The sequence below is a fragment of the Oncorhynchus clarkii genome, chromosome 30 (assembly GCF_045791955.1).
Source record: "Oncorhynchus clarkii lewisi isolate Uvic-CL-2024 chromosome 30, UVic_Ocla_1.0, whole genome shotgun sequence".
In the NCBI taxonomy this organism is placed as follows: Eukaryota; Metazoa; Chordata; class Actinopteri; order Salmoniformes; family Salmonidae; genus Oncorhynchus; species Oncorhynchus clarkii.
This window is the reverse complement of record NC_092176.1, coordinates 11359175-11473852: the sequence shown is the minus strand read 5'-3', so window position 1 is coordinate 11473852 and position 114678 is coordinate 11359175. Positions and strand designations below refer to the sequence as shown.

Sequence of the window (114678 nt, the reverse complement as noted above, 5' to 3'; positions counted from 1 at the left end):
TGCAAGCCGCCCCCTTTTTCCTCCAAACATAACCATGGTCATTATGGCCAAACCATTCCATTTTTGTTTCATCAGACCAGAGGACATTTCTCCAAAAAGTACGATCGTTGTCCCCATGTGCAGTTGCAAAACGTAGTCTGGTTTTTTATGGCGGTTTTGGAGCAGTGGCTTCTTCCTTGCCGAGCGGCCTTTCAGGGTATGTCAATATAAGACTAATTTTACTGTTGATATAGATACTTTGTACCCGTTTCCTTCACCATAATGACAAGGTCCTTTGCTGTTGTTCTGGGATTGATTTGCACTTTTCAAACCAAGGTACATTCATCTCTTGGAGTCAGAACGTCTCTCCTTCCTGAGCGGTATGACGGCTGCATGGTCCATTGGTGTTCATACTTGCGCGCTATTGTTTGTACAGATGAACGTGGTACCTTCAGGCATTTGGAAATTGCTCCCCAAAAATGAACCAGACTTGTGGAGGTCTACAATTTTTTTTCTGAGGTCTTGGATGATTTATTTTGATTTTCCCATGATGTCAAGCAAGGAGACACTGTTTGAAGGTAGGCCTTGAAATACATCCACAGGTTGGCCTCCAATTGACTCAAATTATGTCAATTAGCCTTTCAGAAACTTCTAAAGCCATGATATAATTTTCTGGAATTTTCCAAGCTGTGTTAAATGCACAGTCAACTTAGTGTATGTTAACTTCTGACCCACTGGAATTGTGATACAGTGAATTATAAGTGAAATAATCTGTCTGTAAACAATTGTTGGAAAAATGACTTGTGTCATGCACAAAGTAGATGTCCTAACTGGCTTGCCAAAACTATAATTTGTTAACAAGACATTTGTGGAGTGGTTGAAAAATGAGTTTTAATGACTCCAACCTAAGTGTATGTAAACTTCCGACTTCAATTATATGTGTCCCATTCAGAGAGTAAATGGGCAAGACAAAAACCTGTAAGTGCTTTTGAGCTGGGTATGGTAGTGCCAGATGCACCAGTTTGTGTCAAGAATGTAAACTCTGCTGTTTTTTTCAACGCTCAACAGTTTTCCGTTTGTATCAAGAATGGTCCACCACCCAAAAGACATCCAGCCAACTTGACACAACTGTGGGAAGTGTTGTCGTCAACATGGGTCAGTATCCCTGTCGAATGCTTTCGACATCTTGTGGAGTCCATGCCCCAACGAATTGAGGCTGTTCTGAGGGATAAAGGCGGTGGTGCAACTTAATATTAAGAAGGCGTTCCTAATGTTTTTGGGGAAATGTTTTATCTATTTAATGCTGTCTCGGTCATTTGTTGTTGTTCATTTGATGGAAATGTTTGATGGAAATGTATCTGTTGTGGGTGAGGGACCATTCTAGATACTGTGTATCAGGGGGATCGGGTTATGTGGCTGCAACCATTAAGCATAGTTATCTCTCTCTCTCTCTTCGTAGGATTCCTCCCTCCCAGAAGGCAACTCTCCTATCTCCCAGAACTCAGCCACTCGACAACAAGGGAAAGGGCTTGTGGTAGTTGATGATGTGAATCTCTCTATCCTTACCTTACTGGTATAGGTGGCCATGACAGCAAGTACTGGTTTACAGTCACAGCCTTGGATGAGAACATCACCGCAGACACAGATGACTGGCCACAACAGGGAATCATCAACCTGGACTCCCCCGACCCCTTGCCCAGTCTCCAGAGGAAACGCCCTGATCGGAAGAGCCCATCCCAGTCTGGCCACCCTGACCCCAGTGTTCTCATGGATGAGAACATCACCGCAGACACAGATGACTGGCCACAACATGGAATCATCAACCTGGACTCCCTCGACCCCTTGCCCAGTCTCCAGAGGAAACGCCCTGATCGGAAGAGCCCATCCCAGTCTGGCCACCCTGACCCCAGTGTTCTCATGGAGGAGAACATGTTGCCTCCTGCAGGGTCAGCAGTGGAGCAGGGAAGGACTAACAGTGGCTCTCTCACACAGAGGGCCCAGGGGAAGAGACAGACTGGCTTTGACCATACAGGCCTGCTGACAGTGGCACCCAGTGAGGGTGATGCCATAATTGGATCTGACAACAAGATTTACAGGCTCCTGAGTGGCCCTCCAGGAAAAAGAATAAGAATCTCTCAGTGAAACGCAGTTTTAAGAGTCAGAAATGCTGTGATTGTAAACCAGTACTTGCTGTTTTCAAAACTCAGATCCTTTAAATATCATCAGGACTTACACTCCACATAGAATCAAAGTCAATGATTTCACACAAGCAAAGTTATGTTACCAGAACATATGATTTTATGGAGACAAGAAGCAGAAGAAACTGACATTTGAGTGGGGATCTTAGAATATGGAACAGTCATCCATTTCTTCCTCATGAGAAGAACTGTATGTCTTCAGGGGTTTTATTCAGCTATGGTTTTCTTGTAAGACACTGATATCTTTGTCTCTATCGGAAAATGAACACATCAGTGGTTTATAACGGCCTCTAATAATTTTAATTAAAAAATGTCCCACTGCAGCTCATGTAATGCTAAAAAAATAAATAGGTAAGGTCATGGAAATACAGTACAAATGCTGTGGTTGTATCTACCCATAGGACATGGACATAGACTGATTCATGCACTCTACAAAATGACAGGAGAGGGAATAAGCATTTCAAAAGATGTGGCATTAATATGGTACTGCAGACCAAAATGTACACTTTGCCACTCTGTTGCATCATCTTCTAGTTCTACTGTCAAACCGTGATCTTTTCAAGTTGTTCCAGTATTATTATAACTTCCTGTAAATATCTGTCCCTGTGTTCACCACATTGTCGTTCCTGCAGGGATGTGCAGGCAGAAAAGGTAATCTTGGGTTTAAAGGAGACATGGTAAGTGAATAGATCTCTGGTGAAATAATTGTTTGGAACATTTTTGAGTAATGATGAATAAGGATGATGAATGATGAGTAAAACCCAAATGACTTGGATTTTATGGTATGTATGTGAACGTGTTTTTAATCTGCGTTGTGACTCGCAGTTGGTTGAGCATCGTCACTCATTGTCATAGACTGCTCTGTTATCTGTGATTCTCTGGGGATCTCAGGGTGTCAGAGGGCAGGAGGGCAGGAGGGCAGGAGAGATGATACAGGCCTCCCAGGTCCTCCAGGACTCCCCAACCCTCTACCTGTGGAGGAACTCCCAGGAGGACAGGACTTTCTTCAGGGTAAGATTCTTTCTGTCTTTCCAGTGTCCACTGTCCACCCATCTCACAGCATCCTGCCTGTGAGTGTTATGAAACGTAATGTAACCATGCAGTTTTGGCGCATGTGCTGTCAAAGAATAGCTTGATCTCCCAGTTCACCAGGACATGGTGATGGATGTGCTGTCACAGTAGAGCAGCAGCCCTGGCCCTGACACTGACCCAGCCATGGCAGTGTTCTCACTAGACTCCCCAGTCAGGCTATTTTGGACTGGAAAATGTCAGCCTGCCTTAATACCACAGTCCTCAACTCCACCCAGGTTGCTGTAATTGAAGGCAGTTGTATATATTATCTTATGTTGATTAAAGTTGATTGCTGAAATGTTGTAAGTCCGTCGACGTGGCAGATAAGTTACTGAAAGTATATTTCAGTGATTAACGGGAAAATACATTTGTGACACACACAAAAAAAAGTATCTTATAGTCAGTCATACACAAGACTGATATGGATTTCATGCACAGGAGCCGCCTGTATCTAATTTTGAAATGCATACGTTGCATTCACACGGTACTTTCTCGAGTCGTGTTTATTTCCCACATCTTAATAATGCTGGAATGTTTCCCCGACCTCATCGCGATAGAAATACATTGCAATGTGATTAGATAGGCAAATGTGAATGAGACTAAAGCATGTCCCAGCTCCGTCAGCAACACTGATGTAGCTAGCTACAGTGATGAGACTTGATGTGTCAGTGGATAGTGCATTGTAACCGCCAGTATGACGCCACAGTTTATCCCCTGGGCTTTGGTTTCCCCCTCTACAGGCCCAGAGCTGTGTGAATGTTCCACAGTGTTGCTGGCAGCTGGGAGCACACTGGGGCCTGTGAAAGATTTAGATTTTAATTTTAGCAAACAGTTTATTTGTTCATTTGGATACCCATTAGCTTTTGCAGAAGCAGCAGCTACTCTTCCTGGGGTCCAGTACAATATACAAACAATAAAAAATAAATACAAATTGTGTATCAGTGTGTCTGTCTGTGTGTGTGTGTCCCCTCACAGTCCTCTCTGTTCCATGAGATGTTGTTTATTCTTTTTTTTTAAAGGTCATTTTACTGTTTGAGTTATTGGAGATGGAAGGGAGTTCCATGCAATCATGCCTCTGTATCAGTGGAGGCTGCTGAGGGGAGGATGGCTCATAATAATGGCTGGAATGAAGCCAATGGAATGGCATGTACTTGACACCACTCCGCTTATTCTGCTCCGGCCATTACCACAAGCCTGCCCGCCCCAATTAAGGTGCCACCAAACTCCTGTGCTCTGTAAAATACTGTGTGTTGCTCTGAATTTGTTTTGGACTTGGGTCTGTGAAGAGATCCCTGGTGGCATGTCTTGTGGGGGACGTATGGGTGTCTAAGCTGAATGTTATTTAATTATGCAGATAATCCAGAATTGTTATCACAGTAATAGAGCTCATAAAAACTAGGAGAGAAGCAACTGGTCTCTTGTCAACTGTCAACCAGAAAAGACTTGCATGTATGTTGTTGATGTTAGTTCTGAATGTGCAGTGAGGGCAAGACGTGCTGCTCTGTTTTGAGCCAGCTCCCTGAACAACTAGTTGATTTTTGTGTACATTTTTTATAACAGACATACAGAGGTGGCGCTCCTAGTGGCCACGGACTTTAATGCAGGGAAACTTAAATCCGTTTTACCTTATTTCTAGCAGAATGTTACATGTGCAACCAGATGGGCAAATCTGACCATAGCTCTATCCTCCTGATTCCTGCTTACAAGCTAAAACTCAAGCAGGAAGTACCAGTGACTCGCTCAATACAAAGTGTTCAGACGACACAGATGCTAAGCTACATGACTGTTTTGCTAGCACAGACTAGAATATGTTCCGAGATTCTTCCGATGGCATTGAGAAGTACACCACATCAGTCACTGGCTTCATCAGTACGTACATCGATGACGTCGTCCCCACAGTGACAGTACGTACATACCCCAACCAGAAGCCATGGATTACAGGCAACATCCGCACTGAACTAAAGGGTAGAGCTGCCGCTTTCAAGGAGCGGGACTCTAACCCGGATGCTTATAAGAAATCCTGCTATGCCCTCCGATGAACCATAAAACAGGCAAAGCCTCAATACAGGACTAAGATTGAATCCTACTACACCGGCTCCGACGGTACCGGCGCGCCAAGTCTAGGTTCAAAAGGTTTCTTCACAGCTTCTACCCCCAAGCCATAAGACTCCGGAACAGCTAATCAAATGGCTTCCCGGACTATTTGCATTGACCCCCCTCGACCTAAATGTACATATTACCTCAATTACCTCAACTAACCTGTGCCACCGCACATTGACTCTGTACCGGTACTCCCTGTACTGTATATAGCCTCGTTACTGTTATTTTATTGTTGCTCTTCAATTATTATTATTATATATATTTTTTTTTTATTGTTTACTTCAGTTTATTTAGTAAATACTTTCTTAACACTTGTTTTTCTTAAAACGGCATTGTTATTTAAGGGTTTGTAAGTAAGCATTTCACTGTAATACATCTGATTTGGTTAAAGATATATCAAATAGGGCCGGCAATACAGTCTACTACCATTCTCAACACTTGCGTGTTTCCCTCTCAGCAGTATTGGTGAAGTTGCTGACTGTTATTCCATATACTGTGTCAGTGTAGTAGTTGAGCCTGTATGAGCCCAAATCTACTGTACCTGGGACCTCTTATAACATCTAAACAGCGTTAGTGTCTTATTAATGTTTCATACAGCAGCATGTGCATTACAGTGTAGTTTTAACATCTGTTGTTAGTGTTATTGTCTTAATGCAGTTATCGTTCACATGATGTAACCTCTCTGTCCCATATCATTCCAATGACGTCTGCTTGTTTTTTCCAGCGATCATCCTTATATCATTTGCTGCGGCCGGCTGGCCTGTAAGTATCACAGCTCAGCTATGTGCACTCTACTACAGTGAGTCAGAGATGCTGTGTGTGTCTGAGTGTGTTACTGATGGACCTCTTCCTGTTAAATCCTCAGACAGAACAAGGTCCTACTGGACCGATAGGGGAAATGGGCGAACCTGGCCTACCAGTGAGTGGTATATCCATTTACAGTACACTAATAACTAATGAACTATGGTCATATGCCCTTGCATGGACTTATTCATGCAAAGCCTTTGATGTACTGTAAGTGTAAATTACTGATAGATGCTGTCTTTGTGCATGGAATGCCTGGAGATCCTGGCCACAGAGGAAAAGACAGGACACATGGTAATATTAACAATGCAATTAGCAACTTGTTATACAGATGTTCTTCTAGTGGAAGATCTAGTTCTAATTCTAGTTGCGTTTTCAAGACACAGTATTCTCTACCGTCTGAAATCTGCTAGACTTTGTGGCCTTGTTCTAAAATAAGTTAAATACATGAATCATGCCTGGTGTTATTTCTATGTGCCAGGGTTACCCCGGGCCGAAGGGCGTTCATTCTTAAATGGATGAAGTTTGGAACCACCAAGACACTTCCTAGAGCTGGCCGCCTGGCCAAACAAAGCAATCGGGGGGAAAGGGCCTTGGTCAGGGCTGTGACCAAGAACCCGATGGTCACTCTGACAGAGCTCTATAGTTCCTCTGTGGAGATGTGAGAACCTTCCAGAAGGACAACCATCTCTGCAGCACTCCACCAATATGGCCTTTATAGTAGAGTGGCCAGACAGAAGCCACTCCTCAGTAAAAGGCACATGACAGCCATGCTGGAGTTTGCCAAAAGGCACCTAAAGACTCCCAGACCATGAGAAACAACATTCTCTTGTCTGACAAAACCAAGATTTAACTCTTTGGCCTGAATGCCAAGCGTCACGTCTGGAGGAAACCTGGCATCATCCCTACGGTGAAGCATGGTGGTGGCAGCATCATGCTATGGGGATGTTTTTCAGTGGCAGGGATTGGTAGACTAGTCAGGATCGAGGAAACGATGAACGGAGTAAAGTATAGAGAGATCCTTGATGAAAACCTACCCCAGAGCACTCAGGACCTCAGACCGGGGCGAAGGTTCACCTTCCAACAGGACCACGACTCTAAAAACACAGCCAAGAAAACGCAGGAGTGGTTTTGAGACAAGTCTGAATTTCTTTGAGTGGCCCAGCCAGAGCCCGGACTTGAAACTGATCGAACATCTATGAGAGACCCGAAATTAGTTGTGCAGCAATTCTCCCCATCCAACCGGACGGAGCTTGAGAGGATCTGCAGAGAGGAATGGGAGAAACTCCCTAAATACAGGTGTGCCAAGATTGTAGCGTTAATCGCAAGAAGATTCAAGACTCTAATCGCTGCCAAAGGTGCTTCAACAAAGTACTGAGTAAAGGGTCTGAATACTTATGCAAATGTTGTATTTCGGGGTTTTTTGCAAACATTTCTAAAAACCTCTTTTTACTTTGTCATTGTGGGATATTGTGAGTAGATTGATGAGGGGGGGGGGGACAATACATTTTTAGAATAAGGCTGTAATATAACAAAATGAGGAAAAATTTAAGGGGTCTGAATACTTTCTGAATGCACAGTATGTTACAAATTTACCCTAACATACAGTAAAATCAAGGTATTACTGTGTTGATAACTCATATAAGACCAGATTTGATTGGATTGAAAGGAGAGAAAAAAACAAAGTATATTACTGTAATGGTTGTGGTTTTTATTTCAAGGTCCTAGAGGCTTTACGGGAGAGAATGTCCTCCAGCGGGGATAGGAGATGAGGTGAGATCACCAGTTCAATGTACACTACATGTCTGGAAGTTCTACTCAGTAGCAAAAGGTCAAATGAGTACAGGGAAGTGGCTGTCAAACAAGCACACAAAATGTGCCTACTGTCAGATTTCATATGTCGTGGAGTATACCCAGTCAGTGGAAACAACCAGTCTGACTTTAGTGTCAGGAGTTTTTCCTGACCAGATGACCTGGAGAACCATCAGGCCCTAGTAATAAGCCGTCATCATCTGGAGTCTATAACATTTTGTTTGCTACTGTATTCTATTCCCCTATGATGATAATGATCAATTCCACGCAAATGCTGCCTGCTTTTCAAACAGCAGGTTAGGGTTTATCGTCATGAATCTTGTTCTGTAATTGTTCATCTCCCCCTACCTCTCCGTTCCTCCCCTGCCGACCCCTCGCCCCACAGTTTGGGAACCACTAGTTTATAGTAACATCACTGGCATCTCCTGTGTCTCTCCTCACTGAACTACAGGGTTTCACTGGTAAAACAGGTCCATGGGGAGACAGAGGAAAGACTGGAGAGAAGGTAACATTTAAAATATCCAGTATCCAAGTTTGTTATACTCAAAGTGGAAGCAGGCTTATGTTGTGCTGCACATGTACATACAAATGTTATTGCACTGTCCTCTAGTGGATGGATGCTTTGCTCGCCATCAGAGTGTATAGCCTGTTAGGAGCATGCTTATATGTTATGTGCTTTAACTTTCAAAGACATACTTGATTCACTTTTCATGATCATCTGTAGCCTATGTGTAGTACTGTAGTTTTCGCTAAATGTAGACATACAGTCGTGGCCAAAAGTTTTGAGAATTACACAAATATTAATTTTCACAACGTTTGCTGCTTCAGTGTCTTTAGATATACATCTTTAGATACAAAATGTGTAAAATAACAGGAAATGTGCTTTAAAACAGCAACAATTTCTCTCGGCCTCTTGGCAAATTGTCTAGAATAGCGTGAGATCAGCTATGAAACTGGACTATGAAACGTTATATATTTTGGGGGGGCCTTGCACAGACCCTGTGAGGGGTCCTCACAAAACTGCCCCACGCCACTGGTTGATACTTGACTAGGGGAGGGCTGAGTGTAGAGGAGGAGAGGTGAGGCTAGTGCAGAGTTGAGACTTTACTAGGTGAGGGTGAGGTCTGAGGAGGAGAAATTCCGAAGTTCCAAATATGTCTTCCGTAAAGTGACTGACGGTGTCTTGTGGACGGTGCGCTGTGTTTTGTGTGCAGACAGGTTTGGCTGCCACAGTGGCACAAAGAGCTACATTACCTTTAGAATGGTGTTGTGCCTGGACAGATGATCGATTTACCAAGGAAAAGTGAATGCACATAACACACTTTATTGAATACGGATTCTAAGAGTTGTTTTCAAACTGGGTCATCAGAATAAAAAGGTTTATTCGCCAGCTTTGTTGTTTGACTTATGGCCACACGGCAGTAATAAAGAGTTATTGACGGAGTTCTTGAAAATCACAAATCTCCATGTTGCTTGCATCTGAAGGCCCACTCTGGATTTTATAAAGAAACATGAGTTGACTTCTCACCCATTTTACAACTCTGCCAGCTGGTGATTCATGCCTATATTTACTCTAAACAAATTATATAGTAAAAGGGTCATCATTTTATCTCAGTAAAAATGATGGGCCTGCCATCAGATGTAGCTAGATACACCGGGATACATTGTTATGAATCTAAAGCACCTGTGTGACCTTATGAGGGAAACAAATCCACATTTCACTCTCTCGCTCTACCACCTCTCCTTTCTCTGTCCATGTCTGTCTGTCTGTCTGTCTTTTAGGGGACTGCTGCAATTCCAGGTCTGAAGGGGGCTCCAGGTGGCACAGTAAGATGTATAGATTTATTATCTTGTTTATTAAACAGAAGTGGCATCATTAGAGAGGAGTGATGTTCTATTTTATGATTCCTATCTGATCAGATCTGACTTTTCCTGTAGGGCTTCAGAGGACTAGATGGAGACAAAGGAGATGCTGGAACCAAAGGAGACAGGGTAAGGACTTGATTATGGGTTTGGAAAGCCTTCGCTTGGAAGCAGTAGTAAATGAATCAGGACTGTCACAAGGTCATGTTCATGAAGCCCTTGTAACGTGTTTTTCTGAAAACATGAATTTGCATATCATATGGTGTTTTGATACCATTAGTGTTTCTTTCCTCAGAGTTCTGTTGGTGCGTCAGGGATCCAAGGCCATCAGGGTGAGAGGGTTCAGATTGGCCTCTCAGGGCTTCCTGGTCTCAGAGGTCAAGCTGGTCCCCAAGGCATCCAGGTAAACATCAGGATCACACCTGCAATTCACAGCCTTTATTAACATAATAACACTGCCTATCCTCCTACTGTACCTCATTTGCTGTTATATACTGATGCAGGGTGAAGACGGAGAGGTCGGCCTCCAGGGAGTGGTTGGAAAGGAAGGGTCAAAGGTCAGGAGAGTTTATTGCAGTCTAGTGGAGTGATTAGACTTGAATGGCTTTTCCTCAGGGAACTTCCTTTCCCGAGGGAGCCACTATAGCTGTTGTTCTAGTGCTGTTAGAGCTCTCCTCTGTCCAATATTGTATGATCAGCTTCCCAAAGATTGTATTTAGTCTTATAGAGTTTGAATACAGTACAATACTGACTGAGATTTTGATGCATAACCAAGCTATGTCATGCCATGTTCATATACATTTGAATCACGTCATATCTTACAGACTGAAAGCCTTGATTTTGAATGTCTCTCTTTGTTTGCCCCTAAGGGCCACAGGGGAGCTCCAGGCCGCAATGGGAAGTTGGGACCTAAAGGAATGATATCTTGGTGGTGAGAGAAGGTTTTGCCGTTTTGAAGCTAATTTCCAGCAATTCTACACAGTTTGGTATGGAGCTGAGAAACCAATGGCCATGTGCCTTGAATGCCTGGTTTTAGGAATAAAAACGAAACTAATAAAATATGTAGTTCACTATCTTTTCTGCATGCTTTCTAGCCCTTTACACTCCTGCCCATATGGGTTGAAAATGGTGGATTTGGGCCCTGAGAAGCACCTAAATTAGAACGCAGTAGCTGTACAGAAGTATGCTATAAATGATGTCAGACGTCACTCTCTATGCATCACATTGCTGTATGGGTTTTGACTGACAGCTGTTCTGAACTTGAGCACCGCACGCAACAAGTAGTTGCCTCCATCCCTCCATTCTAACGGGGCAACCTTTGCCCGTGTTTTGTTGTCTGAGTGAGGAAAATGCTGTAAATTAAAAGGACTAGATATATTTTGAAAGACGTTGAGAATTATAATAAATATCACTTTGATGTTAGACAAGCAAGCCAAACCCCTGTGAGTCCAAATGTGCATTTCACATTTCCACATCATAAAGCTCACGTCATATGCAGTGTCGTTTATGATCACTATTTTTGATCTACAAGTTACAAGATGACATGGGGTCATACCCTGAGTTGTTCAGAACAGAATGTGTTTCTGTGTTTCTCTATTGTGTAGAAAATGAGCTGTGGACCACTCATCTGAATGCACTCATGACTCCATTCTATGATCACTAAAATTACTATCCGTTTCTCTGAACTGCCCCGTGAAAGTCTAACACTGTAAGATCGTACTTGATAATTTAGCTAGTGATGTTGGCCATAGAACGACCTTTCAAATGACGCCTGACAAAGAATATGATTTACAATGAAAGGTTTTTGGATTGCGTAAACAACAACAGTAATTGTGTGATGGCAGGGCTGTGTTCCAAACAAAACAACTTTGTAGATAAAGGACTATGCCCTCTTCTGAAGGAGGTTGTTGGGGGGGGGGGGATTCATCACATTTTCCCTCTGATGTCTTTTCTTTCCAGGGCCGTGGTGGACAGCCTGGTCTTTTTGGTATACCTGGAATCCCGGTAAGAGAAGAGTACTCATTCTCATGTGAATATTACCTGACAGACAATAGCTGTACTGTAGCTATAGTAACAATCATCTCTCCTCGCTGTGTGTTGTACGGTATGTATGCCAGACGTGTTTGTGTCTATGTCTGTGTGTTATGTTGCAGGGTTTTAGAGGCCACGTTGGGACTGAGGGAGCAGAAGGAAAGCCTGGTACACAGGTTCCCATTTTATAACTTTTAATATTTTAATGTCACTTACTTTGATTTTCAACAGACTCCTTAATTGTCTAGTGGACATTTCCAATATAGTTCATTGAATAGGTACTAGCTGAGCTAGTTCAACCAACCAGTATTAATAAATAGCCTAAAAACTCAAATAAATGTGTGTAAAAGTTTCTGTATTTTTTATACGTTCTGTGTATACAAATGAATGTATGACATGATAAAAGAGAATATGTGTAATGTGTTGGTTAGAAAAGGTTGGTTAGAAAAGGTATCAGATGATCCTAGACACAGATGTAATCGCCCGCCTGTGGGCTTGTGGTGGCTGGTGCTGTTACAGCTCTCTTCTTTATAGGAGCACGTAAATGTCAGACGAGGGGGTTCGTAGGCCGAGCCAGTCAGTGTCCTTGCAAGACACATTCAGCATTGCACAACCAAGGATGCGCTGGGGGTCATCAACACTGCTTTGTAAAGTATTCATATGTGATGCTGCTAGGGCACATTACATTAGGGTGTTGATATGTTGCTACAGGGATGTATATTCATTCAACAGTCAATGTGTCTTTAACCTCCCTTGTCTCTGTCATAAATCCAGGGATTCTCAGGCCTGGGGGGAGAGCCAGAACAAGCAGGTCCCCCAGGCACTCCTGTATGTCCAACAAAAAATATCACCCACCTACAGGATCATTGTTGAATCAGCAGATTCTGTCACCACCCTCAACTCTTACTCATTCTTACCTTCTGTTTGTATCTATTTTGTGATTTTAACAGGGTCCTGCAGGAAGGTCCGGACAAGACGGCAGTCCTGGGACATCTAGTGGTAAAGTGAGTACTGTAGGCCAAAAGCCTCTGCCTCAGAAATAAATATGACCTACATTTCTCAACGTAAATGAGTCTCTCTCTGTTCTCTAGGGCTTCACAGGGAAAGTTGGCATGCAGGGTCCCCAAGGGCCAGTGGGCATGTATGTAAGTGTGACTTGTCCACCCCCAAAAGGTGTTTTAGTGGGATTAACAGCCTATGTTTCATTTATCTTAAAGTCTTTAGAAAGGTATTTTTATAATACCGCTGTGAGAGTTCATGCTCTGTACGTGTTACTGTCACCTTTTATTTTTCAAAACAACGTGTAAAAGAGATGTTCAAATCAATTATTATAATCTTAGTGTAGGGGTACCTACTGCTGCCAAAAACCAACTTTGGGTGGACCGATTGTAACTGTGGAAACCCATTCCGTGTACAGGGCTACTCAGGAGCCGTGGGTTTAACTGGGAGACCTGGTCATTTTGGAGAGAAGGTATGAACGCCGACAGTTCTACAGAATGCTTGCACTGGTATGTTAGTAATAATGGCTGTTCGTTTGCATGAATGCCACCTGTCTGTCTGTCTACCCCAAGGGAGAACCTGGTGTGAGAGGCACCGCCGGTATCCCTGGGAAGAGTGGACCACCGGAAAGTACACTATACTGACATTCACATTGTGGAGAAAATAGTCTAAACTGATACTGATGTAAATTGATACATAGGGGATGATTTTGAGCTGTCTTACAGGGATTGAAGGCACCTCATGGCGAGAGAGGGCCAAATGGACCTCAGGTGAGGAAACGTTAGTCCTTCAAAGCTCTTCACTCATTTGATGTTTCAGACATACTGGCTGAGCTGTTCTTCTGTGTACACTACCTGCCTTAATTGTGAGTCAATTGTGATTGCTCTAGTTTTGTCTTCCTTAGGGCCGTCAAGGAGAGACTGGACCCAATGGCATACAGGGATCATCCGTGAGTAGCACTTTTAAATAATGTCATTGTCCTCGGCAGGTAGCCTGGCGGTTAGAGTGTTGGGCCAGTAACTGAAAAGTCACTGGTTCGAATACCTGAGCTGATAAGGTGAAAAATCTTTCAATTTGCCCTTGAGCAAGGCACTTAACCCTAATTTGCTCCAGGGGCGCCATACTACTATGGCTGACCCTGTAAAACAACACATCTCACTGCACAGATACGGTGTAGGTGCTCTTGGATGGCACCTTGAGAACTGACGATTTTGGTCATTTTAAGTGTTTACTACAGACGTTGATTGCGTGTAACTGGTTTTAGGGTCCTCCAGGCCTCCCAGGGCTGGAGGGCAGGACAGGGAAGCCAGGCCCTTCAGGAAACCAGGGGCTTGTGGGGGCACAGGGGTCAGCTGGGCCCATCGGGTTTCCAGTGAGTGGGTACTTTTTAACATTCTCCTTGTTTCATCCCAATGAAAAATGTATAATTGACAGACCTTTCTGTATACTATTCTTGCACCAAAGTTGAATTTTTTTTAACATTTATTATTCAATGTTGATTATATATATTTTTTTAATGAACGTCACAGAGATGAAACTGTATTATCAATGTACAGTCACTTTTGAGTCGGGTAATGTATTTTATTTACTGTATCCAGGGCACTCCTCGGATGGATGGTGTGATGGGGCAGGTTGGAGAAAAAGGAGAACAGGTGAGTGCAATGCCAGCCCTAGCTCGTGTCTTTTTTTTTGTTTTTCAATGATAGATTGGAAGGAATAGAGCATGAATCATGACAGTCACTACTGCATTGAGTGATACACTGTTGTCTGTTAAGGGAGCAGCAGGGCCTGTTGGGGCCATCTGGACTGGACGGACAGCAGGTGGGCAACAGTGGATCTGGGTGTCTGTTCTTAGATGTACCCATCCACCTTCAATATGACTGGTGTTGTATGATATGCCACACTTTCCATGGTGGTAAGTGTGGCATATCTTGCAATAGCAATTGTACTATTATGGCTGACATTGATGACCATGTTTAATATTCACACCAGGGACAGTTGGTGAGGAGGGGCTGTCTGGGGAAAAGGGGGAAAGGGGGAACAAGTCAATAACTGGGTTTCATCCCTTTTTCATCCCTTTTACGGGTGGAGATTATAAGAGAACATGGCCAACATGTTCAAATGTTCATAAATGACCAGCATGGTCAAGTAATAATAATCACAGTGGTTGTCGAGGGTGCAGCAAGTCAGCACCTCAGGAGTAAATGTCAGTTGGCTTTTCATAGCCGATCATTAAGAGTATCTCTACCACACCTGCTGTCTCTAGAGAGTTGAAAACAGCAGGTCTGGGACAGGTAGCACATCCGGTGAACAGGTCAGGGTTCCATAGCCACAGGCAGAACAGTTGAAACTGGAGCAGCAGCACGGCCAGGTGGACTGGGGACAGCAAGGAGTCATCATGCCAGGTAGTCCTGAGGCATGGTCCTAGGGCTGAGGTCCTCTGAGAGAGAGAAAGAGAGAATTAGAGAGAGCATACTTAAATTCACACAGGACACCGGATAAGACAGGAGAAATACTCCAGATATAACAGACTGACCCTATCCCCCCGACACATAAACTACTGCAGCATAAATACTGGTGGCTGAGACAGGAGGGGTCAGGAGACACTATGCCCCCATCCGATGACACTCCCAGACAGGGCCAAACAGGCAGGATATAACCCCACACACTTTTCCAAAGCACAGCCCCCACACCACTAGATGTATATCTTCAACCACCAACTTACCATCCGGAGACAAGGCCGAGTATAGCCCACAAAGATCTCCGCCACAGCACAACCCAAGGGGAGGCGCCAGGTGGGGTTGATGAGGGAAGCTGGACCGTCAGGCTTGTCTGGATTGGAAGTAGGTTTGAAGTAGACTGGGAGGCATTAAAGACAAAACCCACATTGGTTTGGAAAACTGTTATTGCTCAGTACTCACAATGTCTATAATGGCTTTGTAGAATACTCTGTCAACCCGTTATTGTTACAGGGTGTTCCAGGTCCTTTTGGATTGGCTGGGGCTGATGGACCACAAGGGCAGAAGGTATGATGTAACCAGATATAGGAATGATGTAACCACGTTGTTATCATGGTGATGATATCATGCTGGAGCTGGACAGTAACATGAAGTTTCCAATTTGTCTAGGGGGACAAAGGCCCTTATGGTGTGGTTGGGGATTCTGGAAATTGCCAGTACAGGTTTAAAATTGTAAAATGATGCTGTATTCATGTATGAATTACAGAAAGCTATTTAACACACATACTTAGATTTGATTTAGTTATTGTTTTCTAATGACAGGGCGTGTCAGGAAGAAGAGGATTGAAGGGTGACATGGGAAAATCTGGACCAAAGGTAGTATATCCAAAATCCTATTGCAATTCATCTTGATAACATTACAAATCTAAACCTCATGCACAGTATCCTTAATTGCACATATACATGTATGTACATTTTCTGTGATAATGAGTTAGACATTACAATGTATTTGTCTCTTCAGGAGAACAGCTGTTACATGATGCTCAGTAGTAAGTCTGTCAGTAAGACTTTCTGAATGGCTATGTTGTGTCCAGGGGCCAGAGGGTCTGCTGGGCAACAGAGGGCCCAAAGCGTCCCCTGGATTGGAGGTAAGAACACAGAGACAAACTGTATCTGAAATAAACAATACTTCTTTAGCTGTTGGTAGATGTTGGTTGATGTCTTTTGTACTCATCTCTACTTTCAGGGTGTGTCTGGTGAGGCTGGGCCTCAGGGAGCAGTTGGCCTACCAGGACCTCTGGTTAGTGCTACAATAATCTCATGTCAGATACAAAATACACACATGCATTTTCAGATATGGTCACCAGAAATAAATGTCTACCGCGTTTTTAGACATGTCAGCATGACCTTTTTTTTCTCTTCAGGGACCAAAAGGTCGACCAGGCCCTGAGGGGAGACAAGGCCAGAAAGGTCAAAAAGTCAGGTCAAGCTTCACCATTCACCTGTCTTTACATCTACTTCTGTAACACTATTTATCCTACTCTGACATCCTACCTGTATCAAATCCACCTCATCTACATTTACTGTAGCTATGTGATTGTGGATTGCTTGCTCGCTTTTTTTTCAGTGCAATGATGGTCGAAGTGGGAATCCAGGAAAGACGGGACACATCGGGAGGAGGGTCAAAATGAAGCCATCCCTTTTTCACATATTACAATTTCTCATTTCAATGTATATGGATCTTGATTCTTCATTCAAAAAGCTGTTTTTGTTACCATGTAAGGGGAAAATAGTGAAATCTGGAAGCAGAGGCTGAAGAGGAGGGAGAGGAGAAAAGGTCATCACTATTGACTGTGAGAAATTCGGGCCTGATTATGCACTAGCCATACCATACAGTATAATGTTTATTTAACCTTTAAAACACTGCTAATGTTTTGCAGCGGTGAGATTTTGTGTAAGGTCAACAGGGTACAACATTTTTATATAGATTTAACCTTATCTGTTTTGTAAATGCTGTGCTCTCTTTTCAATGCCAGGTGGTTAGCTGTACAACTCAATCACTGTGTCCCCGACACTCAGGACATACAGTGCCTTGCGAAAGTATTCGGCCCCCTTGAACTTTGCGACCTTTTGCCACATTTCAGGCTTCAAACATAAAGATATAAAACTGTATTTTTTTGTGAAGAATCAACAACAAGTGGGACACAATCATGAAGTGGAACGACATTTATTGGATATTTCAAACTTTTTTAACAAATCAAAAACTGAAAAATTGGGCGTGCAAAATTATTCAGCCCCTTTACTTTCAGTGCAGCAAACTCTCTCCAGAAGTTCAGTGAGGATCTCTGAATGATCCAATGTTGACCTAAATGACTAATGATGATAAATACAAGCCACCTGTGTGTAATCAAGTCTCCGTATAAATGCACCTGCACTGTGATAGTCTCAGAGGTCCGTTAAAAGCGCAGAGAGCATCATGAAGAACAAGGAACACATCAGGCAGGTCCGAGATACTGTTGTGAAGAAGTTTAAAGCCGGATTTGGATACAAAAAGATTTCCCAAGCTTTAAACATCCCAAGGAGCACTGTGCAAGCGATAATATTGAAATGGAAGGAGTATCAGACCACTGCAAATCTACCAAGACCTGGCCGTCCCTCTAAACTTTCAGCTCATACAAGGAGAAGACTGATCAGAGATGCAGCCAAGAGGCCCATGATCACTCTGGATGAACTGCAGAGATCTACAGCTGAGGTGGGAGACTCTGTCCATAGGACAACAATCAGTCGTATATTGCACAAATCTGGCCTTTATGGAAGAGTGGCAAGAAGAAAGCCATTTCTTAAATATATCCATAAAAAGTGTTGTTTAAAGTTTACCACAAGCCACCTGGGAGACACACCAAACATGTGGAAGAAGGTGCTCTGGTCAGACGAAACCAAAATTGAACTTTTTGGCAACAATGCAAAACGTTATGTTTGGCGTAAAAGCAACACAGCTGAACACACCATCCCCACTGTCAAACATGGTGGTGGCAGCATCATGGTTTGGGCCTGCTTTTCTTCAGCAGGGACAGGGAAGATGGTTAAAATTGATGGGAAGATGGATGGAGCCAAATACAGGACCATTCTGGAAGAAAACCTGATGGAGTCTGCAAAAGACCTGAGACTGGGACGGAGATTTGTCTTCCAACAAGACAATGATCCAAAACATAAAGCAAAATCTACAATGGAATGGTTCAAAAATAAACATATCCAGGTGTTAGAATGGCCAAGTCAAAGTCCAGACCTGAATCCAATCGAGAATCTGTGGAAAGAACTGAAAACTGCTGTTCACAAATGCTCTCCATCCAACCTCACTGAGCTCGAGCTGTTTTGCAAGGAGGAATGGGAAAAAAATTCAGCCTCTCGATGTGCAAAACTGATAGAGACATACCTCAAGCGACTTACAGCTGTAATCGCAGCAAAAGGTGGCGCTACAAAGTATTAACTTAAGGGGGCTGAATAATTTTGCACGCCCAATTTTTCAGTTTTTGATTTGTTAAAAAAGTTTTAAATATCCAATAAATGTTGTTCCACTTCATGATTGTGTCCCACTTGTTGTTGATTCTTCACAAAAAATACAGTTTTATATCTTTATGTTTGAAGCCTGAAATGTGGCAAAAGGTCGCAAAGTTCAAGGGGGCCGAATACTTTCGCAAGGCACTGTACATATGAGATGAGTATGTAAACAAAGTGGCATAGTTAAAGTGGCTAGTGATACATGTATTACATAAGGATGCAGTAGATGAAATAGAGTACAGTATATACATATACATATGAGATGAGTAATGTAGGGAACATTATATTAGGTAGCATTGTTTATAGTGGCTAGTGATATATTTTACATAATTTCCCATCAATTCCCATTATTAAAGTGGCTGGAGTTGAGTCAGTGTGTTGGCAGCAGCCACTCAATGTTAGTGGTGGCTGTTTAACAGTCTGATGGCCTTGAGATAGAAGCTGTTTTTCAGTCTCTCGGTCCCAGCTTTGATGCACCTGTACTGACCTCGCCTTCTGGATGATAGCGGGGTGAACAGGCAGTGGCTCGGGTGGTTGCTGTCCTTGATGATCTTTATGGCCTTCATCAAGGACAGCAACCACCCGAGCCACTGCCTGTTCACCCCTGTTCACAATCTTACAACAACACCTCATGTACTTGTAAGACAACTACCCAACTACCTCCTGATCCAGACTCTGCTGGACCCATTGCACCAGAACCTGTGCTTGTTCACAGATCCACCAGATGGCACCAAAGAACACCACCTGCTTGGCAAACTTCACTAACAGTATGGGCTTCTTCCACAGGAAGCAATGTTCCCTCTCAGCTGCATGCCTGCGGGGGCTTGCAGTAGCCCGAGACTGCCGCGCAGCTCCCCCAGGACTGCTGCGAGAAGAAATGTCAGCCCACAGAAGAAATATCAGCCCACGGAGAGGGGCAGAAGATTGAACTTCAGAGTTTAGAGTTTTACCCCTTACACCGTAAAACTAGAGTTTTACCCCTTAGTTAACACTATCAACGTTTCTCTTTACTGTGGGAATTGTGATCAAATCAATGCAATAGTAGCCACTTTCAATGTAACATACAGAGAAAAAAAACTAACCATACAATAGATTTTGTTGTAGGCACAACACATTGGAGTAGAATTCTATTGGGCAGGAATCAGTCCGTACTCTACACAGACTCGTGCTGCATTAACAGTCACAGCTGCAGTAGGCCTATAGCAAATTGACCATTGCCATATATGGATATGTGACATTTACTTTGAACTGGACTGTGTTTACAGCTGTGGTCGTGAGTAGATGAGCTTGTTTTGACATGTAGCCACATGTAGCCATATCCTTTGCTAGTTAGTAAATTATTAGTCCCAGTTATAGATCATTTGTAGTCAGTAATAGGGGAGTGATTGCTTCCTACAAGAGCACAAAACGTGTACATTTAAAAGCAAGTCAGGTAAAGATATTTTATTTTGTCTTAAAGGGGCAGTGTTGTATTTTGAGGCCGGGATGAATAAGCAAAAGTAGCCAATAGGCATAATTTGTCTGATTCTCTGTAATAATGGTATGGTATGAATAATAATGCATTTTATTTTGTAAAGTGGTTTCTTGCATCAAACAACACAACAACAAGTTCAGTCACTTTGTGTCTGAAGGATAAGTGGATAAACAGGTTAATGTCAGGCCCTGCATGTTTTTTCAAAAGGCTCATGGAATATAGGCATACTGTACTTTGAACACCACACATTGGTTGCTACTGTAGCCTGAATGATAGAACAGCTACAGTTGAAGTCGGAAGTTTATATACACCTTAGCCAAATACATTTAAACTCTGTTTTTCACAATTCCTGACATTTAATCCAAGACATTTAATCCTTTCCTGTCTTAGGTCAGTTAGGATCACCACTTTATTTTAAGAAGGGGAAATGTCAGAATAATATTAGAGAATTATTTATTTCAGCTTTTATTTTAGTTTACATACACTCAATTAGTATTTGGTAGCATTGCCTTTAAATTGTTTAACTTGGGTCAAACGTTTCGGGTAGCCTTCCACAAGCTTCCCACAATAGGTTGGGTGAATTTTGTCCTGTTCCTCCTGACAGAGCTGGTGTAACTGAGTCAGGTTTGTAGACCTCCTTGCTCACACACACCTTTTCAGTTCTGCCCACAAATGTTCTATAGGATTGAGGTCTGGGCTTTGTGATGGCCACTCCAATACCTTGACTTTGTTGTCCTTAAAACTTCTTGGTGCACCCATCCCGTTAGCGGGATCATTTTCATCAACATCCGCTGAATTGCAGAGCGCCAAATTCAAATTAAATTACTAAAAGTATTTAATTTTCATGAAATCACAAGTGCAATTTAGCAAAACACAGCGTAGCTGGTTGTTAATCCTCCTGGTGTGTCAGCTTTCAAAAAACTTTACAGCTAAAGCAAACCAAGCGTTTATGTAAGGACATCTCTCTCAGCAGACAAAACATTACAAACAGCTAGCAGCAAAGTAGATTGGTCACGAAAGTCATAAAATGAATCGCTTACCTTTGATGATCTTCGGATGCTTGCAATCACGAGACTCCCAGTTACACAATAAATGTTTCTTTTGTTCCAGAAAGATTATTTTTATATCCAAAATACCTCCATTTGGTTGGCGCGTTTTGTTCAGAAATCCACAGGCTCGAGCGGTCACGACGGGGCAGACAAAAAAAAATGTTTTCAATAGAAGAGAAAGAGAGAAAATGTCTGCTACAAGCTGTTGCGCATGCAAAACTCTGCTGGCACCCAGCTATCCACTGACGAGATGTGATCGTTCTTGCTCATTTTTCAGAATAAAAGGCTGAAACTATGTCTAAAGACTGTTCACACCATGTGGAAGCCATAGGGAAAGGAATCTGGTTGATCTCCCTTTAAATGGAGGGAAGGCATGCAATGGAACAGGGAGCTTTCCAAATAAGAGGCACTTCGGAGTTGGATTTTCCTCAGGTTTTCGCCTGTAATATCAGTTCTGTTATACTCACAGACAATATTTTGACAGTTTTGGAAACTTTAGAGTGTTTTCTATCCTAATCTGACAATTATATGCATATTCTAGCTTCTGGGCCTGAGAAATAGGCCGTTTAATTTGGGTACGTTTTTCATCCAAACATCAAAATACTGCCCCCTACACTCAACAGGTTAAACCATTTTGCCACAAATTTGGAAGTGGCGGTTTTGGAGCAGTGGCTTCTTCCTTGCTGAGTGGCCTTTCAGGTTATGTCGATATAGGACTCGTTTTTCTGTGGATATCGATACTTTTGTACCTGTTTCCTCCAGCATCTTCACAAGGTCCTTTGCTGTTGTTCTGGGATTGATTTGCAATTTTCTCACCAAAGTACGTTCATCTCTAGGAGACAGAACACGTCTCCTTCCTGACCGGTATGATGGCTGCGTGGTCCCATGGTGTTTATACTTGCATACTATTGTTTGTACAGATGAACGTGGTACCTTCAGGCATTTGGAAATTGCTCCCAAGGATGAACCAGACTTGTGGAGGTCTATAATTTCTTTGAGCTGATTTCTTTAGATTTTCCCATGATGTCAAGCAAAGAGGCACTGTGTTTCAAAGGTAGGCCTTGAAATACATCCACAGGTACACTTCCAATTGACTCAAAAGATGTCAATTAGCCGATCAGAAGCTTCTAAAGCCATGATATCATTTTCTGGAATTTTCCAAGCTGTTTAAAGGCATAGTCAACTTAGTGTATGTATACTTCTGACCCACTGGAATTGTGATACAGTGAATTATAAGTGAAGTAATCTGTCTGTAAACAATTGTTGGAAAAATTACTTGTGTCATGCACAAAGTAGATGTCCTAACTGACTTGCTAAAACTATAGTTTGTTAATAAGACATTTGTGGAGTGGTTTAAAAACAAGTTTTAATTACTCCAACATAAGTGTATGTACACTTCCAACTTCAGCTGTATGTCCATATTCAAATGTTATGGAATGCATTTTATCCATTGTTTTTAATGGTAGGCCTACATTATGATCAAATAGCCACATTAGCCTACTTGGCCACTGTTCAAACTGTAACATAAAGCAGCTACAGCCTCAGTGTTCACAGTAAATGCGCCCTGAAAGTTGCACAACATTTTCACAACGTTCAAGTTTGCGTGCTCAGCAGACCTGAAATGTGCTTGGTGTCAAAAAAAAAACGAGAGGTAACATTGACAGAAACTACATTGATTTAATTATTTTCATCACAATGTGACACCTTCTCCATTATATTCTAACAGCATTTTAAATGTACAATATGTGGGGGACAAAATGGCGCCGTAGAGAGAACACGATGTTTCAGTGAGCTCTCGTGGCATTCGTAAATTTAAATGTTTACATTAATCTCATAGTTTGAAAAAGTGGTAGAATTGGCTAAATACGTTACCATATAATGAGTCTTGACGGCTATTTCGCAAAAATATCCGACAACATGCCCAACAGAACTACTAAGAAGTCGACCAAAACCACCACCCCTGTGGATGTGCATGAGGAGCTAGCTAACGTTAGCGAGGCTAACACCATTGCGGATCCAGGCACAATGGACCTGGTGATTCAAAAGATGACTGATAGCATTACTAAAGTGATCGATGCTAAGATAAGAACGGTCTTGGAAGCAATAGCAGGCCATTCAGCTGAACTACAGAGGGTTGTGAAACGTGTTGTTGAGGCGGAAGGAAGAATTGATGCAGTGGAAACTACATCTATGGACGCTAAGATAAAAGCACTTGAGAAACAGGTGCGCGAAATGGCGGAGCACATTGACGACTTGCAATATTCGTGTTGTGGGACTCCCGGAAAATTCTGAAGGGACACGTTCAGTAAAATTCTTTGAGGAATGGATCCCTGGCTACCTACAAATGGACACTAATGCTGGTCGTGTGAAGCTGGACAGAGCCCATCGCTCTCAAGCACCGATACCCGGTCCCAATCAGCGCCCACGGCCGGTGGTTATAAAGTTCCACAACTTCACCGACAAGCAGCGCGTCCATGGCTAGAAACATCGGCTCTGATGGAAGTCAACGTAAAAGTCCTAGGTCTCATTCTTCAATGATTATTCCACTGCGGATGTACGAAGACGCAAAGCGTTTGATGAGGCGAAGGCTCGACTCAGGAGAATGAAGATGGAATACGCACTGTTGTACCCGGCCACATTGAAGATTATGGTCAACGCATCTCCTAAAAAGCTCTACACACCTGAAGAGGCTGCTGCGTTTATTGACTCTCTCTGGTAAATAACTTTTAAGCTGCACCTCAGCAGCATTGGATAACTTTGTTTATTTTTGGTTGAATCTGATCATGAAACAGTGGTGGGAGTCCTCATGTACTCCGGCTCAGTGATATTCGTATCTTTATTATTTTTCTTGCTAAAGTAATAGCCGCTATAGCTCAGGCTGAGATATGTGTGAATCCATATTGGTGCCCAGGCTTGGTTTTAGGTGGAAGAGCCTCAATCTTCTTCTATTGATTTTCTTTTCCATACATATAAAGGATGAGGCTATTGAGCGGCAATGCGGACTTAAGTCTACATTGGAGAGTTGAAATCCCCTGCATGTTAGCTAGTGGGAAAACCCCCTTTTGGATCTTTACATGTTTAATTTTTGGGTTTACTATAGTTCGAGTTCAGGGTTCATATCGTTTGTTTACGCTTGGGGAGATAGAGGAGAGTTCAACACATGGAAAAAGGTACCACCCCACTTTTACAGTGGGATCCAGTCTGGATATTGAATGGTCAAGATACAATGGCAGGTAACGGACTGCGTGTATGTACATGGAACATTAGAGGGAGCCATAACCCCATTAAGAGGAAGAAGGTACTGTCTTTTTTGAAAAAATAAAATATTGATATTGCCCTGTTGCTAGAAACTCATTTGGATGATAAGGAGCACCTGAAATTACAACAAGGGGGGTTTGGTCAGGTGTTTTTCCTCATCATTTACATCCAGAAGTAGAGGGGTAGCAATTCTGGTGAAGAAGAACTTACCACTTAAGGTCTTTAATTGTGCGAAACAGAAATTTGGTCGCTTTGTTATAATTAATGGTACTTTACAAGGGCAGAACATTTCTATAATGAATATTTACTTTCCCCCTGCTCATCCCCCTGATTTCCTCACTAAGGTATTTCTAGACTTTTCAGAATTAAACTCGGACACTGCAGTGGTTGGAGGAGATTTTAACTGCTTGTTGAACCCCCTTTTTGATAGGTTTCCCAGGGGTATAGCTTCACTCTCTCCTCAAGCTAAGTCACTTAAAGCTATTTGTGATGATCTGGGGTATGCGGATGTCTGGAGAGCTTTTCATCCCTCCAACAGAGAGTTCACTTTTTTCTCTGCACCTCATGGATGTCAGACTAGAATAGATTATTTTTTTATGCCCAGGACGTCTCTGCAGTCTGTTTTATCCGCTAGGATAGGAAGCATAGTCACATCTGATCATGATGAGGTGATCCTGGACATAAAACTCAACGGGGCATTCAATCGGTCAAGACATTGGAGGTTGAACACAACCATTCTTAAAGACCATACATTCACATATTTTATTACAGAGTTTAAAGCATTTTTCTCTATTAACTCTCAATCAACAGATAACCCCTTGCTCCTTTGGGAGACCTGTAAAGCGTATGCCAGGGGTCTGATTATGTCATACACAGCTACTAAGAGACGGAAAAAGCGTGAAAAGCAAAAAATGTTAGAGGGTGAATTAGGAACTAAAGAGAAGGACTACATTAAAACGCCCACTCCTGCCCTATTAAAGGAAATATCAGTCATTAGATCAACGTTAGACTCTCTCCTAACACAGGACGCTGAAAAGAAAATGAGATTTGTCAGGCAAAAGCTATATGAACATGGCGATAAGCCAGGAAAGTACTTGGCATACTTAGCTGAAAAGAGAGCTGACTCTCAGTCAATTGCTACTATTACTGATTCTGATGGTAATCATTTATATGAAAATAAATTGATAAGTGACTCATTTAAGAAATTTTATGCAAACCTTTATGCCTCAGAACTGCCAAATGATGCACCCAAATTAATGGAGAACTTATTTTGTAAGATTGAGCTCCCTACTATCTCCGAAGAGCAGAGGTCCCTCCTTAATGCCCCTATTACCAAGGAAGAGATAATGTTCGCAATTAAGAATCTGCAAAATGGTAAGGCCCCAGGACCAGACGGGTTTTGAAGTGAGTTCTATAAAGAGTTCCATGGCCTGATCCTTGAGCCACTGCGTGATATGTTTAATCACTCATTTTCAAATGACCAACTCCCTCAAACGCTGAGAGAAGCCAACATTTCACTTATTCTCAAAAAGGGAAAATGTCCAGAGTCTTGTTCTTCGTACAGACCAATTTCCCTTCTCAATGTGGATAGAAAATTGCTTTCTAAAATTCTAGCCACAAGATTAGGGGACTCACTGCCACTAATTGTGAAAGGAGACCAAACTGGCTTCATTAAGGGCCGTAAGTCATGCAACAATGTCAGGCGGCTTCTTAATGTTATTCAAGCCTACCAACAAAGTGCTGTGGATGGTCTTGTGCTCTCCCTAGATGCTGAGAAAGCATTTGATCGTGTGGAGTGGTCTTACCTATTATTTGCTCTAAATAAATTTGGTCTGGGTGACAACTTTATAAAATGGGTGAAAGTTTTATATGATGATCCTCAGGCTGCTATCCTTACTAATGGGCTAAGGTCAAATAGCTTCTCTATACACAGAGGTACCAGACAGGGCTGTCCGTTATCCCCCCTCCTCTTTGCACTCGTTATGGAACCACTGGCCGAGGCCGTCAGGGCAACGCCTGCTATACAGGTGCTGCTCATTGGTGATGTTCACCATAAAATAAGCTTGTATGCTGATGATGTCCTGATATTCATCTCTAGTCCCGAGACTTCAATTACAGCTCTTATTAATATTATTGAATTATTCAGCGAATTCTCAGGCTACAAGATTAACCAAACTAAGTCAGAGGCTATGCCACTTGGTAGCCTACACTCTGTACCTAATACTTCTCCCCCCTTCCCTTTTAAATGGTCTCCCTCAGGTTTCATGTATCTGGGTATATTTGTAACTCCTAAATTCCAGCAAATGTACAAAGCCAATTTTGTTCCCTTGTTTGATACAATAAGACAGGATCTGGAGCGCTGGAACTCTCTCCCGATTTCTTGGTTGGGTAGGATATCCCTCTTGAAAATGAACATTTTACCTAGACTACTTTACCCAATCCGAATGATCCCAGTATTACTCTCCAATAAGGTAATAAAGGATGTAAATGGATGGCTAAGTTCCTTTAAATGGAGTAAACGCAAGCCAAGACTTAAGATGGCAATATTGCAGCTGCCAAGTTCTATGGGCGACTTGGACCTGCCCAATATCAGGTTCTATCAGTGGTGTGCCCACCTTTGTTATATTTCTGACTGGATCACAAATTATGACTCCTCTTCCTCTATTTGGTTAGACATTGAGACTTCTTCAAAATACCCCTTACAGGATCTTTTATTTTTCAGAAGTTTCAAGTCTGTAGAAGATCACTGCAATAATCCCGTTACACTTAACACACTCAAAGAATGGAGGTCAGTTCAACGCTTCCTGGGAAGGTCCAAACCTACCTCTGCTCTTACCCCAATTCTTAACAACCCAGATTTCAGTCCAGGATTGCTGGATGCTGGCTTTAACTTTTGGCTTAATAAGGGCATACGCAGGCTAAATGACTTATTTGCTGATAAAATTTTGTTGTCATTTGAGCAGATGGTCGAGAAATATCGACTCCCAAAACAGGACTTTTTCCGCTTCCTACAAGTAAGACATTATATTCTGAAGAGCACCACCTTAATTGGTAACCCTGATGTATCTGTCATTGAAAGAATGCTTTTTTTCCCACAAAGGAAAATGTCTATAAGTCTGTTTTATGATACTTTAAGGTCCTTTTCTGCTGTCAACACACAGAGGGTGAAACAAGTGTGGGAGAAATAATTGTCTGTTACTATTGACGAAGAGATGTGGGAGGACATTTGGAGATATGCAAAAACAATATCTATATGTAATCGTACTAGAGCAATCCAATTAAGAATAATACACAGATTGCATATATCCCCAAATCGCAGACATGCTTTTAGCCCCACTTCCTCTTCCCCTCAGTGTCTTAAATGCAAAACTGATACAGGCACCCTAACACATTGTTTATGGTCATGTACCAAAATACAAAGATACTGGTCTGGTGTTCTGCAAGAAATTGAAAAGATCCTAGGGGTTGATCTAGAATTGGACCCAGTTTCTTTACTGTTAGGTCTCCCTAGTAGGCATGTTACTTCTGTGGGTAAAAGGTGGCTTTACAACATCCTTACCTTCGCAGCGAGGAAAAACATCCTTTTACAGTGGATTAGTGATAAGGTTCCTTCTATTAAAGATTGGCATAAGATACTATTTGAATGGGTGCCTCTGGAATATCTGACATGTACATTGCATTCTAAAACAGACCAGTTCTATAAAGTATGGGAACCTTATCTAAATTACCTAGAACCTGAGGTATCAGCTATTATGCTGCAAGGATTCTCGTAGAATGGCGGGGATGTATGTATTTCAGAACTACACTGTACGTTCCATGTGTGGAACCTAACCTCTTGGTTTAAACTGAGCTTTTTTTTCTGTTTGTAAGTTTGTTTAAAATGTATGTATTGAGAGACACAATGATGGTGATGGGGTGAGAGAAGCACCGAGCGGGAAGAGGAAAATGGTGTACGTATGTATGGGTGTGTGTGTGCGTACGCGTATATGTGTGTATATGCATGAGTATGTATGGGTGTGTGTATGTGTATATATATATATATATATATGTATATATATGTGTAAGTGGGTGCTGTTTTTCTTGCTTTTTTTCTGTGTGCTTTGTCTCTGTTGTTGTATCTCTTAATATGGGTGAAAATTGTGAAATTCCAATAAAAATACTGTTACAAAAAAAATGTACAATATGTTTATTAGATTTGTGTGGGAGCAGTTGTACTCTACAGCAGCAGAGAGATTAAACCCTGAAATTTTTTTGACGTGAAAGATGTTCCAGGGATGTGTTACATTGATCCTAACCAGGGCAGCCCAGCTGATGCCATTCTGGTCTACTGTGACTTCACTGCAGCACCAAAGAGCTGTCTTTCTCCGCTCCAGCCTCAGGTACTTCCACACACACCTCTGGCTCTGGGACCCTCTGAACTATAGATATTTTTTCATGTGGTAATAACATATGCTATGTGTGTTTGAAATTCGTTCAAACCACAGGTGCCAATGAAGGCATGGCTGAAGGATTCTAGGACAAATATCTTATTTCATTGGTTGAGTTCAATGGAAAGAGGCTTTCAAGTGAGGCTCAAATCCAACCTTGATTCTGTCTTGCTCTCATGTCCTTAGTTTGATTTGATGCTTTGAAACCACACCTTCCATTCCCTCTCCCAGTTTGAGTATCCAGGACCGGATGTAGTGCAGATGAGGTTCCTTAGGTTAAACAGCAGGCTCACCAGTCAGAACATGACCTACTCCTGCCAGCCTGGGACAGACAGGGACCAGGGGAAAGAGAGGTGAAGTTCCTGGCAGACACACAAAGACAAAGTTACCTGGGGACATTACGAGAGTGTGTGGTATGTTTTCAGACTATAATGATTACCATGTACTGTATTAGATGATGATGGTGATCAATCAATCAAATTGTATTGGTCACATACACAATTGGCAGATGTTATTGTGGGTGTAGCAAAATTATGATGTAGAGGAGGGGGCTGTTGAGGGATGTTGAAGAGAGAGTCACTTCAGTGCTTGTAATTTACTTTGTGTTTCCTTCTTGGCAGTCCTCTGAGGAGCTGGATTCCGGAGACCGTCGTGAGTCAGGGTTCCAGTTTGAGAGCGAGGACCTCGATCTGCTTCCACTGAGAGATCTGGCAGTGTTCGGAAGCAGTGACCTCACACAGGAGTTTGGATTCACTGTCGGGTCTGTGTGCTTCAGCTAAAGGAAAAAGAGACACTCTCTCTAAGGACTGATAAGAGCAGAGACAACAATGAGACAATCACCAGACAACCTCCAGCTAGTGGGGAAATGACTCAGAGATACTGGAAAGAGACAGAGAAAGGCATCAGCATTTCTCCACTTCTCATGACAGAATTGTTTATTGACAAAATAGAAGTACCAACCAACAGGACAAAGTGTCTGTTTTCTCTCTCCAAAGGTTAACCAGATAACAAACATGAACTGGTTGGTCTGTTGCCAGGGATATTCCTGAAAGAAAGTATCTTTGTATTTTGTGTACACTGATTTCATTTGTGATATTGAAACATGCTTATTCATGTAATTGGTTTAAATGATGGTGGTTTCCTTAAATGTTTATGGTGCTATAATTCAGTTTTTTACAAACATTCCCATACTTAATTCAGGTATGTTCTTGACCAAGAGCACTGTGGTTTACACAACCTTCAGTGCCGCAACTTAACAATGTTTCCCAAATCTGTGCTCACTCTACCCTTACATCCCAAGTTAGAAACTAAGGAACATATCAATATTGATCCCTTGGTCAAAAAGTAGGAAGACTAATACAATGAGGACTATTAGGAGCTATGGCAATTAATTAATTGTATTTGGTGATAACATTTTATGCATATTATTGCAGCACCTGATAGATGCAGTAGCCAGTAACTACCATTTGTGAAATTGTAATGTTCTGATGTCTGTTGATACAGAGGAACAATGCGGTACTATAAAACAAAGTTGATGTATATAGGTCATTCAATAAGACCAACGTTGACGTTTTCTGTAGATCCTTTGTGTCTCCTGTGTTTTTACCTCACTGCACCTTATTATGATGTCCCTGCTTGAGGTTTATCTTTGTCCCTCCTCAATTTACCACATGATTTTACACCCTGACTTGGCTTTATTCTACCATGAACCCCAACCTGAGAAGCTTTGACAAGGGAAAAATGACTCCCCAGCTCTGTGAAAAACAGTTCTGATTCGAATGGAAAAACTCCAGGAGGGACTTTGTGGTCTCTTGATAATGTGCTTACAATTGATACTGGATTGCATGCAGCAGGCTTTGAACGTGGTATGGAACTTCAATGACAGAGACAAAGGTATCTTTAAAGTTTTGCTCAGTTTCATCTTTGCTAAAAGGTGTGTGTTTGTAAATGGTGTGATTTACTTAATTTATTTGCTGGCCAGTTTTCAAGTGTTTTAAGTATCCAGTCAATGATCGATCTCTCTATCTCTATATATAAAATCCATATGCTCTCATGTTTTGTAATATGCACACGAGATACCAGTAATTGTTTGGGGTTCAACTGAAATATATGAATAAATTAAAGTATTGTACTAATTTATTCATAATTCATTGGTATTGCCACTCCACAAAAAGCACCCAAACAAGTGGAAAATATAAGCCATTTTAATTAAAACTTAAAGCACTTAAAAAGCGATGTGATTTGACTACATTAGATTAATGAACATTGACTACCGATGAAGAAGCTATGATGTTTCATGAAAATAATCGGGCGAAGTGTTGACATGAGAGAAAGGCGATAACTACAGTGTATCGTCCTCGGACATTGTTGCCCTTGCTCTGATCGCTCAGATGACTTTTTCCTGACACTGAGCATAGACATTTCTGCTGCTGTTGAGTAGAGGACCATTCTCTTCAAGGTAGGCAATCATTTTAAACAAACACTTGCGTTTATCCTGTAAGACATGCTCCTCGTTTATAGCGAATTGACTGTACTCGTGTAACGGCTTGTTTTTAGGCTGTAGGCCTCGTAATGCCTCGGTCTCTAGTCGCTCTGTGAATCGGTCAAGCCTCGCTCAAGACCCAGGACATTGGAATTGGGAGCTCCGAAGAGCACAAGAGACGATACGTTGTAGTTTAAAATGTAAAGGTATTTCTAAATTCAACGTCTGTAGTTTTAGCCTGGGTTTTATTGGCAGACAGTAAATGATTATGTAGGTTTGGCGCTGATGTTTCACATCGTAATTAACAGCTGTTGCGCCAGGACTCCTGAGGTGAATAGCCTCCAGGCTTCCTCGTCAGATGACTTTAGTTGTGTAATACTGTATGCCATGTATTTCCTTTCTAAACTCATTTTACTTGTTTAGGAAAAAATGTAAGAAATATTTTCAATAGTGAGGACAAGTGGCTGACAGACTGCAATAAGTGACAGCAGCAAAATGTAAACGAAACTGCATTGCTTTGTTTTCAGATAGTTTTATTTCTCTATTAAAACAAAGTGATCCGTATGTGGTTTATTAGATCAAAACAGATTGAGCTACTTTTAATATTGAGGACACATGCATACATACATACATACATATATATATATACGGATCACTTTGTTTTAAAAGAGAAATAAAACTATACATATATATGGCAATGCAGTTTCGTTTACATTTTGCTGCTGTCACTTATTGCAGTCTGTCAGCCACTTGTCCTCACTATTGAAAATATTTCTTAAATTTTTTCCTAAATGTATGTATGCATGTGTCCTCAATATTAAAAGTAGCTCAATCTGTTTTGATCTAATAAACCACATCTCTCTACAGTTGAGTTTGTATCAGAGAAGATAATGTGTCGCCTATATATTGCATCTGCTGTCATTTCTAATTGGCAGCCCACTTTCTCCCTCTAGCACTGTGCCTATGACTTCACCGTGGGGTGGGCTGGAGACATGAACCCACCATCAAGGACGGACTTTGTGTCTTTAACCCTCACTGGACAAGAAAGTGGCATCTATAATAACAGTAAACAGTGGAGAAGACAGTCCTGCTGGAGGGTGAGTGATGGCTGAAGGAAGTCAACCAACTTACTTATCTCACACACTGATCCGATGACTTATTATGTGCTATTTACAGTTTATTTATATGCTGTAAGGCATATCGCACTGAATGTTTGGTACATCAAATGTAGCATGACATTTTAATGGTTTACTAACTTGAATAAAAACATTTCTCAAAGACATAATTGTGATCATAACCATAATATCATGTGATAGCCACTCAGAAAGGACATGACTGGTGCTCAGACCTGTCACTGTTAGTCAGTAGAGGTAGGACCGTTGTTTATCAGAAGAATACGACGCTGCAGTGTTTCTGTATAGTAGCAGCATGTTACTATAGTGACGCAGTTGATCAGACATGTAGCACTGTGTGTGACATTCAGTGATTCTTCTGTATTTCTAGTTGACCGTGTGCTTGTCTCTCCTGACGGACAAGCCAGCGCAGTCAATTTACAAATGAGTTTTTATCTAATTCACCCTGTGCTTATGGCTTTGTCATTTTCTCTCTCACCCAAATTGCACCCATATATCCACAGAAATGGAAACTGTTATCCAGATTGCAGCGCAACCTAATCCTCTTCACCGTGGCTCTCATGTTAGTTTGTGGGATTGCTACTAACCCCAGTGTCACAGAACATTTCCGAGGTAAGTCCAGCAAAACAATGGAATTGTTATAATGTATGGTGGTGACTGTTCCCGAGGCACCAGAGACTGAGCATTCTCCCCTCTGCTTCCTCCCCAGGCTTGGCTGTTGTTGCGAAGGAGGAAGGGGACCATGCTCTGAAACCTGTCATCCATGAGGTCCAACCTGAGTTGGACAAACTGAACCGACCGTTAGTACCAGAGTCACCTTCAGAGGTTGGTACATTCCACTCCTCTGCTTTACTACTAAAGCCAACCTTTGACTATGACAAAATATGTGGATTGACACATCCAGTAAGCTGGGTTTCTGAAGTAAAGCTTTTCCCTCCCTTTACCATGTCTCTTCCTTCAGAAGCAGAAGAGGGCAGCCCACAAGCGGGGGCCACCCGGCCTGCAGAACCGACTGCAAAAGAAAGGGAACGTGTCAGATACCCAGGTGGAGGGAGAGAAGACACTTGTTAAGTAAGACTAGCCTCTAATCAGTGGAGAGAACTGATGGACTGATTGATAACAACATACTGATACACCTTTATTGCATGGGTTAGAAAAGTGGATTGTGATGCGTAATCTGAATAAAATATACAACTTGATTCCAAGCAAATATATACATGTTTTCTTGTCTTCTCATCTCATTGACTGGCCCCTATGTGTGTTTAGCTGGCGTGTGGCCATGATTGACCAAGCCACTGAAAGAAGAACTGCCAAGGAAGCAGCGAACAAGGTGGATGTCTCAGAGGTTGAGCAAGAGGGCCATTCACACAAGGAGCCAGGTCTTTGCCATATTTATGCCCCTACTGTCTCTCTCTGTCTCTCTCTGCTCAAACCCTCCATAGCACCCCTTCATGACCATGAACAACAGCTGAGTTTATTAACCACACGTTGAGTTTGATGTGTGCATGGCCTGAAAGAGACTTAAATAGAAGTAGTGAATTCATCATTCTGGAACGGACTTGGATGGTGGCCTATTATCTTGGCACGTGTGTGTTTCAGAAGTCGATAGGCTTGAGGCAGTACGTGATGCTTTCAGACATGCATGGAAGGGCTACAAAGAGTTTGCCTGGGGGAAAGATGAGCTGAGGCCCATGTCTAAGTCCTATGGAGAGTGGTTTGGCCTAGGCTTGACCCTAATTGATGCACTGGATACAATGTGGATCCTCAACCTCAAAAAAGGTACCTACAGTACATTCATGATCCAGCTTTTCTATATACCTTCTGTATCAGAGTTTTCATGGAGTTAGACCACTAAAGTTTCTTGCCCTCTTTTGGACAGAGTTTGAGGAGGCTAAGACCTGGGTGTCCACAGAGCTGTCCTTTGATAAAGACGTGGACGTGAACCTGTTTGAGAGCACCATCCGTATCCTGGGCGGATTGCTAAGCACTTACCATCTGACTGGAGACACTCTGTTCCTGGACAAGGCTGTGAGTCACGTACAGGGAGACCTATAGAGAGCTGGCACTTACTGTTTCTGCTGCTGGGCCTCTGGCACTTCCTCCTCCAGTCCCTCTGTCTCTCAAAGACCCTTTCATGGGCTGCTGCTAATGCTGCTGGTCATATGAATTAAGTCCTGAAATTAAGAAAAACATCTTTGGGAGATGGGGGTCTGGTTAAGGAAACCAAATTGATGGGCATTTGTGTTTTTTAATTTTATTTTTATGACTTTGCAGAAAGATATAGGAACGAGGTTAATGCCTGCCTTCAACACCCCATCCAAGATCCCCTACTCAGATGTGAACATTGGGAAGGGTACGGCCCACCCCCCTCGATGGACGTCGGACAGCACTGTTGCGGAGGTCACCAGCATCCAGCTGGAATTTAGGGAGCTGAGTCGCCTCACTCAGGACACACGCTACCAGGTAAACCAAGCCACAACAGAGTATCAGGATCTGTTGGTAATGTTCATACCAACACTCAAAAGCAATGTTCCAATTGCAGGACTCGATTTGACGTCAGGTTTGATTTATACAGCACTCTATCAATCATCTCTGACGACATTTAACTGACTTTCTCCATCCCTTCTTCTACAGGCTGCAGTGGATGAGGTCATGCAGAAAGTCCACAAGCTGGAGGGGAAGCAGGATGGCCTCGTCCCCATGTTCATCAATACCAACAGCGGCCAGTTCACCCATTTGGGGATGTTCACGCTGGGTGCACGGGCAGACAGCTACTACGAATACCTCCTCAAACAGTGGATCCAGGGAGGCAAGAAGGAGACGGCGTGAGTCAAACTCTTTTCTAAACACTTTCCGGTCTACTTTTCTCAAGGCTGTATATGAAGTTTAGGCTGACGCTAATTCTCTGAGTCAGGTCTAGCCACTCAGGTCCTACTGATCTTGTCTAGGCTCCCTGCTAAGTACTGGGGGCAGGCAGCGGAGTTGTCCCTGCTCTAGCTTGCTGTCATGTTTGACAGTCTCATAGCTTGATCTCCTCAGAGCTGTCCCTCCCCTGATGTAACTGAGATGACTTAAACAGCCGAAGTCTCTCTGTTACCTGTAGTGCTGGACAAGCTGTGTGGATGTGAAGGAACAGTCTGTCGTATCAGGCTGTGAAGGAACAGTATGTCGTATCAGGCTGTGCATAAGACTGAAAATTTCATGACTCTGTCTGGTGATATTTGCTCAACTTCATGCACAACTAGGTCTTCAGAGCTGCCTTTATAAAACATTTACCCTCAGTTGGAACAGCTCTCTCAGACCCAGCACAGCTTGAGGACAGATTTGAGTTATTGTACAATGTTTTTAAAGTAGATCCTTGTATTTTCTTTTTTCTTGGCTCAGTGCTGTATCAGTTGGTGTTGTGGATTCTATGGGACACGTATAAAATAACAGAAAACTACGCAAGTACCATTAAGCTGACTGCTTCTCAGTATTTGTGTAGTTATAGACTATATTCCTTTAAGTCAAAGCAGTGTTGTGCTTATACAGAGCAGTACAAATAAACAGATGTGCTTGGCTGTAAAGCTGTGGCTGTTTTGGGTGTTCCTCGGGTTGTGCTCCAGAGTGCTTGGCTATAAAGCTGTGACTGTGTGTTCTTCAGGTTGCTGGAGGATTACCTGCAGGCCCTGGAGGGAGTGAAGAAGAACCTGCTGAAGAAGTCCTCTCCGAACAGGCTGACCTTCGTAGGGGAGCTTTCCCATGGCAGGTTCAGCCCCAAAATGGTTAGGATACTGACTATGCACACTAGATGAGTGTGTGTTGAAAAAGCTGCTGTTTTCTCTAGATTGTGTAACATGGACATGGTCATTCTCCACTGAACCCCCCTCCCCCATGTCAGGACCACCTGGTGTGTTTCCTCCCTGGGACCCTGGCTCTAGGGGCCCACCACGGCCTGCCAGCAGAACACATGGAGCTGGCCAAGCAGCTGATGGAGACCTGTTACCAGATGTATGCCCAGATGGAGACTGGCCTGAGCCCTGAGATTGTCCACTTTAACATGCACGAGGGCAGCATCGGAGATGTAGACGTGAAGGTAGGGGTGTGCTCTGAACAACACTCACAGCAGAGATATGGTTATGATCAACACCCAACTGAAGTGCTATTTGGTTCCTGACAATTTATTTCACTGTTGTGAAGTGTGTTTTTCTGTTGATGCAATTGATATGATTGTTTCTCGTGTGTGTGTCATTACTTCAGCTTGCAGACAGACACAACCTCCTGCGCCCTGAGACGGTGGAGAGCTTGTTCTATCTGTACAGGTTCACTAAAGACAGGAAGTACAGGGACTGGGGCTGGGAGATCCTCCAGAACTTCAACAAGTACACCAAGGTGAGCGAGCACAGTCACTAACCAGCCTAGACTACTGTAAATACTGTAAGTAAATGAACCTGCCTGGTCCCAGATCTGTTTGGCATGACAATAGGAGTCATCTGGAACCAGGCTACTGAGAAATGCATTGTTAAAGTGAGTGATGAATCCTTATGTGTTAATTGAGTTAGTATTCCACAGACGTTACGCATCCTTCTTATAATAACGTGTGATAACAACATGTGATAACGTAATAACATGTGTGTCTCACCAGGTTTCTACTGGTGGCTACACGTCCATCAACAACGTCCGGGACCCAGAGTACCCCAACCCCCGGGACAAGATGGAGAGTTTCTTCCTGGGGGAGACTCTCAAATACTTCTACCTGCTGTTCTCCGATGACCCGGAGCTGCTCAGTCTGGACAAGTATGTGTTCAACACAGAGGCTCACCCCCTGCCCATCTGGCCCACTGCACAGTGAGCGATACACAGGGCAAGTCAACATGAAGCACATATACAGTAATACATCACAGCTCAGGGCTTGGCTACCACCAATATATCTTGTTATTCCTTATTGCATATCTCAGTGATTCAAATTTGGGTTGGTTTACCCTCTCCTTAATCGAAAACTCTGGAAAAATGCCTATTTTTAAAAGCCGGAATTCATTGTTTGTTTAAAAAGTGATTATTATAGCCATGATGGGGAGGGGTTGCAGCAGTGCTGGGGTGAGATTGAAGCGTAGTAGCTTTGATATCCAGTGGGGCAAAAAACTATTTAGTCAGCCACCAATTGTGCAAGTTCTCCCACTTAAAAAGATGAGAGAAGCCTGTAATTTTCATCATAGGTACACTTCAACTATGACAGACAAAATGAGAAAAAGAAATCCAGAAAATCACATTGTAGCATTTTCAATGAATTTATCTGCAAATTATGGTGGAAAATAAGTATTTGGTCACCTACAAACAAGCAAGATTTCTGGCTCTCACAGACCTGTAACTTCTTCTTTAAGAGGCTCCTCTGTCCTCCACTTATTACCTGTATTAATGGCACCTGTTTGAACTTGTTATCAGTATAAAAGACACCTGTCCACAACCTCAAACAGTCACACTCCAAACTCCACTATGGCCAAGACCAAAGAGCTGTCAAAGGACACCAGAAACAAAATTGTAGACCTGCACCAGACTGGGAAGACTGAATCTGCAATAGGTAAGCAGCTTGGTTTGAAGAAATCAACTGTGGGAGCAATTATTAGTAAATGGAAGACATACAAGACCACTGATAATCTCCCTCGATCTGGGGCTCCACGCAAGATCTCATCCCGTGGGGTCAAAATGATCACAAGAACGGTGAGCAAAAATCCCAGAACCACACGGGGGGACCTAGTGAATGACCTGCAGAGAGCTGGGACCAAAGTAACAAAGCCTACCATCAGTAACACACTATGCCGCCAGGGACTCAAATCCTGCAGTGCCAGACGTGTCCCCCTGCTTAAGCCAGTACATGTCCAGGCCCGTCTGAAGTTTGCTAGAGAGCATTTGGATGATCCAGAAGAAGATTGGGAGAATGTCATATGGTCAGATGATACCAAAATATAACTTTTTGGTAAAAACTCAACTCGTTGTGTTTGGAGGACAAAGAATGCTGAGTTGCATCCAAAGAACACCATACCTACTGTGAAGCATGGGGGTGGAAACATCATGCTTTGGGGCTGTTTTTCTGCAAAGGGACCAGGACGACTGGTCCGTGTAAAGGAAAGAATGCATGGGGCCATGTATCGTGAGATTTTGAGTGAAAACCTCCTTCCATCAGCAAGGGCATTGAAGATGAAACGTGGCTGGGTCTTTCAGCATGACAATGATCCCAAACACACCGCCCGGGCAACGAAGGAGTGTCTTCGTAAGAAGCATTTCAAGGTCCTGGAGTGGCCTAGCCAGTCTCCAGATCTCAACCCCATAGAAAATCTTTGGATGGAGTTGAAAGTCCGTGTTGCCCAGCAACAGCCCCAAAACATCACTGCTCTAGAGGAGATCTACATGGAGGAATGGGCCAAAATATTAGCAACAGTGTGTGAAAACCTTGTGAAGACTTTTGAGCTCTGTCATTGCCAACAAAGGGTATATAACAAAGTTTTGAGATAAACTTTTGTTATTGACCAAATACTTATTTTCCACCATAATTTGCAAATAAAATCATTAAAAATCCTACAATGTGATTTTCAGGATTTCTTTTCTCATTTTGTCTGTCATAGTTGAAGTGTACCTATAATGACAATTACAGGCCTCTCTCATCTTTTTAAGTGGGAGAACTTGCACAATTGGTGGCTGACTAAATACTTTTTTTGCCCCACTGTATATTTGGTTATCTTTGTCTGTTCTCGCCACATTGCTGCTGAGGGGGCCTGTCTATCCTCTGATGACAGTTGTTTACTCTGAAGGAAGAGTGGAAAACATGACAGGCAGCCAAGCTATGTCCTTGGATCATCATGGTTATTTTGTACACCAACACTAGAGAAAGATATGAGCGTGACTGGACTCCAAGCTGTGCCTAGATTGGAGGCAGCAGCCTGAGAGGAAGTGCTAGTTTGACAGAATACAGCACTGAGTGACCAGTGACACTCCCTATCATGGACTTCCCACATTAAGAAATTCTATAGTATACTATGGTATAAATCACTGTAGTGTATACTGTAGTATTTACAGTTAACTATATTATAAATACTGCAGTAAAGGAAAACAGTAGTATACTGTAGTATTTATTATAGTGTTTTTGTTTTATTATCTTTGACACCGAAGGGGAGACTTTCTCCTTCCAAAAACCTACTGGAGAATCACTAATGAAGCACATTTTCCATAACCTGTAGGTAGGTAGGACTGGGGTCTGAATTGAGAGTTCAGAGCTTCTGTTCTTTTATATAACCTGTAGGGAACACAATATATAGTCTATACTTGGAATATAGGTTTCTCACTTATGGGTGGTGCAAATTGGGACATGGGGGAGGGGAACGGGCAGGGTATATGCTAATTAAATACTGTAGTATTTACTATAGTTATAAAAGTGTAGTGTTTTTGTGGACATTACTGTAGTATTTACTACAACATTCTATAGTAAGTTCTACACATAATTGAGGGATACTACAGTGTGTAGTATAACATACTACAGCTTACTATGGAATTCTATAGTATGTACTGTAGTATTCATTTTTTTAATGTATGTGGGTTTACAGTAAATGACCAAGTATTGTGATAAAACATTCTGTGTCCCTGGATCCTCTCACTCTCCGGTCTCTTGATCGCATTCTTAAGAAATGGTTTATACAGATTTTTGAAAAGAGAATCAGTCTGATATTAATTGCATACTGTGAACCTTTTTGTGTATGGGGACTGCAAGCACTTATTGTTTAATTTCCTTGTGTTTTGAATTTGACTGACTCAGCTGCTATTATATTTAATGAATGTTACGTTTTCCTTATTTGTCATGCTTTCCTTTGTTGTGGGGTCAAACTAGTGTAAGTTGGAGTGGACATTTGGGTCATTTTAGTTATACAAATGTTTGAGATTTAAGCTGAATTTGGTTAGTATCATTTGAATTAATTTAGTGTATTGTGGTATACTACAGTGCCTTCAGAAAGTATTCATACCACTTGACTTATTCCACAATTTGTTGTTGTAGTCTGAATTCATAATTGAAACCTGTTACGGATGTTGGTTCCTGCACAGGAACCAAATCAGCGGAAATTTCAGAGCGCCACCTATAGTACTCGATAAAACTCAAACTTTCATTAAAACACACACGCAAGATACTCAATTAAAGCTACACTCGTTGTGAATCTAGCCAACATGTCAGATTTGTAAAATGCTTTTCGGCGAAAGCATGAGAAGCTATTATCTGATAGCATGCACCCCCCAAAATACCTGAACGAGACCTAAACAAAAGATTTAGCGTTAGCCGGCGCTACACAAAACGCAGAAATAAAATATAAAACATTCATTACCTTTGACGAGCTTCTTTGTTGGCACTCCTATATGTCCCATAAACATCACAATTGGGTCTTTTTCCCGATTAAATCCGTCAAAGTATGCCCAAAATGTCCATTTATGAAGGCCGTCTGATCCAAGGAAAATTCACCTTTAAAAGTTGCCTATAAACTTTTACAAATCACTTCAAACTACTTTTGTAAACCAACTTTAGGTATTAATAAACGTTAATAATCGATAAAATTGATCACGGGGCGATCTGTATTCGATAGCAGCAAGTCTTGAAATCATCGTCCATTTTTTTCACTTTCATAATTTCCTGGGTGCACCCCAAGACAGGAAGTGCCTATACGTCATCCCACCAAGGATAAACTTGCAATGAAATGCCAGTATTGGCGACATCGTGTGGAACCTCATCTATTTTTATCGCCTTAGACAATTCAAAGACTGGCGGATGAATTTTTTTTGTGTGTTTTTGGTGAACAGTTTTCCCTGGGATTTTTACTCCTGAACACATTCTGTTATAGCCACAGATATGATTTAACCAGTTTTAGAAACTTCAGAGTGTTTTCTATACACATATACTTATCATATGCATATACTATATTCCTGGTATGAGTAGCAGGACGTTGAAATGTTGAACCAGAGTTTCCACTAGGATTTTGCCTGTGTTAGCTCTATTCTGTTTTTTTTATCATTAACTCCCTAGTTCTTGCCAATGACAAGCATACCCATAACATGATGCAACCACCACCATGCTTGAAAATATGAAGTGTATCTTTGTATTGACTGGGTGTTTTGGTACACCATTTATAGTGTAATCACTTCACCATGCTCAAAGAGATATTCAATGTCTGCTTTTTCAATTTTTTACCCATCTATCAATAGGTGCCCTTCTTTGCGCAGCATTGGAAAACCTCTAGTCTTTGTGGTTAATCTGTATTAAATTCACTGTTCAACTGAGGGACCTTACAGATAATTGCATGTGTGGGGTACAGAAATGAGGTAATCATGTTAAACAATTATTGCACACAAAGTGAGTCCATGCAACTTATGTGACTTGTTAAGCAAATATTTACTACCGAAGTTATTCAGGCTTGCCATAACAAAGGGGTTGAATACTTTACTCGAAATTTTAAACTGCAACACAACAAAATGTGGGAAAAGTCAGTGTGTGACTACTTTCTGAAGGCACTGTATATCTGGATAGGCTGTATCATTCCTGTAAATATCTATGGGGAATGTAATATGTACATTTTTCACTCTCATGATTCTATTTGTAGTAGTATTTTATTTAAACCTTTTTGAGACGCAATTCAACATCCTAGGTGTATAGTGTGAGATTTTAGTTTTCTTTCCAATTGGAATGTTCAGCGCTCTCCTCCTTCAATGTTGCTTCACTTGTGCCTTCAACGTTGCGCTGGATAACCTTATGAAACTATTTTGACATCATTCATAAATTGCTGTTTTGTTATGGAAATGTGGATAGTTGTGCACAGATTTTTGTTTTACATATTCATGGTGTGGAATAAGGAATGTCATTTTCTAGCAGTCTTTCAACCATTTGCTGGATGTACTTCCGTAACTTTCAAACTGTGCATGCACTTATTGCACATATCACAAATAAGTGCTCTCTACTTGCTATCCCTCTTTCACATTTCTGATCAGTTATTATACTGCTGGTTGGATTTCAGATTCCTTTTTTAGAACTCTGATGTTTCTCAAAATGGATTCTAAATGTTTATAAACCAAAGATATCCTGGTTATTACAATATCTGGAATGAATCTACACTTCATTCTGTGAGGAATGACACAATAAGCCATTTCCCTAAGCCATGTTTTATAACAATGTAACCAAGGACTATTGGAGTTTTTGATACAGCATCTGAAGTCATTAGCTAACCAAGGTCAACAGCGTGTTAATACTGTCTTGGTTAATCACGTCTGCTGTTGTTCTGATTCCCTCAAGCTGTGGAGGACCATTTTATTTCAAACTGCTAATGCCATATACCCACCTGGGACCTCAAGGCAAAATAAGAAATATAAGTTCTTGTATTTTTCTTGCATATTGTAAACATTTGCAGTCAATGTTACACATTGGTCAGAATCTCTCCATTTCAATTCAACTATGCGCCTATGACATTTGCAACACTGTATTTTGGAACAGCCCGTGTGATGAGACTGCAACACCACTGACTCAGATGGAAAGTAGTACACCCATGTCTTGATTTAAATCTCTTTCAACTTGGGCATGAACATGCTAAACCAAGGGCCGGGAGCTAATGAGACCAGTGTTTCTGGGTCTGTGAACTGTTTTTAAGTCATGGCCTTTCAAAATGTGTTATGAATCATGTCACTTAGTTTTATTATACCATGGACCTGCTTTAATTTTGTATAAATGTCAACATTAAAATACTTTTATTGAACATTTTACAACTCTGTCACTCGATCATTACAATCCATGTCGAAGGCATTTCATCAGTATCTCTCCATTTTCACCCACTGGGCGATGGAATCTGACTCCATCTTACAGGCCTTTATAACAGATGTCGGATCAGCGTCATTGGCCTCTCTGGGAAGTAAGATCGCATGGTATAATATTAGCATTGAATTGAAACCATGCCTGTGGTAGTACCGTAAAAGATACTAAATAATATTCTAGAGTAAATAATTGTATACTGTTTGAATTTACAGTAGTTGATTGTGGAGTGGAAAAAAGTCAAGTGCGATTTTTGAATGACATAAGTCCTCTCACCTCAAATCCAAATGGTGAGCCCCCTCTGAGATGCAATCAGTGATGAGCTTAAGGACTTTCTCACCTACAGAACAAAAGTCATACACATTTTATTCATATCTTACTCTTCCATTTGCCCATGGGTCCAGGCCTCCATTGGATAAAATGTTTGCTGGCTGTGGAGAGGGCTGATAAGGCAACAAAGAACCAAAACATAAAGAACAAAACAGCACTGAGGAAACCATACTATGGAAAAATCAAGCGGACTAGGGTGACATTACAGCCAAGTGTTCTAGAAGCAAGCCATGTGTACTGCATGGGAATTTCAAACGATGTTGAAATGAGCAAGGCAGCAGGGTCATTCCGCCAAACAGTTGCCATCTCAAGAATTTAAAAAATACTATAGTAAGTGCCTATTAAGTGCCAAATAAAGCAACAGGGTTGATTACTTAAATTAGGGTACTTTTGCCATTAAAATGCTCAGTCTGATCGTGTGGGGGTGCTGATAAAAATGTAAATAGATTTACATACACATCCCTGGTTAACGGATAGGATCGTCTAAACTCTATAGCTTACCCAACTTACCCATTTAAAGTAGGAGGTTACATATGCAACTAAAAGATAAGTGGTCATTGGTCAGAATAATCCGATTGTGATGTCATGCTGTGGGCCAAAAACTCCATCCCACCTGAACAGGCTGAAATTCCATCCCACCTGAACAGGCTGAAATTCCAGGTGGGTTTTTTTTCTTCAAAAAGGGTGTTAATCATTTTCACAATTTCAGAGTGTTAATTCAACCTCAGTGTGGAAATACATCTTTATTTTAAGAACTAGCATCCCATTTTTGACTGCACTGCCCCTTTAAAACGAGGGACAGGGTTTTTTGGACCTTAAATTGATTACTAATCTCATCAAATAAATAATGATCTTCAGAAATTACCTTGTCAAAGCAACTAAATAATACAGTACCAATCAAAAGTTTGGACACACCTACTCATTCCTGGATTTTTCTTTATTTTTACTATTGTCTACAATGTAGAATAATAGTGAACACATCACAACTATGAAATAACACATTGAATCTAAAAAAGTGTTAAACAAATTAAAATATATCTAATATTTGAGATTCTTCAAAGTAGCCACCCGTTGCCTTGATAACAGCTTTGCACACTCTTGGCATTCTCTCAACCAGCTTCACCTGGAATGCTATTCCAACAGTCTTGAAGGAGTTCCCACATATGCTTGAATGCTTGTTAGTGGCTCCTTTTCCTTCACTCTGCGGTTGAACTCATCCCAAACCATCTCAATTGGGCTGAGGTTGGGTGATTGTCGAGGCCAGGGTTCTCATTTATAAAAATGTTCTTAGATTTATACTTGAACTTAGTTGTGAGATAATTTCCGACGGTGTGCTTATGTTCGATTTATAAATGATACTGAGCATATAAAACCTTGCTTGCGCAGGTTCTAAGAAGCTCATTTGTAGCTTACGCACCTGCACCTATGATCTATACATCTGAAATTAACTTAAAAGTGACGGCACCTGAATGTGCCTTACAGTCAGCGATTTCCCCTTACAGAATGCTAGCACAAATGAGGATTTAGTCAGGAATAGCCATGGACCAAAAGAGAACAGCAAACGTTTTGGAAGACGAGACCACGGCGATGGTAGAGGAGATTGAAGACAGGCAACATGTATTATTCAGTGAACTAAATAGTGGGTTGACAAAGAAAGCCAAAACAGGTAGCTTGGGAGTGTGTCGCCGCTGCAGTGAACCAGGTGGGGCAGCAAGACAGAACTGTAGCTGATGTGAAAAAGAAATGGTCTGACCTTAAACTGCAAGGGAAAAAAAGAATAGCCATACATAACCAGCAGGAAAATCACTCACGTCAGGTCGAGACTTGGCATAGAGATAAGATCATTTCCACGTATTTGGGCTGCAATCTGAGGTGCAGTTAACTCTAAAGAACTTATCCTCTGCAGCAGAGGTAACTCTGGGTCTTCCTTTCCTGTGGCGGTCCTCATGAAAGCCAGTTTCCTCATAGCGCTTGATGGTTTTTGCGACTGCGCTTTCAAAGTTCTTGAAATGTTCCAGATTGACTGACCTTCATACTCTAATGATGGACTGTCATTTCTCTTTGCTTATTTGAGCTGTTCTCGCCATAATATGGACTCAGAAGTACGAGATGGGGAAGGGGGCTGGGGTAGGTTGACCTCAGGTCTCCCCACTGGAAGACCGAGGTAGGGTGAGCGGGGGAATCTATCAAATAGCACACCTCTAAATTTGTACAGTACTAATGCAATTAGTAAAATCAGTCACACTACGAAATACTACCAAATAAACCACAATTCATTCATAATACTGTGAATACAGTTGAAATCGGAAGTTTACATACACCTTAGCCAAATACATTTAAACTCAGTTTTGACACTTAATGCTAGTAAAAAATCCCCTGTCTTAGGTCAGTTAGGATCACCACGTTATTTTAAGAAGGGTGAAATGTCAGAATAATAGTAGAGAGAATGATTTATTTCAGCTTTTATTTCTTTCATCACATTCCCAGTGGGTCAGAAGTTTACATACACTCAATTAGTATTTGGTAGTATTGCCTTTAAATTGTTTAACTTGGGTCAAACGTTTCGGGTAGCGTTCCACAAGCTACCCACAAAAAGTTGGGTGAATTTTGGCACATTCCTCCTGACAGAGCTGCTGTAACTGAGTCAGGTTTGTAGGCCTCCTTGCTCGCACACGCTTTTTCAGTTCTGTCCACAACTTTTCTATAGGATTGAGGTCAGGGCTTTGTGATGGCCACTCCAATACCTTGACTTTGTTGTCCTTAAGCCATTTTGCCACAACTTTGGAAGTATGCTTGGGGTCATTGTCCATTTGGAAGACCCATTTGCGACCAAGCTATAACTTCCTGACTGATGTCTTGAGATGTTGCTTCAATATATCCACATAATTTTCCTCCTCATGATGCCATCTATTTTGTGAAGTGCACCAGTCCCTCCTGCAGCAAAGCACCCCCACAACATGATGCTGCCACCCCCATGCTTCACAGTTGGGATGGTGTTCTTCGGCTTGCAAACCTCCCCCTTTTTCCTCCAAACATAACGATGGTCATTATGGCCAAACAGTTCTATTGTTGTTTCATCAGACCAGAGGACATTTCTCCAAAAAGTACAATCTTTGTCCCCATATGCAGTTGCAAACCGAGGTCTGCCTTTTTATGGCGGGTTTGAAGCAGTGGCTTCTTCCTTGCCGAGCGGCCTTTCAGGTTATGTCGATATAGGACTCGTTTTATTGTAGATACTTTTGTACCTGTTTCCTCCAGCATCTTCACAAGGTCCATTGCTGTTGTTCTGGGATTGATTTGCACTTTCGCACCCAAGTACGTTCATCTCTAGGAGTCAGAACGTGTCCCCTTCCTGAGCGGTATGACGGCTGCGTGGTCCCATGGTGTTTATACTTGCGTACTATTGTTTGTACAGATGAATGTGGTACCGTCAGGCATTTGGAAATTGCTACCAAGGATGAACCAGACTTGTGGAGGTCTACAATTGTTTTTCTGAGGTCTTAGCTGATTTCTTTTGATTTTCCCATGATGTCAAGCAAAGAGGCACTGAGTTTGAAGGTAGGCCTTGAAATACATCCACAGGTACACCTCCAATTGGCTTAAATGATGTCAATTAGCCCATCAGAAGGTTCTAAAGCCATGACATCATTTTCTGTAATTTTTCAAGCTGTTTAAAGGCACAGTCAACTTAGTGTATGTAAACTTCTGACCCACTGGAATTGTGATACAGTGAATTTTAAGTGAAATAATCTGTCAATTAACAATTGTTGGAAAAATGACTTGTGTCATGCACAAAGTAGATGTCCTAACCGACTTGCCAAAACTATAGTTTGTTAACAAGAAATGTATGGAGCGGTTGAAAAACAAGTTTTAATGACTCCAACGTAAGTGTCACAGACATATAGTTGCATTTTATTCTGGTTTGTGCAAAATTGTCAAGAATAATATAAAACCAGTCTGCACACCACCAAGTTGAATTGGTTTAGTCTTGACTCTTGGTTGACAGTGTTGGGGGATGGGTAATGTAGTATTGACTCTTGGTTAACAGTGTTGGGGAATGGGTAATCTAGTCTTGACTCTTGGTTTACAGTGTTGGGGGATGGGTAATGTAGTCTTGATTCTTCGTTTACAGTGTTGGGGATGGGTAATGTAGTCTTGACTCTTGGTTGACAGTGTTGGGGGATGGGTAATGTAGTCTTGACTCTTGGTTGACAGTGTTGGGGGATGGGTAATGTAGTCTTGACTCTTGGTTGACAGTGTTGGGGGATGGGTAATGTAGTCTTGACTCTTGGTTGACAGTGTTGGGGGATGGGTAATGTAGTCTTGACTCTTGGTTGACAGTGTTGGGGGATGGGTAATGTAGTCTTGACTCTTGGTTGACAGTGTTGGGGGATGGGTAATGTAGTCTTGACTCTTGGTTGACAGTGTTGGGGGATGGGTAATGTAGTCTTGACTCTTGGTTGACAGTGTTGGGGGATGGGTAATGTAGTGATGCTCGAGTGACAAATCAACATTAATTTGTTTCTATTTGTTTTTGTTACTTTTTTTTTTATATTGAGTCTTATTTTTGTATATATTTTTTATATTTATATAGTTTTAAATGTTATGATTATTTATTTTCGTTGTTCCAAATGTCTGAATAAAAATTATAGTTAGTGCAGAATGGTCCCAAATGTCTCCCTCGTTGCCAGAGTAGAGGAAGATGTGTCCATAGCTTCTCTTCCTGTACTCATCTAGAAGGACATAGAGCATGACAATAGTCAAAAGTGGGCATGCAGGTTGGACAGAATAAGATAGGCCAGTACAAAGTGTGCGAATTGTCAATTGATGGATGCTGATTGCTCACCTGTGAGTAGGTACCGCTGCTCATAGGTGCCATTGCCCATGCTGTTGTAGTGGTCCAGTATTTGGGGAAAGTATTTATCTTTAAATTGGGGTTTTGGGTCAGTGCTGTGCTCAGGATTCTTGACCTAATAAGCATGAGATGTTCGGGGGAACAAACCCGATGTCTTACCTGAAAATGCCTGTTCCTGAAAACGCCTGTATCTGAAAATGCCTGTTCCTGAAAACGCCTGTACCTGAAAATGCCTGTTCCTGAAAACGCCTGTACGTGAAAACGCCTGTACGTGAAAACGACTGTACCTGAAAACGCCCCTTGCGTCTTGGAGTAGAGGGAGAGCAAAACAATAATGCTAATTAAACAGAGTTGGCATCTTGAAAGGCCTGTTGGTGAAAGCCTCAGCAAATAACTGTTTTTATGAAATGTTCATTGTCTGAATCATACAACATAGAGGTCAATTAACAAACCTGAACCCAGGCAACATATTGGACCCTATGCATAGTGGGAGTTGTAGTTCTTTCAATCGACTCAGGTGTGAAGTCCTAAAAGGCACTATCACAAGAGAGACACTACTAAATATTGCCCCACTAAGGTATCCCATTATGGCAGCTACAGCATCCACCTCATGCGGGAATAAATTACTTTTCAATACCTGACTAATTTGTCCAGACACTGTCAATAGATATCAATGTTGGGGGGAAAAAAAGTATAGTTTCTGTAGACAATGTGAAAATCTCCGTCAATGAATAAAAACCGTAATTCATTAGAGATTACTGTTGAGTGTGAAAACTCTACTAATAACATTAAGTATCAATTTGGAGAGGCACACGCACTCTCGCTCACTGTCACTTTCTCTGTATCAGTATTATCAATCGAGTTTGATTGTGCTTGCATGGTTGCCGAGTCCATATCGGTAAACTACAGCAGGCTGGGTTTAGTAGACCAACGTTTCTATATTGAGATGAACTGAAAGACTTGGTATCCTTTACAAGGAGGATTTATTACCTCCAGTCAATTGATTTTCCGAACTCAAAGATCAAAGACGCAATGATGTCTTTTATCATACGATTTTTTTGTATTTCTTTTATTTTATTTTTTAAAGTCAGTCAGAGGAAGAAAAATACTTTTTATGCAAATTACAACTTTGCAGGAAGGTAACATTTTATTGCAGATACTACAGCCTAGGATTTGAATGAATAAAATTGAGAACGTATACCATTCAGAGTGTCTCACAAATGAACAGGACACTTCAGTCTTCCTTTTTACACAGAGTAAAAATTCATCCAACATTCGTCCAAATAGTCATCTGTGAATTATTTTGTATCACAGAAACAGTCAATAAATAATCATTTCATAAGTCCTCAATATTTCTGTTATTCTTTATCTGTAAGGGCTTAGAATATCTATATTTATGTTTGTTTGCATACATCTTTTAGACCTCTTTTCCTCAGTGATACTGAGTAAAATATATGCTCTGTATGTATATATATTTTTTAATTACTGTGGATCATTGTGAAACCTCTTATCCGAATGGCATGCTTAAGATTTTTGAAACAAAATCCTGCTTATAAGGGAAATGCATATTCATATTTACATTGAAACACGCGGCCACAGGCTCAAACAGTTGGAAGGCGATAGGTAAGTTAATTTGCAAATGTTCCCTCAGAATAACATCTGAAACATTTTGACAACCCGGCCATTTCTTGAACAACTAAAAGTAACAAGGGACACAGACTTACAGAGACTCGAGCTCAGTCTATTAAAATGCCCATCTCAAAGCTTGGGTTATGCTGTACATTACCCCACCCTACTCCCTAACCCCAACACATACACGCTCCACACACATACAAACAATCAAATCAAGAGGCTTAGCACCTAATTTAGCTGATTCTTGGTTTTGGTCAGATGACCTGTTTGAAACGTTAACATGGAAACCAGCTAATGTGGTATATATAATATTCATACATACAGCATCCCTGACCACAGATGGGAAAAATAAGCCTGACTTTTATGAATGTCGACAAATAAATGCAGTTCTTGAATTCGCTAGAGTATTTAACAAAACTCAAACACATTGAAATAACACTGGATTTAAGAATGTGCTCTATAGAATGACTTAAATCACGGTTTGTTTTTACAAGATTATACCATCTTTAAAAAAAAAATTCAACTATAAACAACATTTTGATGAAAGATAATATGAAAATTAAAAAGGCAAAATTTCTACAAAAATAAATACCCAGTGTACGTCGGAATAACTTGGTATACTGCAGACATAAGCACTACATAAAGAAAATAAACAAAGCTATAGTATGCCTATAAGTTTTACTTTCCCCTGACTATGGCCTGACACCTTGGATCCAACATTTCTGTAAGCACATGAAAACAAACGTATAAATAAGACATTAATAAATAAAAACAGAATGAATAAAACACAGGCAATTCTTACTGTTAGTATAAAAGCATTTAAAAAGATCCTTTCGGTCAAATCAGTTCGTAGCTCTGTCTTTTTGTTCTGTTTTCTCAAGAGTGCCTTTTCATACAAAAATATCAAAATCAGTCCATCTTGTCATAACTCTCTACTTGAACTGGTCAGGGATATGTCCGATCTGAGACTGCATGCTGCTGGTTGGTGGACTCGAGATGCCCTCTGACCAGTCGGACATGTTAGAATGCGGGGAGGAGCTAGACCATTGGTCGGGAGACCCGGGGGAGGGGGTTAGAAAGGGGTGGTCCGGGACCTGTAGCTGGTGGTTCGGGGTGTTGTCCATGGGGCCGGAGTAGCTGTGCTGGGAGGGAGGGGTGAGGTACTGGGTGCTGGGCAGGTTCTGGCTCATGATCTGGGTCTCCTGGGGTAGGATGGTGTGGATAGGCATGGAGCCCTGGTTCCCTGTGCCCTGCTGGAGCTCTGAGCCACTCAGCTCGCTGCTGATGAAGTTCTGGCTGATGGAATGGCCACTAGTGCCAGTGTTAGAGTTCTGGTGCTGCAGCTGGATGCTCTGTTGCTGCTGCTGGAGCTGCTGCTGCAGGTTCTGTTGGTGCTGCATCTGCTGCTGCATCTGCTGCTGGGCCTGCTGCAGAAGGTGGGGCTGTGAGGCCAGCCGGGTGTTCTGCAGGCCCTGGTAGCTCATCATCTGGGACAGGCTGGTGGTGGGGAGCCCGTTGTGGAGAGAGGTCATCATGCCTTGCTGCCCGCCCCCCTGGTGAAGACCGCCCTGCCCACCGACAGGACCAACCCTCATGGGATTGAACTGGCTGGGCTGGCCCATGCTGGCGTGCATCCTGGAGAGCCAATCACACTGGCCATTCATGCCCCCCGAGCCGTTGGAGCCTGACACAGGAAGGTGGGTGAGACGGGGCGGGAGTGGGTCGAACTGCATGTGTGCCAGCTCCTGCTTGTTGGGCATGCCCATGTGGTTGACCCCCATGTGGGGGTCGGACATCCCCTGGAGGTGGTTGAGCGACATGGACGGGGACTGCTGGAAGGGGGACGTCATCATGGGAGGAGACGCCACGTCAGAGATATAACCGTGTGGAGACTCCAGGGAGTCCACCGGGGACAGAACAGCTGAGCTATCCAGCACACTCCCTCCCTTCCCATCCTGGGAGGCTTTCTTCTTGTTCTTCATGTCCTTGCCGTCCTTGCAGCCGATGCCCTTGGCGCTGGGCTTGCGGGCCTTCTTGCCCTGGACCTTCATGCTGCCCAGGTAGCCATTGGGGGAGCAGAGGGGGGGAGACAAGGTCGTGCCCATGGAGCCTCCATGGCCATGGCTATGCACGGGTGCACTGCGGACCAGGTTGTACTCATCCATGAGACGGACAATGTCGTGGTGCATCCTCTCTTGCGCAATGTCTCGGGGCAGCCGGTCCATGTGATCAGTTATCTCGCGGTTAGCAAAGTGCTCCAGCAGAACCTTGGCCGTCTCGTAGCTTCCTTCCCGGGCAGCAAGGAACAGCGGGGTCTCCTCCTGAGGAAGACACACAGTGAGAAACATGTTTACAGTGGGCCACAGACAGACAGCTCTCTCTTGCAAAATTTCTCAGTAACCATGTTTATATCCTTAGTTTTTATGCGAGTAAAGTCACCATATTTTTAAGAAATCACGACAGCTGTGATGGAAGTTTCGGTACAATTTGATAAACGCTGACAGATAATTTATTCGTTCGACATGGTTTTTGTGTCGTTAAAAGTAATTATGCGAGAAATGGCGGCGGAAACGCCATAATAACCATCATATAGAAGTAAACTCGGAGTCACGGGATGATATGGTTTATGGTCCTCCCACTACGACCCGGGAAAGCCTGCAGTTTATTAGGCTACAGATGAAATAAGTTCTGATGAACTTCACAGGGTGGTGAACGTGCACAGTGATGAGCTTGATGCTCCTTTCCAATAAATATCGAGGATCTTATTTTAGTGACATGATTATTGATGCTTGACTGCCGTTTGACAAATACAAATATTCTCGCTCTAATCCATAATAATGTCGTCATGTAGACTAGCCTACCCACACGGTATCTGTGAGCTGTTGGCTAAGAGCGCATGTGTCAAAACCAGATGAGGCACACTTGCTATTTAATGCAACAGTTTTTGTGACAGAACTATTGGTAGAGTTGAAAATGCGATGGAAACACACTGAACTTCCGATTTTTATTCGGTCGATGAAAAAGTACTGTACATTTGTGTGCACTACGTCATCACGCAATTGGATGGGAACCTAGCTACTGAGAATAACCTGCATGAATAAAGGTTCAATAAAAAGGTATGTAGCTTATGGAGGCAGCTTCTTCTATGGTGTCTTATCAGGCGGAAGAGATGCCTTACCTTGTTGTTCTGCATGTCCTTGTTGGCGCCGTTCTTCAGTAGTACGATAGCTGCTTCCACGTTGTTCACCGCTGCTGCCCAGTGCAGAGCAGATTTGCCTTTGTGAAAGAGAGCGGGAGAGACAAACGTTCAGTTCCCATCAAGCCATGCCTGTCTACACTGACCTAAAGAAACCTGACTATCATTTCTTTCCAAACCCCACATTATTTCAACATTTTGTAAAATATTTTATTTTAATTTTATTCTGCCCATTTCTAATGACAAATGTAACGTTTGATGGATCGAAAGTGCTCCACTATAGCTCTGGTTGAAAGAGTACGATGAGGCCAAGGAGCCGATAGAGACACAACAGTGACATAAGAGCCCTACCGAAGTCATCGATAGCGTTGACGTCAGCGTGGCAGTTGATGAGCTCCTCCACCATGCCCTCCACTGCCAGGCGGGCTGCCAGGATCAGAGGGGTGGTGCCATCGTGCATGCGGGCATCCAGGTCTGTGGCACGATTCCTGATCAAAATCTACAGGAAAACACGAGCTGGTTAACCTTGTATGAGATTATCTGTAGAGATACTAAGGAAGAAAGGTCACATTGCCAATCCAATACAGTAGATCTCTTTGCTACTCAAAACCACAAATGAGTCTGCATTTGACCCTAACCTGGAAGACGCCCTGAGCGTCGGCAGCCACGGCAGCATGTAGCGGGGTCTTGCCCATGTTGTCCTGGATGTTGGCATCTGCACTGGCCTCCAGCAGACGCTTGGCAGCGTCGGAGCGGGCGTAGCGGGCAGCGAGATGGAGGGCGGTCTCCCCCGTGCGGTCCGTCTGACTGTGGAGTTTGGCACCCTGGTAGATGAAATCATTGATCACGTTGGCAGAGGCGTCTTCCTCCTCCTCGCTGTTGCCGGTTTCCAGACCTCCACCACTGCAGGAGGCGATCATCAGGGGGGTGAAGCCATCTGGGCAGAGGGAGGGAGAGACCATACTTTAGGACCAGGGGAGTTGACTATACCTCAGCATTGGCAGTCAGTGCACTAGTGCAGGGTCAGCATGAGACAGAGCCCAGTTCCTGGTACAAACGGTAAGAGTCAGTACTTCAAAGCACAAGGAAGATCAAAACAAAGCAACAAACAAATCGAATGTGGATTTGATGCGTTTGCCTGTGTGTATCATCACCACTCTTTTCGATAACGGATTCTGATCAAGCCCGACGTTGGGGAGCTTGGGGAAACGGGCCAGGCTATGTGAAACCTAGGCAGCTGGAAAACTGAGCATTATCATCTCTGAGGGGAGGCTCAGCCAGTCGACCTGGATGGGTTTCTCCTCTTCAAAAGAATAGCGAGCCCCAGATCTCACAGATTCAATTCGGGCTCATTGATCGGTTAGGGAGAGAAAATGTGTGTGTGCTGTGCTTTAGTTCGAGGAGCATGTTACTGTTGATTTTCTTAAAATACTCTTCAGGGGGCTTGACACTTAATAAAAGAGTGTTCTTGTATTTTGGCCCGTTATTGGTTTTATTAATAAAGCATATGAAGAGATAGGCCTATTAGTGGTCCGATGATGAATGTAAGCAGGAAGGGAGTTTTCCCCTGGGCTCAGGGCTTCTAGCCGCATGCTTTGATCTGGATCCCCTTACCCCTGAGGACACAGGGCTTTAGCTACTCCTACACACACACACACAGAATCTTGCCATTGCTCACTCAGTCAGAGGTGTAAATCAATCAACTAATAACTGAGGCAGAAAAATACCTTAAAATATGACCATACGTTTAGTTTGACGTCTATACAAAGCAAGATGTTTAGGTAATATAATTCAATTGAATAGGAATACATATTTTGTGAGTAATACAAATTATTAGAATGATCATATTTAAATACTTTTTTTCTTCTTCAATATTTGTATCCACATTTTTCCTGACACTTCTGATGACATAATTACGAAGACCTCTCATCTCTCCTTTTCTAACTCTACACCAGTACTGACAACTGAAATGTGACCCCCCAAAAATACTTTGTACATGACCTCTGCACTGTAAATATAAAAGTAGCTGAGGCAAAATACAACAAGTCCTACACACCTGATACACACCGAATTAAATACATACATTCTATATTCACCAAAAATAATACAATTTCATGAAATGTAATAATCAACTCAATCCTTGTCAGTAGACATTGAGGTAAAAAAAATCAAATCTCCCCAAAATCAGTCAAATTCACAGCTAAAATCTGTCTTAATTTCCCTAACGATGAAACGAGTGGCTGTAAACACACCTGGTCCCCGTACGTTGACGTCCATGCAGTCGTTCTCGATCTCCCCCTGAGGGGGTGTGGGGGCGATGGAGGGGATACGGAGATCAGCCGCGTCCAGGTGCTGCTGGGTCCACTGGCGGTGGTCCGTCTGGTCGTCCAGGTCCAGCATCGCCTGCTCCTCAAACTGCTGGAACCAGACCGAGGGGTGGACGGACAATCAGTTAGCTCACACCGCATCCAAAGCCTTTCATCTCAAACCTAGTTGAAAACTATGGTTTAATTAACCGACTTTTATATATTCAAATGCTGACATTCTGGACAATAAAACCAAAAACCAACACAAAGGAAACTCTACATTTTCAATATCTTAATATTAAATTAAAGCAAATTCAATTCAATAGCCTATGTAAATGTATACATCTTGAAACTAAACTGGAATCAAGTGATATTTGAAGGCTATTATCAGTGATGAAGAAGAGAAAATCCCTGACTGAAGATATACTCTTCATATATTTCTTTAGGTATTTCTTATGAAGTCCATGTTCTACTCTTATTCCTGTCTTTCCCTCCAACAGTAGGTCCCAATGCCAGTATGTGGTGTCCTTAGACTCCTTACCCTAAAGCGCTTGGCGTCTGAAGGCTCCTCTTCTCCCCATTCATTCTGGTTGTTGTCCATCAGTGATATGTCCAAGGAATTTTTCAGTGGCCTGTGGTCAGACAGAAATCCCATTGAAAATCCGGATGCAGCACGTGAGCTAGCCAACTATCCCAGCTGAGCCCTCTTCCTCAGTGGCAGTGCACCAACACCGAAACAAAAGCATTGATTGAGCCCCCCCATCCTGTCTCGTCCCACCACTATCGCCCAGACAAGTCAATTAATGTGCCCGTTACCTAAACCTGCTGCAACATTATCATTAATGATCCGAACCGTTCCCCCCTCTTTCTAATCGCCAACTACACCCCTCAGCCCCAAAAACTCTCGTTACCGCTCCACACCCTGCTACGACCAAATCCACGAAAAAACAAACTGTGACCCATGGTGGGAAAACAATGTGGTGCCGCATGGAAACCCGGGAAACTTACTTCAATCCCACCGAATCCTCCCCGACGGGCTCCCTCCTCTTCTTCTTGTTGGGCTCACTGGTCTTGAAGCCCTCCGGCAACCACAATTGGCCGTGCTCGCGACGACGCTTCCGTGAGGCGACCATCCCCACGCCTGCGAAGGCCAGGAGAGCCAGTCCGGCTAGGACCACGTAGATGGGATAGAGCTCCGACGGAAGCTGGGGGTCAACCTCACCTGGAGGGGAAAGGGACAACATGGTAAGGCGGACAGCAGCGGAGCCTGAGAACCCAGATAGGCAGGCAGGCAGGCGTTGGGTTGGTCGCAGGACTGCTAGTCCAGCTCCTCTAGTCTAGTGAAACCCCCTCCTGGAGCCTGGTCCTAGTTGTCCATGGCCAGAGCTATAACGGGAAGGAGGAGCGCCGTTTGTAAAACAAGGTTGGTCCTATTCTGTAATCATCAGAATTGCTAACCACTTCTCATCAAATAGAGCTAGAGATAAAATAAAATATACAAAAAAAAAACACCTCCTCTCCCCTCTCAGCCCAGGGTGCCAGGAGACAACTCTACCATTTCTTCTTTAAGGGGAAAAAAAGGGAGGGATTAATGAACTTCAAATTACTGCACGCGCTTTAAGCTGTAAAGACGAAGGATTTATTAGGATTTTCAAGATAACAAAGACTCCCAACTTCTAGCACACTCCCGATCAATTTTTCCCCTTCGCTTTTTTCCACTAACGATTTTGAAATGATAAACTCTCCCAACCCAAACCCTTAGAGATGCATTAAGTCCTGGTATTACATTCAGCGAGGTGAAGGTTGCAGCAGCCTCACACTGTGGGATGAAAAGTGTGTGTGTGTGTGTGTGTGTGTGTGTGTGTGTGTGTGTGCTAGAATGGTATGTGGATGGGGTAGGGGGGTGGATGAGTTGATTTACGGCAATTAACCATTTTGGAGCCTGAAGCCATTGGATTTAAACACAGACTGCTGCATTGATTGTTTAGTACATGTGATTCAAAAGTACATTTGTTTCATTGTTGAATATCAAATACACAATCAAAGAACACCCCATCATCACAGTGTGGTGTTGGAGGGTTAAGACCTAGGGGAGAAAACCTTCACCGTGTGTGTGCGGTGTCTGTCTGTCTGTCTGTCTGTGTGTGTGTGTGTGTGGGGGGGGGGGGGGGGGGGGGGGTACAGTCCCCGGCTGTTTCAGCAGTACTCTTGGCCTGGTGACTGTTAGAATGGAAGGAGATAGAAACTCACTGTGAACCGCCTCTATGATGTAGGGAACGTTGAGGTTCCCACTGGAGGCCAGGGCCCCTAGGAAGGCTGCTACGTCAGTGGCACTCTGGAAGCACTCCGTGGACTGCTGGACGCACTGGCGGTTGTCAATCTCCAGGTACACTATGGAGCTGTGGAGGACAGAGTCATGTGACACACGTTAGACCTGATCTAAAAACCTCAGAGAGACGAAAGGACAGCTCAGTGGTTCCTGTTCAGGGAACTAGCAGCAGTTCTTCAAAAGACAGACACCAGTTTTCCAATGCAGGATTATACAACACATCGCTACCAAATACGTGGAAGGGCAGTTCACACAGAAACTAGCTCGACTTCCACGTAAATGGGAGGTTCGCATGCAAAATTCCATTGAAATCCAGATTCCAAATGACGATTGTTCCCGAACATTTGTCTCACCCTTTGATCTGCATGGGGTCCAGCTCCCTGCGTCTGCGGCTGCTTCCATTGGCTATAGTATACATGCTGTTCTTCATGGAGCTGAGAACGGTGTCAGGGATCTCTGTCCAGCCCACCGAGCGCTTCGTGTTGTGTTTCTTCAGCTCCTGCTCACTGCCGTAGTACGGGTAGATCATGGTCTGTCCCTTAGCGTCCTGCTGGAACACCACATTGGTGTGGATCACGCGGCTCAGCTCGCGCAGGAAGCCAAGCGAGTTGTTCCGGAGCTGGTCGGGCATGATGTGGACCACGATGACCAGGCGGCCCACCGCCAGCTTCTCTGGCATGTTGTTGGCACAGTCCAGACCGTCCCACTCACACTCTGCATTGTTGCAGCCCTGGTCACAGTGGCCGTCCGCATAGTGGTCTTTACAGTACTGGTCGTACAGAGGACTGGAGGGACAAGAGGAAATAGTATTATTCAGTATGGCTTTTAATGGGATGCGTATTATTTCAAAAGAAAGCTCAGACTGTTGTTCAGGCCTTGAACTGCTACTCAGACTTGATGCATTATCTACAGCATTAGCTGAATCGGGTGAGTTATAGTAGGTCTGGAGCAGAACCCTGCATAGCCAGTAGGTCTCAAGGTGGATTGGCCTCCCCTTATCGAGTATTGTATTCAGCCCCTGATGGCAAGCGTCTCACTCACTTGCACTGGCCCTCCAGGTTCTGACAGTCAAAGCCGTCGTAGAGACAGCCAGCGTTGTTGCACTGCTCGTCACACTTCCCGTCGTTGAAGTAGCGCCAGCACTGCAGGGACGACGTGCAGTTCTTCCACGGGTCGTTGAAGTTGAGCGAGCAGTCGCCCCCATCCCAGCCACACGCGTGGTTGTTACACAACATATCACAGAACTTGTTCCCCTTCGTTTCCTCACACTGGGGGATTTCACAGCTCACCTCCACCTCCGGCGGGGGGGTGATGTCACGGCCGAACCCGCCCAGGAAGCTGTAGTCCAGGATGTGACATAGCAGGCCGTTGAAGTTGGTGGGGCAGACGCAGTGGTAGTACGGAGCCTCTGAGCTGTACTCACAGGTTCCCCCGTTGTAGCAAAGGTTGGTGTTACAAGGGTTGTCTGTGGGGTATTCACACTCTGGCCCCGTGAACGAGGAGGTACAGAGACACTTTGGGTTCTTGTGCCCGGAGACGCAGGTGCCACCGTTACGACAGTGAAGATTGCCACAGGAGTGGGCATCGTACTCACAGGTAGAGCCAGTGTAGCCCTGTAGAGGGGAAGGAGAGGAAACGTGTCAATGTAGTAATACTATTTATTAAACACATTACAGCATGTTGAATGAATGAAAACGGTGCAACACATCTGCTGGATGTCTCTTATACGGTGTCTTTGGCAGAACTATGGCCACAGCCGTGGTTGTGCGGGAACTTACAGGTGGACACTTGCAGATGAAGCCGTGAGGAGTGTTGCTGGCTACGGCACATGTCCCTCCGTTACGACAGGGTTTGCCCTTACAGCCGTCAAACACCGTGTCACAATGCTCTCCTGTATGGTCACAGAGAGAGATGGTCACATCAAGGACATGAAACGTTCCTTTATCAATAAGCCAATCACAGGTTAACATTTAATGCCATGGAGCAGGAGTCTCCGACCCTGTTCCTGGAGAGTTACCCTCCTGTAGTTTTTCACTCCAACCCTGTTCCTGGAGAGTTACCCTCCTGTAGGTTTTCACTCCAAGCCTGTTCCTGGAGAGTTACCCTCCTGTAGGTTTTCACTCCAACTCTGTTCCTGGAGAGTTACCCTCCTGTAGGTTTTCACTCCAACCCTGTTCCTGGAGAGTTACCCTCCTGTAGGTTTTCACTCCAACCCCAGGTGTAACTAAGGCAGTTCAGCTTATCAACCAGTTAATTATTGGAATCCGGTCTGCTAGAGTAGGGTTGGAGCGAAAACCTACAGGAAGGTAGCTCTCCAGGAACAGCGTTAGAGAGTCCTGCCATATGGGGTAAATACTTATCATTTGGGACTATATACTACAGAACAAATGATAAGGTCATTTTTTTGTTGTTGACATTTCTCATGCAAGTCCAAGGTGATTCGTCTCGAAAAAAGACTAGTCTTTGCTTTCCCATACTCAACCCCATGAAATAACTGTAATTAACATGAAACTAAACCCAACCCTGCGCTGCAATCACTCTCCAGCCTGGTCCATCACATCACCCTCCTGCACGTTAAATGTTACCTGTGTATCCAGTACGGCAATCGCAGCGGTAGTTGTTGGTGAGCTGGACGCAGTTGTGTGTCCCGCGGGGGTCACATGGGTTGGACAGGCACTCGTTGACGTCCCCCTCACAGCGCTCCCCTACGTAGCCGGCGGGACAGATACAGTGGTAACCTCCCACCCTGTCAACACACTTCCCCTTGTTGAAGCACTTGGGCTCGTTGGTGACTTGGTCTGTGAAGGGGTTGCAGTCGTCTATGTTGATCTCACAGTGAACGCCTGAGAGGTGGAGGTCAGGAGGGAGGTCAGGAGGAAGAGGGGAGGAACAGTCAGCCTAAACACAACCTAAATCCTACAACCTGCAATGGGGCAATACACATTTGAATGTACAGTTTTGTCGTGTTTTCTCTTGTTTGCTCCCTATGTAACCACACTTTTTGGGGGGCAACATTCATTTCAACAGTACTTCAGCTGACCAACAAGAAACACACCCTTTAAGTCCAGGAGATAAATCAATCCTGCATTTGACGGGGAGGAGAGTTTCAGACATGTGCTGGACACTGTTAAGCCCTAATTAATGAAGTGTGGTGGATTTGAGAGAGGTAGGTAGAGAGAGAGAGAGACAAAGAGTGGGAGTACGGAGAGGAACAGAGGAGACCAGAGGAGTGAGGGATAGAGAGTAAGAGAGAGTGGGAGTACGGAGAGGAACAGAGGAGACCAGAGGAGTGAGGGATAGAGAGTAAGAGAGAGTGGGAGTACGGAGAGGAACAGAGGAGACCAGAGGAGTGAGGGATAGAGAGTAAGAGAGAGTGGGAGTACGGAGAGGAACAGAGGAGTGAGGGATAGAGAGTAAGAGAGAGTGGGATTACGGAGAAAAGCAGAGGAGAGGAGAGAGGGATAGAGAAAGAGGGAGAAGAGACCATGGAGGGAAGAAGGAGGGAGATGGTGTGTGTGGAGGTGGGTGGCGGGGCTCTGACCTTGGGTTCCCCTGGGACAGGAGCATTTGTAGGTATTGATCAGGTCAATGCAGGTGCCCCCGTTCTGGCACGGCTGGGAGAAACACTCATTGATCTCGTTGGAGCAATTCGTCCCGACGTATCCTGCCACGCACTGAGAGAGGAGAGAAAAAGCCAAACCAAACGACTGACATGAAACAAGGCCGTTTCTGTTTACCTGGCTGTTTTTTGCCAGTTTTCCACACAGGTCAGCAAATTCTCCTTCCTCAGAGATCTCCACAAATGAGCAGTGTGTTGGTCTGTTAATAAACAGCCTTCACCAGTCTAGGTTTAATAGGGAGAATCACTTAGAAAGGACACCAACACACTTATTTACACGACCCAAAAACGTGACGATCATTTCAAAAAGTGAGAATGTCTGACAATGTTTCAGACCAGGAAACACTTTAAAATAAACATTTCTGGAGGCGTAGAATCCCTGTTCAGGTAGGTATCGCTTCACCATTAGGTCACATTTGTTATGCGTTTCACCCAGGGCCGGAGAAATAAGTGGAGAGTGCTGTGTTCCTAGTGGGCAGCCTACCTTGCAGGAGTACCCTCCTAGGAAGTCAGTGCAGGTGGCTCCGTTCTGACAGGGGTTGGGGGTGCACTCATCCACCTGCTCCTCACAGTAGCTGCCTGTGTAACCCGCCTGGCAGTGGCAGTAGTGGGTGTTCCCCGCGTCCAGACACTGGCCTGAGTTACGACACAGAGCAACTACCTCCACACCTGGAGGCGGGAGGGCAGAGAGAGGGAGAACATGTAGCCAAATGTTCATGTTACAGGTGTGAGATTGATACTAACACAACAACAACAAAAACACATCCAACCTCATACATGCAGGCGTTCACGCACACGCACACACAACACACACACACCCTCCTTCACACTCCCAGTGTTACCTCTTTGTTTGGCAGCCACCTCGCAGGAGACGCTTGGCACATCGCAGTAGAGCCCTGTCCAGCCGGTCTGGCACTCACAGCTGTAAGTGGTGCCAGTCTGCCAACAGGTGCCCCCGTTCTTACAGGGAGACGAGTCACACCAGCGTACCAGATTCTGCGGAGAAACAGACACACCATAGACACAGTTAGTCACTAGGTGAGTAGACAGGTGAAAGTGACTGGAAATGTGCACGGTTGTTTCACAGCTACAGACATCATTATAGCTGACGTTTGTAGTGCGCGTTAACTTAAACGTATTCATACCACCTCTGTTCAGCCAAGTATTTGATTCCTAAAAGCACATTTTATTTGACAATAGCAACATGGTATATTGCCTACAGCCAGTATGAAGTCAAATTTTTACTGGGCCTACACTGTACCTGGCAGTTGAGTCCAATGTAGCCCTGGGGACAAGTACACTTGTAGGTGCCATAGCTGTCCAGGCAGGTGCCTCCGTTCAGGCAGGGCCTGGAGTCACACTCGTTGATGTCGTGTTGGCAGTAGCTGCCAGTGAAGCCAGGTGGGCACAGGCAGGTGTAAGTGTTGATGCCGTCCAGACACGTGCCACCGTTGAAACAAGAGCTGGGGATAAAAGACCGTCAAAACATCAATCAAGCAATACCAGGCGTATCACGTGAAAGACGGATTGAATGTTTTTATTCGGCCAAATTAGTAAAGTGACTTAGTAAGTGTGAACTTCTTGGGCTATAACATGAGAGTAATTTAGTGTTATTAAACTTTCCGCCACAGGGGGCAGAAGTGGACAGGAGAAAAAAAAGAGGTAGGTCAAAGTGATATTCATCGTTTGTGACAGAGACGCAACAGGCCATGTGACGAAGATAAGACAGAAAGAAATAGGAGTCCGAGCTCTCTTCACCTCTCAGTGCAGTCAGGTGTGTTGTTCTCACAGTGTATCCCACTGAAGCCAGAGGGACAGGTGCAGGTGTAGCTGTTGACACAGTCTGTACAGTTGGCTCCATTCTTACATGGGTTACTGTCGCACTCATTGATGTCCTCCTCACACTTAGTGCCACGGAAACCAGGCAGGCAGGTGCACACAAAGTTGTCCACTTCGTCCCGGCAGAAACCTCCATTGCTGCAGGGGTCTAAGGACAAGAGCAAGGAGGGAGAAAAGTTAGCTGATAGCTTAGCACACTGGCTGCGGCTCAATAGTCTCGATTAGCTTCCTTTCTTGTATTTTTTTTTCTCCCGCCACTGATCACAAGGCAGATGTTATAGAGATATGTCGTTTTTAACTTATCAGTCATAAATAAAAGAGCCAAGGAGAGGGAACAACTTTAGAGTATTGAGACATGGCCACTGTCTCATATCCACCTGTTTTCATGAGGAAGTCATGAAGATGAGAGGAAAGGAGACTTACTGGGCTTGCAGTCGTCAATGTTGGTCTCGCAGTTGCGGCCAGCGTAGCCGGCCTTGCAGCCACAGCGGTAGTTGCCTTTGGTGTTCTCGCAGGTGGCCCCATTGAGACAGGGGTTCTTCACACACTCGTTAATGTCCACCTCACAGGTCTGGCCTATAGAGGGCAGGGAAGAGGAGGGAGGGGCGAGGCTTACTACACATACATCACTGAGATCGTTTGCCCATTTTTTAAAAAGAGATTTTGTCTATTTTCATATATGTATATAAATGCATAAGAATGACACAATCTACTATTAAGATATTGCTCCCACACCTTGCCAGCCCTCTGGACACACACAGGAGAAGTTCTCGTAGTCCTCAGACTCCTGACACACACCTGCGTTCTTGCAGGGTTTGGTGCTGCAGGGTGCCAGCAGGGTCTCACAGTTCTCACCTATTACACACACACACACACACACACACACACACACACACACACAAACTTTTAGATAATGGACATTAACTATGCTCAATATTAAAATTCTCATATTATTATCATGTCTAATACTATTGTTTGTCGGAACCAGAGTATCATGACAAGAAGTAGTGGGTGTCTGGATAGACCGCCCTACGTAGATAATGCTTTCATTGGACATTTAAACACTTCATTCAGGAGGACATCAGGAGGCTTCTTGCCCACAGTGTAAAGCTCTGTGAGTGTTTGAGAGCAGAGCTGTTTGGGCCTGCGGAGACAATTCCCTTTCTGTTTTCACGGTACCCGGCGCGGACAGGAAGCAGGCTGACGTTTCCTGCTATTGTCAAGGCATTTGCTGTTCTGTGAGACAGGAAGTCTGCAAACAGGAAATGTGTCAAGCAGCCGGGTCGTTCGTTCCCAACCCCTATTATTTCAGGTCCCAACGCTGTGTGAATTTTTCCAAAAAGACGGAGAATAAATAACAAATGTGCCCAAAGGCAGTCCATCATTATCTGTTTTTTTAAATAATACAAGAAGGGAGGAAAGGAAAGGACGTGAGGACTGCTGAAAAATATTGTGCTGTTATCAGGGACACTTGCGAAGTTGTCATGGCGGGCCAACGTCAACACACCAGACGCTGGAGTCTTTTAGCCAAGAGGAAGGATTGCTGCTGAACTTTCATCGACAGCTTGGTCTTTCCAGAGCATGTTTTTCCTGTATGTCCAATGCCGTAGAGAAGCAACAACGTAGCGCCCCACAGCAAGGGAATAGAAAACAGCACACTTAGACAGACAGACACTCAGACAAATATTTCACAATAGACAAATATGTTCATACCGGTGTATGGGAGTAGACAGTTGCACTTGTAGCCAGCGACATCATCGATGCAGGTCCCTTGGTTCAGACAGGGATTGGAGGCACATTCGTTGATGTTCGTCTGACAACTTGGACCTGGAATCAAAAGGTCAAGAAGATATGTAGCACATGAGTTGGAGTTTGAGTCAGGGTCAAATAGATAAAAACAGTACAATGTATTGATGGTGGGAGTGCGATCTAGACGACCACACACACAAAGACACACACACACTAACTCACCAGTGAAGCCCACTCTACATGAGCAGACGTATCCGCTGGTCATATCCTTGCAGGTGCCTCCGTTCATGCAGGGGTTGGACTCACACTCGTTGTTGTTGATGTCACAGTTCTTGCCACTCCAGCCATTGTCACACAGACAGTTGTAACTAAGGATAAGATGGAAAAGCTCAGTATTAGAGAAACATACATTATCTTTAACTTTGATACTGTATATTCATAGTTCCATACCATACATGTAGGGAATATTTCTAGATGTAAATTAAACACAACTATGTCATTTCCTTCATAGGAGGAGCCATGGAGACAAATGAAAGAGGCAGACTCACCCGTTGACCTTGTCTTGACAGTGGCCATGGATACAGGGGTTGCTAAGGCACTCGTTGACCTGGAAGAAGCAGGTGGTGTCATGGTAACCCTCCGGGCACAAACAGGTGAAGCTGTTGATGCCATCGATGCAGGTGCCACCATTGTGACACGGGTTGAGGTCACACTCATCAATGTTGATGTTGCACATGGTCCCTGTGAAGTAGAACCCATGAAAATGTTTACTTCTCCGACCCCTCGTATGGTAGCATCTCAACTTTATACCACTAGGAACGTTTATGGTTTACAAGCGCATGAAATTGGTTTAACAAAAATGATACAAATGAATAATGCTTTATGGTTAGACCTAACATAATATTATTTTGTAGTCTTTGGAGTTTGGACTTTGGTTCGATTTTTATGAAGATATCATTTTGAAGTAAAACACAAGGCACAACCCATACTACACCAGACAATGGACCACACAATGGGCTCTATGTCCCCAAAGTAAATGCATCCATCTCGAGAAACATGGGGTTTTTAAGTCTGCTTTTGTCGGCCAATTGAAGCTCTGCAGCCATTCAGCATAGACCAACTTCTCCCCCTTTTAAAAGATCAACTTTCAGGAATCTTTCAGGGGATCTTTTCTCCTGTGAAATCCCCGGTGGGTGTTGGTCCTTTCGGGGCCTGGCGAGAGAGGCCAGCTTGTGTGTCTAGGCAGCAGGTTGGGGACAGGGAGGGGCTGGAAAGTGACACCGCCACGGAAGGCCTCAAAAGGAGTGCGTTCGCTCACCATCTGTTACCCCTCCCTCTCTTCCATCCCTTCATGCTGCCCCCTACGCCCTTGTTGTCCTCCCCTCGCCTGAGGTCTGAATAGGAGATGAAAACACGCACGGCGGTAGGAGTACCCCCTTCAAGTCTCCACCTGGGTTGCCACAGTCGGACAAACTGGTCCCCTACAGTATCTACTTACCGCTGTAGCCGGGCTCACAGGCACACTCGTAGCCGTTGATCTTGTCGAGGCATGTCCCATAGTCACATGGCTTGCTCTTGCAGTCGTCCAGGTTGACTTCACAGTTTATACCTAAGGGGCAAAGAAATTAGCATCAAAGTTTCTATAATTACATTTTCACAGATGAAAGTACATCTGGATGATTTTATTGTGAAGGACAATTTTGAGTTAAGAGGAGAAGTATTTTAGTGTGTGTGTGTGTGTGTGTGTGTGTGTCTGACCTGTGGTGCCCTTGGGGCAGGTGCAGATATAGGAGTTCTCGCGGTCCTGGCAGATGCCTCCGTTCCGACAGGGCTGACTCAGACACTCATTAATGTTGGTCTCGCACAACCGGCCCATGTAACCAGGGCGACAGTAACAGGTGAAGGAGGCCAGGCCGTCTTTACAGGTACCATAGTGACAGGGGGCTGAGAAACACTCATTGATGTCAGTCTCACAGTGTTGCCCCGTGTAACCTGGTGGAAAGAGAAGAAGTTGGTCACTGTCTCATTTCTCCCCATTTCATTCAGGATGCATAAAATATTCAATCAGTGTTGGTAGATTTTTTCAAATCTTTATTGTTGCTTTGTTGCTGCTTTGTATACCTTCAGTGCAATCACAGGTGTACTTGTTGGGGCCGTCCGTGCACTTGGCGCCATTCTTGCAAGGCGTGCTGGCGCACTCGTCAATGTCTATCTGGCAGAGATTCCCAGCAAAGCCTAGAAAAACAAGAAGGGGTGGGGGTGAGTTTGTGTGCACGTACGTGTGTGTGTGTGTGTGTGTGTGTGTGGGGGGGGGGGGGGGGGGGTGATCTCACCAAGTCCAAACTATTCCCACTCTTGCCCTGGAACATACATTACGAGAGCCCGCAACGACAGAGGTGGCTGCATATTAATCAACATCTCCGCCGTACTACAAGCTTTCTGTTTTCTTTTATTTCTACTCCTTTTCACCACTTCTCCCCCAAAAAAACTGCATCTGGGAAAGGGGGGTATAAAAAGAAGGGGCGAAAAACTTCCAAGGCCTCATGACCAGGGGTGAGAGACAAAGGGGGGACTGTCTGCTCAATGCAACGCGAAGCCGAGCCGGTTGCCTCTTTTGTCCCCCAAAACTTTTCCATCACAATGTGCATTCTCCCGTCTTGCCCCTCTCCCCGCCCGCCGCGCCCAAAAGGGCCAGCTTGACCTCTGAACTCAGCTATTCAAATCCATCGTCATTCAAAAAAATCAACCAGCAGGCTCCCATTTTTCTCTAGTTATTCTAATCTGTTTGAGTTTGTTTCTTCTTACAACTTCTGTTGCTGGAGCACATTTACATTCTGAGCGGAAAGAAGATGGATTCGGTTTGATAAAGAGATTAAGAGACCCCCCCCCCCCTATTGGAACACAGGGGGGGTCTAAGCCAAGCAGCCAGCCAGACATCCCAGTGGTCACTAACCCAGATAGGAAGTGGCAACATGTCTAGCTGTTTGCTCTGCTCCCAGTGGATTTTCCCATTCACAACGCAGAGTCCCTTTCGCTTTAGACTGCCCATGCTAACGTTACCTCACACACATCCCAGAGAGGAGATTTATCCCAGGCTCCTGGAATCAGACATTTCAAACCGCCCCAGTGGGGTTTCCATGGAGATGGTGTGTAGAGAAATGAAAGGAGAGGACCCTACCCTACCCCAGCCTGGGCTTACACAGGAACAAATTTACATCTCAAGAAGGCAATTCCCCTCTCTCCCCCCCTTAGAGCATAACCGTCTATGTGTCTCAGTCCCCTCCAGTACCCCAACACCGCCTCCTACCCCTTCCACTTTCACCACAGTCTCATTCAGGCCTCTCTCCTGCCCTGTCCCATATACATGGGGGGGCTTTTCAGAAGCTAAGCTCTTGTGTTCTCTGCTGTACCTCCCTACAATTAATTCCTCAGCTTCCTAACTGCACTTTCTCAACACAAGGAGCCTCCTGCCTTTCTCTCTGAACGGTCTTTGATCCGAACCGACTGAGAACTGCACTATTTTGTTCCAGAAATACTTCCAGCCCAGTAGCTCTGGTGAAAGAATGAAAACAAAAACGCATTTTAGAGGGTGAGAAACCTTCCTCTGTGTCGGTTGACCTCACGTTTATCCACCAGAGCATTCCTCTGCTCACAAAACCCTCAATGTCTCTTGTCACATAGTCTAACCCCACTGGAACCTCTGGAGAAATACCTCCTAAAATTATCTAAATTCAAAACTTTACTACACACAAAACTGAAAGCTCACAACAGCTTCTCCAACTATACAGAAATTCAATACGCGGAAACACAACACTATTTCAGCTGCTATTCTTATTCCTTCTTTCCTTAGTTCTCAATTAACGTTATTGTAGCTAGCTACATCCAAACCAAGTTGAACTGCACACTCATCAGAGTTGAGAGTAAAAACTTGTTCAAAGTGTCAACTTCCTCATGGATTTTCCTCCTCGTCGGGAGCTGGCCTGGTAAAGCCTGCCTGAGGCAAGGATTAGAGTCTGCCTCCCGCGCCCGTCCTGTCCGGGGGAGGGGGGGTGATCGACCCCCCTCCTCCCGCTACGACGCACCGGGGCTCACCTGTGGGGCACTGGCAGTGGAAGGTGTTGATCTTGTCGATACACTTCCCATTGTTTAGGCAGGGGTTGTTGGCGCACTCGTCCGTATTGATCTGGCAGAACAGTCCCTCGTAGCCTTTAACCAATTAGCAAGGGAAACAAGGCCTGGTTAGTTAGTCAGTGTACAGTAACATTGCCAAATTTCCTGACTTTACAGCTATTATGTTTAGAGTGTGGTCACCCTTTTGATTAAAAAGGTGTCTTTAAACTTGCTAGCAAGAAGAACTTATACTGATGTTGGTAATTAACTGTGTGTGTGTGTGTGTGTGTGTGTGTGTGTGTGTGTGTGTGTGTGTGTGTGTGTTACCTGGCATACAGATGCAGTGGAAGCCTCCTATCTGGTCGAGGCAGGTGGCTTCGTTCTGGCAGGGGTTGGAGAGGCACTCGTTGATGTCGTGTTCACAGCGAGCCCCAGAGAAACCGGGCTGACACTTACACTGGAACGATCCCTTGGTGTTCAGGCACTTCCCTCCGTGCTCACAGGGGTTACCACCTAGACACAGAGCGAGAGAGAGAGAGACATGGAGTGTACCTTAACAAACACATTGCAGGGCGTGCTCCTTCGTGCTGCATTGTCGGAACTAGAAGCACAAGCATTTCGCTACACTCGCATTAACATCTGCTAACCATGTGTATGTGACAAATAAAATTTGATTTGATTTGATTTTGCTCTGTGGTGGTTGCTACCTGTCTGTGTCTCTGCCCTCTCTGGTGTTGAGCGATTCACATTTCCAGTTCAAACTAACCAAACCTATTCCTGTAGTGATCTAATGTGTGTTCAGATCAAATCACATTTTATTGGTCACATACACATGGTTAGCAGATGTTAATGCGAGTGTAGCGAAATGCTTGTGCTTCTAGTTCCGACCGTTCATCAATATCTAACAAGTAATCTAACAGTTTCACAACAACTACCTAATACACACAAATGTAAATAGATGGTATAAGATACAGTATATACATATGAGATGAGTGATGTAAGATATACGTAAACATTATTAAAGTAGCATTTTTTTAAAAAGTGACTACAGATCCATGTTTTAACATGGCCAGTGATTTGAGTCTGTGTGTAGGCAGCAGCCTCTCTGCGTTAGTGATGGCTATTTAACAGTCTGATGGCCTTGAGATAGAAGCTGTTTAGGAAAAGCATCCGTCACTGGTCTGAGTCTACTTACCCAGCGAGCACTCGTCAACATCCTGGTCACAGGCGGCGCCAAAGTAGCCCAGGGGACAGGTGCAGATGGCCTTGCCGTTGACGGGGTTGGTGTCACAGTTGGAGCCTTTCTGACAGGGGTTACTGATACAGGCGTCATCCAGGTGACACAGCAGACCTGGCACGGCACAAGAACAACAGGAGACGCTGATTGGTTTAGTCGTTGCAGTTATTTACTTCGTTAAAAGTTATTTATGTAGCTGTTGCTTTTCAACCATGTAGTGACTATCTGTGCTGTCGGCACTGGACGAGGAAACGCTACCTATTCAGTATCACTAGTGACCACAAGAGACTGTGCATTAAGTTGTAGATATACAAGTGTGCAAAGCTCAGGGTCAGATAAATGGAAAATATATGAGAAATGAAGAAGACCAAAGTCCATCGGCTCACCTGTGCGACCATGGGGACACTCGCAGAAGAAGGACGCCACACGGTCGTGGCAGACGGCCCCCTGATAGCAGGCGGCATTGGCGCAGTCGTCAATATTCTCCCCACAGTCATCGCCCGTCCACCCGTTGACACACACACACTGGTAGGCACCGTAGATGTTGTGGCACGTTCCACCGTTCTGGCACGCGTTGGGCATCAGTTGGCACTCATCAACGTCCTCTGTACAGAACTGGCCTACAGGGGAGAACATGGGGTAAATGCACTTATCAACAAGCCACAGTGCACACACACAAGTCAAAAGAGTCAAAGAGAGACAAAGATGAGTACTAGTCATAAGAGTCAAAAGAAAGGAGGCTTCCATTATAGAGATCGGAGTAGGGTAAAAGTTACACCATAATCACTGATGCAAGGTCAGATATGTTTTTATTAGCCCAATGGTCTTGGTTAGGATTGAGGGTTAGTAATCTGATCCTAGATCTGTATTTATGACAAACTCTTACCGTGAGTGTAGAAATTAGGGAGGGGGGGGTCTGTATAGTTACCTGTGAATTCAGGTTTGCATTGGCAGTTATAGGTGTTAACTCCGTCCACACAGGTTCCTCCATTCTGACACTCATGTCTTGGACAGTCATCAATGTTGGTGTCACAGTTCTGACCTGAGAAGCCTAGAGAGCACAGGACATTATGTTAAGTACACACATATTGCACACTGTAGTTTTTAAATAAGTCCCATCTCAACAGGAGGGGTCATGTTACATTTCCTTGGCTTCAAGTTCCTTGGTGTCCTCATCACTAAGGACCTATGGACCATGGTCCAAACATACCAACACAGCCACGAAGAGGACCCAACAACTCCTCTCATGAGGGTGAAAAGATTTGGCATGGGCCCTCAGATCCTCAAAACGTTCTATAGGTGCACCATTGAGAGCATCTTGACTGGTTGCATCACCGCTCGGTACGGAAACTGCTCGGCCTCCGACCGCAAGGCACTACAGAGGGTAGTATGTACAGCCCAGAACATCACTGGGGCCAGGAAAGCCCTAAAAATTGTCAAAGACTCCAGCTACCCAAGTCATAGACCGTTCTCTCTGCTACCGCACGGCAAGCGGTACCCGGAGCACCAAGTCTGGGACCAAAGGGTTCTTTAACAGCTTCTACCCCCAAGCCATAAGACTGCTGAACAGTTAATCAAATGGCCACCGGACTATTACATTGACCCCCTTATTTTATTCTTATTTTTTGCTCGATGTACACTCACTGGACTCTTACCACACACACACACAAAGACACACACACGCATATTGACGCCACACACACACACACACATTCCTTTGGAATTGCCTGGATTTCCGCATAAATTGGTCATCAAATTAGATGTGATCTTCATCTAAGTCACAACAATAGACAAACACAGTGTGCTTAAACTAATGACACACAAACTATTGTATTTTTCTTGTGTATATTGAATACATCATTTAAACATTCACAGTGTAGGTTGGAAAAAGTATATGAACCCCTAGGCTAATGACTTCTCCAAAACCTAATTGGAGTCAGGAGTCAGCTAACCTGGTGTTCAATCAATGAGACGAGATTGGAGATGTTGGTTAGAGCTGCCCTGCCCCATAAAAAAACACTCACAAAATTTGAGTTTGCTCTTCACAAGAAGCATTGCCTGATGTGAACCATGCCTCGACCAAAAGAGATCTCAGAAGACCTAAGATTAAGAATTGTTGACTTGCATAATGCTGGAAAGGGTTACAAAAGTATCTCTAAAAGCTTTGATGTTCATCAGTCCACGGTAAGACCAACTGTCTATAAATGGAGAAAGTTCAGCGCTGTTGCTACTCTCCCTAGGAGTGGCCGTCCTGCAAAGATGACTGCAAGAGCACAGAGCAGAATGCTCAATGAGGTTAAGAAGAATCTTAAAGTGTCAGCTGAAGACTTACAGAAATCTCTGGAACATGCTAACATGTCTGTTGACGAGTCTACAATACATAAAACACTAAACCAGAATGATGTTCATGGGAGGACACCACGGAAGAAGCCACTGTTGTCCAAAAAAAACATTGCTGCACATCTGAAGTTTGCAAAAGTGCACCTGGATGTTCCACAGCGCTACTGGCAAAATATTCTGTAGACAGATGAAACTACATTTGAGTTGTTTGGAAGGAACTCACAAAACTATGTGTGGAGAAAAAAAGGCACAGCACACCAACATCAAAACCTCATCCCAACTGTAAACTATGGTGGAGGGAGGGAGCATCATGGTTTGGGGCTGCTTTGCTGCCTCAGGGCCTGGACAGCTTGCTATCATCAACGGAAATTCCCAAGTTTATCAAGACATTTTGCAAGAGAATGTTAGGCTATCTGTCCGCCAACTGAAGCTCAACAGAAATTGGGTGATGCAACAGGACAACGACCCAAAACACAGAAGTAAATCAACAACAGAATGGCTTCAACAGAAAAAAATACGCCTTCTGGAGTGGCCTGACCTCAACCCGAATGAGATGCTGTGGCCTGACCTCAACCCGAATGAGATGCTGTGGCATGACCTCAATCCGAATGAGATGCTGTGGCATGACCTCAATCCGATTGGGATGCTGTGGCATGACCTCAAGAGAGCAGTTCACACCAGACATCCCAAGAATATTGCTGAACTGAAACAGTTTTGTAAAGAGGAATAGTCCAAAATTCCTCCTGACCGTTGTGTAAGTCTGATCCGCAACTACAGAAAACATTTGGTTGAGGTTATTGCTGCCAAAGGAGGGTCAACCAGTTATTAAATCCAAGGGTTCACATACTTTTTCCACTCTGCACTGTGAATGTTTACACATTGTGTCAATAAAGACATGAAAATGTAGAATTGTCCGTGTGTTATTAGTTTAAGCAGACTGTGTTTGTCTGTTGTTGTGACCTAGATGAAGATCAGATCAAATGTTATGACCAATTTATGCAGAAATCCAGGTAATTCCAAAGGGTTCACATACTTTTTCTTGCCACTGTATCTAAATTACCTCGACTAACCCATACCCCTGCACATTGACTCGGTGCTATTATATTGTATTATTATTTTTCCTTTAGTTCATTTAGCAAATTTTTCGTACTTAAAAAAAAAACACTGTTAGTACACTCGTTAATAAGTATTTCATGGTAAGGTTGTATTCGGCGCATGTGACAAATACAATTTGATTTGATATCAAGGAAGCGTATTGTATATCTGAGTATATTTGTCCCTTTGCATCCCTCTCTCACACAGCCCTGTCAAAATTGCTTCGTTTCAAAATTGCCTGGTTGGTTCCTTTCAAAACAAGGGGAAACTCCTTTACAGTTGCAGCAGTCAACGGCCTCCTTTTTCAGAGGGGAATGAATGGCAGCGGTGGCAACCCTCCTTTGGTCTGTGTCAGTCAGAACAAACAGCCAGCCAGACCACAGCTTCCCTTCATATAACAGAAACCATCGTGCTCTGGCATTACACAACACACCACCACAGTATTGTCTGGCACCCTGGCTGCATAAGAAAAGAAGAGGGACATTTAGGAGGTTATGCTGCCAATTCCACGTAGGTAGAATCTGAGCACCATTGGATTGTACTTCTCTTGATTCACAATTATTTCTCTTTGGCAGTGGCGTTTCGGTGAGAGCCATGTTTCACGGCCAAAACAGTGTTAGAGGCACAAAGAAAGTGGCGTGGTGCTTACTTGGAGCTCAGTGGAAGTCTAACTCAGCCTGGCTTAGGAGCAGGGCAGGGTGGAAGTGGTGACCTGTGAGGAGTAGGGAGAGGACGCCCAGTCGCGGTAAACCTGTCTACAGGACTAGCAGGCTCTGTTCCGAGGGTGTTATCATTCAGCCATTTCCTCACGATAAGGCCCAATGCTATCCTGCTCCCCTCTGTTCACACAACACACACATAATGCACTGTGGAGCCACTACACACAGCTCACTAGGGCTGGGCGATATAGCAAATCAATTTGAATAAAAAAAAAATTGTGCGATATTCCGAATGCCTGTATCACAAAAAAATAATGTTTTATGAGCGTTTATGTCCACTTGCTCTCCTGTTGTCTTTTTGGTCTTGTCTCCTTCGCTCCTTCTGTACCGTGTCCAATGACTGTAGGCTGTGTGCACCTTCCTATTTACACACGCACACCAAGCCCCTACGCCTGCCACTCAACACAACAAAGGTGACAACTTCTTCCTCTCTGGCAAGCAGATTCAACTCGCTATTTGCATTTGAGGTTTGGTTCAACAGAATGGGACATATGGACACCGAAACACATTGAGACATTATTTTACTGTCATAAAGGAGACGTTAACCCTTCTGACGACACCTTTTTGTGTTTCAACTCTTCAAATTGCGCGCAGAGCAGACACTACTAAAACAGGATAATCAATGAACGTGGATTCTGGAAAATGGATCCTCAGTTTGTTGCGTGCGGCATTGCGGTACCACGTACCGCTAGCAGTATTTTAGCCAAGGACTGTTACACTAGCTGTCTAGTCTGTGTTTTATAAATGTGCAATAAGCCTAAAACACAATTACATAAGGAATTTGCAACCCATTCCTATTCTGAGAAATAAGGTAGGCCACTTGATTTCAACATCATAACAAAGTGGACAGGCTAGCATGCTGTTCAAACAGCTGGAGATGGACAGAAGGGTGTGTTCCTAACAATTCAACTGTTCTACCTTTGCCAATAGATCCAAGTTGGCTAAACTTGAAATATAAAGATTAGCTGGCTTGTCACTAGCATGTGGGCTTGTACTTGAGAGAGAGTTTATGAGACCTGTGTTCATCTTCTATAATACCCATTATAAGAAGTTGGTCATTATTAGTGAATGTGCATTAAGCTTCTGGTTCTGGTTAAATTGGTAACAAAAAGGGCATTTTCATAGACAAACTTGAAAGCCAGATCGGTGATTATAGCAAAAAAGACGGTTAAACTATTTTGATAAAATAACACTTGACAAAGCTTATTTAGAGAAAACATATATGGTGAATCTATGGTAAGTTTAAAAAGAAAATAAAGATATGATTTTTAGGCCATATCGCCCTACAGCGCTCTCACACACACACACACACACACACACACTCACACTCACACTCACACTCACACTCACACTCACACTCACACTCACACTCACACTCACACTCACACTCACACTCACACACACACACACTCACACTCACACTCACACTCACACACACACTCACACACACACACACACACACACACACACACACACACACACACACACACACACACACACACACACACACACACACACAGCACTGTGGAGCCACAACACACAGCTTCCTCCACAAGTCATCCTGACCAGCCACTAGACAACAGTACCGCTAGTTCATTTCACAGCTGTTTTAGATGTTTGACTTAAGAGGATAGACTGGTGGACAAAACACTTAAGCAGCCCCTAAGTGGAAATGGATTCTACAACTTGAAAGTTCATACTGGGTCAAATCCTAACTTAAAATATAAAATATCACACATGGCCTGATTGTTAATGGCCGAATTGTTAATAATTCTGGACAAAATCTTCCGCTTAATGACTAAAACTTAATGTACAGTGCCTTCAGAAAGTATCCTGGACTTATTCCAAATTGTGTTGTGTTACAACCTGAATTCAAAATGTATTAAATATATCTGTTTTCTCACCCATCTACACACAATACCCCATCATGACTATGTGAAAACATGTTGAAAATTAAATACAGAAATATCTCATTTGCACAAGTATTCACACCCCTGAGTCAATACTTTGTAGAAGCACCTTAGGCAGCGATTACAGCTGTGAGTCTTTCTGGGTAAGTCTTTCCACATCTGGATTGTGCAACATCTGCCCATTATTCTTTTCAACATCCTCAAGCTCTGTCAAATTGGTTGTTGATCATCGCTAGACAACTAGTTTCAGGTCTTGCCATAGATTTTCAAGTAGATTTAAGTCGAGAGAAAAAGAAGAAACCCCACACACTGCTCTTGCTAGTATCACTGTTCTTTAATTATCTTTACGTATCGGCCTCAAGGCCTTCCTCAAGCTCTGACGAAGGCCTTGAGGTCGATACGTAAAGCTAATTAAAGAACAGTGATACAAGCAAGAGCAGCGTGTGGTATCTTCTTTTTTCTCATCTTATTTAACTGTTACCATGCACCTGCAACAAAGATAGCTCAGATGTGCGAGTGCCTTTTGAATTTTGAAGTAAATTTAAGTCAAAACTATAACTCGGCCACTCAGGAACATTCACTGTCTTCTTGGTAAGCAACTCCAGTGTAGATTTGGTCTTGTGTTTTAGGTTATTGTCCTGCTGAAAGGTGAATTCATCTCCCAGGATCTGGTGGAAAGCAGACTGAACCAGGTTTTCCTCTAGGATTTTGCCTGTGCTCCATTCAGATTCTTTTTTATTCTGAAAAACTCCCCAGTCCTTAACGATGACAAGCAAACACATAACATGATGCAGCCACCACTATGCTTGGAAATATGGAGAGTGCTACTCAGTAATGTGTTGTATTGGATTTGTCCGAAACATAAGACTTTGTATTTAGGACAAAAAGTAAATTGTTTTGCCACATGTTTTGCAGCATTACTTTAGTGCCTTGTTGCAAACAGGGTGCTTGTTTTGGAATATTTTTGATTCTGTACAGGCTTCCTTCTTTTAACTCTGTCGTTTAGGTTAGTACTGTGGAGTAACTACAATGTTGTCAATCCATCCTTAGTTTTCTCCTATCACAGCCATTCAACTCTGTAACTGTTTTAAAGTCTCCATTGGTGAAATCCCTAGGCGGTTTCCTTCCTCTCCGGCAACTGTGTTAGGAGGGACAACTGCATCTTTGTAGTGACTGGGTATATTGATACACCATCCAAAATGTAATTAATAACTTCACCATGCTCAAAGTGGTATTCAATGTCTGTTTTTTTATTTGTACCCATCTACCAATAGGTGCCCTTCTTTGTGAGGCATCGGAAAATCTCCCTGGTCTTTGTGGTTCAATGTGTGGGGTAGCCATTCAAAAATCATGTTAAATACTATTATTGCACACAGAGTGAGTCCATGCAACTTATTATGTGACTTGAACGTATTTAGGCTTGCCATAACAAAGGGATTGAATACTTATTGACTCAAAAAAACGTCAGCTTTTCATTTTTAATTCAACGTAAATCCACTTTGACAGTGACCAAAAATCTCAATTTAATCCATTTTAAATTCAGGCTGTAAAATAAAATTTTGAAAAGGGGTATAAATACTTTCTGAAGTAAATGTAGGCTTGGGCCCATAGGGGATCAGATGGGACAACATTAACAGAGCAGTACCTGGCACACAGGAGCATTCGTAGGTGGTGTCTCCCTTCTGGACGCAGGTGGCCCCGTTGTGGCAGGGGGAGGGGTTGCACGGTAGGTAGCGGGTATCGCAGTGCTTGCCCGTATACTCCTGGGGACACTGGCAGCGGTAGGTGCCCACCTCGTTCACACACACGCCTCCATTCTTGCAGGGTGAGGGGTTTTGGGCACACTCATTGACGTCCTGCTTGCAGGTCTGGCCATAGAAGAAGGGAGTGCAGGAGCAGATGTAGTGGGACTCGAAGGGGGTGCACTGCCCGCCGTTGGCACAGGGGTTAGAGGCACAGGGGTCTGCCTGCTGGCACTGCTTACCTGAAAGAGACAGACACACATCTTGTAAAGGAAATCAGGATTTTGATCTTTATTTACATACGTAGCAGCACCTTGTTTCTTTTCATGTGCTACAATTAGTTGTAACCATGGTCAGTTTGAATATTTGAAAGAACATAAGACCGGTTAGTAATGTTATTTATTACTACTAGACTGTGCAGCTTTTCCCTCCAGTATTCTGACTATAGTGTGAGTAGTAAATATGACCGTGTTTACCAGACCAGCCAGGAGGACATCTACACTTGTACTCTTTGAGGTTGACCAGGTCGCAAGTGCCACCGTTCCGGCAGGGTAAACTGAGACAGGCGTTGTCGATGGGCGTCAGACATAGGCGGTCCGTGAAGCCTGGCCGGCAGAAACACGTGAATTCCACTGAATTCCCACGGGGCACCATGCGACACGAGCCGCCATTTTTACATGAAGAGTAGGTGCAGGGGTCCTGATGCTGACACCTGTTCCCCACGTATCCATCCCGACATCTGGAAAGAGAGAGAGAGAGAGAGCGAGAGAGAGGAGGGTTGAGTCAGAAAGATAATAATAAGCACTAAGGGTTGAGGAAAAGTTGTATTCAACAGGTGTGGACTGGCAACAAAAGACACTGCACTAAATGTGTTTGTTTTTGAAGTTAACGAGTCAAGCGCGTGTGTGTGGCCAGTACAATGAAACCTGTCCTTGTCTTGCTTTAATAGACGGACGATATGGGAACACAGCAAGAGTGAAAGCAAACACCTACTAGTTGTCATCCACTTTCTTACTTCCACCTCTGGTGTTTTCAGAGGTCAGTGCAAACAAGGAGAGGAAGCCAGCGAGATGTTCCCATTGTGTGCTCATCAATATAGACCTTCAGCAGCCTGGGAAACAGGATCAGCCTGACACTAACTAAGTAACTAACTAGCCCCTGCTCTCAGTGAAAGACGCTCTGAGGGCTCAGTTCTCTCTGTCCTGCCCACTGTTTTAACTACACGGCAACGCAGCCATGAGAAACTATGCAGCTAAACACCACATTTTCCTTGTCACTGTTGTCCTTTCAGACAACGTGTTTAAGGCCATAAAACCCTGACTGCAGGATATGGGGGGCAAGGGGGTGGGACAGGGGGCATCATCCACCCCTGTGATGTTTCTCACAGGTCCTCTTAGAGTCATAAAGTGGCCCCCAGCAAACGGTTCCCAGAGATAATGAGAGAAGTGAAATTCCACAGTGTGCCATCACAGCAGCAAGATTTGTGACCTGTTGCCACAAGAAAAACGGGCAACCAGGGAAGAACAAACACCATTGTAAACACAACCAATATTTATGTTTATTTATTTCCCTTTTGTACTATTTGCACACTGGTTACAACACTGTACATAACCATAATATACCATTTGAAATGTCTATTATTTTCAAACTTTTGTGAGTGTAATGTTTACTGTTCCTTTCTGATTGTTTATTTGACTTTTGTTTCTTATCTATTTAACTTGCTTTGGGAATGTAAACATAGGTTTCCTACGCCAATGAAGCCCTTCGAATCGAAATTGAATTGAATTGAGAGGGAACGAGAGAAGGAGAGAGGAAGAGAGCGGGGGTCGGCGGGGATGGATTCGCACATTTACTATTACAATGACAGGGCTTGGAGAGTCCCCCGAGGCAACACAAGGTCAACTCCCAACAAAGAGCCACACACACACACACACACACACACACACAGTCCCCCGAGGCAACACAAGGTCAACTCCCAACAAAGAGCCACACACACACACACACACACACACACACACACACACACACACACACACACACACACACACACACACACACACACACACACACACACACACACACACACACACACACACACACACAGAGAGGTGGTCAGGGTCCGTGGAAAGAGATAACCCACCACTCTGTCTAGGACCTCACTGCTACCAAATGCTCCCATTTGTCATCCAGGGGGTTTCTGGACTGTTTTCCACATGTTTGGATGGTGAGGGTTGTTGGTCATTGTGGATAGACTGACTCCATTCATCAACACTACATAACAACATTGAGCTGAACTCTGATGAGCTGACTGAATTCTTGTACATAATCCGGTCTCATTTTTGACAAAGGTAGCCCCATGGCCCACATCAACAGCTCTTAGCAAGAAATATGCTCCGCTCCACTCCACTCCTTTTTTTTCCAGCGCTCATTCATTCAAAGGACAAGGCCGTGTCTATGCCCGTCTTTGAACTCAGAGCTAACATTATGGAGAGTTCAAAGCAGTGTTCCTCCACCTCAATGCCCTGTATTCTTCTACTGTATAGAGTCTTTCTCTCTCTCGCTCTCTGACAGCCAGAGACAAGGGATATAGAGAGATAGCAAACTCTAGAGCCACACAGACACTTTTGGTATCAGTTATCCTCCTAGTGAAACGTCCGCTAATTCATTGTCAATTCCCCCAAGGCAAAACATAAAGAAACATTTAACACAAAAAACAAGGTTTTAAGTGAGAAGTCGGGATTGGTCTGAAGCCGAAAAATGAAGGAAATTCACATGAAAGACAATACAGAGCCCCCAAAAAGCTGATTCCTTTCCATTGGAGGCTGATGTTTTTTTCGTTCTCCAGTTGCAACTAGTATTGTATTCATTTACATCGTTAATAGTTGTTGATTATAGCTACTTTGTCTCATTCTGGGGGATTCCATAATGTAACAATGTCTCAGCAACCTTTCAATACTGTTAAAAGTTCTGTCACTCCAAAATACTATCACATAGTTGCCTATAAGTCTATTACTATTGGCCCTAAGGGGGCTAACTAAATCACCTCCCCAAACATTCCCAGGGGGCCGTTGGTTGTGTGAGCAGGGCTGGGGGCCCGGGGCCAAGCAGAGGCCCCCTGTGGGGACAGACGTGTGTTTAGACAGGGTCTCTCTCTCACGGGATTAGGGTGGCCAGGGAAAGAAAACATCACATGCTAGGCTGGGCACTAGCTACACAAACATGAAGGGCCTGATGGCATGTCACGCTGCTTTAATGCTAGGCTAGGCTACCTCTAGTTTCCAATCACTGGGAAATACTAGAGAATCATCCATCTTGGGTTACAGGGAGCATGCTTGTCAGGATGTTTTTTTCTAGAGAGATATAGAGTGCGAAGGAGGAGAAAAGGCCATTTACCAAAATCCCAACATTGCCATATGCTATTTGAGGACTATTCTAAATCTAAACATGATCAAATGTATTTTCCTGTGGTGAGAAGAACACATGTTCAGTTCATCCTTGTTCTCCAGAGTTTCACTACAAGCCCTTCAATTGTTCAGATAATTCGCTATCTTTTTTAATTATGACAGAGATGTAGAAGCATTCTGCCAGCTAGCATTCATAGCAATGCAGTTCTGAAATAGTGGGGGTCTATAAGCCAACCCAGGTCTCCCAGAGAGGGACACAGAGCAGACATAGCGGGAGCCTGGTGCTGGGGTCGTGAGGCGGGGCATGCGTCACACTCTGAGCCATCGTTCCCAAAAGGCTGCAGCGACGGAGCAGGTGCGCATGTAAATGAGGGGACGGCAGCTGCTGCCTGGCCAGCGCCCCCCCCCCCCCCCCCCACCCTTCAGCAGTGGAGGGGATAGAATGAGTGGCTCCATTGTTTCTCCTACCCATTCAGATCTAACCACAGGCAGGCCAGGCCGGGAGCCTCCAAGCTGAGAGTGTTCATTCAGCTGGTAAACCTTCTCCTCTCTGTTCCTTCTCTGTCCACAAACAAGTTTTTCCTCTTTCTCCATCGGGCTCATCCCTGGCCTCTCTCTCTCTGTCTCTCTCCATCAGGCTCATCCCTGGCCTCTCTCTCTCTCTCTCTCTCTCCATCGGGCTCATCCCTGGCCTCTCTCTCTCTCTCTCTCTCCATCAGGCTCATCCCTGGCCTCTCTCTCTCTCTCCATCAGGCTCATCCCTGGCCTCTCTCTCTCTCTCTCTCTCTCCATCGGGCTCATCCCTGGCCTCTCTCTCTCTCTCTCCATCAGGCTCATCCCTGGCCTCTCTCTCTCTCTCTCCATCGGGCTCATCCCTGGCCTCTCTCTCTCTCTCCATCGGGCTCATCCCTGGCCTCTCTCTCCCTCCATCGGGCTCATCCCTGGCCTCTCTCTCTCTCCATCAGGCTCATCCCTGGCCTCTCTCTCTCTCCATCGGGCTCATCCCTGGCCTCTCTCTCTCTCCATCGGGCTCATCCCTGGCCGCTCTCTCTCTCTCCATCGGGCTCCTCCCTGCCCTCTCTCTCCATCGGGCTCCTCCCTGGCCTCTCTCTCCATCGGGCTCCTCCCTGGCCTCTCTCTCTCTCTCTATCGGGCTCATCCCTGGCCTCTCTCTCTCTCTCCATCGGGCTCATCCCTGGCCTCTCTCTCTCTCCATCGGGCTCATCACTGGCCTCTCTCTCTCTCTCCATCAGGCTCATCCCTGGCCTCTCTCTCTCTCCATCGGGCTCATCCCTGGCCTCTCTCTCTCTCTCCATCGGGCTCATCCCTGGCCTCTCTCTCTCTCCATCGGGCTCATCCCTGGCCTCTCTCTCCATCGGGCTCATCCCTGGCCTCTCTCTCTCTCTCCATTGGGCTCCTCCCTGCCCTCTCTCTCCATCGGGCTCCTCCCTGGCCTCTCTCTCCATCGGGCTCCTCCCTGGCCTCTCTCTCTCTCTCTCTCTCTATCGGGCTCATCCCTGGCCTCTCTCTCTCTCTCTCTCTCTCCATCCATCGGGGTCATCCCTGGCCTCTCTCTCTCTCTCTCTCCATCGGGGTCATCCCTGGCCTCTCTCTCTCTCCATCGGGCTCATCCCTGGCCTCTCTCTCTCTCTTTTTGGTCCTTCATTCGGTCTTCTTTTCACTTCCTCCTTATGGAGCCTTCGTACGGCTGACCGTCCTTTTACTCCCCCTCCTCAATATACCTTCTTTCGCTCTAGTTCCCGCTAATTGTTTTCCCCCACTCTCTCTTTTCATGGCGTCCATAGGGTTGTCTGCTTTTGTAAGCTACCATATTAGGATTTATGACTCTCTCTCGACTGGGCCTTGGCTCCAAAAACCTCAAAGTCTGGGCCTGGGTGTTACTTTTCACTGGTCAACCCAAGCATACTTAAACGATGCAGAGAGAGACAAACAAAAGCTGTCTGAAAGCAAGGAAATTGAACTGGTTTTTTAGGAGGGGGGTGGGCTGGAGAGTTAGTGGGAAGCCAGTGAACAGAGGAGGTTGCTGGTTTGGAAGGAATGTTGGTGTTTACTCTTAAACCCCCCCCCCCCCTTCCCCCCCAGTCTCCTGTCCCTATCCCTGAACCACAGTCCTCAATGGAGGCTCTTGGCAGCCTCACTTTACAGGGCTATGCAAAAACTCACACCAGCTTTTTAAACCAGGCCCAGACCTGCCTGTTCATCACAAACAGCCCAATGTCTCACACTGGGGCCTCAAAGACAAATACATAAAGCACCCACTCCTCTGCCTCGGTCCACGTGGCCCCGCTGCTCAAACACACTCTGGCCCTGGCGTTTGAACAGAGTCAACCTCAGCACGCGCTAGCCAAGAATGCTAACCGTTTGCTCTTTAACTTGGCGAGAGGTCGACGAATAGGCCGTCAGCACAAAATCCGTTTTACAGGACACACACGGCTAACCGTCTTAAATGGCTCACACAGACTATAAAAGGGAAAAACAAAAAAGACACACAACTACTCTTGTAATTTGAACCGTTCAAAACAAACAGTGAAAGGCAGCTGCTACAACAGACTCCTGGCCACGTCATCCAGAGTACGCTAATCTTGGCAGCAGGTAAACTATCTGCTAGAAAGGTTAAATAAAGAACAGCTGAAAAGAGGAGAAGAATCAGAAGCTGTTCAAATATCAGGTGTGCAGCAGGCCCGGAGTGATGTTGTATAACAGGGGAACCTCTGTAATCAGGCTGATACTGTTGTTGTTATCCTGTGACTGTCGTCCCTCCCTGCCTGCCCCAGTAGCCTCCACTGTCCTGCTGAGATTGCTTTTCTTCCTGGCCACCAGTAGCCCGTGGCAAAGGGTCTGTGTGTGTGCTCATGTGTGTGTTTGTGTGCGTCTGTGCTGCAGTGTGCAGCGGGCGGCTGAGGATCAGCCCAGGCAGAGAGCAGATGTTGTCATGACACCTGACCTCGGGAGCAGACACCACTCTGGGGGGTTTCTCCACTGTTGGGCCAATCTGCCATCTGTCACTCTCGGAGGTCACCATGCACAGAAAGGCACTGTGCTTTGAAGACACACCGGCACGCAGGCGTACACATGAACACACACACGCATATATAGACACACACACACACACGCACAGAGACGTACAGGCTCCACTCTTCAATACCAGCCTACGACAGCCATGCAGCCTACCTATGTTCACCATTTACCTACAGCATTGTAGTGTAGTTTCTCTAAAAGGGTCAAACACACAGTGCTGACTAACTGCAATTAGCACAGTGGCCGTCCTAACGCATCTGACCACTGAACATCAGCCGTCATTTTCTGTTCATTTCCTGACGATTCGGGGAATGTTGAATCGCAAAACTCAGCAGATGATTAACTGCAGACGGGGGATGTTTAGGTTGGTCTGTCTGCGCTATAAGACAAGAAGAACACTTGACTGTTCCAAGTAAATGTTCACCACGACACCATGAACATTTTGAGAATTTAACCTCAACACAGAATCGAGAAAGTGACAAACTTGACCATTTTGGGCCTGGAGCTAATTCAGTTTTTGTTTTTTCACAGTCCATCTCTCTTTTTTCATGCCTCCGACCACCTCTCTCTAAACTGCCTCCAGCCTGGAGTCAAACTCTTCTAGGAACACTTTTTTCCCCTGCCTTGTGTTTCTCCACTCTCATTTCCTGGCTGTTTGGTGTCTGTGTCTCTGCGAATTATCCTTTAGTCTGATCTGTCTGAAAGCACTCCCCCGGGGCTTGCTGTGGTCCTGTGCCTCAGCCCCCCTCTCTCTCTCTAATTGTAGCTTCCCAGCCCACATCTGGTAGTGTTCATTAGAGGCCTGTTTATTTGGCCCTATTACTGACAGAGCCCATGGGAAAGGAACCGATCCCCCAGGGACACAACACAGAACAAGGGGCAGGAGGAGAGGCAGGGGATGCAGGCAGAGGCAGAAGGGAGATAGGAGGTGCAGGGGAGATATGGCGAGACAGGAACAGGGACAGGGAAGGAGGCTGCCTGGGGGATTTCTGACTCATGCTGCCTTCTCCTAATGACTGGTGGTGGTGTTGCTACTGCCTAGCCTGCTGCTTTACGAGACTGGGAACCTCTTAAGTGATTAAATGTGGCTGAAGGTGTGTGACACGGAAGCAGACCCTGACGGAGTAGTTACTGTACAGAGCTCAGTGTTGTGTTTGGTTGAGGTCTACCTATGAGAACATTTTATGAAGTTGAGGTGATTCAAACAGATGATATTGGCTTTATTTTAGACCTCATTTCAGACCAATTTAAAAACGTTTTTTAAAGGACCTCCTTATCACTCCATCCAGAAGAAAGCCATTAACTTGTGTTTTGTGTTGTCTTTGTGAGGAGTATCCTGTGTGAATTTGTGTGTGTGAAAGTTCATAGAACACCTGCCGCTGTGAGGCAGTCTTCTGTTTGGAGTTGAATGCGAAAACCACAAGTAATCATGGGTATTATGGAGTGTGCTGCCTTGTGGGTGATGCAAGTCCCTTTTAGCTGTTCAGTTATGATCCACAGACAGACAGGTGGTCGGGCACAAATTCATCAAATGAGGAAATGCTTCTCTATTGTTGTTTTCTCTCCTGCCTCGCTGCACACGCGCACACACACAGATGGCCTCGCTGTCAGTCATATTAGCCGGTGATCAAAATGTATGTGATTTTTCTTTGTTACGTGTCACCCCTCAGACTCAAATATCTCTAATCCACAGCGTTGAAGTTCCCCAACGTCAAGTCGCTTCAATCAGTCAGAACAGAACAGTCAGCGGCTCAGTTCAGCCCCTCCTTTGCTCCACTGAGGTTTTTGCCAAAGGGAAGCCGACCCGGGCCCGGCGGCCCATGAAAGCCCAGGGCCCTGTGTGATGATATGATCACATACAATACAGCACCTTTTCTTCCCCCAGTCCTTCGAGGCTGTTTCCTGCGTCTGAATGAAAGGATGGGAGTGGGGGGGTGGAGTGGTGGACTAAAATGCAGGGATTCATCTGCCTCGTAGCAAACAGAGGTTGCATTGAAGCATCACTGGCCAGGACAAGGGCTGGCTTTCATTCATGAGTTTCAAGTTCTTTTGGTGTCCACATCACCAACAAACTATCATGGTCCAAACACACCAAGACAGTTGTGAAGAGGGCACGACAACACCTTTTCCCCCTCAGGAGACTGAAAAGATTTTGCATGGATCCCCTGATCCCCAAAAAGTTCTACAGCTGCCCCCATTGAGAGCATTCTGACCGGTTGCATCACCGCCTGGTATGGCAACTGCTCGGCATCTGACCGTAAGGCGCTACAGAGGGTAGTGTGTGTGGCCCAGTACATCACTGGGGCCAAGCTTCCTGCCATCCAGGACCTCTATAATAAGCGGTGTCGAAGGAAGGCCCAAAAAACTGTCAAAGACTCCAGACTGTTCTCTCTGTTACTGCACGGCAAGCGGTATCGTAGCGCCAAGTCTAGGACCAAAAGGCTCCTTAACAGCTTCTACCCCCAAGCCATAAGACTGCTGAACAATTAATCAAATGGCCAGCCGGACTACCGACTACCGGTCACTACCACACCACACATGCCAGGGAATGAATGGGCCTGCTTCTTATTTCACTTCAGTCAGAGAGTTTTAACACACACGTAGCTAGGCCATCTAACTAGCTATCCAAAGGGGAATTCGTTAAAGCCTGGACAAGCACTTGAGAGAATGATTATCCAAGGTTATATCAGTTCCAGCTCTTTGAATACAGTGCCTGCAGATTAGAACCTGTCATGGAAACCTTCGTCTCAGGTGCTAACTGGGCTATTTATGTATTTCTGAAGGAGGGGAGACTGGCTGTTACTGCAGAAGACTTATTTCTCCAGGCAAGCAGGCTCGCAGACAGGCAGCACAGGGGCCATCTATGCTAAGGTGTGACTCCCCAAATACTGAGGCCTCAACTCAGCATGCATCATCACATCAAAGACTTCTCATCAGGCAAAATGTATGCACTGCATAGGGAATAGGGCCCCATTTTGGACACAACCTGAGTACAGGACAGGTTGATGAGTGACAGACATACAGCAATATTGCTCAAAATACCCTGGCTCAGTCTCATCCATACCACATCACTTCCAAATCTCCCTTCTCCAGTGGGGGACTAAGCCCTCCTCTGAAGCACAAGAGGTCACGTGACTCACTGTATCAATTGCCGGTCCAAAAAAAGACAGATATTTTGAGGAGTCTCTTCTGTTTTCCTGCCGACTGAGACAGTGCATCTCTCATCTCCCTGGCTGCGGATCTGAAGCTAAGCCCCTTGATTCTAGCCATCCTAGAGTGTGGATCATATCTCTCTCTCTTGGGTTCTTATTGGCCCTACACTGCACTGCTTTCTGTTACTGTCATGTCAGCTTACTAGATGAGAGGCCTCCTTCAGATAAACTACCCTGGCCTGCCCTGATCCCAGTAGCTCTCATTCACCAGTCCAGATATGAGGGAGGACCTCAGTATTCATGGCTTGGAATGTAAAGTAGGCAACCTACAGTACTACACTGAACAAAAATATAACCACAACATGCAACCATTTCAACGATTTTACTGAGTTACAGTTCATATAAGGAAATCTGTCAATGGAAATAAATGAATTAGGCCCTAATCTATGGATTTCACATGACTGGGAATACAGATATGCATCTGTTGGTCACAGATACCTTTAAAAAAAGGTAGGTCCGTGGATCAGAAAACCAGTCAGTATCTGGTGTGACGACCATTTGCCACATGCAGCACGACACATGTCCTTCACATAGAGTTGATCAGGCTGTTGATTGTGCCCATGTGGAATGTCGTCCCACACCTGTGTATTGATCACGTTGGTCAATCAGCTTCTTGATATGCCACAACTGTCAGGTAGATGGATGATCTTGGCAAATGAGAAATGCTCACGAGTTGTATATGTGCACAAAAGTTCCAGAGAAATAGGCTTGTTAAGCTTGTTTTTATTTCAGCTCATGAAACATGGGACCAACACTTCACATGTTGTGTTTATAGTTTTGTTCAGTGGAAATAAAACTGAAGCATTGGATGGCACTTTACCTGGGAATACCACTTGTCTTGACTTCAGAGCGGCATTGTTTTAATTGAGGTGAAGGAAGGCCGTGATCCTGTCAGGAATGGGAACATGGCCGAGGAAATACACTTCCTGTATGCTCAGGGAAGGAATTTCATGGAGACCATCAAAACATATAACGTAGCCTATATTATTCAGACACGCTGCTGCACAGACTGACGCCACCAGACCTCACCAACCTGCTCTTTTCCACTCTCTCTCTCTCTCTCTCTCTCTCTCTCTCTCTCTCTCTCTCTCAATCTAAAGGGATTTATTGGCTATTGGCAAGGGAAACATATTTTTCTATGCCAAAGCAAGTTAAATAGATATTAAACAAAAGTGAAATAAACAATACAAAACTAAACTGTAAACATTACACTCACAAAAGTTCCAAAGGAATAGAGACATTTCAAATGTCTTAATATGGCTATATACAGTGCTGTAACAATGTGCAAATACTTCAAGTACAAAAGGGAAAATAAACATAAATATGGGCTGTATTTACAGTGTTGTTTGTTCTTCACTCGTTGCCCTTTTCTTGTTGCAACAGGTCACAAATCTTGCTGCTGTGATGGCACACTGTGTTATTTCACCCAATAGATATGGGAGTTTATCAAAATTGGATGTGTTCTAGAATATTTTGTGGGTCTGTGTAATCTAAAGGAAATATGTGTCTCTAATATGGTCATACACTTGGTTTTCATAACAATCGGAAATCTGTATTTTTGGACACCGATTTGGCCCCCCCGCCCCCCCAAAAAATATTTTTTACACCTTTATTTAACTAGGCAAGCCAGTTAAGAACACATTCTTATTTTCAATGGCGGCCTAGGAACAGTAACTTAACTGCCTTGTTCAGGGGCAGAACGACAGATTTTTATCTTGTCAGCTTGGGGAGTCAATCTTGCAACCTTACGGTTAACTAGTCCAACACTCTAACCACCTGCCTTACATGTGCACTCCACGAGGAGCCTGCCTATTATGCGAATGCAGTAAGAAGCCAAGGAAAGTTGCTAGCTAGCATTAAACTTATCTTATAAAAAACAAAATCAATCAATCAATCATAATCACTAGTTATAACTACACATGGTTGATGATATTACTAGTTTATCTAGCGTGTCCTCCGTTGCATATAATCGATGCGGTGCGCATTCGCGAAAAAGGACTATCGTTGCTCCAACGTGTACCTAACCATAAACATCAATGCCTTTCTTAAAATCAATACACAAGTATATCTTTTTAAACCTGCATATTTAGCTAAAAGAAATCCAGGTCAGCAGGCAATATTAACCAGGTGAAATTGTGTTACTTCTCTTGCGTTCATTGCAAGCAGAGTCAGGGTATATGCAACAGTTTGGGCCGCCTGGCTCGTTGCGAACTAATTTGCCAGAATTGTACGTAATTATGGCATAACATTGAAGGTTGTGCAATGTAACAGGAATATCTAGACTTATGGATGCCATCCGTTTGATAAAATACAGAACGGTTCCGTATTTCACTGAAAGAATAAACATTTTATTTTCCGTATTCGACCATATTAATGACCTAAGGCTCGTATTTCTGTGTGTTATTATGTTCTAATTAAGTATATGATTTGATAGAGCAGTCTGACTGAGCGGTGGTAGGCACCAACAGGCTCGTAAGCATTCATTCAAACAGCACTTTCGTGCGTTATGCCAGCAGCTCTTTGCAATGCTTCAAGCATTGTGCTGTTTATGACTTCAAGCCTATCAACTCTCAAGTTTAGGCTGGTGTAACCTATGTGAAATGGCTAGCTATTTAGCGGGGTGCGCGCTAATAGCGTTTCAAAGGTCACTCGCTCTGAGACTTGGAGTAGTTGTTCCCCTTGCTCTGCATGGGTAACGCTGCTTCGAGGGTGGCTATTGTTGATGTGTTTCTGGTTCGAGCCCAGGTAGGAGCGAGGAGAGGGACGGAAGCTATACTGTTACACTGGCAATACTAAAGTGCCTATAAGAACATCCAATAGTCAAAGGTATATGAAATCCAAATCGTATACAGAGAAATAGTCTTATAATTCCTATTCTTAACTACAACCTAAAACTTCTTACCTGGGAATATTGAAGACTCATGTTAAAAGGAACCACCAGCTTTCATATGTTCTCATGTTCTGAGCAAGGAACTTAAACGTTAGCTTTCTTACATGGCACATATTGCACTTCTCCGACACTTTGTTTTTGCATTATTTAAACCAAATTGAACATGTTTCATTATTTATTTGAGGCTAAATTGATTTTATTGATGTATTATATTAAGTTAAAATAAGTGTTCATTCAGTATTGTTGTAATTGTCATTATTACAAATAAATAAATAAAAATCAGCCGATTAATCGGTATCGGCGTTGAAAAATCATAATCGGTCGACCTCTAGTTTCCACCTCATTTTGTGGCGGTGTGCACATAGCCTGTCTTCTCTTGAGAGTTAGGTCTGCCTACGGCGGCCACTCTCAGTAGCAATGCTCACTGAGTCTGTATCTCTCTCATCAAACCTCCAATATGAGGCCTTGGGTCTACTGTATCTTATGGGTTCATGGGTCTTCATTAGGCCTAACTTATAACTTGAAAAGACTGAAGGGATCATGCCAATTAACCCACCTGGATGTGGTTAGTCCTCCAGGCATTAACTTATGTTGTCAACAATTCAGTAGGACCTGCCACACAATTCTTTGATTTTGAAAAGACAAAGCAAGCCAGTTTAGCCTACCTGGTGAGAAACGCTTGGACATTCAGTGGAAGATTGTGGAAAGAAACTAGCAGCGTTGTTGACATTAAGCCACGGTATTAGAATTGGATTAATCTGATAGGGTGCACTTAGCTTGCTCTGCTGAATGTTCCCATTTTAGTCATCATTTTTCACATCACAAGCACTGTTTAAAGTTTGTCCAAACATACTGTATACCCATAAACAAACATTTCCAGCATTGAACACTAGAGAAGACACAACACAACCTCTGACCTCTGCCTGTACATTCCAGACACATTGTGGGATTGTTAACTCTCGTTACCGTGGGATAATACAAAAAATGAAGGCATAGTAAAAGACACACAAAAGGAAGGCGTAGTAGAAAAAAAAAAATATCAGCTCTCTCCAAAAAATGTGGTGCTCCAGTCTAGCAGGCCACTAATCACAATCTCCATGTTTAATTAGGAGAGTCTGAGGACAGTGGCAGGCACAATGATGGCTTTGTGGCCCAACAAGGGGGGCGAAACACTGCCAGACACAATTAAGATGTGGCCCAGAGCCAAAATGGCTGCCTGGGCCTGCAGGAGCCAAGAGCCGACTTGCCCTGATTGAACCTCTGCGCTAGTCCAGTTTCATCCCACTCCACTACAGCTCAGTAAGGCAACACTGGCACTCAAATAACAGGCTGGAAGCAGAGCCAATGTTCAGGTAGCCTTTGTGCAACAGGGGTAAGAGGGGTCAGGGGACAATAGAAGTTCTACATGTCGTTGATGTAGAAGAGCTACTGAACGCTTTGTATTGACCTGCTCATTTCACTTTAAAAATGGAGAACAACAACAACCTCAGATATGCATTACAACTTGTTTACTAATTTACAGTCTCTTTATGTATCTGTTCACAATTATGAAACCATCCAGTCTAATTACCCTCTACTTCCATCTGTCCTTCAGATGAAAATCTCTCAAGAGAGAGAAAGCCCATTCAACAATCAACATGGGGACAAAACCCTTGAGCAGGGGGAGCGGGGGGAAGGACAGGGGCTGCAGCCAGAACTCACTGGGAAGCATCACCCAGATTAGTCACACAGAATTAATCTGACTGGAGAACAATGGCCGCCGAGCTTCTGGCAAAGCCCAGCTGTCGCTCCGTGAAAGAAAAGAGAAACAAGATTTAGGACTAAGAGTGAGTGTCTCCAACAGAGACTTCTGCTGGAGAGAGGGGAGAGGGAGCCTGCATTCACTAGCAGTGGGCTGGGCTGAGCAGGCTGCGAGACACACAAACACAGTGACCCCCCCGGTGCAGTCCTCTTCAAAACCCACACATCTCATTCATTCGCTGGCCCAGGCCTAGGTTGTAATTGTCTTCCAAGGATAGGCATGTGCTACTCTCTTAGGCAACTGAAAATGCCTTCAGAGGCCCAAGGTAGGCCTCAACTCAACATGATCAAATTAAACAACTTCATGTTGTTGGATATGTCATTTACTAAATGCTCTCTGGAATGTATAATATGTATTTTATGCAGGAGTTTGCTGTGCATATTTACCTCGTGTAAAGGGATTTGAAACTTACTTGCACTCTCCATTTCCGTCAGCCGTGGCCTCACACCTCCCCAGGTTCAAACACGACTCGGTGGACATAGAGCATCTTAGGCCTGCAAACAGAACGAGTCAATACAACACACACACAACCTCTTAATTCTTTTCACAATTGAAGAGAAGATTTTGATATACAGTCATCAATGGATGGTTTTGGAAAAGCAACAAGACGTGAACAAAATAACATCCAAATGCTTGAGTATTAAAACAACAGAATTATCCTTCATGATGACGATTGTAAGGACTAGGTGTGACTACTGCCACCTTGAAGTGCAGTTTGTGGTGAATGGGACTTGACACACTGGTAGGCACATTCTTCCTTTTGCAGCTGTCCCAAAGAATGTACAATATTTGGGGAGTAACATAGCGCTGCAAAATGATTCTGTGTAACTCCACTCAAACCTGCCTCAATGGTTAAGGCTTGAATATTCATATTCCTAGGCTGAACAGTGAACTTTCTTGCAAACGCAGAGCGAATGGCGCAAGCCGCATCTGTGAGCCGAGAGCACAACAGTTAGTGTTATCCTGGATCCTATGATGACAATACAATGTCCTGCCTGGCTATCTGTAAATACAAAATAAATGTGAAGGTGCAATATGCAGAAATCGCTCCACCATTTCCTGGTAGCAAAAATTCTAATTGTTTGCCTAATTTCAGTTTATGTGACAAGACAAGAATGTATAGTGTAGAAAATCATTGTACCATCTAAAGCGCTGTGAAATATATTTTCAATAACCAATTATTTTTTTTTTCAGCTGTTTGAAGCTGGTGTACAAAACCGAAAGTAAAACGCAAAAACTGAACTTAAGAACTGTAAGCATAGATCTACTGCTTCTTAGACTTGATTTCAATGAGAATGACAGATCTATAACTCACATTTCTATGTCAATTTGGTGGGGTCACCCACAAAGTCACATATCGTCCTGAGATCCATAATTTTTGTCCTCCAGTGGATATCAGATCTTGTTCCGTACCTGAGGCCATACAAGCCACTTTATTGAGTCCTGTTGTCCCCTTGAGAGGACATCCTTGCCAACTTTATCTTCCTGGTTCTAAAAATAATGTCTGCTTCACATTTTATGGAAATGTAAAAAGTGTGTGTAATTATAAATTATAATTTTTGTGAGTTTGATATTTAAATTGTTTCTAGTAAGTGAACATCTCAGGAATAATTCAGTGAGCAGGCAGGACTGTGTCACGTTAAATAATAGTCAAATAAGAGCAGGACATGTCCTCTGTAGTGGACACCTGGATACTGCAACTATGTTTTTCGCCTACTGTACCCATTGACTGTAATGTAAATGTTATCACATTTACGTCCTAATGACCACTAAAGAGGACAATTTTGCACTTCAAATAACTGATAAACAACATTTAAAAATAATAATAACCTTGGTAACATGTTTTTGTTCTTCACCCCAAACACTTATTTTATGTAAAAAATATTTACATGTATATACAGTGCCAGTCAAAAGTTTGGACACACCTACTTATTCATGGGTTTTTCTTTATTTAGACATCAAAACCATGAAATAACACATAGGGAATCATGATGTATCCAAAGAAAAGTGTTAAACAAATCAAAATATATTTTAGATTCTTCAAAGTTGCTGCCCATTGCCTTGATGACAGCTTTGCACGCTCTTGGTATTCTCTCAACCAGCTTCATGAGGAATGCTTTTCCAACTGTCTTGAATGAGTTCCCACATATGCTGAGCACTTCTTGGCTGCTTTTCCTTCACTCTGCGGTCAAACTCATCCCTAATCATCACAATTGGGTTGAAGTCGGGTGATTGTGGAGGCCAGGTCATCTGATGCAGCACTCCATCACTCTCCTTCTTGGTCAAATAGCTCTTACACAACCTGGAGGTGTGTTGGGTCATTGTCCTGTTGAAAAACAAATTATAGTCCCACTAAGCACAAACCAGATGGGTTGGCGAATCAATGCAAAATGCTGTGGTAGCCATGCTGGTTAAGTGTGCCTTGAATTATAAATAAATCACTGACAGTGGCACCAGCAAAAGCACCCTCACACCTCCTCCTCCATGCTTCACGGTGGGAACCACACATGCGGAGATCATCCGTTCACCTACTCTGCGTTCACAAAGACACGGCGGTTGGAACCAAAAATCTTACATTTGGACTCATCAGACCAAAGGACAGATTTCCATTGCTCGTGTTTCTTAGCCCAAGCAAGTCTCTTCTTATTATTGGTGTCCTTTAGTAGTGTTTTTTTTAAACCAATTAAACCATGAAGGTCTGATTCATGCAGTCCCTGAACAGCTGATGTTGAGATGTGTCTGTTATTTATTTGGGCTGCAATCTGAGGTGCAGTTAACTCTAATGAACGTATTCCCTGCAGCAAAGGTAACTCTGGGTCTTCCTTTCCTGTGGCGGTCCTCATGAGAGCCAGTTTCATCATAGCACTTGATCGTTTTTGCGAATGCATTTGAAGAAACTTCAAAGTTCTCGAAATGTTCAGGATTGACTGACCTTCATGTCTTAAAGTAATGACGGACTGTCAATTCTCTTTGCTTATTTGAGCTGTTCTTGCCATAATATGACCACCCCTACCTTGTCACAACACAACTGATTGGGTCAAACGCATTACGAAGGAAAGAAATTCCACAAATGAACTTATAACAAGGCACAATTGTCAATTGAAACGCATTCCAGGTGACTACCTCATGAAGCTGGTTGAGAGAAGGCCAAGAGTGTGCAAAGCTGTCATCAAGGCAAAGGGTGGCTACTTTGAAGAATCTCAAATATAAAATATATTTTGATTTGTTTAACACTTTTTTGGTTACTGCTTGATTCCATATGTATTTTTTTCATAGTTTAGTGTTGATGTCTTCACTATTATTCTACAATGTAGAAAATAATAAATATGAAGAAAAACCCTTGACAAACTATAGATTTTGCAAGTCCGTTGGGACATCTACTTTGTGCATGACACAAGTCATTTTTCCAACAATTGTTTACAGACAGATTATTTCACTTATAATTCACTGTATCACAATTCCAGTTGGTCAGAAGTTTACATACACTAAATTGACTGTGCTTTTAAACAGAGATTAATGTATTTGGTGCAGAGATTAATTAATTTGGTGCAAAATGTGCAGATCAATCTCAGAACAACAGCAAAGGACCTTGTGAAGATGCTGGAGGAAACAGGTAGAAAAGTATCTATATCCACAGTAAAACAAGTTCTATATCGACATAACCTGAAAGGCCGCTCAGCAAGGAAGAAGCCACTGCTCCAAAACCGCCATAAAAAAGCCAGACTACGGTTTGCAACTGCACATGGGGACAAAGATCTTACTTTTTGGAGAAATGTCCTCTGTTTGGCCATAATGATCATCGTTATGTTTGGAGGAAAAAGGCGGGAAGTTTGCAAGTCAAAGAACACCATCCCAACTGTGAAGCACGGGAGTGGGAGCATCATGTTGTGGGGGTGCTTTGCTGCAGAAGGGACTGGTGCACTTCACAAAATAGATGGCTTCATGAGGCAGGACAATTGTGTGGATATATTGAAGCAATATCTCAAGATGTTAAAGCTTGGTCACAAAGGGGTCTTCCAAATGGACAATGACCCCAAGCATACTTCCAAAGTTGTGGCAAAATGGCTTAAGGACAACAAAGTCAAGGTATTGGAGTGGCCATCACAAAGCCCTGATCTCAATCCTATAGAAAATGTGTGGGCAGAAGGCTACCCAAAACGTTTGACCCAAGTTAAACAATTTAAAGTCAATGCTACCAAATACGAATTGAGTGTATGTAATCATTTTCTCTACTATTATTCTGACATTTCACATTCTTAAAATGAAGTGGTGATCCTAACTGACCTAAAACAGGGAATTTTTACTAGGATTAAATGTCAGGAATTGTGAAAAACTGAGTTTAAATGTTTTTGGCTAAGGTGTATGTAAACTTCCGACTTCCGACATATGTGTGTATATATATATATAAATTAGTGCACAGTAAATGCTGATATATATATATATATATATATATATATAAATAATCGGGTCTCATGAGCATATTGCAAAGAAAGAAAACTGATGCTGGAATATATTCTTAACTGTCACATTTTAAAACGCAATTTTAAGTAATGCCCTCAAAAATAAGATGCCTTTGAAGTTCGAATGCAACAAGTGCAACATTCTGACATCGTTCTACAATCAATGTCACTTCTTCCCATTTGTTCTTCCCTGCACATCAGTATTTACTGTGCACTAATACGATTTTATGAGTGAACTCATGGAAAACATCTACGTAATAAATGTACAATTTCACTATCGAACAAAACACGGTTGACTATTGATATTGCACTTACCTCGTGTTAGAGCAATAAGCGACAACAGGAAAGTTAGTTTCACAAAGAAATGATGCATTCCTTCTTTTCTGATTTAAAATTGATGTATAATTCCAATTGGAGTTATCATAGATCCTGTTAATTTTCCTCTTCGAGAGTTTAAAAAAACGTCCAATTCATAATTTCATAGATCCAAAAAAGTAAACGTTTGCGGCGTGTCTCTAAACTTCGTACACGCGATGTTTTCACTCCAGCTTCGGAGTGGTAAATGACTCAATTCCCGTAACCACATATAGGGGCGTTATGGTTCCGCGCCACTAGGTCTACTTCGCCCACGACAGCTATTCATTATTTTATTTAATCTATAAATGTTCTGAGGAGCAGTGGGAAAATACGCACACCCTGTAAAGCTATAAAAGTAGCACCTTTTAAAAAAAAAAAATATATATATATATATCCCAGGCGTTTCCTGTTGGTAGATTTAGCAATCACTGACAAAACAGATACTTTAAAGCGACAGTGTGTAGAATTTCCAGTAAATCTAGGCTAATTTCTATTAATAAAAACATAAATATAACAGAATGAATCCTCAATTAAACCAGGTTAAACAGTTAACCCTTAATTTGGAAGAATGTGTAGTTTGTGTTATGTATGTCTTATGTCATAACCAATTTATAACCAAATTAAGGACATATTCCTACATTGTTTATATTTTTGTTGGTGGCCCACACTTTGATTGATTGCTCATTTTACAGTGTGGCTTTCACATCACTAAAACACAAATGTAGAAGCGATCTTATCTTTCAGCAGCCCAAGTGAAGGTGTTCTCTGGTTACTATCATTTTCACATACTCAACATACAGACAAAATCATTCTGTTTTGCTCTCAAAGTTGTGGGAAATGTGTTTGTTTTTCACAGAGGTATGCATGATTAAAATATGTTATCTAGCATGTGAGCCGTGATAACAGATCTAATCCTCCATATCTGGTAAGTAAACGCTGACAGTAGGCCTGAAACAGATAAATACATTTTGGTTGTGCTTAATCAGCAAACACAGAGCAGGTCAGATTTCAATGTATTCCATCCAATGGCACGTTGACGCAAAATATTATATATATTTTTTTTAAATCCTTTGTTACGGATATGGGCTTTGCAATGCCTAAATATCATGGGTAAAAATCAAGAAGGCCCTTAATGAGAATGTTTTAGTCTTTTTCTGGTGACTTTGGTTTCATAGGCTTGTATGTGTATCCTAAATGGGTCAGATCACAATCAGATCGTCAGTACAAATGTCAACTTCCATTCCCAAACAACATTCATTCATTTCAAAATGTTGCAATAATTCATTTGGAACTAATCATAACCAAAAAGAAGGGGAAATATTTGCAACTGGTGTTTTTTTATGCCTGCAGGGCTTAATTTGTTCAGTGGGGAATCCATATTTCTGTATGACGTTTAAAGGAGCTGCATACGCAACAGGACCTCCAGGTAGAACATCAACCTGGAGTGTGGCATGAGGAAGACTGAAGCCAACTTTGCGGCCCTGGGGCCTGAGAATGGAGAGAAGGGTTGGAAGAGGAGAGAATGGTAAAGGAGTGAAGGGTTGTGGGAGAATTTGATGGAGAGAAGGTAAAGTGGTTGAGGAGGTGGCGATGGTGACAAAAAAACAGCAATAACAACCTGTTTTTCTAACTTTTACAGGAAAACATAGATAAAAGCAATGGAAATGATATAATCGGTTATGGCTTTATCTCCAATCTGTCACATTCCACGGCTGAGTTTTAACAGAATTTGTGTTGCCTTCCTTCTCATTGTGTTGACCTGGGCCATTTCAATGGCCTCCAGTCCAGTGGCTATTACAGATGCAGGACCATAATATTCCACTTAGAAAATGGTTTTATCCAAAGCAATTTACAGTTCAGCGAGTACACATATTTTATATTTAAAGTTGAAATACGTAAATAGGGAAACAGTGCCACGGTTTGTTTTGTTGATGAAACCGAGGAGAGGAGTGACCGGCAGCATAAAAAATAAAAAAAATCGCAGTCCATATTCTGCTTTTCTATCGCATGTGTAATGATGTCCGAGGGGGGAACGAAACACTGTTTGTTGTTTGAAGTAGCTTCTTTGTTGTTATAATATCCCAAACAGACGTGGCATTTACACCAAGTATGGATTCCATCTTGAAGTATATGTGATCCCTACAGGGATTGAAACCACTACCTTGAGCTTTCTAGAGCCACTCTCTTGCCAACTATCAACTCAAGCCACTGAAAACAGGCTACTTACTGTACAGTACAGTGTAGAATCTCACTATTATGATCACTCCCTGTAAATTAATTGTGTTTTTCTACCTGTTTGTGCCTGTCCTGTCTTGACTTGCCTCGTTAAATAAAGGTTCAATTAAAAATATATATAAAAGTTGGCTATGTTAGCACTCCAAGTTGAGTTTATCACTGTTTGGAGAGGCACTAGTTTCAGTTTGTTTTAGGTTGAGATTGACTATTTCTGAGTTAATTTCAGAGCAATCACTGCTTGACTAAACATTGACATGGTTTATCTAAACAACGTGGTCTCAGGGCAAATAGTTTATTCTGTAATTAAATCTGTGGCACTAGGTTACATTATGAATGGAAGCGGTCATACATAGAATATTATCCAAACTATAGAATGTATAGTATCATACGTTTTACCCGGTCGTACAATAGCATATGAATTGGATGATGAAATGTATCATACGTCTTGGTAGCCAGCAGAAACAACACTTTAGGCTTAGTGTCTTGCTTAGCAGTCATTCAATCTTCTCAGTGTAACAGTTGGGATAAGGGGACAATTCGGAGTACAAAGCACTTCTCATCCCTGGATTGAGGTATGTTTTCAGAGCCTTATCTCGCGGCTCTGTGGTGTCTTACTTTAAGCAAACATCCTCTCCGACCCAGTAGTACAGCTTTAAGCAAGCCTAAGGTGTCGGATCTGCTGGGTAACATCTTGGAGGACGTATATTATTCTACAAATTTCTCTGAGACCAGATTGCTTGTTGCACCATAACAACAAAGGAGAATTATGGGGAGAATTTACGTTGGCGGATAATTTACATAGAAAGTTAGAAGAAGTAAAACGACAAAGGGCAGGTGAATTCACGTAGCAGGTTAGGTGAATTGGGTTATGTTTAGAATAAGGGGAAGGGTTAGCTAAAATGTTACAGTTGTCACCCGACCTGACTCGAACATGCAAACTTTGGATTGCCAGACAATCATGGATTACACCACCCATCTGTATTACACCCACCCATCCTCACCGACCAATCTCCTTACTCTTGTTTCTGTCAAAAGTAACTAAATCATTAGTAGGTATCATACATCCTGGAGGTGCTGAGAAATACACTACATGACCAAAGGTGGACACCAACTTGTCGAACATCATTAATTTGGGGTTTATTCCCCCTTTGCTGCTATAACAGCCTCCGATCTCAACAAACCATTTCTGTATGGACCTCGCTTTGTGCTTTGGGATCATGAGTGGTGCAGCGGTCTAAAGCACTGCATCGCAGTGCTATAGGCATCACTAAAGACTCAGGTTCAATCCTGGGCTGTATCACAACCAACAGGGTTGGTAGTCCCATAGGGCAATGCACAATTGACCTAGCGTCGTTAGGGGAGGATTTGGCCGGGGGTAGGCCGACAATACTGACTTACCTGGTTAAATAAAAAATACATGTGCACAGGGGCATTGTCATTCCCCAAATTGTACGCTGTAGCGTTAAGATTTCCCTTCAATGGAATTAAGGAATGGTACCACCGAGTGCTGAAGCACCTCTGTCTGAGGTTGCAACACTCACTATCGAGTTCCAAACTGCAACTTGAAGCAACATCAGCACAATAACTCTTCGTCGGGAGCTTCATGGAATGGGTTTCCATGGCCGAGCAGCCGCACACAAGCCTAATATCACCATACACAGTGCCAAGTGACGGCTGGTGTGGTGTAAAGCTCACTGCCATTGGAATGAGATGTTCGACGAGCAGGTGTCCACATACTTTTAGACATGTAGTGTATGTCCGATGTACAATACCAGTCAAAAGTTTGGACACATCTACTCCTTCAAGGGTTTTTCTAAATTGTTACTATATTCTACATTGTAGAATAATAGTGAAGACATCAAAACTATGAAATAACACATTAATTCATTTATTTTTGAAATTGAACGTTTAAAGAGGAGCTGGTTTGGAGAGACCTATGTTGCCATCTACTGTAGTAACAACAGATCAATAAGAATACACCATTTTCCCATTTACAGTGCCTTGCGAAAGTATTCGGCCCCCTTGAACTTTGCGACCTTTTGCCACATTTCAGGCTTCAAACATAAAGATATAAAACTGTATTTTTTTGTGAAGAATCAACAACAAGTGGGACACAATCATGAAGTGGAACGACATTTATTGGATATTTCAAACTTTTTTAACAAATCAAAAACTGAAAAATTGGGAGTGCAAAATTATTCAGCCCCCTTAAGTTAATACTTTGTAGCGCCACCTTTTGCTGCGATTACAGCTGTAAGTCGCTTGGGGTATGTCTCTATCAGTTTTGCACATCGAGAGACTGACATTTTTTCCCATTCCTCCTTGCAAAACAGCTCGAGCTCAGTGAGGTTGGATGGAGAGCATTTGTGAGCAGCAGTTTTCAGTTCTTTCCACAGATTCTCGATTGGATTCAGGTCTGGACTTTGACTTGGCCATTCAAACACCTGGATATGTTTATTTTTGAACCATTCCATTGTAGATTTTGCTTTATGTTTTGGATCATTGTCTTGTTGGAAGACAAATCTCCGTCCCAGTCTCAGGTCTTTTGCAGACTACATCAGGTTTTCTTCCAGAATGGTCCTGTATTTGGCTCCATCCATCTTCCCATCAATTTTAACCATCTTCCCTGTCCCTGCTGAAGAAAAGCAGGCCCAAACCATGATGCTGCCACCACCATGTTTGACAGTGGGGATGGTGTGTTCAGGGGAAGATGGTTAAACGTTTTGCATTGTTGCCAAAAAGTTCAATTTTGGTTTCATCTGACCAGAGCACCTTCTTCCACATGTTTGGTGTGTCTCCCAGGTGGCTTGTGGCAAACTTTAAACAACACTTTTTATGGATATCTTTAAGAAATGGCTTTCTTCTTGCCACTCTTCCATAAAGGCCAGATTTGTGCAATATACGACTGACTGATTGTTGTCCTATGGACAGAGTCTCCCACCTCAGCTGTAGATCTCTGCAGTTCATCCAGAGTGATCATGGGACTCTTGGCTGCATCTCTGATCAGTCTTCTCCTTGTATGAGCTGAAAGTTTAGAGGGACGGCCAGGTCTTGGTAGATTTGCAGTGGTCTGATACTCCTTCCATTTCAATATTATCGCTTGCACAGTGCTCCTTGGGATGTTTAAAGCTTGGGAAATCTTTTTGTATCCAAATCCGGCTTTAAACTTCTTCACAACAGTATCTCGGACCTGCCTGGTGTGTTCCTTGTTCTTCATGATGCTCTCTGCGCTTTTAACGGACCTCTGAGACTATCACAGTGCAGGTGCATTTATACGGAGACTTGATTACACACAGGTGGATTGTATTTATCATCATTAGTCATTTCAGTCAACATTGGATCATTCAGAGATCCTCACTGAACTCCTGGAGAGAGTTTGCTGCACTGAAAGTAAAGGGGATGAATAATGAATAATGAATAATAATGTGGCAAAAGGTCGCAAAGTTCAAGGGGGCCGAATACTTTCGCAAGGCACTGTATCTCAGCACATGGACCAAGAAGGCCATTTTCAAATGTTGAATAGTACTGTAACTTACATGGTGAAAAATACACGTAGATTCCATTGTATATCCCACCAGGCTTGTTTTTAGATTGACTTCAAGCTTTATGAGCTCAAATCCAGACAGGAGCCATTATTTTTGCAAAAAGATGTTCATATGATAGCGAAGATATTCAAAACCGTGCAGAGTGCCTATCCAACTGACAATCTCTTCGAAAAAATAAACTGTTGGAACCGAGACTTAAAAGAACTCAAATGTACGCTTTCTCCAGTATACTGTAAACTAATGTTTAGAATTTATTATACAAGAGACAAAGTTCACAAAGTCTACAGCACAGTTTGCAGTCTTGTCTTAAGTGTAAAACTAATAATGACTCAATAATCCATGCTTTCTTTTTTTATAAAAGATCAAATAAATGTTTGTATTTTTTTACTATTTGAATTCCTCCATTATAAAAGCTTCAAGTCTTTCTCCCTCTCTCTCATTACGTGTTACTTAGATGAATGTGTCTTTTCCTAAAACCAGAGTGCCATCCATCCCAATTCAACAATCCTAAACTGGTCCAATATGATCCACGTCTCTAGATCTACTGTCGTTGAGATGAAGTGTGCAGTACGTCCAACCCACCTAGACCATACGGCACTTTGAGCTACAGAGAAACATACAGTGATTGTTTCTGCCTATTGAAAACCAAAACCATCTCTCCTCACCCCTCCGCATGCCCATGGAAGAAGTGGTCAGAAGTGAGTTTTTGGGGCCTGAATGCCAAAACATTCAGGAGATGAAGGTGCTTAAAGTTGACCCCTTTTTGCATACCCCACCATACCATGAGACACCCATGTCTTCATCACTGGGAAATATAAACGGTTGAGTTTGATACCATCTAAAAGCTTACAAAGTGTTTTCAAACTATTTGATTATTTATTGAAAAAAAATCTAAAATCTAAAAAGAACCTTTAACATCGATGATCGAAAAACTCATATTCACATATGTTGTGTCAATTTCACACGTCATTTTGTATTGTGCCCACGATCTGTTGAGACACAACATGCTCTGGAATTTCAATCATAAAAATAGAATTCATAGAATGGACCTACCCCAGCTGGCACATTTGGTTCCTTGGAAGTACAGTACCTGTATTTGGTTCTGTGAATGAAGCCATTTTCCTGACTTTAAACATTCTGAGATTGGAAGTGAAAATTTTGCCTGTTTAAGGAACGTACCATTTTTGTTTGCAGCGAGGTTCTGAGAACGTTTTAATATGGCTCCCTGAATGCTCTCTTGGGAGGTTATATTGACGTTCTGAGAACGGAAAATGTAGGTTATTTGAAGGTTTTTTAATGACTCCCCTAAAACTTTCACTGAACGTTTCAATAAGATTTTTCATAACACTTCTAGCTTATTTAAATGTAATTCCCATTTTAGAACATTTATCAGCCAGAACATGACACCCACCCTGAATTCAAGAACATGCTGTGTCTTATCCAATACTAAAACCTTAGAGGACGTAAAATAGAATCTATGCTATAGCATATACGAATATGAAACAAATTGGAGTTTTAAGATAATTGACGACAAAAAGGTTTTAAAAAAAAACTTTATCCCCATGAATGATCAAATAGTTTGACAACCCTGTTTGTAAGCTTTTAAATGATACATCTCAACCCATTATATTTTCCAGTGATGAAGACATGGACGTCTCATGTCTTAATTTCTTGTTATTTTTTAAAATGTCGGTTAATGTGTATATTGTTGTTGTATTGCTAGATATTGCTGCACCGTTGGAGCTAGAAACGTAAGCATTTCGCTGCACCTGTGATAACATCTATATAACTGTGTACATGACCAATAAACAAAACAAAAAAACATATTATTGTATAGTGGGGTATGCAATATGGGTCAACTTTGAGAACCTGTATCTCTTGAATGTTTTGGCATGCAGGTCCAAAAAGTAATTATCGGAGAATTTCTACAATTAACAAAGGTTTTGTTCAAATCAATAGGGTTGCTGTCAAAACGTGACTGAAATCAAATGCATTTACCCGTATGATTTACTGAACATGTCATTGGTTCCAGTGTGGACTCATGGCCCTCCACTGGATTATATAGCAATGTGGTGAAGTGTGAACAACAGAGCAACTAGCAAAGTTTGCCGAAGTGTGAAAAACAAACAACTTTCTCTCCTGCTACTCTCCTCTCCTCATCTTCGTCCATCACACACACACACACACACACACACACACACACACACACACACACACACACACACAGGTGTGGGTATTAATTTTACACTATTTGTTGAAACACATTCTGTGTAGCAATGCTTGTGCATGGAACACAAGCATTTCGCTACACCCGCAGTAACATCTTCTAAATATGTTCATACAACGAATACAGTTTGATTTGATGTGATGTGTCACATTTCCCATTGACAGTAAAATGACTCTAAAAGGCAACTGATCTATCGAATCCTTTGAACGATCAACTGATCAGTTTCCTCTTGGGACCATGGGCGCTGATATCCACACCAGTCATGTTGTGTCAACTTCTCTCACCTGTTTGTCACTGAGCTGCCCTGTCACACCAAGAGGAAACGTTTAGGCTGTGGGGGCAGGGAGGGCCAGGAGACTCTGTCACCTCGGTTACACCACACAAAGTGCAAAACCTTCCAACCCAAACACCCAACTCCCCACAGAACACCTCAAAGGGCTCCAAGGGATCCAATGAGGCTGTTTCAGGAGTTGTTTGGTTTGGCGGTTCCCACCTAATGACAGCCCTACCAACTTTTTGTCCTGCTTTTGTCTTGGGGACAAGCCTGGCAATTACCATGTTGAGTGCACACCAACCTCCTGTAAAAGGCTATAGGATCTAATCAAATCAAATCAAACTTTATTTATCACATGCTCCGAATACATCAAGTGTAGACTTTACCTGTGAAATGCTTACTTACAAGCCCTTAACCAACAGCACAGTTCAAGAAGAAGAAAATATTTACCAAGTAGACTAAAATAAAAAGTAGTAATAAGAAGTAACACAACAAGAATAACAATAACGAGGCTATATACAGGAGGCACTGGTGCCGAGTCAGTGTGCAGGGGTACAGGTTAGTTGAGATAATTGTGTATGTGGGTGGGGGTGAAATGACTATGCATAGATAATAAACGGTGAATGTAAATTGTCCGGTGGCGATTTTATTAATTGTTCAGCAGTATTAAGGCTTGGGGGTAGAAGCTGTTGAGGAGCCTTTTAATCCTAGACTTGGCCCTCCGGTACCGCTTGCTGTGCGGTAGCAGAGAAAAGAGTCCATTACTTGGGTGACTGCAGTCTTTGACAATTTTATGGGCTTTGCTCTGACACTGCTTATTGTATAGGTCCTGGATGGCAGGAAGCTTGACCCCAGTGATGTACTGGGCCGTTCGCACTACCCTCTGTAGCGCCTTATTGTCAGATGCCGAGTAAACTTACTGATGGTTTTGGAGTCGTGTTTCACCACGCAGTCGTGAGTGAACAGGGAATACAGGAGGGGAGTAAGTTCACACCCCTGAGGGGCCCCAGTGTTAAGGAGCAGCGTGGCAGATGTGTTGTTGCCTAGGGCAGTGTGGATTGCGATTGAGATTGTGTCATCTGTGGATCCTAATCAATGTAACATATGACATGACTTTTATACCACCTCCAGGGACCTGAGCTTCTAAATCATCCAACCTGAGAAAATCTGATCATCTTGCTTATAATAAAACAGGGAGTTACAGGCTATGGACAGTGAAATCAGAATAAAACAGGGAGTTACAGGCCATGGACAGTGAAATGAGAATAAGGGAGATAATCAACATGATTACTATCACATTGATTTATTTGGGAGTTATATCAGCACATATAGGATAGTGGAACCTACGTGGTCTTGTTAAGGGGTGTTATGCATCAAAAGTCACATGGAATCAGGTGATAAATTGTGGTATTTACAGGTGCAGAAGGTAAGCTGAAACTTTGGAATATGGAACTATCGAATATAAGTGGACGGACACGAACATGAACATTCAAAATAATAAACAATAATCTGTGGCCAAGTAGCTGCTTCTAAGGCAGATTGCCTTCAAACTAGGCAGAGCACCAATAACTTTGACAGTGTCAATAATTCATCACACAGCTGAGGTTAAGAGAGCCCTGGGACAATATGTCACTCCTGCCTAAGCTCTCCTGGAATGAACAACCTGAACAGGTTAAATGCCCAACCCCTAACACTGGGTTAATCCAAAATGCACCTTCCCAGTAAACAATTCTTGGGAGAGAAAACGTTTTTGTGGTTTTACCCGTAATGTTCCCCTGATGTTTGAGTGTCCAGTTTTCCTTTAGTTATAGGAACATGACATGTATGTCAGCAAAAACCTCCTGAGAACCTATTTAGCAGGTTCTGGCGTTGAGTCAGGAGAACATTCCTTCAGTGTCAAACAGAACGAACCCAGAACGTGGTTACCATGTTCTCAGAATAGCCCATATTAGTGTTCTAGACACGTTTCACGTGGCATTGCAAGAACATGAATGTGTCGAATGACGTTTAAAACACAGGAAGATGTGTCATGGTCCCCTGGAGGTTTTTTATATTAGCGAAGGTACATAAAAAGGGCGTCCTCCATGTGCATAAAACAAATGCCTTGTTTGCTAAGTTATATAACTGTATTGTACATTGCTCTTTGTTACCTTTTTAAAAAAATATCTCCATTAGCACAGTATACATTATCCCAACTGTGTACAACAAATCCCATTGTTAGGGCAGAGACATTCTTTTTATAATTTTTTTATGATTCTATATTTTTTCTATTGTGTTATTGACTGTACGATTGTTTATTCCATGTGTAACTCTGTGTTGTTGTTTGTGTCGCACTGCTTTGCTTTATCTTGGCCAGGTCGCAGTTGTAAATGAGAACTTGCTCTCAACTAGCTTACCTGGTTAAATAAAGGTTAAATGAAATATATAGATATTTTTTAAAGTGTCCATCCCATCTAATACCTCCCACACCGAGACAATACTACAAGCAGTCTTCAACTGGGGATATTTAGCCTACCTGAAAACAGGAAAAAATACACCATTGTATTGCAGTCTCATTATTTGTGTATCAACCATAGATTAATGTATCCTACCCCTCTAGTATTGTTCTTATGAATGGCTGCAGGATATGGTTTACAAACAGTATTGTTGGATTACAGGTTATACTGTCAAATGGGAGGAAATGCTGGCCTGGGCTGCTGCTCTCCTGAGGAGATTGCATTGGGAGGGGGTGACAATAAGAAGTGTGATTTTGGGTTGAATATACCAACTGATTGAGTATACCAACTGCTGATATTAGGCAATGGTTCACAAACGTGTTTGGCACCATGATCCATCTAAAGCCTTTTGAGCTGTCTGGTGACTAGCCAGTATTTCTAAACAATTTATATTTAGTCAACCCAGTCCGGATCGACTGCCAGACACTGAACAAGACACTTAAAGTGGTTAAAGTGGTGGCTAAAATCTCCAACACCTAATCACAACTAATTAGGTTAATATCGGGTTAACATGTCATGAGATGCGTAAACACACATTTATCACTTTTATGTTGGCCACTGCAGCCACTTCCCAGTATTGTATGAACAGGCTCACCAAGGGTTAATAGTAGTACCTACCTCAGTGCTGTGGCACCGTGGGAGTTCAGACTCCTATAGCTGCTCTGGTTCTGTTTTGGGCTGCGCAATCACATAAAGGAAGTTAGTGGGAGCCAGTCACATGGGACAGCTTCCTTCTTTTGTTTACTGGAAGATTGTATCAACCTTTGTGGCTCCTGGATGCTGTCCTGTCACACCATGCCTGCTGCCCCATATTATGCCCCTGCATTTTACTATCCATCGTCACCCTCTGTCCCTCTCCCCAAGCTCTCATAACACTCCTCTCCCTTCACACTGCATTCTTGGTCCCAGCACTTCTCCATGTCAACGCTAATGAATTTATATATTCAGTTGCTCATGTCTGAAATACAAGCTTGGTTGAGGTTGAGGTTAATGTTGCTATATGGTTGTTTCATCATGAACAATATGAACATGTAGAGTGTGGTATCAAAGGGAGTCACTGCTAAGTGAGAAAGCTGATTTCTCTTTCATCCGAGAAATGTGTCAGAGTAAGGACACTAATAAGCAGAAGAGTGCCTCTCCCACTGACCATGGTTCCCAGGAAGTGAGAGCACCATTCCCTTTGTTACCTCAATTAAGTGATAATGCTCGAGAAGCCAGTGTTTGGAGGATATATTGGCACGGGTGTTGTTAGGTCCGAGACGAAGTCGAAGGCCAGCAAACTGTGCCAATATATCATCCAAACACCGGCTTCGAGGATATTATCACTTTTATACAATGGGTTACCAATAAAATAGAATGGGTTACCAACATATTCAAATAATTGTCATTAAAAAGTTATTTTGATTAATTTATTCACACTATTTCATCCTTCCACAAGATATAGTCCCGGCACAAGTCTAGGGTTGCTTCCCCAAGCCGGCTGGTCGTTCTATCCGTTCGGTTGCCAGAGACTCGACCCAGACGTTCAGTCTTTTTGTGCTGAATCTGTGGACACAACTCAGTTGTTCATTCTAAATGTTCAATTTCCGTATTGGCTGGCAATGTTTTTATCCCTTGGTTGCTAGTTAGCCAACTACAGCTAATTTACAGTCACATCAAACAGTGCAGCCAGAATAACAACAGTAGTGGCATTTGCATTTGTTTAAGCTGTTTTCTAGTGACATAAATCTGGTTACATCCGTAACAATGAACTAATGAGGCGCGATTTCGCCTTGCATAGAAAATGTGCTCTCTCATTAGGACACTGTTGTTCAAAGGAGCTAGCCAACAACACAGCTAACACAATCACTTCAAACTGAAGCAGGAAAGACTGCATTCAAGCTGCACTTCGTTTAGTTTGACCTTTTTTCAATTGACATTTCTTTGTACATATCCATAAAAATGATGCCAGTTGATAAACACTACCTGCCTGTCTGTTTCTTCCCGACTCCCGACATGTTCATTACTATGGGACAGCTGGAGATCGAATTTGAATATTGAAACAATGTTGCAAATGTCGGAGAGACAGACAGCAGGGTTTATACAAATCTCCGCTGTTGAAAACTAAATGTTAGTCGAAAAGAAATCTGAGATAATGTCCAGATACTTTTCATTGTGGAGATCAACTTCATAAATTGCCTGGCTGGGCTGATGAGACTGTGGATTGTACAGTCAGATGGAACAGAGTAAAAAGGCATTTTAAAGTCATATATTTAGCCGGTGGTAACTTGTGGTATAGACACGGGTTGGAAAGCAGATTTAACCAATCAGCTTTCAGGATTAGAACCATCCGTTGTATAACAGTCAATAATTACTGGGTTTTTATTCTCACAGTTTTCACCTCACGATACCAGCGTTTTACCTGTGTGTTCTTTCAACTGCCAGGGTGGCAGGGTAGCCTAGTGGTTAGCATCACTAACTAGTGGTTAGAGCGTAGGACTAGTAACCAAAAGGTTGCAAGTTCAAATCCCTGAGCTGACAAAGTACAAATCTGTCATTCTGCCCCTGAACAGGCAGTTAACCCACTGCTCCTAGGCCATCATTGAAAATAAGAATTTGTTCTTGCCTAGATAAATAAAGGTAAAAATAAATAAATTACAGCATCAAAATATGACAAGTTAAAACAACAAAAGTGTGTTCAAGACTGTCTCTAAGAAATCAGATTATATAAAATGCTTTTCAGGTTTATTTCATTTTCATTGCACATACTGTATAAAATAAATATGCTGAGGAAGGATTCTGTATTTGCTGAAGAAGTGTTCTCAAGGTTTTGACTTTCCCTGTGTTGGTCGGATGCGCTCTGTCCGAGACTCTAAATCCCCTCCCTTGAGCCCTAGATAACAGATATATTTCATAGGGTAAATGTTGGCTTCCCAACATCCCATTAAAGCCACTGTGTGAGGTGCAGCCAGGAAAAATTGGCGAATTTATTGAGTTTGGGAAATATGTGGCCTTTTCTTCACAAGGATATCCCCTAGGACACTGTTTCTCCCCAGTACTTTATCCATCTTTCCTTTTCTATCTAGTTCTCTCTTTCACTCCCTCTCTCACATCTCTCTTTCTCTCACATATCCTTTACTTCCCTGCTTGCTGAGCCTTGCTCCCCAGTCTCTATCTAGCATATATATATATATATATATATATATATACAGTTGAAATCGGAAGTTAACATACACCTTGGCCAATTTCTGACATTGAATCCTAGAAAAAAGTCCCTGTCTTAGGTCAGTTAGGATCACCACTTTATTTTAAAAATGTGAAATGCCAGAGTAATAGTAGAGAGAATGATTTATTTCAGCTTTTATTTCTTTCATTACATTCCCAGTGGGTCAGAAGGTTTCATACACTCAATTAGTACTTGCTAGCATTGCATTTAAATAGTTTAACTTGGGTCAAACGTTTTGGGAATCCTTCCACAAGCTTCCCACAATACGTTGGGTGAATTTTGGCCCATTCCTCCTGACAGAGCTGATGTAACTGAGTCAGGTTTGTAGACCTCCTTGCTTGCACACGCTTTTCCAGTTCTGCCCACACATTTTATATAGGATTGAGGTCAGGGCTTTGTGATGGCCACTCCAATACCTTGACTTTGTTATCCTTTAAGCCATTTTGCCACAACTTTGGAAGTATGCTTGGGATCATTGTCCATTTAGAACATTTGCAACCAAGCTTTAACTTTCTGACTGATGTCTTGAGATGTTGCTTCAATATATCCACGTCATTTTCCTTCCTCATTGTGCCATCTATTTTGTGAATTGCACCAGTATCTCCTGCAGCAAAGCACCCCCACAACAGGATGCTGCCACCACCGTGCTTCACGGTTGGGATGGTGTTCTTCGGCTTGCAAGCGTCCCCCTTTTTCCTCCAAAAACATAACGATGGTCATTATGGCCGAACTGTTCTATTTTTGTTTCATCAGACCAGAGGATATTTCTCCAAAAAGTATGATGTTTGTCCCCATGTGCAGTTGCAAACCGTAGTTTGGCTTTTTTTATGGCGGTTTTGGAGCAGTGGCTTCTTCCTTGCTGAGCTGCTTTTCAGGTTATGTCGATATAGGACTAATTTTACTGTGGATATAAATACTTTTGTACCTGTTTCCTCCAGCATCTTCACAAGGTTCTTTGCAGTTGTTCTGGGAATGATTTGCAATTTTCTCACCAAAGTATGTTCATCTCTAGGAGACCGCGTCTCCTTCCTGAGTGGTATGACGGCGGCGTGGTCCCATGGTGTTTATAGTTGCGTACTATTGTTTGTACAAACAAACGTGGTACCATCAGGTGTTTGAAAATTGCTCCCAAGGATGAACCAGACTTGTGTAGGTCTATATTTGTTTTCTGAGGTCTTCGCTGATTTCCCCATGATGTCAAGCAAAGAGGCACTGCACTTGAAGGTAGGCCTTGAAATACATCCACTGGTACACCTCCAATTGACTCAAATTATGTCAGTTAGCCTATCAGAAGCTTTTAAAGCCATGACATCATTTTCTGGAATTTTCAAGCTGTTTAAAGGCACAGTCAACTTAGTGTATGTAAACTTCTGACCCACTGAAACTGTGATACAGTAAATTTTAAGTGAAATAATGTGTCTGTAAACAACACTACACACACTAAGTTGACTGTGCCTTTAAAATGCTTGGAAAAATCCAGAACATGATGTCATGTTTGGCCAAATGCACCAAAAGCGTTGTCTTGGCTGTTTGCTGAGGGCCGTTTTACTGTTGGAAGGGGAACCTCCGCCCCAGTCTGAGGTCCTGAGTGCTCTGAAACAGGTGTTAATCAAGGATCTCGCTGTACTTGGCTTCATTCATCTTTCCCTCGATCCTTACTAGTCTCCCAGTCCCTGCCGCTGAAAAACATCCCCACAGCATGATGCTGCCACCACCATGCCTCACCGTAGGGATGCTGCCAGGTTTCCTCCAGACGCGACCCTTGGCATTCAGGCCAAAGAGTTCAATATTGGTTTCATCAGACGAGAGAATATTGTTTTTTCATGGTCTGAGAGTCCTTTAGGTGCCTTTTGGCAAACTCCAAGTGCTGTCCTCCCTTTTACTGAGGAGTGGCTTCCGTCTGTCCACTCTACCATAAAGGCCTGATTGGTTGAGTGCTGCAGAGATGGTTGTCCTTCTGAAAGGTTCTCCCATCTCCACAGAGGAACTCTGGAGCTCTGTCAGAGTGACCATTGGGTTCTTGGTCACTTCCCTGACCAATATCCTTCTCCCCGGATTGCTCAGTTTGGCCGGGCGGCCAGCTATAGGAAGAGTCTTGGTGCTTCCAAACTTCTTCCATTTTAGAAGGATGGAGGCCACTGTGTTCTTGGGGACCTTCAACGCTGCAGAAGTGCTTTGGTACCCTTCCCCGATCTGTGACTCGACACGATCTTCTCTCGGAGCTCTACGGATTATTCATTCGACTTCATCGCTTGGTTTTTGCTCTGACATGCACTGTCAACTGTGGGACCTTATATAGACAAGTGTGTGCCTTTCCAAATCATGTCCAATCATTTGAATTTACCACAGGTGGACTCCAATCCAGTTGTAGAAACATCTCAAGGATGATAAATGGAAACAGAATGCACCTGAGTCTCAGAGCAAAGGGTCTGAATACTTATGTAAATAAGGTATTTCTAAAAACCTGTTTTCGCCTTGTCATTATGGGGTATTGTGTGTAAATTGCCGAGGACATTTTTGTATTTAATTCATTTTAGAATAAGGCTGTAACGTAACAGAATGTGGAAAAGGTTGAGGGGTCTGAATACTTTCAAAAGGCACTGTATATTATCGCCTGTCCTCCTCTGCTGTAGGTCTACAGTATCAGGCAGAAATGTTATGTTCCACACCCATTTCTTGGGCCATGAGTCAAGAGGTCCTCCCAGATTTTTTTTTTACTTCCCATAAAATGTAAAAATAGATTGAGCTCACATCCATCTCAAAATATGTACTTTCTCAACACTAAATTATACTTTGCACTGGTGACACTAGAGGAACTTTCTCTCAAACATAACTCATCTCCCTGAAGATTATCCAAAGATCTCCCATAAGGCTACCCAAATTGGAAAACGAGTGCACCATTTTCACATTATGGTCCCTGAGGTGTTGTTTACCAGCCAATGAGCCAAGAGAACTGGTGGTCCAGGAAATGGCTCAACAAAAGGCTTCCAGTGGTATGGGAGTATCTGTCTGCCCATGCAGCTCA

General features: G+C 43.3%; 2 protein-coding genes across 10 annotated transcripts; one reads left to right on the top strand and one right to left on the bottom strand.

Moving 5' to 3' along the window:
• Positions 1–31411: 31411 nt before the first annotated feature.
• Positions 31412–43453, top strand: LOC139389877 (endoplasmic reticulum mannosyl-oligosaccharide 1,2-alpha-mannosidase-like). Of its 6 annotated transcripts, none has more exons than XR_011629442.1 (15): positions 31412–31540; positions 32518–32661; positions 33201–33309; positions 33407–33522; positions 33659–33768; positions 33964–34076; positions 34300–34476; positions 34577–34725; positions 34972–35160; positions 35332–35522; positions 36341–36461; positions 36578–36772; positions 36937–37068; positions 37322–37845; positions 39326–43453. XR_011629442.1 is itself a non-coding variant. In XM_071136885.1 (14 exons), the coding sequence occupies exons 2-14, from the start codon at positions 32557–32559 to the stop codon at positions 37526–37528; spliced, it is 1917 nt and encodes a 638-aa protein (XP_070992986.1). In that variant the 5' UTR covers positions 31412–31540; positions 32518–32556; the 3' UTR covers positions 37529–41556. The 6 variants fall into 6 exon arrangements, 4 of the variants coding, with proteins under 4 accessions (XP_070992986.1, XP_070992987.1, XP_070992988.1 ...); XR_011629441.1 differs by having other exon boundaries at positions 34297–34476; XM_071136885.1 differs by having other exon boundaries at positions 34297–34476; positions 37322–41556.
• Positions 43454–49739: 6286 nt separating this feature from the next.
• Positions 49740–97875, bottom strand: LOC139389870 (neurogenic locus notch homolog protein 1-like). Of its 4 annotated transcripts, none has more exons than XM_071136867.1 (34): positions 97631–97875; positions 93268–93349; positions 78986–79248; positions 78413–78751; positions 71632–71754; positions 71090–71323; positions 70662–70817; positions 69794–69979; positions 69449–69562; positions 67478–67591; positions 67115–67348; positions 66855–66965; positions 65905–66097; positions 65579–65724; positions 65321–65434; positions 64343–64462; positions 64031–64183; positions 63527–63755; positions 63030–63231; positions 62611–62764; positions 62253–62437; positions 61691–61823; positions 60735–60992; positions 59928–60040; positions 59191–59762; positions 58503–58934; positions 58071–58219; positions 56829–57042; positions 56362–56452; positions 55767–55932; positions 54153–54451; positions 53866–54013; positions 53497–53594; positions 49740–52639 (listed from the first exon to the last, which is right to left on the bottom strand). In XM_071136867.1, exons 1-34 carry the CDS (start codon positions 97686–97688, stop codon positions 51251–51253), a joined length of 7572 nt encoding a protein of 2523 aa, XP_070992968.1. In that variant the 5' UTR covers positions 97689–97875; the 3' UTR covers positions 49740–51250. The 4 variants fall into 4 exon arrangements, with proteins under 4 accessions (XP_070992968.1, XP_070992969.1, XP_070992965.1 ...); XM_071136868.1 differs by having other exon boundaries at positions 55767–55929; XM_071136864.1 differs by having other exon boundaries at positions 65321–65724; positions 97631–97864.
• Between the last annotated feature and the right edge of the window lie 16803 nt (positions 97876–114678).

What these genes read in the sequence shown, in the direction of transcription:
- LOC139389877 (XM_071136883.1), top strand. Translation starts at nt 31,850, where the DNA reads ATGTTTCACATCGTAATTAACAGCTGTTGCGCCAGGACTCCTGAG. An exon ending in GGAGAGAAGACACTTGTTAA is followed by an intron (nt 33,769 to 33,963) that starts GTAAGACTAGCC and finishes ATGTGTGTTTAG; the next exon opens with CTGGCGTGTGGCCATGATTG. An exon ending in GGAGGCAAGAAGGAGACGGC is followed by an intron (nt 35,523 to 36,340) that starts GTGAGTCAAACT and finishes TGTGTTCTTCAG; the next exon opens with GTTGCTGGAGGATTACCTGC.
- LOC139389870 (XM_071136864.1), bottom strand. Translation starts at nt 97,688, where the DNA reads ATGCATCATTTCTTTGTGAAACTAACTTTCCTGTTGTCGCTTATTGCT. An exon ending in ACACCTGACTGCACTGAGAG is followed by an intron (nt 63,232 to 63,526) that starts GTGAAGAGAGCT and finishes TTTTATCCCCAG; the next exon opens with CTCTTGTTTCAACGGTGGCA. An exon ending in CATCATAGAGGCGGTTCACA is followed by an intron (nt 57,043 to 58,070) that starts GTGAGTTTCTAT and finishes TTTCCCCTCCAG; the next exon opens with GTGAGGTTGACCCCCAGCTT.